A 113,420-nucleotide genomic window follows, 5' to 3' on the forward strand; every position below is an offset into this window, starting at 1 on the left:
ATCCTCAGATAGTTGGAATCATACAGGCTGCATCGATTTTGGACTGGTTTCTTTCAATTAGTAATATGAATTTAAGGTTCCTCCATGTCTTTTCATGGATTGATGGCTCATTTCTTACTGCTGAATAATATTTAATGGTATGGAGGTGTCACAGTTTCTTTATCTGGTCACCTATTGAAAGACATCTTGGCTGCTGCCAACTTCTGCTGATTATTAATAAGGTTACTATAAACATTCATGTGCACATTTTTGTATGGACATGTTTTTTAATTCAATTGCATAAGTACCTAGGATTGTGATTTTTGGCTGAAATGGTAAAATTATGTAGAGTTTTGTAAAAAACTGCCAACCTGTCTTCCAAAATGACTACATTATTTTGTATTCTTACCAGCAATGAACAAGAGTCCCTAATGCTCCACATCCTCACCAGCACTTAGTATTTTCATTGTTTTGGATTTTTGTTACTCTAACAGGTGTGTAGTAGTATATCTCACAATTGTAATTTATAATTTTCTAATGTCATGTAATGCTGACCATCTTTTCACATGCTTATTTGCCATCTATATGCTTTGTTTGTGGAGATGTCTGTTCAGATCTGTTATCCCTCCCTTTTTTTTTTTTTGACCAGGTCATTTTTTTTTAAAATTTTAGGTTTTGAAAGCTCTTTGAATATTTTAAATAATAATTATTTATATGACTACATATTATTTTATTTTTTTAAAGATTTTATTTATTTATTTGAGAAAAAGAGAGAAAGAAAGAACTTGGGAGCTTTAGTAAGGGAAGGAGCAGAGGGGGAATTAGAGGGGGAGAGAGAAAGAATCCCCAGCAGACTCTGCATTGTTCTATGGGGCTTCCTGGCTGGCTTTCATGACCCTGAGATCACGACCCTGAGATCATGACCTGAGCTGAAACCAAGAGCTTGGCGCTCAACCAACTGAGTCACCCAGGCACCCCTGTATGGCTAACTTTTAAAGCAATATCTACTTTTTGCTAAAAATGTTAAAAATATGTTTTTTAAAAAGGTGTTCTTTTATCTAGTGTAGTACAATTATGAGAACTAAGAACAGGATTTCATTGTTGGTTTGTAAGCTGTGCTTTACTAAACTTAAAAATTCAGCTCTCACACTTTTTTGTTGTTGTTGTTCAGCTCTCATATTTCTGTGCAACATAACCAAACGTATTTATTTTCATATTAACATACAACATTAGAATGTTTTTAAAAATTGTAACTATCATGGAAATCTTGGGATAGCATTATTTGCTAATGGCAACAATTTGAAATTCTACTTTCACATAGCACTTCAAACTTTTTCCTAAAAAAAAAAAAATTATCTGGCATCAACTTAAGGATTTTTCAATATCTTAAACTTCAACTTTTGGGATAAAAAAAATTGTAGGAAATATGTTTGATTTGTGAGGAACAAAGAAAGGAAGAATAAAAAGGAAAAAAAATGAAGAAAAAAAAAACTAAAATAACAGTGGTTCCTATAACCTGGTAAATATCCAACTAAATGTTCCACCTAAATAACATCTTATTTCTCTATGACAGCTTATTAACGGGGTGTGGGGGTGGGAGGCAGGATATTATTTTTAGTCATGGTGAGAAAACTGCTTCATGAGTTCATATGTTATAAGGCCAAGCTTGTGAGGGAATGCCCTGAATGTCATTAAGAGATAAACCAGGATATAATCTCTTTGGAATTTCTTGATGTCCATAGACATAGCTCATTTGTTTCTCTCATGATAAAACCCTTCAGATTCTGGGGCGCCTGGGTGGCTCAGTGGGTTAAAGCCTCTGCCTTCGGCTCAGGTCATGATCCCAGGGTCCTGGGATCGAGCCCCACATCGGGCTCTCTGCTCCGCAGGGAGCCTGCTTCCTCCTCTCTCTCTGCCTGCCTCTCTGCCTAGTTGTGATTTCTCTCTGTCAAATAAATAAAATATTAAAAAAAAAAAACCCTTCAGATTCTGCCCAACAGTTCTGAATTGCATTCACCTATGTTCACATCAAATGCTTTGGCTCCAGCAGCACCACAGCAAATCATTCCTACCTTGCGGTGTTCCCCTTTCACTTGCATTGCTACGTACTTTGACCATGGCAAGAAGATAAGTGTCATATTTCATGGATCCAGTGATTAATCTGTACCCATAACCAGAAATCCCCACCTTTGTAGTACTGAATGTTTTATAATGTCTGGATGCCAGAAATTGGATTGAGCTATAGGGAAAGATTAGAATCATAATTGTTTCATTCCCTTCCTATGATATCAGGTCCTGCCTTTTGGGGAACAGCTTACAATGCAGAAAACACCAGGGGTGGCATCATGGGAGGGGGCCAGCCATTGCCTGGGTTGCTGCCAATAAGGAACTGCAATTCCCAAGGCGTAACCCAAGATCATGGTTACCGGCTGCCTACTGCCTGATGGTCCAGACAACTCACTTAACCATTTCCAGATCCCATTAGCTCTATGGTCATTTCTTAGCAAATCCTTCGCTTCAATTTTGTCCAAGTAAATGGACATGGCCTGGATAGTTGCAAAAGCTCCAACTATTCTTTCTGCTCTTTTCTCATCTCACCTCCAAGCTCATCTTTGTTTTCGACAGAGTGGTAAGGGTAAATCTTTTTAAATGAATTTGGATCTCTTCTTAGTCCTCTGCTTAGATCCTTGTGATGAATTCTCCCAGAATAGCTAAAACAGTTGCCCTGGGCTACAAAACTCTGCATCTGGCTTCCCATCTCTCTTACCTCATGTCTTCATTTTTGTCCCTTTTTCTCCTGAATCCATACTAACCTTGTTATTCCCCAAACATACTGGCCATGTCCCTGACTTGGCTCATTTGCATTAGCTCTGACCTCTTTTCTGAAATGCTCTTCCCCAAAATACCTTTAGGACTCATTCAATTTATTTGGATCTCTATTCAAATTCGATCTCCTCCGAAAGGGTCTTCCTGGTCACCATATTTAAAATAACCTATCCTGCCTTCCTTTAAAAATTAAAGCTAATCACTGTTTGACTTTCTAAATGTTTACTGTTGTCTTTTGTCTACCTCATCCCAAAAGATTTAGATTTAGGTTTAGATTTTGGTCTGTTTTTTTTTTTTTTTGGTGCCTACTAAGCCCTTAATAGATACATGTGAAATAAGTCAAGCAAAAATAATGTCTTTAAATCTCTGTGCTGAAAATAAATGGGATTTAAAAAACCAGCTGGGAGACAACCATCTTCAACCCTGCCATAGAAGTTTTACTCTTCAATGGAATGAATATTAGTGCTGTGGTAAGTGTTTAATACCTATATTTGTTTGTGCTCTCTGAAAGTAAACATGACATTCTTGGTGCAGAGATCAGAGGTACTATTAGGGTGACAATCCTACCGGTCCCCCTCCGCCCCTTCTCTCTGCCTTTCTCCTAAAGCAATGTGACAGGCTGTAAATGCAAAGGCAATTTTTGCATTACAGGAGAGGAACCCCCCAAAAAGGAAACATTTGGGAGTTTATACACGTGTCATCCTTCTCTGGTGCTGAGAGATGTAAGGAAGCTTAATCTCCCAATCTAAACAAACTATAACTGGGACATGAATAAGAGGGTTTCAAGGTACGTATCCTTTGGAATGCCAAGTCCTGCAGTTTGGCAAACCCAAGAAAATTTCCTGATTCTGGATTTTAATTCACCTTGAAATGTAAACACGTAAGTCCAAGGGAGAGTGAATCTCAGTTCTCACTCTCTATTCAGCCATTTTTTAACTTTCAAGCCTTGTTTGTTAACCGAGGTCCTAGATTTATTTTTTCAGAAACCCTTAACCACACAAAAATACAAAAATATTTTCTCTCCATCCTGCCATCCAATCACCTTTTCATCTATGCTCTTTTTTTTTTTTTTTTTTACTGAGCATGTTTATTCTTTCTTCTCTACAAGTTGTTCCTTAATTTCCCAAGGAATACACTAATACACACACATCCCACACACAATTCTATTCTATGAGATACAAATTCAAACAATTAGATAAAGCAAAGTCACTATTTGATACTGTCCAATTTCACAACTTTTTTGGAGGTCCTTGAAGATCAATTGCAAACTTTTGCTTGTAATGTCTGCATACAGTAAGACACATATACATATGCTAAGAAATATGTAATATTTTATTTTACATTAAGGAGAATACACTCTATGAATTGTTTTTCCCACAGTTTTTGTCACTCAGGAATATTTGGAGAAAATTTATTTCAATAGACATGCATCATTATTTTTAAGGACTAAGTCATCAGATGCCTTGGGTCTGCTCTTCTCCCTCATTAGAATGCTACTTCTCCCTTTCCTTCTTGCCCTTTTAAGAGATCTGAGCTGCCCTTTGAAGCTGCTCAAAGATCATCTCTTTTATGAAGAGAATGTGCACATTCTGTCCACATTAACTCCTGTTCTAACAGGCTGGGAGGCAATGAGCAATGGAGGAATAACCACAGGATTAAGGGAACTGAACCCTGTGCAAGGTTTGTCCTCCTGGATGAGTGTTCATAAATCAAGGCGCAGTCTTTTGGAGTAGGACAAACTGGCAGGTGGTTGTGGGCAGTATCCTTACCCGTGGAGGAAAAGGGTTTTAGGTGGGGAATCTCCAATAGTGGTACTATTTCTAAACCAGGGAAGGTGGGGTGTTTGGGTTTTAGGGCTATCCTTTTTTGGAAAAGGGTTTTTCCCACTAATAGGAGTGACTAGGGAAAGCACTGGGTCTATCTCCTTCTCAAGGACATAGAATTGAAGTACATGTCAGAGTCTCTTCTGGTTAATTTGAAGTTCAGCACAGAATACCAGTCCCCACTATAAGGATTATGGAAGAAGTAGTTTCTGGTGGATAAACTTTTGAGGTTAATAGAAAAGGCTTCAGGAACACAGTGAATAAGCTTTTTTTTTTTTTTTTTAAGATTTTATTCATTTGACAGACAGAGATCACAAGTAGGCAGATAGGCAGAGAGGCAGGCAGAGAGAGAGAGAGGAGGAAGCAGGCTCCCTGCCAAGCAGAGAGCCCAACGTGGGACTCGATCCCAGGACCCTGAGATCATGACCTGAGCCGAAGGCAGACGCTTAACCCACTGAGCCACCCAGGCGCCCAGGAACACAGTGAATAAAAGGAAAAAATTTTTCTGAGTGTTAAAAAGCAAAAATGTAATTGATTAAATTCGATGATGAAATTGACTTCATTCAGCAATTCATGAATCTAGCAACATCCCGTCTAGCAATGAGCTATAGAAAACTGGGCTGTAGAAAAGGAAAGACTTTCAATGGCGGAAAGGGGACAGAAAAAGGAAATTAGTTGCAAAAAATGCATTGATTTCTTCATGAAAGGTTGCGTTCCTAAGCAGAATGGAGGGCCTCTGGAATGGGTAACCTCACTGGTGCTAACAAGGTAATTTCAGGTTGACTGGTTACATTCCTGGAGGTGGGGGCTTGAAAATGCAATTAGCTCAGGTAGCAAGTCTTTGGTTTGCTGAGGTGGTGTTTAGTAGAGTTGACTCTGTTCTGAACCTGTATCTCCTTTTCAACATAAGGAATAACCTAAAATGAGAAAAATAATTAAAACCCTGTTTCTCCTCTACCAAGCTATAGCAAATTTGGTTCAAAAACTAGACATTGTTGATGAAAATCTTTTATCTGTAACTTATCAAGGATGAGGAGACTGAAGACATTTACTCTTCTTCTCTGTACTTCCTTTGTACTTTATTGTTAAGATAAATGACCTTTTCTGATAGTGTTTTATTACAGTGTGAGCTTCTTAAAGGTAACATCTACTGCTGGCCAAACTATGTGTGTCCAGTGACCAACATGATGTCCAGTACTTAGTTGATGCTAAGAAATTGTTCCTTGGATAATTTTTAAATAATTACTTGATTGCATCAAAAAATAAGCCTTAGATTAATTTGCTCTCAACACAGCTTAAAAAAAAAAAACAAAAAACAAACAAACAGAAAATTAATTGAATTGACTGCCTTTAAACTTTCTGATCATTTTTGGTTTTTATTGTGCTCCAAGCCCGAAATTCAAAAGCAAATTAATGTTCCCTTATCAATCGTCACAGATGCTCTGTGTGACTGGAGAGTAGCATGATCCTATCCTGTCAGAGTGACAAAGCTGCTCTCCTGGACCAAACTTTGCTCAGGCTCCTTGGAGCCCCCTGCTCATGAGACCTGGTCTTGAGCTTCATCTCAGTGCTTGTGGAGTCTAGTTTTGACAGGAATCCTGCCAAATCAGTTTAGTAATATCTGATCACCCTCAATATCTGACCAAATTCCTCATCCCTGACTATTCCCCAGGGTAACACCTGGTAACTTTGGCTACTTTCAGCAAGATTCTTGTTTGGTTAGTTTAACAAAGAATGGCATTCTACCGTCTTAGTAATTTTCCATCCATTGACCCCTTCCCACATAGTATACACCTTATAAATCCCCATCCTGCCTTGTTGTATAGCAAGGGGGCTCTCTCCCCTACTGCAAACCCTCATTGCACTAATCCCTTTACCCACTGCAACATCTGCATCTGCCTAATAGTCTTTAACAAGTTTCATGAATAATTTTTTTCTTTTAAAACTAGCTTAGCCCAAAGGCTCAGAAAAATCTGGAGTTGGTCAGGTGGTACAAAGTTTTCAACAGTAAATTCTTTCCCTTTTTCTTTCTTTCTTCCTTCCTTTCTTTCAACAGACCCCATGCCCAACATGGGGCTTGAACTCACAACCCAGAGATCGAGTCACCTGCTTTACCAACTGAGCGAGCCAGGCACCCCTCCTACTTCTATATATATAGAAATGTACTACATGGATTAAAAAAAATTCAAATAATGAAAAGATACAGTGCTTACCCTCATAGAGTTGATATTTATATAATTAACCAGTGATCTTTTCTTTTTGTTTTGACCTTGCAACAATCTTGTTCAAACCTTCTTGGATAGTGAGACTTAAAAAGATCCTAAATAATGAAAGTATAAAAGACTTCATATTTATTTATTCATATGCCTTCTTTTTCTACAATATATATCACAGAAGAATAAAAATTAATTAATAAGGGACTGTTTCTAGGAAGTATAAAGAATGTTTTCATTTCATCTATTAAAATGTTTTTAGTTTGTATGATTGTTTGTTTTTTTTATACAGTGACCATGCATGTCTTTTTAAGTTAAAATATAAATGAAGGGGAAATGCTTATGACATTTGGTGCCAACTTGTTTGTTTGAACTAAGATTAGCCAAATATGATAGTGAGGAAGCAGATGGAAGGGCATGGTGATGGCTTAGTAACCACCACCAAAGTTCTACCTTCTAAGATGAAAGGCTGGCTCCACATTCAACTATCAGTGCAAGAACTTGCAAATAATCATGCAGTCACCTGCTAGAAGAGATGATTAATTAAACCAGCTGTTCACATAGCAATAACAATAACGAGAATAACCAAGATGAAATATGCCTACCCATACTGCTGGAATCATGTAAGACTAAAAACAAAAACAAAAACAAAAACCATGAATCCTACAAAAGGATGCAAATGAAGACTTGTGTAATTGAAAGATTCTATAATTTTACACAGGAAGACACAAACTCATACACTTCACAATTTTTCCTAAGGCAGCTCATAAAGCATTCAATCTAAAATAATTCAGTTTAAGTACATAGCTCTTTGATGGCCTGGTCTAATCCAAGGGTAACATTTTAAATATCCAGAAGAACAGATAGAACCCACTCCCTTCAACAACTCTCCATAAATATTGCTTATCCTAACCAGGCTTTTGATAAGTACTGGACAGCAGAGATTTCAAAATTACTATTTCTGGCAAGTTAAAGTTAATTTCTTTTCTATTTGAGCAAGATGTGGAGGCAAGCATAGGGCAGAGGAAGCAATGTGTTCTAACAAACTAGCAGAGAGAGAACACGGGGCTCTTCTTGTCCCCTTGTATCTCTACAGCCAATGTTCATCCTACACATATTAAAATAACATGTGTGATGTTTTTCAGTTTACAGAAATTTTTAATAATAATTACTCCTTTCCACTTAGTAGGGGAGGTAAATGTTGTAATCTTTTATGTTAAGAAATACTAGTTCAAGTAATTACCTGGCTAGCTCAGTTCATAGTCACTAGGGCAGGCAGCCTCATTATCAGGTCTGTTCTCATTCGCTATCCTGTGTTATACAGTATACCATGGAGGGCACTGTGACCTCTTGAACATTTCATTCCTTATCTCAGTGTATTTATAATTTTGTGATATTGCTGATGATATTAAACTTTACCTGAACACCACGTCCCTGGAAAAGAGGGGAGGTTGAAGGAATTCCTTCACCATTTTGTGTACCAGAAAAGGGCTTACCGCAAAGAAACCCCTTGGGAGGGGTCTGACCATCAGCGTCTGCATCCACATCTACCCATACAATGGCTCCTGGGAGCTTTGCCTCCAGCCTCCAACATCCCCAGCGTCTTCAGCCCCCTTGCCCTCCACAGTGGGGTCATCCAGGCTGTCTGGGTCTGAAGAGCCAGGCCCGAGTTGCAGTGCCATCCCAGGGCCTCGCCGCCAACCCCCTGGGCTGCGCATGGTCCTGGAGGAACCTACTGCAGGCCCGGGAGCAGTGCCAGGGCACCTCTGTGGCCGCCATCAAGCATTACATCCTGCAGAAGTACCCTACGGTGGACAGCCTCCGGTTCAAGCACCTGCTGAAGCAGGTCCTGGCCACGCGCATGCACTGAAGTCTGCTCATCAGGCCCACCAACCCCAAGGCCAGGGGCGCCACTGGCAGCTTCAAATTGGTTCCCAAGCATCAAAGGAAAGTCCAACCCAGGAAGACATCCACCAAGACAAGCCCCAGGAAACCCAGTGAGGCCAAGGAGAAGGTCTCTAAGAAACCGAGAGAGGCAAAGAAGGACCCTGCCAACCCAGCTGAGGTGAAAAGGGGACTGAGGAAGCCTCCAGAGGCGCAGATGGCTCCTCCCAAACCAGGTGCAGCCAAAGAGAAGCCTCCCAAGAAAGGCGGCCAGACCAAAGACCAAGAGGCAAGAGTAAGTGAGGCCAGGAAGGCCTCCCAAAAGCCAAACAAGGCCCCATGGGCCCCTCCCTGTGCCACTGGGCTCAGTGGAAAGTCAAAGGTCAAAGGCAGAAGAAGAGCCAAGGTGGTGAGGAGGCCCCCAGGAAGACAAAAGCTGGGAGTCAGAGTGTAAAATCTACAGTCCCTCAGGGCAAGAATGGTGCTATTTCTCCATCCAAAAAGAAGGACAACCACATCCCTAAAGAGGTCATTGCCCATGTGGCCAATGATGGGCCCAAAGCCAAGGCCTCTGCTCGTCCCAGGGGTGGCAGGTCTAAGAAGGTTACCTGAACCTCTGGCCAGGAAGATAGAGGCCCCCAAGGGCCCGAGGAGGCTGGGCATGCCCACCAAGGCCTCATTATCCAAACTGGCCAGTAGGAAGGCAGAGGGTGAAATCTAGAGCTGGGGTGGAGACACAAAAATCCTACCCGAGTTTTTATTCCCTCAAAACCTGTCACTCTATTTATTTCATTGTAACCTATTTATCAATAAAGACTTTTTTTCTGTCTAAAAAAGAGGTCATCTTTTTTTTTTGACCTGAATAATTAATTAATTTATTTATTTTTTCAGCGTAACAGTATTCATTGTTTTTGCACAACACCCAGTGCTCCATGCAATACGTGCCCTCCCTATTACCCACCACCTGGTTCCCCCAACCTCCCACCCCCGCCCCTTCAAAACCCTCAGGTTGTTTTCAGAGTCCATAGTCTCTTATGGTTTGCCTCTCCTTCCAATTTCCCTCAACTTACTTCTCCTCTCCATCTCCCAATGTCCTCCATGTCATTTGTTATGCTCCACAAATAAGTGAAACCATATGATACTTGACTAAAAGAGGTCATCTTTTTTCCCCATAAGAAGAGGACTTCTTCCCCATAGGACTCAGATTAAGACTCAGGGATGGCTCTTTGTTTACAGACAAGCCAAGACACAGACATTCTAGTTTCCTATTCTTTGCCATGTAAATGCTGTGCCATTGATCAATGGGAACAAAATAGTTGTGAATTAAACTTTGGTTAAGATTCTCTCCTTCCATTATGAAATAATAGAAAATATATATTGGTTTCTGCTCCTGGTTCCTGGCATAGGACTCTTAAAACCTTTATCATTTCCTGAGTGATAGAAACATCCGACATACATCAACTAAATCCATTAGAATTTCTTGGGTGCTTGGAGCATGTTGTTTCTAATGAGGGGACTCTGGCAGGGTCTTGGATGGCTCATGGATGGGGGGCTGTTTACCAGAAAAACCAAGCCATGATTAGAAGCTTGGATCTTTCAGCCCCATCCCCCATCCTCTAGAAGGGAGAGTAGGACAGACATTTGAGTTAATAATTCATCACAGCTAAGTGATGAAGCCTCCAGAAAAATCTCAAAGTACGGGGTCATAGAGCTTCCTGGTTGTATACACATTCACCTACTGGGAGGGAGGCACACCTCAAATCCATGGGGACAGAAGCTCCTGTGCTCAAGACCCTTCCAGACCTCACCCTGTATATCTCTTCATCTGGCTGTTCATTCGTATCCTTTAAAATATCCTTTGAAATAAATTGGCAATAGCAAGTTAAAAAAACAAAACAAAACAAAACAAACAAAACACAAAAGAGTTTCCTCCTTCCCCTAGGAGTCTGAACTTTCTCTTACCTTCAGCTTGAATCAATTAACAACCCTCCCTTAACAGCCCATTCTGAGAATAGATAGATGGGCCTCAGGATAAACATTCTCCTATTGGCTCTTCCCTCAATGCCAGCCTCTCACCCAACTACTCCATGCATGGGTCTTTCTAGCCTTGTTGACTCTGTATGAAAGAAAATCCCTTTTGTGTAGCTCCTCTACCCCCATTTTCAGCTTTAATGAGGCAAAAGGTGTGCAATGTGATGATTTAAGTGTACCCTGTGACCTGATCACCATAATCAAACTAATGAACACCTGTGTCACCTCATATCGTCAACCCCCCTTTGTGTGTGTGTGGTGAGAACACTGAAGATCTACTCTTTTAGCAAATTGCAAATATACAATACAGTGCTAGTTACTCTAGTCACTATCTTGTAGGTTAGAGCCCGAGAATTTATTAATTTTATAAACTGGAAGTTTGTACCCTTTGACCCATGTCCCCCATGATCCCCTAACTTCCAGCCCTCTGGTTACCACCATTCTCTCTGCTTTCTATGAGTCTTACTTTTCAATTCCACATATAAGTCAGATCATACAGTATTTATTTTGCTTAACTCTTAGAATGCTTGCTAATCTCATAGTCAGAATGTTCTCCCTAGTGTAATAGATAACCTCCCCCCCAACCAAGGCTCCCTAGCACCTTGCAATAATTCTTTCAAATAAAATCCCTTCTTACTAAGTCCAGATTTTTTTGGTTTGGGGGGTTCTTTTTGACACTACAATATTACAATCCTGAAAGATCATTCTCTCTGTCACTGCCTGGGTAAATGCTTTTTAATATTGATCTGACCTTGATATTTATTCACATATTCTTAACTCTAAATATTGGATTACTTGCTGTTGCCCAATCATCAAAATATCAGCTCTGAACTTTCATAGCGTTTTATAGCTCCGTACTTCTAAGTACATATACCTTACAATTCTTAGATAAAAGAAACTTTTGATGTACTATAGAAGTAAGTTTTCTTTCTTAAATCTGTGCAAAAGCACATAAATCTTAGATTACTTTAGTGTCCGCTACAATATTTTGCTAAAATGCAGTGTTCTTCCCTTAATCTACAGCACATGGCCTATGTTGATGTGACCATTATTTATTTAATCAGGTTCATTTGGAAAAATTTAGCTTTATTTTTTAGGACTCTATTTTAGTTGGCATTTTTGGAAAGAAAAGACAATTACAAAACATCAGTGACTTACAATGAGAAAAATTAATTTCTTTTTTAAAGATTTTATTTATTTATTTATTTGATGGAGACAGAGATCACAAGTAGGGAGAGATAGAGGGGGGGATGGGGGGAAGCACACTCCCTGCTGAGCAGAGAGCCTGCTGGGCTCAATCTCAGGACCCTGAGATCACTACCTGAGCCAAAGACAAAGGCTTAACCCACTGAGCCACCCAGGTGCCCTGAAAAATTAATTTCTTGATCATGCTGCTTGAGGACTGCTACTCAATCATGGCTTAGGTGGGCTCTGCTGAATTTTATCTGTCTTCTCATTGGGCAACCGAAGGTGAAGGAAGAAATATTATCTGGGACATCATGTTCTTATGGTAGATGATTAGAGCAAGGCTGACAACCAAAACACACAAAGACATTCCAAGCTTTTGTTCAGACGTATTGTCTGTTCATATTCAATTGAACAAAGCATGTTACATGGTCAATTTAAAGATTATCAGAGTAGAGAACTATATTCTACCTGCACGTAGCAAGGGCAGGACGTTAATTTCCTTGGGCTGCCATAGCCAACTACTATAAACGGAGAGGATTAAAACAGCAGAAATTTATTATCTCCCAGTTCTGGAGGCTCAGAGTCCAAAATCAAGATGTCATCAAAACCATGCTTCCTTTGAAACTGTGGACAGAATCCTTCCTTGCTTCTTCCTTCTGGAGGCATCTATCAAGCATTGGTGTTCCTTGGCTTTCAGCCTGTAACTCCAAACTCTACCTCTGTCTTCACCTCATATCTTTACCATTGTCTTCTTAGAAGGACATTATCATATTGGATTAGGAACTGCCCTTCACTACAGTAAGATATTATCTTGACTAGTTGCATCTGTAATGACCCTAAGGTCACATTCTGAAGTCCTAGGGTTAGAATTATAATATCTGTTTTGGGGAGACACAATTCAACTTATAATAGGTAGGGAGAGAAATACCTTCTTATAAACACTACAAATCTACCACCATTTTTCTTCCTTCTCCCTTGTCTCTGACCTTTCAAGAATATAAACTATATAACCTACAAGAAATTGAGGAAGTAGAGAATGGATTGAGATTTAAAATGGAATCCTTTCCTAAGAAGTGGTTGAAGTAGTAGAAGGTGGGCTGACTACAGAGTGGAGATCAGAGCAGAAACCCACAGGTGCTGTGGAACTGCATGAGTGTAAGCTATTTCCGTAGCTTCAGATCTTCAGGACTTGGCCCTGGAGTACCAGTCCCCTGGTCTTGTTGGATCTAAGAAAGATTCTTGAGAGGGTGGGGTGGGGGTTGGGATGCAATTCAAACATGGGAATTATACCCAAGGCTCTCCACACGGAAGCAAAAGCACTTAGGTAGGTGAGAATGATTCTGGTGCTATGTCTTACCCCTTTCAAAACTGACTCAAGTCTAACTGGGTGATTTTGTCAGAGACAGATAGAATTGGAACAAGATAAGAGACATGATGCAGAAATTCAATATTTTAAGTGTCACCAGGTGCCACCAGGGTTGAGAATTACTGGACTAGACTAAGCAACTGGGAGAAGTCTAAGAAGCAATCTCCTCTGACCCCCCAAAAGGATTTCTGTATCATTGCAAAGATCAGCAAGAGGAATCTGAGAGAAGTTCTATAAGGACACCCTAAACCCCAGTCAGGTCTTTCTGGTTTCCACGTGGCATCTTCCTATGCCCTGAGGCCAATCCCACTGGGAATGTGGAGGAAGTGAGAAGTGGAGGGACAAAGCTAGGGATGGTACAGGGAGATTAAGTGTACCTAACTGCTACAGTCCTTTGGCACAGGGGTCTACGATTGAGTTCTTGGATTAATTGATTTAGGTTCAAAACCCAAGTCAGCATGTGGCTGTCCAATTTTCCCAGCACCATTTATTGAAGAGGCTGTCTTTTTTCCATTGGACATTCTTTCCTGCTTTGTCGAAGATTAGTTGACCATAGAGTTGAGGGTCGATTTCTGGGCTCTCTATTCTGTTCCACTGATCTATGTGTCTGTTTTTGTGCCAGTACCATGCTGTCTTGATGATGACAGCTTTGTAATAGAGCTTGAAGTCCGGAATTGTAATGCCACCAACTTTGGCTTTGTTCTTCAATATTCCTTTGGCTATTCGAGGTCTTTTCTGGTTCCATATAAATTTTAGGATTATTTGTTCCATTTCTTTGAAAAAAATGGATGGTATTTTGATAGGGATTGCATTAAATGTGTAGATTGCTTTAGGTAGCATAGACATTTTCACAATATTTATTCTTCCAATCCAGGAGCATGGAACATTTTTCCATTTTTTTGTGTCTTCCTCAATTTCTTTCATGAGTACTTTATAATTTTCTGTGTATAGATTCTTAGTCTCTTTGGTTAGGTTTATTCCTAGGTATCTTATAGTTTTGGGTACAATTGTAAATGGGATTGACTCCTTAATTTCTCTTTCTTCAGTCTTGTTGTTGGTGTACAGAAATGCAACTGATTTCTGTGCATTGATTTTATATCCTGACACTTTACTGAATTCCTGAACAAGTTCTAGCAGTTTTGGAGTGGAGTCTTTTGGGTTTTCCACATATAGTATCATATCATCTGCGAAGAGTGATAGTTTGACTTCTTCTTTACCAATTTGGATGCCTTTAATTTCTTTTTGTTGTCTGATTGCTGAGGCTAGGACTTCTAGTACTATGTTGAATAGCAGTGGTGATAATGGACATCCCTGCCGTGTTCCTGACCTTAACGGAAAAGCTTTCAGTTTTTCTCCATTGAGAATGATATTTGCGGTGGGTTTTTCATAGATGGCTTTGATAATATTGAGGTATGTGCCCTCTATCCCTACACTTTGAAGAGTTTTGATCAGGAAGGGATGCTGTACTTTGTCAAATGCTTTTTCAGCATCTATGGAGAGTATCATATGGTTCTTGTTCTTTCTTTTATTAATGTGTTCTATCACATTGATTGATTTGCGGATGTTGAACCAACCCTGCAGCCCTGGAATAAATCCCACTTGATCATGGTGAATAATCCTTTTAATGTACTGTTGAATCCTATTGGCTAGTATTTTGGCGAGAATTTTTGCGTCTGTGTTCATCAAGGATATTGGTCTGTAGTTCTCTTTTTTGGTGGGATCCTTGTCTGGTTTTGGGATCAAGGTGATGCTGGCCTCATAAAATGAGTTTGAATTGGACCACTTCCTTACACCACACACAAAAATAGACTCCAAATGGTTGAAGGACCTCAATGTGAGAAAGGAATCCATCAAAATCCTTGAGGAGAATGCAGGCAGCAACCTCTTCGACCTCAGCCGTAGCAACATCTTCCTAGGAACAACGGCAAAGGCAAGGGAAGCAAGGGCAAAAATGAACTGTTGGGATTTCATCAAGATCAAAAGCTTTTGCACAGCAAAGGAAACAGTTAACAAAACCAAAAGACAACTGACAGAATGGGAGAAGATATTTGCAAACGACATATCAGATAAAGGGCTAGTATCCAAAATCTATAAGGAACTTAGCAAACTCAACACCCAAAGAACAAACAATCCAATCAAGAAATGGGCAGAGGACATGAACAGACATTTCTGCAAAGAAGACATCCAGATGGCCAACAGACACATGAAAAAGTGCTCCACGTCACTCGCCATCAGGGAAATACAAATCAAAACCACAATGAGATATCACCTCACACCAGTCAGAATGGCTAAAATGAACAAGTCAGGAAATGACAGATGCTGGAGAGGATGTGGAGAAAGGGGAACCCTCCTCCACTGTTGGTGGGAATGCAAGCTGGTGCAACCACTCTGGAAAACAGCATGGAGGTTCCTCAAAATGTTGAAAATAGAACTACCCTATGACCCAGCAATTGCACTACTGGGTATTTACCCTAAAGATACAAACATAGTGATCCGAAGGGGCACGTGTACCCGAATGTTTATAGCAGCAATGTCTACAATAGCCAGACTATGGAAAGAACCTAGATGTCCATCAACAGATGAATGGATCAAGAAGATGTGGTATATATACACAATGGAATACTATGCAGCCATCAAAAGAAATGAAATCTTGCCATTTGCGACGATGTGGATGGAACTAGAGCGTATCATGCTTAGTGAAATAAGTCAATCGGAGAAAGACAACTATCATATGATCTCCCTGATATGAGGACATGGAGAAGCAACATGGGGGGGTAGGAGATAGGAGAAGAATAAATGAAACAAGATGGGATTGGGAGGGAGACAAACCATAAATGACTCTTAATCTCACAAAACAAACTGGGGGTTGCTGCGGGGAGGTGGGATTGGGGGAGGGGGAGCGGGCTATGGACATTGGGGAGGGGAAGCGAACCATAAGAGACTATGGACTCTGAAAAACAACCTGAGGGTTTTGAAGGGTCAGGGGTGGGAGGTTGGGGCAACCTGAGGGTTTTGAAGGGTCAGGGGTGGGAGGTTGGGGGAACAGGTGGTGGGTAATGGAGAGGGCACGTTTTGCATGGAGCACTGGGTGTTGTGCAAAAAGAATGAATACTGTTACGCTGAAAAAATAAATAAAATGAGAAAAAAAAAAAAAAAAAAAAAAAAAACCCAAGTCAGCCACCTAGTGGCTATAAATTTGTGCAACATAACATTCAATGAATGGGCTTAATTTTTGTGTCTGACAGTGAGGATAATAGTACTAATTTGTAAGGCTATTGTGAGGATGAAAAGAGATAATCTATGTACAGTACTTAGCAGATTCTGAGAAGAAATAAATCCTTGTGAATCATTAGATATTATTATTGTTATTTAGCTATGACTTAACAGTTTAACAAGTAAGGGACTTTTTCTTATGACCCCAAACCTTCTTTGTGTCCCAGATTTCTCACACATTTTTTTCACATATCCGAATCTTCATCTGAGCACTTTATCTTCTCTCAGATAGGAATTAGACTTGCGTTTTTTTTCTGTTGTTCTTGGAATTAGTCCTGCTCCGGAGCTCCAGGCTTGTGGCAACACCTCTGTCACGGGCTTAGCGCTTTCCCAACCTGTCTGGAGGCTGTCAAGATTCTGCCTGACCCTTAGAATACCACAGATTCTTCCATGCTCCAGCTCCTGACTCCTGACAGACACATACCTATTACCTGTTACACCATGCTCTCTCCATTCCATGATCCCAGCACCTTCTGCCTAGCTGCTGTGTAGTTATTCTTGCTTATTTTTATCAAAATATCTAATTCAAATCTAAATCATTTTAAAGATGAAGAATATACCTTATTGGAAGGGTTTACAATTATTCTGTCTTCTCTCTCTCTCTTTACTCTGAAGCTTCTTCTTAGGGCTGGATTCCAGTATCACAGTATCATCCTTCCAGTAACCACCTGCTGACAAAGTCTCAGAATACAGTTCTAGGACATACCTCCAAATGATAAATGTGATGATCATAGGTTACTACACATAAACTGCATGGCACATAGTGGTATATTTCTATTTTTTCCTCTTCCAATCATTGTTGCTGTCACAGATGGATGAATAAAGAGCGAGCCCAGTAACTAGTTATAGGTTAACATAGTACCAGTAACAAGGTTGAGTTTTTACAAAGTAAGTATACTGGGGCACCTGGGTGGCTCAGTTGTTAGGCATCTGCCTTCAGCTCAAGTCATGATCATAGGGTCCTGGGATCAAGCCTCCCATCAGGCTCCCCACTCAGTGAGAAGCCTGCTTCCCCCACTCCCCCTGCTTGTATTCCCTCCCTCGCTGCATCTCTCTCTGTCAAATAAATAAATAAAATCTTACAAAATAAGTATACTATTAATATTTTTTCAAAATACTTTATAATTTGCCAAGGATTTGGAATGGAGAGTTTGAGAAGGGTTAAAATGAAAAGAACTTAAACCTACATATTGGTATCGTCTTTGAGGATTAGACTCACTGAGGAGGAAAGGAATCAAAACAATACAAGAAAAATGTGATTTCACAATCTTCCCACATGCTGATACTTGCTTGAATTCAAGAGAAGGAAATCCTTACAAAATAAATAGACCCACAAAAAAATAAGTGGTGAGGATTTCCAAAAGTCTTTACCAAATGATCAGAGCCATTTTTTAAGATATAGCAATAATACACTAATTGTGTGATGGTACAGGTAGTAAAAGAATACAAATTATAGCCTATTTTACACGTAGTTTATTATTTTTTAATGTATAAATTTGTTAAAATAACTTGATAAGTCTAATTTGGAATTAACAATGTAATTTATAGGCCCAAACTCCTACTTTTAGCTTTAAAATTAACTCTAGGGGCATCTGGATGGCTCAGTTGGTTAAGCATCTGATTTTGGCTTGTGATCTTGGGGTCCTGGGATTGACTGGCATCTGTCCTGGGTCAGGCTCCAGTGGGTAGTCTGCTTCTCCCTCTCCCTCTGCCACTCTCCCTGCTCACGCTCTCTCTCTGTCACTCTCTCAAATGAATAAATAAAATCTTTAAAGAAAAAAAAACTAACTCTAACAATTGGGTAACAAAACTGTATCTGATAGGAATGGTAATGAAAGATAAACTAATAAATTTGACATTGACAAAATATGAATTTAAGACTTTCTTTTGCTAAGATTACATGAAGATGTTGAGTTTTGTAAATTATTTTAAAATTCCCAACATTAAGTTATCTGGCATTTCAAAGTACCCATATGCTCAATGACATGCTACTAAAAAGTTGGTGTTTATGTCTTTCTTTTGTGATTAGACTCCTGGGGACTTCTCCTGAGTGAGAGAGGATTGTAGTCACTTACTTTTTTAGGCTCATGGAATATTAAGAAGTGATGCTACATCAATGTATCAGAGCATAATAATGGTGTCCCTGGTTTCAGCTATGACACACAATAAACTTTAAATAGTCACTCCATCCTTGCAACAATGACAAAAATGGAACTAGAAATCGAGAATTCTTAGACTTATCAGAGAAGAGGGTCACAGGGCAGACTGCAGCTCCCAATACACAGAATGAGAGCCAGTGAGAGTAGAAGTCTTTGGAACCTTAAAATTGTAGGAAGAGTTAAATGAAAACTGGTGAAATGCTGGAGGCTAAGTGTGGATGAGTTTAAGACTTAAAAACTCCAGGGGGCTCAGTCTTAAATCCGCTCCATGTTTTCCTGAGTTTTACTTCTGGAAGTCTCACCAGCTTATGGTGGTGAAGAATGAATGGAGAAAAAGCTCCTTGAGCTTCAGGCAGAGGAAGGGGGTTGGGGATAACCATTTAAAAATAAACCTAGCATCCTCTCTACCACAAAGTCTTACTCACTATGGAAAAAGTCATTACCAGAGACTTATCTAACCCAGAAGAAGAGAAATACTTAACTATAGCCTTCCTGGCCTTTCTGTCTCATAAATGGGGAGAAAAGAAGACAAAAGAGGAGATAGATCAAGGACATTAGAGAAAACTGAGATCTGTGAAACTACAACACACCATATCCTAAACTGAGAACACTAGTCCTGGTGATGATGTGGATCAATAGTAATTTCTATTCACTGCTGGTGGGAATGCAAAACAATACAGTGATTTTGGCATTTCCTTACAAAACTAAATGTAGTCTTACCATATAATCCAGCAATTGAACTCCTAAGTATTTACCCAAGTGAGGTAAAAACTTCTGTCCACATAAAACCATACACATTAATGTTAGTAGCAACTTTGATCATAATTACAAAAATTAGAAACAGTCAAGCTGTCCTTCAATAGGTGAAGGGATAAACAAACTGTGGGGTATTCAGACAATGGGATGATATTGAACAACAACAAGAAGTTAGCTATCAAGTCACCAAAAGACATGGAAGAACCTTGAATGTATATTGCTAAGTCAAAGAAGCCAGTCTGAAAGAGCTATCTAACAGATTACAACTCTGTGACATTCTGGAAAAGGCAAAATTACAGAGACAGTAAAAAGATCAGTGGTTGTCAGAAATTCAGGGGAAGGGAGGCAGGATTGATTGGTAGAGCCCAAGAGTTCGTAGGGGATTGAATCTATTCCAAATTATATGGTAATGATGGGCCCATCATATCATGCATTTGTCAACACCCATAGAACTCTACTGAACAAACAGGAAATCTTAATGTAAACTATGGATTTTATTTAATATTAGTGTATCAATATTGGTTCATCAATTCTAACAAATGTACCACACTAATCCAAGATGTTAATAACTAGGGGAGGGGCGCCTGGGTGGCTCAGTGGTTTAGGCCTCTGCCTTCAGCTCAGGTCATGATCTCAGGGTCCTGGGATCGAGCCCCGCGTCGGGCTCTCTGCTCGGTGGGGAGCCTGCTTCCCCCTCTCTCTCTGCCTGCCTCTCTGCCTACTTGTGATCTCTCTCTGTCAAATAAATAAATTAAAAAAAATGAAATCAAAAAACCTCCCACAATGTCCAATTCTGGGACTCTCCTCTTGTCATCCACTTAAGTTTCTCTTAAAAAAAAAAAAATAACTAGGGGAAACTGTACAGGGGAGAAGAGCTATATCAGACCTTTCTGTACTATCTGCTCAATTTCTTTGTAAACCCAAAGCTATTCTAAAAAATAGTCTATTAAGAATGATAGTTTTTTAAAAAGTCACTTATCTTTTCACAATTAATTCTGAAATCTTGTTTATAAAATAGACCCTCTAACTTGACCCAAAAGAAATAAGTGTGTGATACAAAGGAGAAGAAAAAGTTTAACAGTCACACATAGGGAATAAGTAACTGTTGCCTTGGGAACACTTCACACACAGATATGCCCATCTCGCATTTATTTTCAGTGTTTAGAGAATGACAGTGCTATGATGGTAATTCTGCCCAATTTCTACTAGTCAAATAAGTATTTAAAAAAAAAAAGGTCTTTATCTGGGTTTTCATTTTCCTAGCATGGGGGTACAAAGGAAGAAAGCTCAGACCAAGGACCCAATCACTCTAAGTTCTCTACTCATTGCTCCTGGAGAAGGATGAAAGGTTAGTTAAGGTGGCCATTTTGCCTATTGTTATATTTTGATCAGCAAGTGAATCCTCATTTATAAGATTGTCTAAGGCTCAATGTGTTTTTGCCTTTGGAATTTACCAACATCACATGATTCTGAAGCATTTGTAATGTTCCTGTGGCCAATTGTCTATAAGAGAAGGATAAGAGAAATGGCCTGAGGTTAAACCTGCTCAAGTTAGCTGGTATTTGTATCCTGACTTTTTGAATAAAAGATTATTTTTGGTAAACAATAAAGTAAGTCTCACAGATCCTTATTATTATTATTAGTTTAAGATTTTATTTATTTGACAGAGAGAGACACAGTGAGAGAGGGAACACAAGCAGGGGGAGTGGGAGAGGAAGAAGCAGGTTTCCCGCTGAGCAGGAAACCCGATATGGGGCTGGATATCAGGACCCTGGGATCATGACCTGAAGGCAGACACTTAAGGACTGAGCCACCCAGGTGCCCCCAGATCCTTATTATTAAAAAATAATAATTAAAGGTTAAACTATGCAACAGGGTTAAAAATTATCATCTCTATTAAATGCATATATTTAATGATTACATTTTTGAAAAATAAAATCCTTTTAACACACATTTTATTTAACTCAAAAATAGAAATATATAAATAACCAACCACAGAAAACCAAATAATATAAAATCTATATTCGAGCCTCTGTTACTCCTGTTGTACTGATTTTGTATTGTGAAAAGCCTCATTTCTCAAAAACGATGCAACTGTTCTTTTTTACTTTTGGTAGGGCTAGATATTAGTAACTTCTATAACTAACAATTATGTTTCTTTTTTTTTAACTTCTGCTTCTCGAACACACAGACCACTTTCATTCAGTTAGTATGCATTCATGCCAGCAGCATGCTAATCACTGTGTAAAAACCCTCTCTTTAAGTTATGTATGATCAGAAAGCTGCACAAGTAAATTCTAATTACAGCATAATGGGTTAAGCATTAATGAGTAGCGCAGGGTTTGAAAGTCACTTAGAGGGTTGCTCCATTCTGCAAGAGTCATAACAAACCTTTTAAAGGAAGTGTCTTCTCATTATAATCAAGAGACAAATGAGAACTAATGAGGTTTGGAACTGGGTTGGAGGTATTGACTAGGGTCGAGGAGTGGGAGCAAGGGAAAATTTCCTCAGCTGAAGATGGAGCAGGTGCAGAGGTGTGAAAAGAAGAAATGTGAAGGATTCTTGGGCTCTACAAATCTTTAGAGTTTTGTTTTTCATATTCTCTTATCTAAATTACATTGGCGTCAAAGGTTAACATCACATGGAAATACCACACTATCCTGTTACGTATGTGACTGGAGCAGAGAGCAGTGAGATTTTTAAAAAAATAATTCAAAGGTGAGTGATGTCTACATTCTTTCTTTAGCTGTCATCTGTTTTTGATTTTCAGGTCTGCTTCCGAGTTGAAAGAGAAGATCTTAAGTAGGAGGTGTTTTCCAATTGACTTGTTAGGACACAACCAGGTACTACAAAGCCTTCTTTGACATCTCTCAGGAAACTGAGCTATGTCTACTGATCCAGGGTCCTCACTGCCCTCCTGGTTTTTCCCTCCTTTTCTTCTCTCCTCTTGCTCCCCCAAGAAGTTTATTCTTTTGAAGGTCAATCTCATTTTATTATTTATCAGTGAGTAAATAAAGAACCTCCCCTTCCTAGCATACATTTTGCTCCAAACCCCTTCTCCCTCATTTCCTCTTCGCGTCCCCTCCCTCCTTCTCCCAAACCCGCTGATTGCTATTGGCAAATTTAGGAATTTGATTATGATCCAAGAATGAAAACTAACAGCAGAGGCTTTTCACATCCCTGTATGAATGAGCATGACTCTGTGGCTAAATCTGTCAGCAGGTATGGATATATACTTTGATCCTCATTGCATCACAGATGCTAGAAAACCAAGCCCCACAAATTAATCTCCGCCTCCCTCTCTGGCATTGGGAATAAAAGCTCACCAGAAACATTTCAAATGCTTAAGTGGTTCTCATCTTTTTTGGCAGCCTAAAACCCGAGTGGAGATCGAAGAAAACTAAATTGGATCACCCAGTGTTTTTCCCAGGATCATCAGGACAGGTTGTATTTTTACTATTATTACTGATGTGAATATTTAGATTTTTAGATGTAGGAAATTTAGATGCAAAGTATACATCACAAAGCTGTTAGAAAAAGAGACACAGAGAGAATAAAGTCTTTATTAATACTTCAGTTACTTAATAATGTAAAACACATCGAAATCTTTTTAAATCACTTGTCACTAAAAATAAATCTTGCATTATATAGTGCTTTGGTGTTTAAAGAATTTTAACATAAAATTATGGTATCATAGCGACTCTGCAAGTTCTGCATGCTGGACATGTTCTCCATTTCACTAAGGAGGAAACAGAGCAAGCAGGGTAGAAACAGTTATAGTGGAGACTGTATTCTAGTGTGGTGACCAGTTCTGTGAAGTGTGACAGAAGCAGTTGAATGCCACCATGGGCCTTTATATATATTACTGTTACTTTTAAATGAGAATATAGCAGAAATACAAGTCCTTGGCCCATCATAGACAGGTATATTATTGGCAAAATAGTAGCTATTTTATCTAGCAGTCCTTAATAGAAGTGAGAGAGAGCAGAGAGATTCGATTTGGCAATTAAATTTAAGAAGTATTTTTGAACATCTGCTTTGGGACATAGTATTGAGGCTGGATGTTCACTGCTTTCAACCATTTTTCCCAAATCTGAGTAAGTAGAAGACGGTGAGGACTAAGTAAGTTCTATTCATCTGCACTCATCATGTGTCTGCGACCCTTAATACTGCATCTGGAAATGAGGTAGGTCCCCACACACCTAGCAGCTGCTGGATGAGAGGCAGATTAGGGGATAGAGAAGGGGAAGATAGAGAAAAGGAGAAAGAAATAAAGAGGAAAAAGAAAAATTCTTTCTGAATTCTATTGAATTTATAAAGCACAGTTCTAATGATTTTTCTTGGTTGATGTTTCTAGACAACAGTAACCTTTATACTCAGAAAATAAAATTGACAATTTCTAACTGAAATACATCTTTTAAGAAAGAAGAGAGTAGCTAGGGGGTGAGTCCATACATTGTGATATGAGATAACTTACTAAGAGAAGTAAATAAGAAAAGAGATTTTATTATATGCCATTCAGCTTAACTCTGAGAAAAAAAATGGACCACGAAGGGGTAAGCAGAAGCCAGCCAACTGCTGAATGATAAAATCGGCTACTCCCAGTTGACTGTAAGCCAATATTTGCAAACTTGGCAGAACACCAAGAGAGTTGTTCACATGAATAAACAAATCAATAGGCTGGGCAAGTAACATCTGTTATACACATTTCTTCCAGTGAAAGATTTCTGTTTCTGAGAGCAAGGAAGGTTTAGGGAACAAGATGATTTATTTTATTATTTTATTATATTAATTTTATTTATTTTTATAGATTTTTAAAAATTTATTTGAGAAAGAGAGAGACACCATGAGCGGGGGGGGGGGGGGTGGGGAGGAGTAGAGGGAGAGGGAGAAGGATACTCTTCTCTGAGCAGGAAACCAGATGCAGGACTCCATCCCAGGACCCTGAGATCATGACCTAAGCCTAAGGCAGATGCTTAACCAACTGAGCCACCCAGGCTCCCAAAAAGCTGATTTATTAACAAGACTAATTTTTCATCAAAATCTCCTAATTTTGGTGAGATGACATCTAACATACCTGAGAGGGAGGTCTTCAAAGTGTTGAGTCTGCTGTTAGGGACAGGGATTTTTTTAACTTTTAGTAACAACATGCAGGAATAGTGTTGTTCTGTGTTTCCAGAACACATGCTAAGTCATTCTTTAGTCAGAACCAAATGAAAAACTCTTCCATTGTGTCTGTTTTCTGGTGTGTAATCTGAGACCAAAATGAAATAAATATATTGGGTTGTCCCAAAGAACTTAAAAGAAGCAAGCAAATAGAAGTCATGTGTTGTAAAAATCATATTGGACATTTACAAATTTTACCCTCTTCAGTGAGAAAACAGATTATTGATTATCGGTTTATCCAGGTAATTTTGTATTTATTAAATATAGTCTTGGGAATTTTTAAAAAGGTTTTTGTTTATTTATTTGACAGAGAGAGAGATAGCGAGAGAGGCCACACAAGCAGGGGATGGTGGGAGAGGGATAGGAAGGCTTCCTGCCAAGCAGGGAGCCCGATGCCGGGCTGGAGCCCGATGTGGGTCTCAATCCTAGGACTCTGGGATCATGACCTGAGCTGAAGGCAGATGCTTAATGACTGAACCACCCAGGTGCCCTTATTCTTGGGAATTTTAACAACATATATTTCCTCTGCTTTTAAAAGAGATGTTACCATGTTGTGCGTACTATTTCTAACTGAGAGTGTCCAAAGTGTCTGGCTCCTTATCATGAGCATGCTATGAAGGTGACACATTATGTCAGCTTTATTCAGTCAAAAGCAAAGTTAATCATAATTATAAAACAGTTTCAGGATTTCAAACTCAATGACATTTCACCATGAGATTAATGTGGCTTTTTACAAAGCACATAGAGCAGAACATAAGACAAGCCACACAACAAACAAGATAACGCCTGGGTGGTTCCGTTGGTTGAGTGTCCAACTCTTGATTTCAGCTCAGGTCATGATTTCAGGGTTGTGAGATTGAGTCCTGTGTCAGGCTCCTCACAGAGCATGGAGTCTGCTTGGGATTTTCTCTCTCCTTCTCCCTCTGTAGTCCCCTACCCCACTTGTTTCTTTCTCTTTCTCTCTCTCTCTCTTAAAAAAAAAACAAAAACAAAAACAAACAAAACAACAACAACAACAATGGCAGAAGGGTGTAGGAAGTTAATGAACCAACCTGAAGTCAGTTTGTGGATGCGCAGTTGAGATAAGGCCTTGGTCCAGTCTGGGTCAGTTCTCTGCACTTACTACTTACCATATTCAAACAATGGAGGGTCTTGGTTCCATTCAGAGAGCAAGTGGGCAGAGCCTTGGGTGGTGGCTGCCTTTTTAATGTGATCAGACATAGACAGATCACCTCTGAAGATTCTGACTGTTTGCTGCCCTAATTCTTCCCTTTTTAAAGAGATTTAACTGGTTTGGGGGCCCAGAAGACCTCTTCTGGTTCTGCTTGTTATCATTTGTGGGATGTCAACCAGTGCTGGTCCTGGCATATCTCCTAGATGCATACCTTAACTGCTTGCATCATTGCTTGACACAGCCCCTTGCTTGACATGAGAGACTCCATCTTTCTCTCCACACTCCTCCCTATTACCATATGGATTTGGTATAATAACAATATAAGCTCATAGTTATTAAGAATTCATAATGGGAATTGATAATTTCCATTCAGTGTTTCCGGTAAGTATTATCATTTTTATCATCCTTAATTTGTAGATGAGAAAATGGAGCATAGTTGACCTGAAGTAATTTGCCAAGATCATACAATTTCAAATAGCAGAACTAGGATATAAACATGGTGGTATACTTTAGCACCCACACTCTGAATAACTATATTCTATTCTCTGTTGTGTACACATTAATCCTCTAAACTAATATGATTATATAAACTTTGAACATATATATTTCTCATTGTATGAGCACATTTAAATATTTAAGGAACCATACCAACCATAAGGCAAAAATTTGACACATTGATTATGTGAGCAGTGAACTTCTATGCAACTGTATTAAAAGAGTTCGTTAAGGTAGTTTAGGGGAGGTTGGGTGGTCAGTTGGTTAATTGTCTGCTGTTGGCTCAGGTCATGATCCCAGGGACCTGGGGTCTAGCTGAGTATCAGGTTCCCTGCTCTCTTCTCCCTTGCCCACTTCCCCTACTTGTGAGCACTCTCACTCTCCCTCTGTCAAACACATAAACAAAATCTTAAAATAAAAAAGACAGTTTAAAGATTACTGACAAATAAAACAGAGAAAGCACATATGTCTTCAATATAAAATCAACAATAAATTACTAGCTATAATTCAGTTAGGAAAAAGCAACACTCTTGATGGATAAAATAATAATAATAATTTAATAATTAATTTAATTTAATTTAACAATTTAATCTATTTTATTTAAATTAAAAATTAAATAAATTTAAATTAAATAAATTAAAATTAAATTAAATTAAAAATAACAAAGTTTTTAATTTAATAAAATTAACTTACAAACATGAAACATAAAAAATGATAAAATATCCCTGAAACACAATTTTAAAAACATATTTTCAATTATGAAAGATTACAACAAATAATTTTCAATACTGGTGAGGATATGAGAATATAAGCATTTGCATAGAATGTGCAAATTTTTATAATTTTAGTAATTAAAAATATTTAATGATATTTTATATGTTCATAACTTTTATTTTTGTAATTCCATTGTCACTGCAGAGGTAAGTGTGAAAATACATATGCTTAAAGACATTCATTATGGTGTTACTTATATCTAAAAAATGGGGAACAACAGAAATTTCCCTCAGTAAAGAATTGTGTTATCTATGTTACACCCATACTATGGACTGCCATGTGTCATTTATAAGAATAAAAACAGAATTTATGTATTAATAGAAAATTTTGTTCACACTACATAGTGAAAAAATAGAGTGAAAAAGAATGTAAACTATAATACAAATTAAATTAGATATGTAAGTATATAGGCTTCATATACATTTAAATATTAGGAAGCATAAATATAGTGCTATTAGGAGTGATTATGTCTTCTGAGTAGAATAAAGAGGGCATTTTCATTACCTCTATATTGTTTAATTTGTTTTCACCAATCATGTGTCAAAAATAAGGATATTTAGGGGTGCCTGGGTGGCTCAGTGGGTTAAAGCCTCTGCCTTAAGCTCAGGTCATGATCCCAGGGTTCTGGGATCAAGTCCCACATCGGGCTCTCTGCTCAGCAGGAATCCTGCTTCCTCCTCTCTCTCTGCCTGCTTCTCTGCCTACTTGTGATCTCCATCTGTCAAATAAATAAATAAAATCTTAAAAAAATAAGGATACTTATATATGCTCATTTATATGTATGCATAACTGTGTGCATATTTGCCTTCCCTTCAGTAAGGTCTTCAAGGTCTGTTACAGGACAAATTTAATAGATAATGATGTCTGCTTTTTCACATAATTTTATGACATATAAATAAGATTTTAAAATAAGACTTTTCAAATCTGGCACAAAGTAAGTGCCTAGTAAAGAATATCCATTCCTTTTCTTCTGGTGATTGTAGAAAGAAGAGATTTGTACTTTTTACAGAAAGGCCAGCTGAAAGGCTACTCTCATATTCAGTAGGGAGAGGCTCTGAGCAAGGGCAGTGATCACGAAGATAGGAATATGATTGGTATGAGAGGGATTGAGTCTGTGGGACTTAGTGCCAGGTGCTGGTGATGGGGAGTTAGGAGGGAACATCTGAAAATCTCCAGCTATAATTTGTGGCCTAGAAATATAGTGGGGAAAACATGACGGGAAAAAATCTTCAGAATAAGTCAATAGTCTAACCATTTGATTTAATTTGTAGGATTTATCATCCTAAAATTTTACACCAGTTATTTCTTATGTTGGGATAATCTGGTCTGTCACAGTAATTGCAATTTCATTTTCTTTTTATAATGCATCTCTCATGAACTGGGATTCTCTGGATTATATTAAGTGACTCAAAGAACTACTACCCCCAGAAGGCTCTCATTATACTACAGGCTCTCTGAAAAAGACAATAAAAGTCATAGTTGTTACTGGATAAGCATATAGCTTAACAGGTGGCTTTTGGGCAAGGGTGATATTTGTGAAAGGGAGGTACATGAAAGCAACTTCCAAAGGAACCATAAAACCAAAGAAAAAGACCACCTCCAGCTTAACAAGAAATGGTTTTACTAAGGGGGCTTATGGACTGAAGTGTGTCTTGGGTCATGAAAGATGAGTAGATCTCTGCAACCCCACCTCCCTTAAGACTTGCTTTTGTAGACCTAGAGGCTGGAAGCACTGCTAGGGGACCACCCAAGAGGAGAATGTTTAAGCATGTGTGTGTCCAAGGAGAAACCTCTTTGACTTCAACCATAGCAACTTCTTACTAGACACATCACCATAGGCAAGGGAAACAAAGCAAAAATGAGCCCTTGGGACTTCATCAGGATAAAATCTTCTGCACAACAAGGGAAATGATCAACTAAGGTAAAGGCAGCCTACAGAATGGGCTGATAAATCACATATCTGATAAGGGTTAGTATCCAAAATCCACAAAGAACTTACCAAACTTAACACCCCCCAAAACAGGTAACCCAGTTAAGAAAGAGGCAGAAGACATGAATAGACACTTTTCCAAAAAAGACATCTTCATGACTAATAGACACATGAACAGATGTTCAAGATCTCTCAGGGAAATATAAATCAAAACCATGATGAAGGATGCCTGGGTGGCTCGGTTGGTTACGTGTCTGTTTCGGTTGAGGTCATGATCCCAGGGTCCTGGGATGGAGTCCTCCATTGGGGACGGGGTGGGGGGGAATATCTCTGCTCAGCCGGGAGTCTGCTTCTCCCTCTGCCTGCAGCTCCCCCTGCTTGTGCTCGGTATCTCTCATCTTTCTCTCTCTGACAAATTAATAAAATCTTTAAAAAAATAACCATGGTGAGATACCATTCACACCTGTCAGATGGCTAAAATTAACAGCATAGGAAACAACAGGTGTTGGCAAGGATTCAGAGAAAGGCTAACGATCTTACATCATTGGTGGGAATGCAAACTTGTGCAGCCACTCTGGAGAATAGTATGGAGGTTCCTCAAAATGTTAAAAATAGAACTACACTATGATCCAGTAATTGCACTACTAGGTGCTTATCCAAAGGATAGAAAAATACAGATTGGAAGGACCTGGTGTTTATACCAGCATTATTGACAATAGTCAAACTATAGAGAGAGCCCAAATGTCCAATGTCCATGGAAAGATGAATGGATAAAGAAGATCTATCTATCTATCTATATCTATATCTATATATCTATATATATATTATTTTTGTACTGATATATATATATATCAGTATATATATATATATCAGTACAAAAAGAATAAAATCTTGCCATTTGCAACAATATGGAAGGAGTTAAAGAGTATAATATTAAGTGAAATAAGTCAGAGAATGATAAATATCATAGGATCTCACTCTTATGTGGAATTTAAGAAAGAAAACTGATGAACATATGGGACGGGTAAAAGAAAAAAAGGGGAGAAAGAACTAAGCCATAAGAGACTTTTAATAATGGAGAGCAAACTGAGGGTTAATGGATGGGCTAGATGGGTGATAGGTATTAGGAGGGCACCTGTTATGAACAGCACTGGGTGTTGTGCAAAAGTAATGAATCACTGAGTTTTACTTCAGACACAAATATTGCACTATATGTTAAGAACCTAAAATTTAAATTAAGAAAAAAATTTTTTTAAAGAATAAGTGTGTGTCATAGTCATATCTCCAGAGCTGACCAAAGACATTTTGCCTTGAGGGTGTACTTAAGGGTGTGGTTAAACAAAGGGAAAGAATGTAGGGAGGTGATGGGCTCAAGAAGGCTTCAGATCACAGAGCAGTCATCATGGCATATATGCACAAATATATGCACAAATCTGGTTCACACAGATGAATAAAAAGGAGCTCTAAAGAGGCTAATATCAAAGGACTAAATTTGTTGAGATGCTATATCACAAACAGAATGGAAAAGGAAAGACAGTGAAAGAAGTTGAAAGTCGATGAAGGAAAGTTTGCTTAATTAAAAATCCTATGACCAATCTGAACATGAAATGAGTTGTCATGGGATCAGGAAACGAATTATCAGTGATAACCATCTTGTTTAACCTTATATGTTTCAGACACGTCATTCAATGGGAATACATACTACTTTACTGATCAAATGAGAGAAAGGTGAAGGTAATGTGAGAGGTCTCAGAGGAATCTATTATATCCTCAAAAACCCATGTCTTAGATATATCCATTACAGAGTCATTAATTTCATCTTTTAAATACACTTATCAAGCATTTGAATTTTTTCATTAAATGAAACATTCAAGAACTAAGGAAGCTATGACTTTGAGATCATGCAGTGGCTATCAAATGTGACCATCAATCTTTTCATGTTATTTGATGTATACATGATTAATCACTATGATTATTTGCCAAAATATTGTTGTATTTTTTAAATCTCTTAGTCTTTTTATATACTCCATCAATTTTGACAAAGAAATGGAAGGCTCTGTTTTTATTCTTCATGGAATTTGCTATGCATAAATATAATACAATTTTTTAAAAAGATTTTATTTATTTATTTATGTGTGAGAGAGAGAGAGAGAGCATGAGTAGGAGAGGGGTAGAGGGAGAGGGAGAAATGGGCTCTCTGCTGAGCATGCAGCCTGATGCAGGCTGGATCCCAGGACCCTAGGATCATGTCCTGAGTGGAAGGCAGATGCTTAACAGAATGAACTACCCCAGTACCCCAAATGGTGTTTTTTTAGGTCCATGGAAGACAGTACAATACAATTATTAAAAATCTTAGAGATTATCCATGGGTGCCTGGGTGGCTCAGATTTTAAAATCTTTTAAAAAAATTAACATAAGGGCGCCTGGGTGGCTCAGTGGGTTAAAGCCTCTGCCTTCGGCTCAGGTCATGATCCCAGGGTCCTGGGATCGAGTCCCACATCGGGCTCTCTGCTCCACAGAGAGCCTGATTCCTCCTCTCTCTTTCTGCCTGCCTCTCTGCCTAATTGTGATCTCTGTCTGTCAAATAAATAAATAAAATCTTTAAGAAAAAAAATTAACATAATACAAGCACTTCACATTATTTTTTACATAGGTTTATTTTGGGGGGGTGGATTTATTTATTTTAGAGATAGAGAGAAAAAAGAGAGAGAGAGAGTGGGGAGGAGAGGGGTAGAGGGAGAGAGAATCCCAAGCAGACTCTGCACTCCATGCAGAGCACAATATGAGGCTTGTTCCAATGATCCCAATATCATAACCTGAACTGAAACCAAGAGTCAGACACATAACAGACTGAGCCACACAGGTGCCCCTATTTTTTATGTAGTTTTAAACACTTTATAGTGCCTTGTATTTTCTTACTCTTTTCTATTGTTAGACTTACCTTCTGAATAGGATTAGAGATTCTTAAAGCACCAAGACTATGTTATATACTTCTTAAACATGCCTTTACTCTATACACTCAACAGCTAAGAAATGCTAGAAACCCACAACAACCTCAATGTACAGAGCTGTTATTAATTTTAAAACATTTTAAAGTACATATAAGTGGAAAATACACATTTTTCTTTCAGCGCATGACCCTTAGGATGGATTCTTCCAAATCTGACTATGATGCATACTTCGGCAAAGTCCACGGAATTCTAATGTATAAAGACTTTATAGAATATTGGGATGATGTGGATACATTCCAGGCAAGACCAGATGACATTGTCATTGCCACGTATCCCAAATCTGGTAAGTTTCCTTATTATCTCAATGCTGTTCTCTTTTCATCTAGATACGACAAACCCACCTTGAATGGTGAATATTTCGCTGTTTGCTTCTTCCACACTGATTCTTCATATTAAAGACAGACAGAGTCGTTTTGGTACAGACACAGAAAAAGTGGATATTATAGCTCTGTTCTAAGAGCACGGTCTGTACCTGTGACTTCGGCAGCACAGATTCCATGTACCTTTAGAAAATTATTTCATATAAATGCATGAATATAGAACCATATTGTCATTTTGTATAAACAAAGTACAAATATTTTTTTCCAGACTTTTAAAAAATTATTTTTTCAGTTAACTAGCTCTTCTTAAGTTTGCCCCCAAACTCCTTTTTTAAGTAACATCTTTTTTCCTGAGATTAGCTCAACTGTTAATCATAGTTCTGGAATCTCACAACCATAGATCTTTAGAAATTAGAAAGATCGGATCAAGACTTCTCTATTTAGTTGTTACATTTAACACTTATATATGTGTTAAATGTATTATCTTACTGAAGGAATTCTTCCAAAACAGAGTTCTCATAATCTTGCTCTCTTGCTTAACGTATGTCATTGGCTTTCTAGAACTTCTTAAAAACTCAAACTCTAATATGAACTCCAAGGCATCTTGTGCTCGCCATCTGCTCGCTTTTGCAGCCTCCTTCCCACGCATTTCTTCTTCCAATTAGGCTTTATAATGTATTTCCAATTCTTTTCCTCATCACTATACTATTCTTAAGTATCTGACCTTGGTGGGGGGCTGGGGGGAGATGGTTCAGCCTGCTAGAATCCTTTTCTCACAAAACTGATGAACTAATGCCAATAATGTGCTAAGTCTAAGTTCAATTCTCATGTTGTCTTGAAAGCATTTCTTGTTGATACATCACAGCAGCAGAAGCACACTGAGTTACATATTCCTCCTTTGCAGTCTTGAAATTCCTGTGCCCACCTGTTTTATAACAGCTTAAGAAAAGAGAAGTTTTGTAATTATTGTGCACTGTTCCCAACTCTTAAACATGACTTTGAGCACCAGAAGGCAAGGATCAAGTCTACTTTTTTCTGTTTCCTCTGTACTGGGGCTCAGCGTGAGGCATCAGAAGTTAACAGTAAAGTCTGTGGTTGAAGCATGCTTGAGTGCATCATCTATTATTCAAGTCTCTTTACTTTTTTCTTTTTTTCAAAATTAACAATTTTATTTTCATGCAGTATTTGTAGATATCTAATAGGACAAAAAGATAGTTCAAATCTTGTGCTCAAAATACATGTCTTTGGAGTATAAGTCTCCATAACACATGAAACACTAGCATAGTGACTACATCTTACTTAACTGTGTATTCTTGACATTTAACATAATGACCAGCATATTCTTGATATACATGTGTTGAAAAGAATGAATGAATGAATGACACCTTCCTATGCACATGATCTCCCCGAAAGTACAAACCCTCTATTCTCATTGACCTGCCTCTTCACCATTTCTTTGCATGTTTTTCCCATTTCTGTTTTTTCAGTTTCATTCAGCAAATTTTTATTAAGTTTCTGCTATGTGTCAAGGGTGATAATAGCCCCTGGAGATACCATGGTGAATAAAACACATCTAATCTCTGCCTTCTCAGTGTGTATAATCCAATGGGGAACATAAATAAATAAAGTGGCAGATATGATATAGTATGAAAATGTTGTGGGTGAAGGAGGTCCATTAGGGAATTGTGAGAACATATAGCAGGAGTACTTTGCTTGGGGTACTTCAGAGGCTTCTTAGGGTAAACAAAGCAAAGATGTGAGAGATTTAGCTCCTAGAAGATTGTTCCAGGCTGCAGGAATGGCACGTACATGATGTGAGAGCCTCTGAGGGCATGCTTGCTCTCTGGATTCTCCAACTTGTTCCGTTCTTCTTTCTTGCCCATCTGTGTTTAGTCCATTCTTCAAGACTTACCTGAAAGCTTTCCTCCTCCCTACTTGAATATTCATCTTTTCTTTCTTTAAATTAAATTAAGAATTCAATTGTGCATTATTTTCACTTGTATGACTTTAGTCACCTTAAATATATTTATTGTTAATGTGTCCTAGATGCCAGGAACTATATCTTATTCCTCTTTGTTTTTCTTGATAATGTCTAATTAAATGCAATGCTTTCTATGTAGTAAGAATTCAATAATTCAAGCCTCCTAACTTTTTAGATATAAAAATTTAAATCCCAAACTGTTACCAGCTTGCACAATGTCCCAATTCGCTGTGAACAAATTTGGACTCCTACCATAGGTGTGGCTTACTACAATATTCATCTTCATTTATTGAGGTTATTTTGAGGTCTTGTAAGATTAAGTGTGAGAAGAAATATTTCTTGAGTTCTGAGGTTATTCTGACATCTTTCAAATTATATTGCATTAGGACACTTCAGCTTTATCCAACTATAAATACACTACTTGCATTGTCAACCTGAATGGTCGGTGAAACACTGAGATTTGTCTAATTTTCACAGGTACAACCTGGGTTAGTGAAATTGTGTACATGATCTACAAAGAGGGTGATGTGGAAAAATGCAAAGAAGATGCCATTTTTAATCGAATACCCTATTTGGAATGCAGAAAAGAAGAGATAATGAATGGTAATGTTTAAGTAGATTTTTTTAAATTTAGATTTCAAAAACTATCTACGTATATTCTGAAGTGTGGATATAGACAGTGCAAGGAAAGAGACTGTAAACAAAAGTGGCAATTTGTATTATGTCTTCTCCATGAAAAGCATGTAAATTTAAATTTAAATCTTGACAGAGTTTACGTTATAACATTAGACTGAAATAGAGTGAATAAGGAGAGCTCTTATATGTCTTCATATGAGAGCCTAGTAATATTTAAACATTTGTCCCTATATGGGTTGAATGTGATAATACATTAAAAACTAGAAAAATAACCATAAGTTGTTCAAGGTATATCTAAAAGGATATTCATCACAGATTACTTTAATATTGTGAAAAATTAGAAACAATGTGTTGATCAATAAAAAAATAAAGTGACATAATAACTCTTTGGTATCATTAAAAATTTTAGGATGTCTTATGTTTATTCACATTGCAGTTTCAGTATAATATACTGAAGGAAAAAATCAATTAGGAGGCATTAAAAATTCTATCTGCATGTGTGGTATTTAGATGGCTCTGATTCTAATCATATAGATCCACAGTTGACCCCTGAACAATTGTGGGGTTAGGGATGATCACCCCTCACACAATAAAAAATCTGCATATAACTTCTGACTCCACCCAAATTTAACTACTAATAGTGCACTATTATATTGGAAGGATTACCAATAACATAAACAGTTGTTAACACATATTTTTATGTTATATATATATTACATACTGTACTCTTACAATAAAGTAAGCTGGAGGAAAGCAAATGTTATTAAGGAAATTATAAGAGGCACCTGGGTGGCTCAGTTTGTTAAATGTCTGCTTCAGTTCAGAGTCCTGGGATTGAGCCCCAAGTCAGTCTCCCTGCTCAGTGGGGAATCTACTTCTCCCTCTCCCTCTGTCTGCTTCTCCCCCTGTTTGTGCTATCTCTCTCAAATAAAATAAATAAAATCTTTTTAAAAATAAGAGAAATTATATATAGTACTGTAAAAATTATATAAATATATATTTATTTAAATACATATTTACATAAAATGTATAAATATAAATTTTATAGTTATAGCACTGTAAAAAATCCATATATAAATGGACCTGTGCAGTTCAAGAACATGTTCAACACGGAATGTTAATAATGATTATGTTAATATCTTACTAAAGTGTTAATAAAGATTTTTCCCAAATGGTGAAATTTTACTTTATCTTATTTTTTCTTTATAATTTCCTCTATCTAAACTTCTGTTATGGTATGTATTATTATTATTATGAATATGCTTAGAATCTTAAAGTTAAAATTCTTACCAATATTTCTAATTTTTTAAAGTTATATAACCTTTAACTTTTTAAAAATCAGGAGTAAAACAGTTAAAGCAGATGGCATCTCCTAGAATAGTGAAGACTCATCTGCCAGCTGAACTTCTTCCAGTTTCATTTTGGGAAAAGAACTGTAAGGTAAGCAGAATCAAGTATTCTTAAAACTTCACATTTGTTTATTTGTTCTTTTTTGGAATCTACGGACATTTAATAAATTAAATGTATATTAAGGTCAATATAGTCAGAGTCTAGCTTTCAACTCCAACTTCCGAGGTGATTTGGAAAAAAACAAGTAAACTCCAAGCCACAGCTTCCTTATCTGTAAGAGGACAATAATACTATCTTCCTTATGGAGTTGTCATAAGAATTAAGTAAAAATAATGCTTGTTTATCCCCAGGGGTACAGGTCTGTGAATCGCCAGGTTTATAGAAAAAAATAAGAAAAAAAAAAGAATAAAAATAAATAAATTAATTAATTAAAAAATAATGCTTGTTATATGTTTATATGTTTAACACAGTATCTAGTATATTGTAAATATTCAATAAACGGTAGCTACTTTTGTATTTGTTGCTATTTTTTTTTAAAGATTTTATTTACTAATTTGAGAGGGAGAGTGCGAGTGCCCATGAGCAGTGGCAGGGACAGAGGGAGAAGCAGACTAGCTGGGAGCCCTATGCTGGGCTTGATCCTAGGACCCTGAGATCAGGATCTGAGCTAAATGCAGACACTTAAGTGGCCGAGCCACCCAGGCACCCCTATATTTGTTGTTATTACCAATGACACTGAATGTATTCCTTTTTGCAAACTATTGTGCTTGGTGCCATGAGGTGTGGAAGTGAACTAGAAAAGATAAACCAGATTATTTATAGTGATTATTTACTGAGTGCCTATCATGTGCCAAAAATATAACGATTAACAAGACCCGTGCAATCCTTGCCTTCCCGATCACATGGTCCAATGTGGGACTAGGCAAATAAGCAGACAATGAAGAAAGTGCCATAAGTCAAGTAAGAGAAGAATTCTAACTCAGACAATGAGGGCAGGGGAGGTGTCTAAGAGTAAGTACATCTCAGATGATGTTTAAAAGATGTGTAAGAGTTAGTCTATAGAATCCCAGAGGCAACCCCAGTGGGGATCTGAAACAAGTTCAGTTTAGCTGCAAGTTTGATTGTACACATTAGCTGAATAAATGGAGGGAGGTAAGCTAGGGTTTGATCACAACAGACATTGAAGTTAAGTTGAAAAGTATGGACTTTATTTAATGGTGAGTTACAGACTTTTTAAATTGATGATTGACATGATCGGTTTTGCTTTTCACAAAGAATGGTACATGAAACCCTAAAACATTAAGTCTTAGATCATTCATGCTGTTTCTCAAGACCTTTTAAGCTTTTTCTTAGGATACACTATAACCCATGTATGCTGCTCATATGAGATCTTAAAGTACTATATGTAGTCTTAATAACAAAATAGGGGATTTATCATTGTCATGAAACATTTTTATTTTGTACTCTAATGTTACCTGGCATATTTGACATTTTCCTGGAGATCCATGGTCTAAAATTCTTAAGATTCTATTTTTTGTTTGTTTTTATAACTTTTATCAAAAGCAATACTAGATAGAACATATACATCCTGCTGACATCATTCCATACATAAATATTCTCTCATTAACTAATGCTATTTATATATTTGGCAGGAGATGTGGAATCACCACTTTTTCAAGAGATTTGACCAAGTCACTTTTTTCCTTTGGAGAATGGGTTGTAGCCCCTTCACTTCTCAAATGAAAACAGAAGTATTTACAATAGTCTTAGTCTTCACTAGACTGTTCAGCCTTCACAAAACTGCTTATCTTAGGGATTCATCCAACAGTTAGATGGATTCATTTCCTGAGTATTTCTGGGATAATTCACTGGGGGACAGGAAGATAGATGGATTGACAGTATTAGTAAAAGTGTATTTGGAGTGGTGAGCCAGAAGCTGTAAGTGATTTTTAAAAAGTGGGGGGAAAGGGATCAACTAATAAGAGAAACAACTGAGGCCAATAAATGTGAGGCTTTGGAATTGTTGTAGGACAAGTATATTGGGAATAAATGATAAGGAAGAAGGGAGGAGTGCCAACAAGATTCATGATTTGAACATAAAAGTGGTTAGCTGAAATAAAATAAAAGCAACAATCAATGAATACAAGATGCTAGAGAATCAAATGGTTCATGCATACAGATACTAAAATTATGCTGGATGAGGATAAGATTAGGAATGGAGAATAATACTATGAGGCAGATGTTCACATTTTCAGTTAAAGCCGGGGAATGGCCAAAAGTTTAGAAAGGCTTTAGCTTTCTAGAGGTATGAACTGAGAATCACAGGAACAGGGGTTTTTCAAGTGTAGGATTTTTAACATGGATTATGATCCCAAGTGAATTGTACGTCAACTAGAAATTTTGACTTGAGAGAGTTGCAGGACTAGCTTTTCCTTGAAGACAGGGAAAGGATGTGGGGTAAAAAGTTTGAGGTATAGAGTAGTATCTGCTAAAATGGAGATAAAATAAACTAATGGGAGTTTAGGGGAAGAAGGATGGCTTTGTTCACACCTTATCCCCATTGGGGAAATCGAAAGTTTCATGGAGACCTGGAGCCAAGCTTTAAATATGGACAGCATTTTGAGATGTAGAGAATATTCAAGACAGAGGGAAAGTTCCATTCAGCTAATAGGCAAAAAGAAGTAGGAAGAGTATTTAGTTAGCTTGAAAAAGTTCAATATGGTTAATGATAGCTTTGATAAGGAAAGAAAACTCACTTTTTGGCAGGGGTACAGTAATTGGAGGTTTTTCTAGCAGGACCTTAAGAATGAGACTTTTTTTTTTTTTTTTAAAGATTTTATTTATTCATTTGACAGAGATCACAAGTAGGCAGAGAGGCAGGCAGAGAGAGAGAGAGGGAAGCATGCTCCCTGCTGAGCAGAGAGCCGGATGCGGGACTCCATCCGAGGACCCTGAGATCATGACCTGAGCTGAAGGCAGAGGCTTAACCCACTGAGCCACCCAGGCGCCTGGGACTTTTTTTTTTTTTTAAGAGATTTTAAGAGAAAGAGATAGTGAAGAACCATACTTCCCAACGTAAACTAGAAGATTTCTTTAAAGTAGTTTGAAAGTATAGAAACCTGTGAAGTTAAGACAGGCTAGTGAGCCAAATGAAAGCCAGTAAACAGTGTAGAGTCATGACTAGCCTTCCCTAACAGCACTACTCAGGTGGCTGAAGGACAGAGTGGAGGCCACAGGATACTGGAGTTTACTTCTGCAGACTGACTAAAGATCCCGACTCACTTGTTTATTGGAGAGAAAATTGGATTTCTATTGGATGGAAAATTTCTGTTGGATAGAAAATTTAGAACCAAAATTGGTGCTTTGCACAAGATGATAGAACTTTTTAGTGCCAGACTGACAATTGAAAACAAGGCTTCCTGATTGCTATGTTTGATTGGTGCTTCTTCTATATGTAATATGGAAACTCAAAAATACTGGTGAAGATTATATTTTTACTGAGACAAATGTGCATTTAAGTAAACCCTTAGTAAACATGTTTTCTCTCTAAGATTGAATGAAATTTGTGACATTAAAATAAGTTATTATATGTGAAAATGGCATAAAAAATGTAAAGTGAGAACCAGCCCTGAACAACTGTACAAAAGATGCTATCATTTCAGGTTACTGAAGAATTTTTCTTCTATATAATTTCATATATTTTATCTACTTTCTACAATGAATGTGTATTATATTTGTAGTTGAAAACATAAATGTTTTCTTTTTGCATCTTGATGAGACTATGCTTGGAAAAATTAAAATGATTTCATATATAATTTCACCTTTTTAGATGATCTATCTTTGCCGGAATGCCAAAGATGTGGCTGTTTCTTATTATTATTTCTTTCAAATGGTAGCTGCTCATCCAGATCCTGGATCTTTCCAAGAGTTTGTGGAAAAATTCATGGAAGGACAAGGTAAGAGGAGCTTCTTTACTCTCAACTCCTTCAAGGTAAATAATACAAGACAAATGACATCTCTGAGCAAAAATTTTTGTTGTCTTGTTATGGTCTGTTATTTTCTCTGATCCTTAAATAAAACACAGAAATTCCAGTAGATTCTGAACTCTGAAGCAAACATAGGGTTTCCAGATGTGGGTGGCAAAATTGCAGAATTTGGACATTCCAGTTCAGTGCCCAAAAATAAATATATAAAATCGTGTTTGGAGGTTGGACGTAACAGACTTTCTGCTCTACGACTGAGATTCAGTGTCCAATTTTCTCTCATTTCTTTTTATTAGAAAAGTATTTCACAGTGTTATAATTCTACTGAATAAAGGGCAAGGAAATAGAGAAGAGAGAATGCCCATTTGTTTCCAAGGAAAATTTCAAGTGTTTTGTGGGGTCAGAATTCATAAAGAAGTCTGATTATCTACAAAGTTCTTATTCTTTCCACCAGGGTACAGTCTGAATGTTTCTGCTAGATTTCTCAGAACCATACAAAGGTTACTTGAGCTGAAATTCTGGGAAATTTTACCTTTTTCTTTAACTTCAGACTACAGCAACTATCTAAAGTTGTGGAAGAAAGAGTTCAACAGAGTCCAGTATTATCTAAAGAAGGCCATTCTGATCCTGTAATAATAATTGCAAGAAAAATAATAATAATATCATCTTTATATTCATAGAAGATAGTATAGGCTTAATAAGACTATATATACATATACATTATGTTTGTTACATTTTGGGAAAAAATTATGCTAAAGCGTCATGAAATAAACAAATGCCTCAAGATCATCAAAATCCCCATTGTAAGGTGGAGAAAGACAGTATTACTCTTCTGCAAAACGGATGAATGAGGCACTATAAATACCATTGTATAACTTTTTCTTTTAGGAGCAATTGTGAATAGAGTCAAAGACCAGAAGTGAGGCAATGGCAACGCAAAGCAGAATACTTTGACTCAGACAACATTATATTATTCTGTCAGATTTTTATTGGGTGAAACATTGAAATATGTACGGGACAAGATAAGAGAAGAGAGAGATAGACAGAGACAACATTTCAGCATGTCATATCATATCATCTTGAAAATCTTCTAACTTTTTTGAGATGAGAATAGCACTAAGCTCCCTAACAAAACACCCCTGCTATATAAACTGCAAGTAGAGTAATAAGAAATTATATAATTACTGGCTTTAGTTGCCAAAGATAGTTTGTAAATGGTAAATTTGAGACCGAGACTGAATTCAGATTATAAGATCATTAATAGTTCCACTCCCTCCACTTTCCTCACTGACAGCATGATTTTACACACACACACACACACACACACACACACACACACACACACACATACACACACACACACTTCAAAAATCCTCTTATAAGCGCTGAATCAAGTTAGTGGGAGGGGAATGTCCTTCACTTTTTCTGTGTCATTAACCATGTCATAATGATGAAGTTTAGAATATGTTTCTGTACACAAATTACTCAACATACTTTGCCTCTCTTGCTGCAGAGAAATTTGCTTAAGATGTGTGACAACAGGGCACCTGCGTGGCTCAGTTGGTTAAGCGTTTGCCCTCAGGGTCCTAAGACCCAGCCCTGCATCAACTCCCTGCTCAGTGGGAATCTGCTTCTCCTTCTCCCTCAGGCTCTCCTCCTGCTGGCGCTCTCTCTTTCTCTCTCTAGAGTGCTCACTCTCCCTCTCTCCTCAAATAAATAAATAAAATCTTAAAAAAAAAGATGTGTGACTGATCTCTTGTTTCCGTTCCATAATAATTCACTTATATTTATTTGTTGCTGCTGTTGTTTGAATATTCATTTTCAAGCTGTATTAAGATGATACTATGCTCTTCCGTTGTTTTTATCTCCAACTTTAGTGCCATATGGCTCCTGGTATAAACATGCAAAATCTTGGTGGGAAAAGAGAAATAATCCACAAGTGCTATTTCTTTTCTATGAAGACATGAAGGAGGTGAGAAATTGAAAACATACTGTACACCTGAGACTAACATAACACTTTATGTTATTAAAATAAACACTTTAGAAAAAAAAGCATATGGGCAACTTAGTAATTTCTAAAATATTAGCATTTGACAACAACGTAGTTACAAAAATCTGCCTTTAAATAGATGATGCAGTTGGGGCGCCTGGGTGGCTCAGTGGGTTAAAGCCTCTGCCTTTGGCTCAGGTCATGATCCCAGGGTCCTGGGATTGAGCCATGCATGGGGCTCTCTGCTCCGCGGGGAGCCTGCTTCCTCCTCTCTCTCTGCCTGCCTCTCTGCCTAGTTGTGATTTCTCTCTGTCAAATAAATAAAATATTTTAAAAAATAAAATAAATAGATGATGCAGCTGCCTCCAAAAATCATAATAATCCAGATACTTTAGCATAGCTTTGAAGCTAATAATAAATAAAACTCTTCTGTGAATGAATATGTCGAAACCCTAATCTCAAAAAATTACCAAAGACAAAATTTGAAAGAACTTGAGTTCAAAAAATAAAGAAAAACCACAGACAGACAAGTAAATAAAATTATGAGAATAAAGACTTATATGGGAATTTACAGGAGTGAAAATAGGGTCATCTCACTCAAACTGAAGTAGTCAAGGAAATCATGCCAAAGAAGGTGATGCTTAAGCTGAAGTTTGATAGGCAAGTTGTAATTCGCAGGACAGAGAATTTGAGAATAACATTCTTTGTAAAGAGAACTATATGACAAAATAAGCATTATAGTTGGTATTGTGAATATTTGTATGAGTGGTTTATCTGGATAATAGGGCACACTATAGAAGTGATGTGTAGGGTTAGGGATGCTGGAGCTATGATTCATATACATCTGATGTTCTATGTTGGGTATTTGAGTTGTTATACCTTTTCTTAATCTTTTTGGTTACTTTGTTTCTTGGTACGTACACCAATAAATTAGAAGAAAAAAGTAAAACTACGTACATATTTTCAACCCCAAACTTAATCTTTCACAGGGGACTCTAGTCTTTGAGAGTGTATATTCATATTCATAGATAATAATTACTGAGCATGTACTAAGCATCATAGATAATAATTACTGAGCATGTACTAAGCATCAAAGTCTACAATAAATATTTTATAAACATCATCTCATTTAGAATTATAACAATCTTTGAAGCAACTTTTATGTCCATTTTATGGATAAGGGAAATTATGCTTAGAGAAGTTAAAAAAAATACCACTTCTCCAGGAAGTGTTTTTCTTCATTTAAAGTCTAATTCCAATACCGGTGGGGACAAAAGGGAAAGAATTTCTCTCTCTCTATTAACCCAAATAGTAATGAATTTAACTTTAGCAATTGAGTCCTCAAAATATTTTCTCTTCCTAGGATATCAGAAAGGAGGTGATAAAAGTGATACAATTTCTGGGAAGACAGCCATCAGAGGAGCTTGTGAACACGATTGTACAGCACACTTCATTCCAGGAGATGAAGGACAATCCATCCACCAATTACACAACACTACCAGAAGAAGTCATGAACCAAAAAATTTCTCCCTTCATGAGAAAGGGTGAGAGAGTCATATAATTTGCTTCGATTGCTCTACAAAGTCACAAGTTGAACTAGTTATAGGCAAACACCTATTGAAGTCTATTCTTGCCTATGGATCCAACTTGTTTTCTTCAAAGCTCTTTCACATTTGAGCAATATTTTTCCTGAGTTACCAGTTCTATAGTGAGATTAAAATGGTAGTGTTGCTACTACTACTACTACTATTACTACTAAATTACTACGATTTTCTGATTATTTAGTATATGGAGCATATTAAGAATTGTCAACAGCCCCCCAAGCCTCACTATCAGCACTAAAACCACACACTACTAACTGTCATTTATAAACCCTGTGTGCCTTGGTGTTGCACCATGTATATTATATAAATGTATATAATTTTAAAATTCTAATTCTCTTCAAATTCAAGTAAGAAACTCAAAAGAAAACTTCTATAATTATCTCACCTTGAGATGAGGAAAGAAGCCTAGAACAATTATCTTTTCCTTGACCAAGTGACAAACATTTTTCAAAACTAAGTGCCAAATACCCAAACTCATCAAGCTATACAAATATGTACAGTTCTTTGTAGATCAGTTAACCTCATTAAAGCTGTTTGAGAAGATTAAGTTTCAAAGCACTTACTGCCAAATATTGCCTTGTTTGGCAAAATATCAAAATGCAATGAGGTGACATTTTGTTGGGAGGAGGAATGATCTGAGGAGTTGTGATCAGTTTATAAATCCAAAGGCATGTAGACTATGTAGACTATTGGGACATCAGTCTACTAATATGTGAAGCAGAAACAGAATAGAGAAAATCTTGCCCTTTGAACTGAACTTTCAGTGACAGGACCAGGAATTTTTAAGATAATAATAACAAACCTGCTACTGACACCCACAGAAAGCCTCAAAAAGCGAGTTAACATATGGATTATATTTTAATTGTCTGGTTCTCAAATGATCTCAGTCTTCTTTTTCATAAGGTCCACATGTATTTTTAAGATTAATGGACCTAAAATAGTTGTCATGCTTCTAAAGGGCAGCTTAGTGCTATCCCCTTAGACCCTACCTAATTCTGAATACACACATTTTCTCTCTTTTGGGGTTATTAAACTGGGAAAGTTTAGAGCTCCTTTAACTAAGGGGGTAAGGGAACTACTAACTTAAGATACTCCTTCTGCTGGGGGGAAGGTTGGATGTGTTGGAATTCAAAAGAAAAGGACCTGCTAATCTTTTTTTTTTTTTTTTTCTTTTTTTTTTTCTCATTTTATTTATTTTTTCAGCGTAACAGTATTCATTCTTTTTGCACAACACCCACTGCTCCATGCAAAACGTGCCCTCCCCATTACCCACCACCTGTTCCCCCAACCTTCCACCCCTGACCCTTCAAAACCCTCAGGTTGCCCCAACCTCCCACCCCTGACCCTTCAAAACCCTCAGGTTGTTTTTCAGAGTCCATAGTCTCTTATGGTTCGCTTCCCCTCCCCAATGTCCATAGCCCGCTCCCCCTCCCCCAATCCCACCTCCCCGCAGCAACCCCCAGTTTGTTTTGTGAGATTAAGAGTCATTTATGGTTTGTCTCCCTCCCAATCCCATCTTGTTTCATTTATTCTTCTCCTATCTCCTACCCCCCCCATGTTGCTTCTCCATGTCCTCATATCAGGGAGATCATATGATAGTTGTCTTTCTCCAATTGACTTATTTCACTAAGCATGATACGCTCTAGTTCCATCCACGTTGTCGCAAATGGCAAGATTTCATTTCTTTTGATGGCTGCATAGTATTCCATTGTGTATATATACCACATCTTCTTGATCCATTCATCTGTTGATGGACATCTAGGTTCTTTCCATAGTCTGGCTATTGTAGACATTGCTGCTATAAACATTCGGGTACACGTGCCCCTTCGGATCACTATGTTTGTATCTTTAGGGTAAATACCCAGTAGTGCAATTGCTGCTCCACGTCACTCGCCATCAGGGAAATACAAATCAAAACCACAATGAGATATCACCTCACACCAGTCAGAATGGCTAAAATGAACAAGTCAGGAAATGACAGATGCTGGAGAGGATGTGGAGAAAGGGGAACCCTCCTCCACTGTTGGTGGGAATGCAAGCTGGTGCAACCACTCTGGAAAACAGCATGGAGGTTCCTCAAAATGTTGAAAATAGGACCTGCTAATCTTATAATAACACAAAGTAGGAGATGCTGAGAAGCTTACCTGTCAGTGGCAGCAAAAATGGAGTGGAAGAAATGGATATGAAGAGAGTCTGAATATGAGCATAATATCAAATATTGTGGTTGAGGGACAATTTCCAAATTTATGCTTTGAATACCTGGTGCTGCCATTAATCAGGTTACGGAAAATTACACATAAAAAACCCACAATTTGGTGGAGAAGAAAATGGATTTAATTTTGAACTAGCTGAATCTGAGATACTCTTATGGAATTCAGGAGGCAATAGGCTATGGATGCATAATCCTGGATTTGAGTGTTAGTATGAAGATTATATTTAATATCTTGGAAGTGTGGCAAAATATGGATCTCATCTTAAGAACTCCAACATTTCAGGGGGAACTGGGGAAGAAAAATAAAGTAGTAAAAGAGGAAAGTGTCAGAGAAAGAAATTTGCCGGGTTTTGTTTATTTGTTAACAATCAGGACACATCTTTCTTTGCAAGCTCAAATATATATATATATATGTATATACACACACACACTCATACACTATTTATAGTATATAAATATATTTATATTTATTTTTATTTTTATAATTGAAGATTATAAGAATAAAATTTGATTAGGTGTTAATGAAAGTATGAATATAAGAAACCATCATGATTCTGGCTGTTTTCTCTTTTGTTACAGGGATTGCAGGAGACTGGAAGAATCACTTTACAGTAGCCCTGAATGAGAAATTTGATATACATTATAAGCAGCAAATGAAGGGGTCTACACTGAAGTTAAGAACCGAGATCTAAGAAGGGCTTCTTAATATATATGAAATTAAAGCTTTCTTCTCATCATTCTTCACTTTTTCCAAAGTTTAGGTTGGTAGAGGGGTGTCTGGATAGCTCAGTTGGTTGAGTGTCTGACTCTTGATTTTTGGCTCAAATTGTCACCTCAGGGTTGTCAGATCAAGCCCAACATCGAGGTCTGTGATGAGTGTGGAACTTGCTTAAGAGTCTCTCTCCTTCTTCCTCTGTGCCTCCCCCAACTCGTGTGGTCTCTCTCTAAAAAAAAAAAAAAAAAAAAAAAATTAGATTGGTAAAGAAGTCATATGAAGGATCATGATCAGATTCACATGATTATTGAGATATTCATATAAAAAGATTTTTCCCCATTACAATCTTTTTCTTTCTTCTTCTTTTTTTATAGATATTACACAAATCTATAATCTATAAATTATTACAAATCTATGATCTATGTGTATGATGTAGGAACACACATACAGTTTGAATTGTCAGAGTCTCATTTAAAATAATAAAGCATTCCAAATTATTTTTGTGATTACTTTTTTCCATTTAGTAGTACATTTAGTATATGAATATATTTATATACATATATGAATAAATATGTATATTAATAACTCTGCATGAACTTTGAAGACCTTGGGAGAAACACTAAAGAATAAATACATTTCGGGGCACCTGGGTGGCTCAGTGGGTTAAAGCCTCTGCCTTCGGCTCAGGTTGTGATCCTGGGATCAAGCCCCACATCAGGCTCTCTGCTCAGCGGGGAGCCTGCTTCCCTTCCTCTCTCTCTGCCTGCCTCTCTGCCTACTTGTGATCTCTGTCAAATAAATAAATAAAATCTTAAAAAAAAGAATAAATACATTTGGAAGCACAATTATACCTATTATTTCCTTCTTGATTTTCTTTCATTTTCTGCAAAATCACTTACTTAGGAATTTACCTTAGTCTAATGTAAATTTGGGCAGAACAGAACTGATTTCCAGTTGTATAAATAATCCTAATGAGTACTATTTATGTTTGAATGTCTTCAGCTAATCTGAAACATTTATGCTGTGAGGTTGTTCTGTCCAATATACAATGTATTAAATGTAAGGTCTGTAAACTAAAGTATTAAAGAATGTGATATTTGCCAGTAAAACAAAACAAAAACAAAAGTGAGAGAAGAATAATTATTATTTTCTATTTAAGCAATGTTGTTTTGGCTTATGTCTCCTATTTTTCTATATCTTATTGGTGATTTTCTTTTCTATACTATGCTTAATATAACACTCAATGCTTCCTTTCTCTAAATCAGAAGACACACAAGGTCATGTAAATTCACTATGTGCCTTTTGTAGAATATTGTATCTTTAATTAGTAAGCTAAAAAGCCAAATCTAGGAATAAATTGATATGATTTGTATTCTTACACTTGGAGTAAAGTCTCGAGATTTCTCAGCACTCTGTTCAGTAATTATGATTTTTCAGAATCAGAGTTATTTTTTAAAAATGTGTAACATAGTTATACATGATGCATAAATTGGAAAGTCTCAAAAACAGTTAAGATTTGTCTGGGGTGGGATGAGAAGTAGAATTTCAATCTCTGAAGGGAACAATTTTTAATTTAAAAAATACCCAATTTCTGATGATTTTTTTTCATTTAACATTATAGTTTATAATAACAGAAGTTTTTTAATTTTGTAGTTTGTAGAACTGATGGTGGCTGTTGCCTAACGTATAACTAAACAAGAATAAACTCATGCATCTCTCTGACTTTAGTTCTTTAGTGAGTTCTTTAGTGTATTCCAAGTTGGCCTGACTGAAATTTAGATCAATCACATTTCCCGATAGCTTGTCCAGAAATATTTGCAACTTTTTTGGAGAAAGAGAGAGACCAGGATCTAGTTTGAAATTCAGATAGGAACTTCAAACCCTCTGAGATTCTTTGTCATCTTCCCGGAGCTGGACTTCATGTTCGTGTGAGCTGGAGACAACTGAGACTTGGATAGCATCATGTAGTGGGGCCACAGGTGTAAGCACTCTAGCTTTGGTCCTATGCTTCCAGGAAAGTTAGAAATTTCAGGTTACCTTAGTGTTTAAGGTTTCCCAATAATTAAATGTCTAGAATGATGCCTTCAGGACAAGTGCTAGATATTTAAAAACACTACTGCTTGTTGACCGACGATTGATACCACGTTAAGACCAGAAAGTGCTTAGTAAGCATTTATTTATGACAGTTGTAACTGCACATAACTTGAACCATGGCATAGAGTTCCTTTATATGGCTAAAACACCTGAGAATTCAATCTGGGCAACAAAATAAATAAAATAGTACTAGATTAAAGCCCACTGTATAAAATAAATATCCACAAATTCATGGTGATATAAATTAATTGAATAAATAATTATGTGTGGGAACATATATAAATATCCCAGAAGAATTCTAGCTATGTATAACTCCCCATTCCATCCTTTAAGTGTAGGATTCAATAATGACTTCAAAAGAGTATGGAAAGGGTCAAGGCTAGGGTGCGGAGGGGAGAGTAACTTTACAGTGGAGAAACCTGGCAAATACTAGCTCAACTAGTTGATCAGGGTTAACATCTTCAATGATAAGACACATTCATAGAAAATACCTCTGGCATATGATGAAAATGTCCCTAAACTTGCTGATCCCAAAACTTAAAACCAACCATTGTATAACCACAGAAAAACATCAGGTAGGGATACCTGGATGGCTCAGTTGGTTAATCATCTGCCTTTGACTCAAATCATGATTCCAGGGTCCTGGGACTGAGTCCCACATCAGGATCCCTTCTCAGTGGGAAACCTGCTTCTCCCTTTGCCTGCTGCTCCCCCTGCTTACGCTCTCTCTTTCTCAACTTCTCTCTCTCTCTCTCTAATAAATAAGTAAAATCTTTAAAAAAATCAGTGATGCCTGGGTGGCTCAGTGGGTTAAGCCTCTGCCTTCGGCTCAGGCATGGTCTCAGGGTCCTGGGATCAAGCCCCGCATTGGGCTCTCTGCTCAGCAGGGAGCCTGCTTCCTCCTCTGTCTCTGCCTGCCTCTCTGCCTACTTGTGATCTCTCTGCCAAATAAATAAATAAATAAAATCTTCAAAAATGAAAAAAATTTTTTTGTAAAAATCAGATAAAACCAAATTGAAGGTAGAACAATACAAAAATACCTGACCAAAACTCCAGTTTTATCAAGATCATCAAGAACAGAGAAAATCTGAGAATCTTGTCATAGTCAAGAGGAGTCTAAAGACACATGACTCCTAAATATAATGTGGTACCCTAGATGTGATTCTGGGACAAGAAAAGGGATTCGACTAACATCTACAAAATTCTAATAAAGAATAGTCTTTAGCACATAATAATGCATCAATCTCAATTAATTAGTATGTGATGAATGTACCATTGAAGTATAAGAGGTTAATAATGGGGGGAAATTGATGCTGATCGTACAGAAACTCTCTGGAGTTCTTTCTTTCCTGCAACTCTTGTGTTTTGTTTTGTTTTGTTTTGTTTTCTGTAAAAGTACAGATAGTAAATATTTCCAGCTTGCAGGCTATATGGTCATCATTGCAACTATTCAACTCTGTCATTGTAGCTTGAAGGGAGGCAGAGACAACAACACATAAGTGAATAAGTGTGTCACTTTGTTAAAATAAAATTTATTTACAGAAACAAATGGAAATGCAGATTTGGTCTGAAGGCTGTAATTTGCCAGCCTCTTTAATTTTTTTCTTTCTTCCATTTTTGGAAGTGTAGAGACACCTTCCATTTTTAGAAAGCCTAGGGATGCACAAAATGGTATATTTTATCCATAACTTACTTGCTCTTTGTTGACTGTCTTTCAAAATATCTACATAACCACATTGCTAGAAACAAGTGTCTTTGAGCTTATATTAAGTATACAAGTATATTAAGACAAGTGTTGGAAGTTAAAATCTTTATCTAGGGTTAATCTGTACCAAAAATAGACAACACGTTTTAAAAAATATATGAGTACTGGAATTAGAAAGAGTACTTTAAGGGTTTTTGTTATTTCTTTTAATTGCAAGTAAAAAAAATAGCTTCTCCAACCGTCAACAACAAAAATGTCTCTTTCGTTAAAATCTGAATTTTCCTTTACTGCAGAGGAACAGTCCTTGGTATCTGAGTAATGCCAACCTGTCTACTTGTGCACTAAATTCTTCACCTGTCATCTAGCTTAGCGATTGATATTTCTCTCTGTATCCTCATTATTTTCTCTTCTTGCATGATCAATTCCCATCAGCAAAAATGTTGGAATATCTTACAGTTTAAAACACAACAAATATTTGCATCAAACATGCTCCAGATAGTCCTACATTTTTCTGTTCTTCTTTATGTCGGAAGCATTTGAGAATTGTCTATAACTACTGTATCCAGTTTTTCACTTTACCCTTCTCCTGTGTCTTTTCCTGAATGCTTCATTAAATTTCACTATGCATTCACAAATACAAAGAACACAGATATTCATACACACATGTGCATTTTTATAAGTGCATATACATTTATTTCTAAGTCTGCCTATACAAATTCTAAAAAAAATACAAGTTTATATTAATACCTACAAATCCAAAACCTCAAGGTATTGTCTAGCCTTCTTATTTTCCAAAATTGTAAATTTGTTCCCACTATCTTTAATGTACTTATTTGTTTGCTCAGTTCCCCCAACCCTATGATCATCCTGGCCACCTTCTCTGTCCTTCCCCCTACTTGACCCCTAGCCTCATTGCCACTTTCTCATTCTCCAAGCATGTTTTGCCTGGCCCCAGTAGCTTCTTAGCCCTTAGCAATGCTTCCGCTTTCAAGGAAAAGAAATAAAAAGATGAATTTGCATACTTTTGTGGCCTAAAGTTTTCAGGACTCATTTATAAACACAGGTTATATAAGCTTTCCTAATAATAATAGTAATAACAATAATAATAATAATAATAATAATAATTCTGTACTGAATATTTGAAAGTGGCTAAGAGAATACATCTTAAAAATTCTCATCACAAGAAAGAATTTTGTACCTATGTATGGCGACAGATGTTAAGTAGACTTATTGTGGTGATTTTTGCAATACATACAAATATCAAATTATGTTGTATACTTGAAATTAATATAATGTTATATGTCAATTTCATTTCAATTAAAAATTATCCCTTTAACATCTGGAAATCAAGAAAATAAAGCTGTCCTGTCATAAGTACACTTAGCTCTGTAGACAGACCCTCATGGCACATAAATGAGGTCATCTGTCATTAACTAGAATGGAGCTGAGGTTTCTTGCCAACAACAATGCAAGTCAAGCATCTTAAAATTGAATTCTTGAGTTCAAATTGAGCCTTTAGATTATTGGAGCACCCACATTTTGACCATAAACTTGTGAGAGCTCTAAGACAGAACCATCCTGCTAAATCAGTTCTAGCTTCCTAACCTTCAGAAACTGTGCAAGACAATAAATGTTTGTTGTTTTAAGCCACTTCATTTTAAGGTAATTTGTTACACTACAATATATGTAACTAACCCAGTGTGGAACAGGATATTGCCAATACTAAGTGTATCTCTCCAGAGAATACTAATCAATTGCAAAGAAAGAGAAATGGTAAAATTAAAATGTAATTATGGTAAAATGGTAAAATTAAGACTCCAGTTTGACCAAGGAACAAAGGATAACATTTTTTTTTTTTTTTGTCTCTCTCTAACCCAAATCAAATTAAACTCCATGGAGACAGGGAGTTTGTGTTGTTCACTGGTCAAACAAGGGGCATAGAAAGGAGACTTATTCACTGTAGTATTTATGAGTATTTGATGAATGAATGAATGAATGTCTATCCAGGTACATATGTATATCTGTTATAAGAAGAATTGAAAAAAAAAAGAAATTCCTTACTGATTTGCCAATGAAAATGCATTTTTTTTATGTCAACTCATGAAACTGTTGAACATTCATTTTAACTGAATTATTTAGTAATTTGTCCAAATCTCCAAATATCAAAACCAAAGTTGTCTCTAAAGGGCCAGATTTCTTTATTTTTTCTTTTTTCCCCCAAGTTTTTATTTAAATTCAAGTCAGTTAACATACAGTATAATATTAGTTACAGATGTAGAATTTAGTGATTCATTACATACATACCATAAGCACCCAGTGCTCATCATAAGGCCCTTCTTCATCCTACTCACCCATTTAACCCATCTCCCCACCTACCTCTCCTCCTGTAACCCTCAGGTCGTTTTCTACAGTAAAGAGTCTGTGCTCTGGTTAGCCCCTTTCTCCTCCACTCCATGTTCACCTGTTTTGTTTCTTAAATTCCACATATGAGTGAAATCATATGGTATTTGTCTTTCTCTGACTGATTTATTTCACTTAACCTAATACTCACTAGCTCCATACACATCATTGCAAATGGTAAGATTTCATTCTGTTTAATGATTGTGTAATATCCCATCATTCATATATATAGATGGATAGATAGATAGATGATACATAGATAGATAGATGATAGATATAGATATAGATATAGATATAGATATAGATCACTTCTTCTCCATTTGACTCTGTCCATAGTTTGGCTATTATGGTTAATGCTGCTATAAACATCAGGGTGCATGTATCCCTTCAAATCACTACTTTCATATCCTTTGGATAAACATGTAGTAGTGCAATTGCTGGGTCGTAGGGTAGTTCTATTTTTAACTTTTTGAGGAATCTCTATACTGTTTTCCAGAGAGGCTGCACCATTTTGCATTCTCACCAACAGTGTAAGAACATTCTCCTTTCTCTGCATCCTTGCCAACCACTGTTGATGCCTGTGTTGTTAATTTTAGCCATTCTGACTGGTGTGAGGTGGTATCTCATTGTAGGTTTGATTTGTATTTCCCTGATGATGAGTGATGTTGAGCATCTTTTCATGTGCCTTTAAGCCATCTGTATGTCTTCTTTAGAAAGATGTCTATTCATGTCTTCTGCCTAATTTTTAACTGGATTATTTGTTTTTGGGTGTCAGTTTTATATGTTCTTTGTATATTTTGGATACTAACCTTTTATCAGATATGATTAAATTTCTTTGTTGATTGTGTCTTTTCAATTTTCTATTTCTTCCTATTTCAACTTTGGTAGTTTATGTTTCTAGGAATTTATCCATTTCCTCCAGATTGTCTGATTTGTTGGCATATAGTTTTTCATATATTCTCTTATAATTGCTTCTGTTTCTCTGTTTTTGGTTGTTATTTCTCCTCTCTCATTTGTGATTTTATTTATTTGGGTCCTTTCTTTCTCTCTCTCTTTGATCAGTCTGGCTGTGGGTTTCAATTTATTAAGTTTTTTTGAAGAATCATCTCCTAGTTTCTTTTATCTGTTTTTCTCTTTTTTAGTTTCTATATAATTTATTTCTGCTCTCATCTTTATTATTTCCCTTTTTGGCTGGCTTTATGTGCCTTTCTTAGCTCCTTTATGTGTAAGGATAGGTGGCATGCTTGAGACTTTTCTTACTTCTTGAGGTGGGCCTATAAACCTCCCTCCCTTGACCTCTTTTCCTGCATCTCAAAGATTTTGGATTGGCATATTTTCATTTTCATGTGCTTCTATCTATTTTTTTATTTATTCCTTAATTTCCAGTTTGAGCCATTCATTGTTTAGTAAACTGTCCTTTAACTTCCGTGTATTTGTGATCTTTCCAAATTTTTTCTTGTGGTTGACTTCAAGCTCCATAGCATTGGTATGACCTTAATCTTTTGTACTTGTTGAGGCCTGATGTGTAACCCAATATGTGATCTATTCTGGAGAGTGTCCTGCGTGCACTTGGAAAGAACGGGCATTCTGTTGCTTTAGGATGAAATGTTCTGAATATATCTGTTAAGTACATCTGGTCCAGTGTGTTACTCAAAGCCAGTATTTCCTTGTTGATTTTCTGCTTAGATGATTTGTCCATTGATGCAAGTGAGGTGTTAAAGTCTCTTACTATGATTGTATTATTATCAATGAGTTTTTTTTATTTGTTAATTGTTTTATATATTTGGATGATCTCAAGTTGGAGGCATATATGTTTACAATTGCTAGATCTTCTTGTTGGTTAGTTCCTTTATTATGATATCGTGAATGACCATATTTATTGCAGATATTTTAGAGCAATGGCTCATAGGAAGAATATTAAACCAGTCTCCATCTTAGCAACCATTTAGGAAAGTTCTGTCAAAAGAGACTGTATTAGCTTTACTAAAGAAATGTAACAATCTCAAACTTCTTGTTAACTACAACAAAGGGTTATTCCTTGTTCATGTTGCTTTTAGTCTGCCATGGTTCCAGAATTTAGACAGGCTAAGATTCTGACACATGTATTTTTCATTTTGCATCTCAGGGTGAAGGAGCAGCCCTTTTATGAGCCATGTTCATTTGCACAGTGGAAAAAAAAAAAAAAAAAAAACAAAAAAAACAAGAGTTCCATGGTAAAATGCAATGCTTCTCATAGCATCATTGGTATGTTCTTGCTTCTCACATTTAATTGGTCAAAGAGATCATGGCCTAAATCCAAAGTTGCTGGGGAGGAAAATATACTTCTTTCAGAGGTAAAGTGGAGAATAGTGAATATTTGCCTACATTAATATCATCAACTCCCATGGTCTCTCTCACCTTTTTCAACCTTTTATTACCAAAAATGTTGGCATTGATTTTATATCCTACAGAAAGAATTTCATAATGAAGAGTTCAAGCATTTCCCAGTTTTGCTCTTAACCCCCTGCCACACTACAGCTCAGTCAGTTATTCATTTTCTTCTGGTGAAAATGCTGAATTCATCACACAATGCCGAGTTCGTCACATAAAGGCTTGTGAAATGCACAATACCATACTTTACTGTAACATACCTTACCATACAATAACTTCTCGTACCATAACTTATTATACCATGCCTTGCTCCATACCTTAGAGATCATCCAGAGAACATACTACATTCACACTAACACAGGCATAAGAAACCAGAGATTCAAACTTTGAAATATCTTGCCTTAAGTTTCACTCCTGTCCAAGAAGTTAGGGTAGGATGAAATCCACTGATGTGTTACTACCATTCTGGTTATGCATAGTCATATATATACATGTATTATATATGATATGTATATGTCATATATATCATATATATCATATATAATACATATATACATGTATATATGTGTATATATGTATATACACACAGTGTTCTGTAAATTTGCAAAATTTATTCTTAAATAATATTTATTTATGAAATGTAACCCTACAGAAAAGAATATTTAAAGTATTGTTTCAGAAATCAAATTGACAATGCTTTTTAGACAAATAATAATTAGAGTTTAGGAAAATAGACCCTCTGAAAAGTGGGGCAATTTTACTATGCGGGATATCTTTAGTTTATCCCTCCAGATTTCATCCTGTTTTCTGCCCTATGAAGCTAATGTGTATGGATTACATCAACAAGATGCTGGGGTCTCTGGTTTCTATCTGACAGAAGATCTGAGAGAAGGAGGAGAATGAAGTTAAGTTGATAATTTCACTGGGTCTTTCCTATGAGATCAAATTAAATGGGCTGCATCCTTCTTATCAAACTAACTTGAAGGGTCTCATCACTTAATTCCCTTCTTTTCATTAAGGACACATTTTCTTCAGCAGCATTTGGTGACCCCAAATCCTGAATCTCTAAATTGCAATTTTTCTTGAACATAAATCTCCAATCTCTTTTAAGGGACGTAACTGGAGACATGATAAGAGCCTGAAGATCATTTTCTAGCTGTAAAGCCTGGGGGAAGGCACACTAGAAGTATTTTCCCCTGTTTTTCAGACTAATCTGTGAAAAGTATCTAATTGTCTCCAGTGGTTTTGCCTTCCTGTAATTCCATAGCAGTGTGACATTCAGGTTGTTTTTTAGTTTCTTCCCTGAAGCAGACTACAAGATAAAATCTTAACATTTTTCCAGTACGGTCAAAGACACTGGGATGTTCACAAAGGATAATGATGTATCTTTATACTTTAGATCTTCATACTTAATTAGATCTTTATACTTTGTTGAATGAGAGGTTTCAACTTCAAATTTCATTTTTGTATAGACTGATAAATTCACAGATTGAAATAACTTTGCCCTTTGTCAGCAGCACGTTATAAAGACCTAGAGACAAAAGAAACCACATCATAGATAATATTTTGATCATATGGAAAATGGCAATAGTTTCAAACTTTACCCCAGTCATCACTATTACCAGCAGCTTAAAAAAGTGATATACAGATCTGCCTCTGGATAGTACAGGCATCATTTAAGGAAAAGAATATATTACAACTTTTCTGGGTTTCCCATCCTTTTCCCATTTCTACCCAGGGAACATGCTCTTGCTGGTCTGACTTGCCCATGCAGTTCTAGAGGTACAGATAAAGCACCTTTAAATAAGGGTTACTGATGAGAGCACATGAAGCAGCATGTGGCTGTTTTGTATGGCTTTTACAGCTGGAGTCAGAAGCAGAAGTAAAAATAAAGGGCTTCTATTTACTACACATAATTATTGGATAGGAGTTAATTCTGAATGCCAGGCTTAGGAGATTTCCATGGGCTCTTTGTTTCTATCTACTACCCGAAGTAATGCAAAAAGCCTTACTTAAGCATTTAATACTTAAACCAGTAATGGATTTTCTACAGTTAATCATTAACCTCATAAAGCTCTACAGACTTTAACTTTTGCCTTCCTAATGCTTTGATGAATTGTCTCCGTTGACTAAACAATATACAGAGGGAAATTTCTGGTACTCAATTTCTGTAGAAACAAAATCTGGACTTCCAGTTCCTCGAGACAGGCATCTGGTAAGTGACTTGTCAACTCTCTCTTTAAAGTGCCCATATTTTGTATACAACTAATTTAACAACTGAAAAATTAAAAAGTGAAAAATGGAAAATTCTAGTGTGGATGTTTTACTATAACAAGGGAAATATTTGGGGTTCTTAGGTCCAGATTTTCTGTCAGAAACTTATAGGATTATTTTCTGTATTTAAAATTGTGTTGAGTAGTCTACCCTACTAACTTTAGCTTTGTAAAACTAAAAAACAGTTTTAAACGTTATTTGTCTTCCACCTTCTCAGTTTCTCTTTAGTTCAAAGGAATATTCTTGTATGGTCCACTGCTGGGCAAAGATACAAGTCAGCTTTTGTGTCCTTCTTGAGATTCCCAAAGAATTGCATTGTACAGATGTTAGATAAATGCATGTTCCATTGATGACTGCTTTATTTCTTTTTTCAAATATCATTTGACTATATGACATATTTTTCATTACAATACATGTATGACCTTCTTTTAATTTTTAAATTAGAGAACCACTAGAGCGATATGTTCTTCAATTTCCATAAATTTTTTGGTAAGAGTTGAGCTATGTTGTATTTTTTTTTCAGATGCACACTTCTATTGTCACTTTAATGGATAGTCACTTCAGAATGGTCTCTTTTATATCTCTTTTACTTTTCCCCTGGATTTATTATCAAAGCAATAGTCTAAGAACCCCATGTCAGTAGAGAAAGTCCTAATGAAGACTTACTTGATATCATTAAATTCTTATTGTAGTAATGAGAATATTAAGCCTTACATTTTAACAAGAGATGAAAAAGCTTAATACACTTTAAATCCAAATATTTTGATTAAAGCCATTCTAGTTAAGGTGAATTAATGTATTTAAATTAATGTCTGTGACCAATGCAAGTTTTTCAATGGATAAATGTTGATTAAAGCCATTCTAGTTAAGGTGAATTAATGTATTTAAATTAATGTCTGTGACCAATGCAAGTTTTTCAATGGATAAATGTTTATAGTCATTTTCTTTTTTCTAAAAAGATCCAAATATTTTCCTCAGATACATGAAAATTTGTAAGTCAATGTTCTGAAAATGTTCCAAAAGTATTTTTACTTCAATGTTATGTAGATTTGTTAGCTATCAACATGTATAAAGCTATACCGAACTTTAAAATCACTATATCCCCCACTGAAAATAGAGATAATGTAGTTGAAGCCTGTAGTATCATATGATACCTAAATATCAGATATACTAAAAGAGGTATTTTATTTGGCTTAAGGGGAAAAAAAAGTTCATTTGCGGTCACATGACTCGTTTAGTATTTCATGATGGTTCAGAGAATTCAGAGGGTATTTTTCAACAACAATTAGACTCTGTTTTCTCTGGAATGTTGACAAATTTTTCTTTCTTCATTGCATCTAAGAACAACTTCCTCTTGTGTTCTGAAACTTGATAGAAATAAACTTTAAAAAATTTGAAACTGATTTCAAGTCAATAGGCAGTAGCTTTCCAAAGCTTTTATAATTTTGCAGAATGCTTTCAAGGATCTGTGTCCAGGCAGAACCTAACATGTTCCTGTCTAAGATGCACAATTGAGCCAAAGCCATCTACTTCTGTGAAGAACTGAAGGTTTGCTAAGCTTCACAATGTACATGTTGTATCACATCTCATAGCACCACATCTTCAGAATAGATTTTAGAGAGGAGGAGGACAGAGAAGAGAAACATTGTTTTGGAGAAGATTTGGGTAATAAGGGATCTGACATTGCTCAGATAAACTTCTTTAGGTCTGATCTAGCCCACATGGGCCACTGTGTCCTTGGCAGTGTGGATTTAAGGCTTGATCTACCTCCATTCTCTCAACTCAGCAGAACTCAATGCTTTCAGTCTACATAAATGTCATTATTTCTCAAAGACACTGAATTTTGTATCCTAGACTCCAAAGAAAGTTGTGCTTTAAAAATCACAGTACCCATAAAATTTGTAGACAGATAAGAAAGAAAAAAACATTTTAATATTTATTTATTTATTTGAGAGAGAGAGAGAGCGAGAAAGCACAAGCACAAGCAAGGGGAGCTACAGGCAGAGAGAGAAGCAGACTTCCTGCTGAGCAGGGAGCCTGATGGGGGACTCAGTCTCAGGACCCTGAGATCATGACCTGTGCTGAAAGGAGACACTTAAGCAACTGAGCCACCCAGGTGAAGAAGGAAATATTTTAAAGGAGGATGATGAAATACTTCTGTTAACAAAAGTGCTCAAATTGGTTTAAACATTAAAACAGAATAAACATACATATATATATGTATATGCACATATATACACACACATATCTATACACCAGTATTTCAGTACTCACACACATATATATCAATTTTTTAAAGGATGAGTTAAGAAATAGATAACAAATATAGACCAAGAAGACAAAAGTAATGATGCTATTGTCTCATAAGATAAGAATCAAAAGGATTAAGCGTTAAGTGAATCTCTGATAATAAATATTATATTCCATAATATACACAACCACAATTTTATATTTTAGGAAGCATATTCCCAAAGTAAAAAGAAAAACTCATATACTGCATATGTTAAAAGTTTTGAAAGAAATTGATAGAAACATGTACAGAGGGAAATCTTATACAATATTAATCTTCTAATAGATTAAGTTTAAAAAAGATGTTGAAGATTTAAAAATATATTGATATTGAATTCATTTGTACATATGCATATATATTTATACACATATTTATGCTTATACTATCAATAGACAACATAACTTGCAACAAATCATTTGATCATTTATGTACACATAATCATAATCAGATATAAAATTAAAAATTTATGGTGTTTACATTCTCTAGACCAGCAGACTAACATAGAGAATCTAATTAAAATTACTGTAATATGCAACAAATTAAATTAGCAAATCAAATACATTTTCTTTAAAATAATCTATAGGGTGGCAGTCATCATATAATTAAATACAAATTATGTAGTAAATAATTTGTAAATAATAAAGTATATAAAACCTGGAAATATTAAAGTCTCTGGGATTTGGCCAAAACTGACCAGGGACAAATTCAAAACTTTAAATACTTTCTTATCAAATTAAAGAAGAAAAACCTAATTACTTAACTGAAAAACAAAAAAACAAAAAGAAACAAGATGGTCTTCAGAATCTGCGAAACCAGTTATGATTTTTTTCTGAGTATAGATGACACACAGTGTTATATTAATTTTGGGTGAACATCTCAGTGATTTGACAAGTTTATAAGTTTATACATTGTTATGTTTACCACAAGTGTAGCTACCATCTGTCCTGTTATACCACTATTAAAATATCATTGCCTATTTCTTATGCTGTGCCTTTAACTCCCATGATATATTCATTCCATATCTAGAAGCCTGTAATATCCCTCTCCCTTTCACTATTTTGCCCAAACTCATACCCCTTTCTCTGGCAACCATCAGTTTGTTCTCTGTATTTATAGTTTTGATTCTGCTTTTTGTTTGTTTATTATTCTCCTTCTCTCTCTCTCTCTCTCTCTTTTTTTTTTAGAATCCACTTTTGAGTGGAATCATACAGTATTATCTGATTTATTTCACTTAGCATAATGCATTCTAGGTTTGCCCATGATGCTTCAAATGGCAGAATCTCATCTTTTTTTTTTATGGCTGATAAGTAGTCCACATCTTCTTTATCCATTTGTCTATTGATGAACACTTAGGTGGCTTCCATATCTAGGGTATTGTAAATAATGTTGCAATAAACATAGGATAAGCATGTATCTTTTTGAACTGGTGTTTTTGTTTCCTTTGGGAAAGTACCCAGTATTGGAATTATTGGATGATATGGTATTTCTATTTTTAATTTTTTGAGGAAACTGAGTACAGTTTTCCATACTGGTTGTACCAATATATATTCCCACCAACAATGCACAAGTCTTCCTTTTTCTCCACATCCTCATCAACACTTGTTTCTTGTCATTTTGATTTTAGCTATTCTAACTGGTGTAAAGTGATAGCTCATTGCAGTTTTGATTTGAATTTGCCTGATGGCTAATGATGATGAACATCTTTTCATGTGTCTGTTAGCCATCTGTATGTTCTCTTTGGAAAAATGTTTATTCAGGTCCTCTGCCCATTTTTTAATCAGTTGGTTTGTTTTTTGGTATTGAGTTTATAAATTAGTTATATATTTTGGATATTAACCCCTTATTGGATATATCATTTACAAATATCTGCTCCCATTTAGTAGGTTGTCTTTCTGTTTTGTTGATGGTTTTCTTTGCTGTGCAACAGCTTTTTGTTTTGATGTAGTTGCAATAGTTTCATTTTGGTTTTGTTTCCCTTGCCTTAGGAGACATATCTAGAAAAACGTTGCTATGGCTGACGACAGAGAAATTACTGCCTGTGGTTATGATTCTTTACTTCACTATGTACATATTGTTTGATATTGGGAATTGCTTATAACATCTCCAAGCTTCAGTTTCCTTTTCTGAAAGACAAGGATAAATAATATCTGTCTCAAATATTGTTATAAATGTAAATTATTATTAAAGTTATTTTTATTGTTAATATTCTATTGATCTTTACTCTGTGTCAAACATTGTTCTAAATACTTAATTCCTTCTTTTTTAAATATTTTATTTTATTTGAGAGAGAGAGTGTGTGTGCATGTGTCCACATGTGCACATGAGCAGGAACAAGAGGAGGGGCAGCAGAGAGAGGAAGAAATAGGTTCCCAACTGAGCAGGGACATGGGGCTCAATCCCAGGACCCTGGAATCATGACCGGGGCCAAAGGCAGATGCTTAACCAACTGAGCCACCCCAGCATCCCTACTTATTTAATACTTACAGCTATTCAATGTGATGGGACATAAAATAATGCTCATTTTACAGATGAGAATAATCTGGCAGAGAAAATTTACATAAATTATTCAAAATCACATTTGAAAGGTCCTTTTGAAAACTGACTCCAATCCATGGTAGGTGCTCCTGAAATGTTTATTTCTCTACCTTCTCCCATCTACCTCTGCCCCTTTTGATCTTATAAAACAGAAACTTTTGTTCAACTTTTTTCCAACTCTGTAGATACTATCTCTCTGAAGAAGAAATCCAAATCTCCTACTTTTCAGGTAAAATCATATAGCACCATGGTGACAGAAAAACCAAATTTTAAAGAAAGAAACAAAGACAAAATAGACATAAAGAAAAAAACAACCCATACACAAACACACATGACACAATTATATTTTTAAGGAGGATACGTGTTTAACATTCTTAACATTTCATTTAGACTTACAAACAAGCCAACCCAATTTAAAGCAGAGTTGTTTATGCTTCAGAACTGAAATGATGACCTCACCATTCTTTTCCATTGCTATGGTACTGGAGAGCTGTTTTCTGGATTTTATTAGGCCCTGGGGATTGCAGGTGGAGAAGAGTATAATTAACTCTTCACCATCATATTCTTATATAAAAGATCCTAGTGATAAAAGAATGACTGGTAGCAAATGGCATCCAGTACTTCCTGCCTATGTACAAAGAAGGCCTGAGGATATCAAGTAGTAGGGTCCATCTAACTTGGGAATGTCTGTATGAGATGGAGAAGACAGGCAGATGCACTTATCTTTACTTAAAGACTAAAGTTGCCAAGCACTTTTAGGGTTAATTACTTGCTCAAGACTGATTATAAAGCATAGATTAAGTATCTTGACCCATAATCTCTTTTCATGGGACTGAATCAGGGATGGAGACTAGTTCTCCAGGTGAAAGAGAATTTTTTTTTTCTGATTTGAATCAGGGCTGAAATTTAAAAAGAGGATGAATTTTGAGATTATGATGATATAAATGGTGATAATATGATAACATTTTTAGAAATACATGTTAGCATGTGTCATTTTCATACACATTAAATTATTTCACTTATGAGATTTTTTTCAAGTTTTATTTAAATTCCAGTTAGTTTCATTTATGAGATTATAACAATGACCATGACACAATGACAATGATTCTATGAAATGGATCCTATCTGGTCAGATGAAGTGTTCTATGCTCAAAAAATGTTCACTTGCCTAAAACTGCGTATTTGGTAAGTTCTGGAGTTTTCTAACAGTGGCCTTTCCAGCAACAAAGTGAGTGATTTCACCATTAGATGTGTTAATATCCAGGATTTGAAATCTGACTTTAAACCATATATACATTTTGTGTCATAGGGCAAGTTTCTTACACTCTGAAAATTTCCAATGATAATACGAATTTCAAAGCTATTAAGTTGAAATGGAAATATACAATGTGGAACTTATAATGACTATAAGTGCCCATAAATCTTAATATTCTTCATTTATTATGCCTTAATGTTAATCCATATTATCTTAGCCATTTAATTTGACAACATAAGCTACAATCATTTATAAGATACAATGTGTGGGAAAAGAACATGGTCTCATTTCTATGTATACAGCAAATAAACAAAAAACAACAAGCAAAAGGCAACTCATTGGATAATTTATTACAGAGATAAATTGCCAAGGTCATGTGAGAAATATAGAATATTCTGTATTATTTGAGATTTCATGAGTGGGAAGCTTTTATAAATGTACACTTTGAATTTTGATAGAAGTGAAGCATTGTTTTAATTATTGGCTCCTAACGGAATTTTTTAGCAATAGAGTGTTCTGTTAAACATCTTCCTCCTTTCTTGTTTCTATTTTTGTGACTTAAAGCATATATTTTGGTAGCAAGAGAATATGTTACAGGGGAAACAAGCAGGAGTAGCGATTTTGTGCATTTCCCACATTTTTTAGACAGGTAAAATATGGCTCAGAAATATGAGGTGAGTATCTCAGGGCTCTACTGCTGAGATAGAGAGAGTCATGAGATAGCTGTGTGTGCCCAAATGTCTCTCTTCAGGTTCCCTGTATTGTTGAGATAGTTGAGTTTTTACACATTTAAAAGGGAGTTAATAAAATCTGTCCCATTTAGGCCAAGAATCTATTGAATATCAAAATATTGTCACTTTCCAGGAGAATAACTTATTGATTATTGTGACCTTAATATTAATATTTTTATGATTAAGGCACATCATATCCTCAGGTTCAAGATTTCATTGTTTTAACTCATTAATGGGCATGAAAGTCAATTGTTTTGTTCAATTAACATGGCCTAACATTGACTTTTATCAGTGCAAAGAATATTAAGTAGTTTCCAAGGGCTTATAATGATCTTCCAGAGGAAGTTATATTTCAAGGGACATTTTCAGAGAAGTAAACAAAAGAGACCCAAGAGAAACAATCATCTTCTTTCAACATATCCTGAGCTCTCATCAACTCAATTTCTCTCACATAGTAAGTTGTATGCAACTCAAATATACCATTCTTGTAACGATTTTTTGGCTCTGATTCTTAACTTGAGAATATTCATTTAAAGCTCTCAGGAGTTTATAGGTAAGTTAAATATGACTGCATGTTTTACACAAATACTTTTGTTTAGAACTTTTTAGGAGTCGTGATGCTAATTTAGAATATTAAGCTCATGCAAAATCTGAATCAGATTGAGGAAATATTAAAATACACCCATTGATCAGTTCACCTTTATTGTATAATTTATAATAACCAAATATTGTTAAAACCACAAATATTCCAAAAGTTACAAAAAGCTGTATATAAATTAAAATATTTCATTATACAGTTTTCACACATGAAACCAAGTTAAAAATGTACAATTTCTCCCTTTATAAATTGTTCCAAATAAAATTTTAGAAGAAACATATGAATAAATGAGGATAAATATTATTAAAGCAAATCATTAGTATGATTCAGTTTTTCTAAAAATCATTTCATATGCATTTTAGTAGATGACATCTCTAGGTAGTTATAAAGTACTTTAGTGTGTGTGAGACATTGGGTAAAAAGGAATACTGTTTTTTTCTCTCTTCTACCTAGAATAGTCTTCTGTATCTATAATTAGCCAAACTTCACGGTCAAAATCAAATCACACCATTTGTACTACAGATTAGGTGACTACCTCCACATAATTCGGCACTTTTTAAATGTCACCTTGTATTGGGAATTAAGTCTTCAGTGTTTAGACTTAGAAGGTAGTACTGAATAGTGATTGAGATCACTGACCTTGCAATCAAGACTATCTGGGTTCAAACCCAGTCCTGCTACTTACTGACAGTGTGATCTGGGCAAGTTCCTCTATGGTAATTTCCCCCTTGATAAATGGGCATAATTGGACTAAGCTTAGAGCATTTTTATGAGTATTAAATAACAAAATGCTTCATTAAAGCAGGGCTGTCTATGTGTGTGTCCATTTGTGTGTCTGTGTACATCGGTGTAAACGTGTGTAAATGTGTATGCATTTTGAATAATGATTTAGAATGCAAGCTCCTCTTGATCGGATGTATGACTTGCTGATACTTCTCAGGACATCTCAAAGTGCTGGCTTAATAATTGTAATTACAGTGGTAAGATAAAATAGTTTAATCCCTGATTATTCCACCTAGAATATTGCAGAAGCTTCATTTCATTTCATTATGCTTATCTATATCAATAAGGTAAAGGCTTTGGGATTACAAAATCAAACATTTGTTCCAATATTGGGACAATGAATCAAAATTCTAATAAAGGAAACAGACATTATAAACAGATAATAACAACACACTGAAATATATGAAGTAGTATCAGTCTATTCAGGATATGGAAATGGAGAAAAGACGGCAATTGATTTTGTCTTTAGGTCTCTAGGAAGTCTTCTCAGAGGATGTGAAATTTGTGTAAGATTTTGAGGAGTGAATAGGAGTTTTCCAGATACACAAGAGAGGAGTATCAGCCCCAAGACAGAAAATGCAGGTGCCATAGCTGGATGTGAGGGGTGGAGCTATCTATACAGATAGAGAGATTTTCTTTTTTTTTATTGCCTTGTTGCTGGAGGCTAACGTCCAAGTGAGGAAGAGATAAACAGGGTGGCAGAGATTAAATGTGAAAGCCAGGGAAAAGTTCTTTACACTTTATCCTTTTGACTTTGGGATTGTGATCAGGTTTTAAAGATCATACTGGTAGTTGGCAGGTGGAGGGAGAGGAACCGAGCTTGGAGATAAGAAACTCAAACTAATTTTAAGACCGTTGTCACAGTACAAGGTGGATGACTAAAAGGACATAAAGAAATGCAAATTTGGGGGCACTCATAATAGTGATAATATTAATAATGGCTACCTCTTACTAAATATACCCTATGCTTTATCAATATACACATTATAGCCATTATCTTGTTTCACCAAGATAGCTCTATAAATTAAATAAATAATTACCTCTGTTTTAAGATTAGGAAATTGAAACTTGGGTTTATGGTATGTCCAGAGTCCCACTGATTGTACATGACGGGTCTGGCATATGAACTCTGAATCTATAGAACTTACAGTCTAAACCACTAAGCTAGTTCATAAAGAGAAGCTGTTTTCCCAGGAATACTTGAAAGATAAAAATAATCAGATTTATGAGCCATCTGGATTAAGGAGATTCAAGAAGGAGGAATCTAAGATGACTCACAGATTTCTGACTTGAGTAGTGGGATGAATGTGGTACCATTAGAATATGAGATACACAAAGAATCCAGGACAAGGACTAGTTCAGTGGTGAGCAAAGCTAATGAGTTAAACTGTGGTTACTGAATTTGAAAAGTTGAGGAACTTCTGGGGAACTAAAGAGAGCCAAATATGGGATTCCAAAGAAAAAATGACACTTCTGGCCTAAATAGTTAGAAATTGAGAATTAACAAAGAGATAGGAGATCAGTCAGAATGTGATAACATGGAAATCAAGAGAGGAGAAATTCAGAAGAATATATGGATTTAATCACTTACATTGTATTTGATCATTGCAAGGGCACTGAAAAGTTTTAAGGAGAATTATATAAATTTCCTTATTTACATTCATCACTTCTTAACTCTTCCTCACATTTCCATATTAGTTCAATTATGTGATTCTTCTGTTCAAAATCTTAAGTGGCCCTTCATTTCTTTATTATTTGAATACAAACTGGGCAGTCCAACATATTGTCCAACATAAGGACAATTTTTCAGCCATGTCTTTCATTACCCACTAGATAGCAAATTTTGTAGAGGGAAAAAGCTTTACTGTCTTTTGCCTGGCCAATTGTTGGCACACGGATGGCACTTACCGGGTATCATTAAAAGAGTCAATGAATGCATGAGACACTTTCCTAAACCTACAGTAACTTTCAGTCAACACGATCTGCTCATCATCTTCTGAACATATCTTATACTTCTCTTCTCCTTTACCATTGTTCATGCTTGCACACTGTCATGAATAATCCTAATGTCTATGCTCGTTAAAATACTACCAACCCCTCATATATTATCTCAAATGTTACTATCCTTTTCCAGGTCTTTCCTAATGTCCTCACTTGTTGTCTTTCTATTTTGAATCTTCATAAAAATATTTTATGCTACTTAGATTCATTCAGATTTGACATATAAACTTTTTTTTCTTTTTTTAAATGGTTACCCCCATCCCTCCTTCCCTGACTTAGCAATGACATGGGAGATACAGATGAGGGCATTATTTTTCCAGCGTAATGTCAGAATAAAAGAAAGGAAAAGGAGAAAGAGTTTCATTTTTAAAGTATGAAGTCCTTATGGACATTGGGGAGGGTATGTGCTATGGTGAGTGCTGTGAAGCGTGTAAACCTGGCGATTCACAGACCTGCACCCCTGGGGCTAATAACACATTATATGTTTATTTAAAAAAACAACAACAACAACTAAAAAAAAGATAGTATGAAGTCCTGACTTTTTTTGTCTTGGGTAGAAGCAGTCTATCTCAATGTCAGCTACTTCTCTTCCTCATCAATTTGTTGTAGAGGTCTTCAGCATCTCTACAGGACCAGGTGTCATATGGAACCTTCTTCAGCTATGTGATATGTACCCAAGGCTTAATACCTTTTAGTTTTATAGCAGTTTCAGTGGTTAGGAGCACGCAGTAAGGTCCTTTTTGATGGGGCTTGAGGGCTGTTTTCCTCTGATGATGTTCTACAACACCCAGTCATTGAGATCCAGACTATGATCAGCAGGACCCCATGAATTTAGATCCAAAAACCTTCTTTAACCTGCTGGTAACAGGCTTGAGCATAAGATATTAGAGATTTAAAGTCATTGGTCATACTAGCATAAGATGACAGGGGGCCAGCAGAAGGTTTTGTACTGAAAGAATTTTAAGAACTTTGTAAGGTTTTTGTTAAGACTTATAAGAGTTATCTAGTGAAATGGGTGCCTCCCTTACTGAGATCATGCACAGTGTACTCCAAGTGGGGAACACACTTTCCAACAGTTTCTTTGCTACTGTGGGGCCATTAGCCTTGCAGCAAGGGAAAATTTTAGCCCATCTGGGAAACACTCCTCCAAAACTAGAGCATATTGATAACCCACACTAAGAGGCAGTTGAATGAAGTCCAGCTGCGGGTGTTCAAAGGGTCCAGAGGGAGGAGTCTGAAGCCTCTGGAGACAAAAATTATTTTTCCAAAATTAAGGACCTGAAAAATCAGACATTGCTAATAGACTGTTTTTACAGTTTTGCAGAAGACTCTCCACCAATGTCTGTTCATAATTTGAGTCATCTTAAATGCATTATGGTGGGTGAAAAAACTGTAAAAACTGAAAAATGGGGTTTGTCAGGCAGCTGGGAAGAACCAAACAGGTGTCTTGGTTTTTCTAGAGTCCTAACATTCTTTAATTTACAACCATTATTTATTCATTTTACTTTCTGATTTTGGAACAGACCATTGCCCTGCTTCAAGGCCATCAGGATGGCAAAAGTCAGAAAACGAGGGGTCAGATTTTGCAGAACCAGAATGAGCTTTATCTACATGTGCCACAATCTTACAAATACAGTATAAAGAAGGCCTAGTATTACTTATTTGACAATGCTTCTCATGTAAATTACATATCAAATAAGCCTGATTAATTTAAAAATCCTTTGAAATATTCCAGTGAAAAAGATTTTATTTAGAATTTGATTTGAGGAAGTTTGTCAAAAATATTATAAACAACTTTATAGCACTTCACTAAATGAGATCACAAATTATTATGATTATGACCTGAGTCGAAGACAGATGCTTAACTGACTGGCTCACCTAGGTGTCCCCTATACATTAATTAAACTTAACTCATCATTTAATTTAGCACAACTTTAGGTTTTAGCTTACCAAAAGGATCTAGGAAAACTAAGCAGACATAAATACTGCTGAAAAGAATAGCTGACTCTTTTTATAAGAGGGTATATAAGATCAGGATAGTTTTTTCTCAAGTCCTCAAAGAATTGGGTGGTAACTTAATTGACATTATAGGTTGGTCTACCTATCAAATGACATTAGCCTTAATTTGCTTCTTTCACTCTGCATACATATTTTTAATTTTAAATATTTCTGGCAATATTAAATAACCCCACTCAGGTGTAAGATGGGTTCCCAAAGATGGTTCAAAAAATATTACCTTCTCAGAAACCAGAGTCACTTACAAAAATAGCAAACAAAACAAAACAGAACAAAACTCACCAAAAAAACCCCACCAAAAACCAAAGACCAAAACAAAAACAACAACAACAAAAAAAACCCAAAAAACAAAACAAAACCAAAAAAAAAATCCCAACAACCTACATGTTCCAGGCAGGCAGAAAGCCAAGCACAATTATGAAAATGAGACAAGCAAGAAGGCCATTGCTATCTCTGGGAGAGAAAAATTCAATTAACAATGGGTTTTGAATTTGGAAAGGAAAGGTCAATTTGACATTTTATTTTGTAATCTCTACTGAGCACTGCAAACAGAGATTAGGAAGAATTGATTCTAAGAGAAATAAGAGTCAGAGAAAGACAAATGCCATATGACTTTACTCACATGTGGAATTTAAAAAACAAAGCAGATGAACCTAAGAGAAGGGGGACAAAGAGAGGGAGGCAAACCATAAGAATCTCTTAGCTGTAGAGAACAAACTGAGGGTTGATGGAGGGGAGGTAGGCAGGGGAATTGGCTAAATGGGTGATGGGTAATAAGGAGGGCACTTGTTACAATGAGCACTGGGTGTTATATATAAGTAATGAATCACTAAATTCTACTCCTCTGAAACCAATATTGCACTATATGTTAACTATTTATTTAAATAAAAACCTGAAACCAAAACCAACCAACCAACCAAATAAATAAATAATAAATTACAGGGATTGCAATATTAATATTAGCTTATTTTCTCAAATGCTGACTTTTGAGTAAGATTATTATATTACTGCCAAGTAGAAGATATTGGAATTTAGGGAATTTAATAGTAATGTTTAAAAATACCATGTATGCAATTCATTATGATAAATTATGCAAATTTCCCCTTTGTCTTTTAATTTTTGTATTCAATGTATTGTCATAGAAATTTGGAATCCATTTTTAGTAAATTTATATGCAAATATAAAAAAAGGAAAAGGAAGAACTCATTCTAGTAAGAATATTTATCTTTTGGGACGCCTGGGTGGCTCAGTTGGTTAAGCAGCTGCCTTCGGCTCAGGTCATGATCCTAGCGTCCTGGAATCGAGTCCCATATCGGGCTCCTTGCTCGGCAGGGAGCCTGCTTCTCCCTCTGCCTCAGCCTACCTCTCTGCCTACTTGTGATCTTTCTCTCTCTGTCTATCTCTCTCTGATAAATAAATAAAATCTTAAAAAAAAAAAAAGAATATTTATCTTTTGCCAAATGCAGAAGAATGAAAATGGATCATTTCCTTATACCATACACAAAAAATAGACTCAACATGGATGAAAGACCTAAATGTGAGACAGGAATCCATCAAAATCCTTGAAGGGAACACAGGCAGCAACCTCTTTGACCTTGGCTGCTGCAACTTCTTGCTAGACATATCTCCAAGGACAAGGGAAACAAAGGCAAAAATGAACATGTGGGACTTCATCAAGTTAAAAAGCTTTTGCACAGCAAAAGAAATAGTCAACAAAACCAAAAGACAACCAAGAGATATATGCAAATGTCTTATTAGATAAAGGGCTAGTATCCAAAATCTATAAAGAATTTATCAAACTCAACACCAAAAGAACAAATAAACCAATCAAGAAATGGGCAGGAGACATGAACAGAAATTTCTCCAAAGAAGACATCCAAATGGCCAACAAACATATGAAAAAATGCTCAACATCACTCAGCATCAGGGAAATACAAATCAAAACCACGACGAGATACCACCTCACACCAATTAGAATGGCTAAAATTAACAAGTCAGGAAATGGATGTTGACAAGAATGTGGAGAAAGGAGAACTCTCTTACACTTGGTGGAAATACAACCTGGTGCAGTCACTCTCAAAAACAGTATGGAGATTCCTCAAAAAGTTGAAAATAGAGCTACTCCACCATCCAACAATTGCACTACTGGGTATTTACCCCAAAGATAAAAATGTAGTGATCTGAAGAGGCACCTGCATCTCAATGTTTATAGCAACAATGTTCACAATAGCCAAGATATCTGTTGACAGATGAATGGATGTGGTATGTATATGCAATAGAATATTATTCAGCCATTACAAAGGATGAATACTTACCATTTACATCAACGTGGATGGAACTAGAGAGTATTATGCTAAGCGAAATAAGTCAATCAGAGAAAGACAATTATATGGTCTTACTCCTATGTGGAATTTAAGAAACAAAACAGAGGATCATAGGGGAAGGGAGGGAAAAATAATTTCTAAGATGAAGTTAGAGAGGGAGATAAACCATAAGAGACTCTTAATCATAGGAAATAAACTGAGGGTTGCTGGAGGGCCAGGGGAATGGTGTAACTGGGTGATGGACATTAAGGAGGGCACAAGATGTAATGAGCACTGGGTATTATAAAAGACTGATGAATCACTGAACTCTACCTCTGGAACTAATAATACACTATATGTTAATTAGTTAATTTTATTTAAATTTTTTTAAATGAGGGGAAAAAAAGAATTTTTACCTCTTGCTGACTTCTACTTCAACCTGTGCCCACTAATTTTTGCAGATTTTGGCCTCCAGGTTTCCTTTAGCAATAGTCTTTATTTATATAAAATAAGACTAACTAACATTTGCACCTTAACACACCTGCAGTAATCAAAACATGTCACTGTGGACTGGCCAAGAGAAGTCCCTATGCACACCACCAACAATCCCCAATGTGGATTAAACCAGCAGATTCTATTCAGGGAAACTTTGGACAGGAAATGGGGAAGAGATTCCAACATGGAATTATAGACTGAAACAAGGGCTAAGGGTTGCTCCATTAGAGCCTCCTGTGAGTCTAGACTGATTCGCTAACCCGGACTGAAAAGCCGGGTTAGATAAGTAGCTTGAATGCAACAGAGCTGAAACCAATGGGACTTACCAATAGCCTTCCAAAAAGGGCAAGAAAAACAATGGACTCAAAAGGGCTTGAGAGTGCCACACCCATGTTTCTTGTTGTCCCTGAATATCATTCACTTTGGACCTCAAATCTGCTAACAAAATTCAACTGAGCATGTCTTAAGATCTAATTTATTAAATGATTCATGGTTTGGGTAGCCTCCCATCTGGCAAGTAGAGAAGAGTTCCCTTCTGTTGTTACTGGTCTAAAGAGATTTACAGTTAAGGTAGGGCCTAGATAACATAGTAAGAGAAACATATTTGGGAGGAAAGAAATGACCTCGGGTTTAATTGTTTTAAATTTGTGGAACAGTTGCAACACTCATGGAAATGTTCAGATATGTAAGTCTTTGTCAGGCTGGTGATATATATGCGTAGATCAGCATATGGAGTGTGTTTACAGAGCGGATGAGAAGGCTGAAGCTACATTTGAGGCTTATCACATTTAAGGTGTGGACACTCATTTATCTGTCCTTTCTGTATGTATTCTAGTTATTATTTTTCTCTTACTACTTAACTCTTCATTCTTTATCACTTCACCATGTTCTGTTTTTCTTCATTGTACTTATCCCCTTTTGTCTATTCTTCCCTATTTTGTCTATCCCCATTGTCTATTCTTCATTTATCTAATTGCACATTGACTGTAAGCTCCATAAAAGTAGACATTTCATCTGCAAATTTTCCTGTAGCATCCACAGTATGTTGGATAATACAGTATGGACTGTATACTACAGTTAAAATAAAAGGAAACCACTAAAATACCAATGGCTTAACATCATGAAGAATTTATTTTCACTGTCACAGTCTGAAGCAGGGTGGGAAGATCACCTCAGTCTTGAATCTAGGCATCTGAGCACACAGACGAGAAGGGCTCCATGACCATGGAAAGAGGACTGGAAGGTCACGGAAAGGATTTACATCACCCACAGCTCAGGGACCAGAACTTAGTCACATGCTCCCGATCCAGCTGCAAGGGAGACTGAAAAATATACTTTCTGTATTAGAAAAAAAAAAAAAAAAGGTGTTGTAAATGCATGGCATTTCCTCTACCCCAGTCCTTGCCTGCAAACAGCATTTGGTACCTAGGACTTCCCAGCAACTACTATTAAAAAAAAAAATCAGAATTTGTTATTTAGAAACTGAGGGGAAGAAGGGGAGGGACAATATCTGTGAGCTTTTAAAACTTTGTTTCTTATATTTTTTATGCTTTCTTTTCACAGAGAGATATCCATGAAAATTAGCAAATATTAACAGGAAATATCGTAGTAGCAATACTATTAAATCATAACCCAATGCTGCCATAAATTTACTTTAGAGGTATAGCAAACCCAAGAAACAACTTAATATTTATTACCTATTGTATTGGAACTCTATGGCGTTTGTAAATTCCATGACTTTTGGTAAAAGCAAAATAATAATATTTAAATATATGCTTCTCCCCAGTGATACTCATAAACATCCAGAACCACAGTGTATCACTACCCTTTCATGTCAGGACAGAACTATTGTTGGAACTGTGCGTCATGGTGGGTCAGTGGACTGTTTGGGTGGAGAATGCCTGAAACCCCAATATATTTCAGACACACTTAATTACACAAAAAAAATCCTGAAGTCTCTAGTGTCTTACCACATAACTTGGCAAAGTATTTAGAAACTCCTCATCAGCACTCTATGCTCATATGCCTTATTTCTCTCTCCCATTTTAGGGTCTATGCACGTGCTTTTTCCTGGCTGGAAAGTTCGCTTCTTCTCCAAATTAACACTTACTTATTTCCCAGGGGAAATATTTCTAAGCAGCTTGATTCTGTCAAGTTCCCTCTATTTATGGATATATCTCTGCTTCATAGACCTTATTATCACCAATGAAATTTTCAGTTTATTGGTATGATTGTTTGGTTGGTATCTATCTTTCCCCCTTACTCCTAAGCACCATAAAGATAGCCAAAAGTTTTTATATTCATTAGATTCCCCCATGCAAAGAGTCTGCCAGAAACTCAGTAAATATTTTTGAATTGATTAATTTTGCCTTCATGACGTTATCCATTATGTTAGTACGTACAAGAGTAGAGTATTGAAAAACAAGATAAAACAAGTGACAAAATCAATAGCAACAACACCTTGTTCTAGAAAACAAACAGAAACCTGGTAGCTAGCCAAGCAAGGACTTGTACATTTTGTCTTTTGTTCTATGATACACTTTTTTAAAAGATTTTATTTATTTATTTGACTGAGATCACAGGTATGCAGAGAGGCAGGCAGAGAGAGAAAGGGAGAAGCAGGCTCCCTGCTGAGCAGAGAGCCCGATGCGGGGCTCAATCCCAGGACCCTGAGATCATAACCTGAGCTGAAGGCAGCCGGTTAACCAACTGAGCCACCCAGGCGCCCCATCTATGATACACTTTGACATAATGAAGAACATAACTGGGATACTCTGGGTAGTATGAATATTTTAACAATATTAATTTTTATAATCTGTGAACACCGAATATCTTTCCATTTATTTGTGCCTTCTTCAATTTATTTCATTAATGTCTTAGAGTTTTCGGTGTACAGTTCTTTCAGCTCTTTGGTTAAATTTATTCTGAGGTATTTTATCATTTTTGATGCAAATGGATTTGTAAATGGATTGTCTTCTTTATTTTTCTGATAGTTTGTTAGCATATAGAAACACAAAAGATTTTTGTATATTGATTTGGTATCCTGCAACTATTTTATAACCTTTTAAAATAAAAATTATTTGCATGGGGCAGGGTAGAGGTGGAGTTGGGAGGTCTTGAAAAAAAAAATGGTAAGAACTTGCGTATCCGAAAAGGTTCAAGAGAAGTTCAGAAAGTGCCAGAGGACCTCATGAAGCCTTATCCACTTGAGTTTGATAGATAATCTGTTTTTATATAACTTCAGAGAAAGAAAAATAACCACTCCGGCTCCTGCAATATTGGGAAAACAACAACATGTTTTGAAGTAGGACTTAGGATATCTAGTTCAAGTTCTTCTACTTCTTACATACGATAGCAAAAGAGACATAACAGTACCTTTATTAGAGGCATGCTCAGAATAGAAAATGACATGTCACCATTGTTAAAAAGTTCATCAGAGCAATGTATCTCCGATGCTACACCTACCTCCGGTTTGTTTCTTTTACCCAGCCTTTTTGGTCATTTAGTTCCTCTTTCCAACCCTCCCTCTTTCCATACTCTCCTTCTTGTGGACTGTTGCATATAATTTAGATGGAATAATTGACCAGTCCCACCTAGAAATTTAAAGGAAGTCCTACGTTAGGCTACTCTTCAGTTTTCAGTTAAAAAGGTCCACTGCAGTTATAAGGCTTATTTAAATTTCCCTGCAATGAATGGGCAGTTCTGTGGTGGTTACACTCCCCTTACTCCAAAATCCAATACTTTTATTATCTATCCCAGCACTCTTTGCCTGAAGCAATGTTGTGTACAATTCAAAATACCAGTGGAAGGTGTTGATATTTAACATATAAGCAGCGTGTATAAAATAAGTCCTGCAAGACCTTATTAGTTTGTATACTTGTTCTTCCTCTGATTCATAATACAAGAAGGTGATCTAGTGCTGTTGGATCTATAGTAATCAAATACTAATTTATCTAATAAAATATCAATTTATTTTTTATTTTTTAGTATTTTATTTATTTACTTGAGAGAGAGAGAGAGGAGAGAGAGAACAGGGGCAGGGGAGAGGGGCAGAGGGAGAGGGAGAAGCAGGCTCTCCGTTGAGCAGGGAGCCTGACTTGGGGCTCAATCCCACGATGCTGGGATCATGACCTGAGCCAAGGCAGATGCTGAAGCAACTGAGCCACCCATTATTAATACTATTAAAACAAAGACTCCTTAACATGCTTCCCTTTGTTTAAAATCTAGTTTCTGAAAAATGGACAAGAAGCTGGATATCTACAGGAGGGAGTTAGTGGATGTTCAGGGTGTCCCACTCTTCTGGAGCATTGCTGAGGAATGGTCCCAGGTGGAGAACTTTGAGAGTCGACCAGATGACCTTTTGATCTCGACCTACCCCAAATCTGGTAAGATCTTTTAATGTATTTGCACGCATTGATTGCTTATAGATCCATATGTATAAGCCCATTGATCTTCTGATCATTGGTCAAGGGTACACAGTAGCAGTTGCTGGGACAGTTTTGTCGCAAATCAGATAAACTCACTTTCTATTCTAAAACGCCTTCATTTGAATGGGGACTAACCGGAGGGAAAATTAATGTTGTTGTTTTATTTTCCTTTGTAAATTCAAATAAAAATTATTAAAACTGCATATATAAAATGATTTAGATTATTTAGAATCTTTACATATCTATATTCCTACTATGCATTTTAATGTTTACATATTTTGTTCATTGTATTTTAAATATACTGGGTAAATATTAATGTTTTATTATTTTAAACACTTTATAAATGCATTTAGAAATATTTTGTTATACTGCTAAACAGCTACTGACTTCGGTGTGTGATCTCAGAAAGGAGAATTTAAGATGCCTCAGTAAGAATCAATAATTTTTAGTTTTCCAGATCTTTTTATGACAGTCTTCCATTTACTCAGTGATAGATGTGCAGAGAGATATCAGAGAATAGGTTTTCTCCTGCCTTTTATCCACTTAATTAATTTAAGCCTTAGCCAATCAACTGTTCCAGTTGTTAAATTCCCTAAAGTCAACTTTCTTTTATATTTCTGCTTCATTTCTTAAAGGACTTAAGGACAAGAAGTTTTTAATAAGTACATTGACTACTAATCTTTTCATATGATAAATATTAAAATTCCTTCATAGGGATATGTAACAAAGCCTGGGAGGGAACACCTGAATTTTTGGAGATTCTAATGCCAAGATAATAACACTGTTATGAAAACAAAGAGATCCTCTCAGGAAAGAAACGAATGTACAATACAGACTTTTGAAGAAATAGAAAACAAGCTTGTTGTTTTTTTTTTTTTAAGATTTTATTTATTTATTTGTCAGAGAGAGAGAGAGAGAGCACAGGCAGGCAGAGTGGCAGCAGAGGCAGAGGTAGAAGCAGGCTCCCTGCCCAACAAGGAGCCTGATGTGGGACCCTATCCCAGGACGCTGGGATCATGACCTGAGCCGAAGGCAGCCCATTAACCAACCGAGTCACCCAGGCATCCCGCAAGCTTGTTTTTGTAAACGCTTGTTTTTCCTTTCTTTTCTTACTATGCACATTGTTCTCTAAGCCATCCACCAATCCCAACTTGTTTGGAACCAAAACCACTCTGCATCTCCTTGTTGAAATACAAATTTAGAAAAGGTAGGGCAGTTACTGAAAATGTACATGCTCTTTTGTTTTCACTATTTCAAAAAACATATTCACAGGCAGAAAACCATTAAGATCATCTTTGGAAGGTATAGTATAATCATACAAACAGTTTATATACGAAAGTGCTCTTTGAAGCTGGATTTCTTCTAAAAAAGCTGATGACTAGATGTCTACACATAAAGTAATTATATACTCTTGGTCATTTTTGTCTTTAATTTTTTTCCCTTTACAAACTGTTGAGAACGTGTTTTAAAGTTATTAATATAAGTTCCCTGTTAATTTTGTTATAAAGGATTAAAGCTAATTTACTCTACATATGAGGTAAATCACGTGTTTTCCCCCCCAAAATTATGGAAAATAAACATTTCTAATTTGAAGCATAGCTAAAGTGGCATTTCTTTCCATCAAATTTCAGTGACCATAATTTACTGACAGGAAATGAAATGTGTTCTTTTGCACTTCGGAATTTAGGTCTCTCTCTCTCTCTCTCTTTTTTTTAATGGTTTTTAATTTATTCATTTGACAGAGAGAGAGACAGAGGGAGAGAGAGTGAGAGAGGGAACACAAGCAGGGGTAGTGGAGAGGCAGAAGCAGGTTTGAGCCTGAAGAGGGGCTGGATCCCAGGACTCTGGGATCATGAGCTGAGCTGAAGGCAGAAGCTTAATGACTGAGCCACCCAGGTGCCCCACTCTTCTTTTCTTTCTTTCTTTCTTTTTTTTTTAAAGATTTTATTTATTTATTTGACAGAGACACAGCAGGAGAGGGGACACAAGCAGGGGGAGAGGAGAGGGAGAAGCAGGCCTCCTGCAGAGCAGGGAGCCCAGTGTGGGGCTTGATCCCAGGACCCTGAGATCATGACCCAAAAGGCAGATGCTTAATGACTGAGCCACCAAGGTGCCCCAGAATTTAGGTCTCTTTTTCCCAAGGCATCATTGCTTAAGACTAAGCAAGATGAGGCAATTCTTCAAGGATAGTATTAATTTCACTCAACTTTTTCTTAGTACTGTAATTGTCTCTGTTAGAGGGATAAGGGAGATAGTCTCACATTCATGATTTAGGGATGAAAAGAAGGAAGAATTGTCCACAAGAAAGGACTAAAAAGGAGGCCTGAAGTACTCTAATTTGTGGAACTAACTCAAAGTACATCTTTGTGAGGTCATTGGCCAAAAATCTATGCAGTACATAGATTAATTACTGAAGTTAATTTTGAGTAGCCACCCATGATTATTCACTTTACAGACTATCATTCCTGGCATGTTTGATAAAGGGGAAGAGAATGGGAACAGATAAGAAGATATTTTTCTCCAATCTTAAAATTGCTTTGTCAGCCTATCCTCAATAACCTGATCATTAAATACTGTAGACAATTAAAGAGGCCATATCCTTAAATACAGACTTAGGATGATGTTACCTCCCTATAAACTCATCATAATTTGAAAATGTATTTGATACCGAACCATCATAGCTTAGCCTAGCCTACCTTAAATGTGTTCAGTACAATTATACTAGCCTGTAATTGGGCAAAACTAATGCAAAGCCTATTTTATAATAAGGTGCTGAATAGCTCATGTAATCTATTGAACACTGTACTGTAAGTGAAAAACAGAATGGTTGCGTGGGTATAGACCAGTTATAAGTGAATCAGTTGTTTATCCTGTTGACTGGGAACTGCAGCTAGTTACCCCTGCCCAGCGTCATGAGAAAGCTTCATATTGCTTATCACTAGCCCAGGAGAAGATCAAAATTTAAAATTCAAAGGTCAGTTTCTACTGAACGCCTATGAGTTTCACACCGCTGTAAGGTCAAAAAAATCCTAAGTTGAACCGTTGTTGGTAGGTGATCAACAGTACTTTGGATCCATTCCTCAAGATTAATGAGACATAATCTCGGAAAAACCAGAGTGACTCCACCCACTCTGCTCACGTAGGATCAATGGTCTAGTTTGTGAATAGCACCTGGTCACCACAGATGCAAAGTTCTCTTTGTATCTTTCTTCACACCTCCACGGAATGTTTTTCCTCTGATACTCTACAGCCCCCAAAGCCTAATCACATTTTTTTTTCACATTTTTGATATTAATAAAAACTGCACAAGTTTCTAGTCAGACTACTTGAAATTGGCTGCTTCCCTCTGCATTCCACTCAGAAGGGTGTGCTACATGACTTTCATACTGTCTCTTATATTACCCACATCTTACTTTCCTTTTATGACTTACTTTATGATTATTTTAATCAGGCTTCCTCTTACTCTCTCACACACAATACACATGTATATGTTCAAGATAGATAAGGATCTTTCTTCAGAAATGTGGGAAGAGAAAAGGTGATGGAAAGGAAGAGCACCTTTTTGTTTTTTATATCATACGACTTCTCTACCTATATTGACCTTCTTATATCCTTTTTGACGGAGAAGTTTATAGTTGTTCCTTTTTTTTTTTTTTTGCCCTTAGGAACAACCTGGGTCAGTGAAATATTGGATTTGATCTATAACAATGGGGATGTGGAGAAATGTAAGCGGGACGCAATATACAAACGAGTGCCGTTCATGGAATTGATTGTTCCTGGAATCGAGAATGGTATTTTCCCTGAATTTTCCTTTCTACCATAGGAATAAATCCCCCTATCATTTTGTGGTGTTTGGAGGAGTCGTGATGGACTGCTATAGACAGAGCTTGGACAGTTAAATCCTGAGTGTTTCTAATAGGAGAGTAAGAATTCGGTTGTACATACAACCATATTATACTCCTCTTGCACCAAAAGATAATATCTGCATAAGAGGAGATTTTGATGAGTATATATGTTTTCTTAGTTGCACAGATGGAGACCTTCAACATTTAAATGTACACTCATTATATACAGAAAATTGTCTGATCCAATATAAAATCATGTCTACTGCTTGTCAGCTGATGTTCACAGACTCAAGAAACAGAATTATGGATGATCTTGTATTATTAAAATTTTAAAAATTAGTTATGAGCTTCATGGCTTAATTCAGTCTTACAATTTGAATATAAGAAAGCTGGAAAGGGGTTTTGAAATCTTCTAGTTCAGCTTCCCCATATAGTAAATGAGAAAAGAAAGATAAATGAAGGAAATGTTTGGATGTCTTGACATTGTCCTATTGTTTCTGCCTCAGCAGACAGTTATTGTCTGTTCTGAAGATTTTACAGACAGTTATTGTCTGTTCTACATAGGAAATAAAATGGCATAACTAACAAGAATTTATCATTTTTGATCCCTTGGTAGATTTTATATGTATCTGAAGCCAAAAAGTTATTTCAAGCCGTATGGTGGAGTTAATGTTTACAAAGTCTTAGAGTTTATTGCAATTGACTTTTATGATTCCACATTTACTATGTAGCTTCACTTCTGTGCTTATAGGTGTGGAGGATTTGAAAAACATGAAGTCTCCTCGATTAGTGAAAACACACCTGCCTGTTCAACTTTTACCTTCTTCATTTTGGAAAAATAACTGCAAGGTAGCAATATTTAAAGAAAAAAAACCATTATTTGTGTTGAAATTTCTTTTACTCATCATGCAGAAATTACAGTGGGATATTACAACCCCTGGATAAATCATTGCAAAAATAATAGTGTGGTCCCTACATCCAAGAGTTGAAATAACACCAGTGGACACAAGTGCTATAAATATATAGATATAGACTTAGTGCCCCAGCACTGAGAGTCTCTCAGGTTTTCTGTTCTCTAAAATGCCTGTCTTTCTGTCTAATTCCCTTTACTCAGTATCTACTCTTAAATATTTAATATCTAAATATTTAGATAATGCTAGAACTGCTTCTTCAAGAATTCAATATAATTATAATTTAAATTTTTATAATTATAAAATTTATAATTATATATTATATATAATGTTTTATATTATATATTATAGATCATATTATTTATAATTATATATTATATAATTATATCTCTAAGTATATATAATTATATATATCTTATATTATTTATATATATAATAGGTTCCTTTTGGGCTTCATTTTAAAATAACCATTTCAATTCAACTATAACTTATATGGAGAATAGTACATAAATCTTAGGCATACAGCTTGATGAATTTTTACAAAGTGAGAATTCCCATGAAACCTGTAACCAGATCAAGAAAGTGAATATTACTAGCATCCCAAAAGCCCTAATTCTTCACACTCTTGGCAGCAATCCCTTTCTTCAAAGATCGCTACTATCCTGAATGTTATTATAAATTAGTTTGTCTGTAAAAGGAGAGGTATATAATCTTGAATATTGAACTTATTTCATTTAACAGAATATTTATGAGATCAATTCTTATCATTCTGTAACCTTGTTTTTGTTTTGTTTTCTTTAATGTAGCCTGCCAGATCACAAAATGTGGTACCCTAAGCAAAAGTAGCATGTGAGAGGAGCAAACCTCAGGCCCAATTCAAACGTATTCAGTCAAAGATTATGGGGATGAGGTTCAGAAATATGAGTTTTAATAAAATCTCCAGATGAATTTGAATCATACTAATGTTTGAGAACCACTGATATAAGGAATTCCATTGTCTTTGTGAATATTCCACAACCAACTTACCCACTGTACTATAAATGACAGTTGGAAGGTTACTATTTGTTAGTAATTAAAATAGTACTTCCAGTGCACATTCTGTCTTTACTGAGGCAATTGGAAACAGTCCTCCCTAAAGAACTTAGGGGTGATGGTCATAGAAGAAGACATTTGGCTCATTAAAATAGTCTCTTGATATCAAAATGAGAAGTTATTGGAAATGTTTATCTCAAGAAATTATATCAGCAACAGTCTCAAATTTTAGAACTCTACACTCAATCTTTCTACACACTCCTTTTTTATGCCAGAATATGAGAACTACTATCAGGAACTTAGGGATATAAAATTTCCCATTTCCTTTTCCCATCAACTGAAAGAAAAGAAGAAAAGTGTTTCTAATTAGATGAAAGGAGAATTCTTCCTGAATGCATTTTTCCTTAAGGATTTATTTACTGCATGGATGCCTGGGGCCTCAGTATTATTATTAGATGTACTTCAGGGCACAAGTAAGCTTAATGGATTTCAGTGGACTTGCCTGAAAATCTAATTACCACTGAGACATAACAATGTCATTTCTATTGGAAAACCATATGCTCAAAATTTGTTTCTAAGCAGATTTTAGGGCTCTATACATAAAAAAAAATTTGATCTCACACTAAATCATTATAAATAGCAATGATCGCTATGTGATTGTGAGCAGAATGAAGAATGATTATTCATTATTGATTAAATGTACCCAAATAATAACTTATCTTCAGTTCAAGATAGGACATTTTTTCAGCTTTAAAAATTTTACTTCAGGGTGCTTGGGTGGCTCAGTGAGTTAGGTGTCCAACTCTTGATTTCAGGTCAGGTCATGATCTCAGGACCATGAGATGGAGTCCCCCATTGGGCTCTACACTGAGTGTAAAGCCTTCTTAAAATCCCTCTCTCTCAGCTCTCTCTCTCTCAAAAAAACTAATAGTAAAAAAAAATTTTTTAAAGCTTATCTTTTTAAGTTTTGTAATTTTTATTTTCGTTTGTGTATATTTTAATAAGTGATACAGAAAAATATTGTAAATTTAAGAACAATACTATCTCATTTTTGTTAATTTAATATTTACTGTAATTCCTATGATACTTGGTTTTCTGTGTTTTTAGAAATGTTCTTTTCAAAGGCTAAAGAGGAAACAGAAAAGAGAAAGTAAGCATTCTTGCAAGATAAGCAAAAGTTTACAAACTATTAAATAATATAAATGAAATCATGATTTCCCATATCTCCCCACAGATGGTCTATGTGGCACGAAATGCTAAGGATGTGGCTGTGTCTAACTATTATTTCTACCAGATGGCAAAATTACACCCAGAGCCTGGCACCTGGGAGGAGTTCCTGGATAAATTCATGACTGGGAAGAGTGGGTTCAACTCTTACTTTCATCAAGGAGTTCTATAGAGAAAAGTCTCTTTTCAAAGAGATAGAAAGGTCAAATATAAATCTGTGTTTATTATAAACCTAATATGCGCCCAGGACTCTACTAAGGTTTTAAGAAGACTACAGAGGAAGCAGAATACATAGTTTTCTCTTCCCTTTAAGAACTTTTGGGGAATTGGGCGACTGGGTGGCTCAGTGGTTTAAGCCGCTGCCATCGGCTCAGGTCATGATCTCAGGGTCCTGGGATCGAGTCCCACATCGGGCTCTCTGCTCGGTAGGGAGCCTGTTTCCCTTCCTCTCTCTGCTTCTCTGCCTACTTATGATCTCTCTCTGTCAAATAAATAAAAATAAATAAAATCTTTAAAAAAAAACTTTTGGGGAATATGTAATACAGATATTTCAGTCCTTTGCCTTATGGTTTCATTACTGCTTAGTAACAACTGTTTTCTTCTCTTGCTGTGCATCCATTGCATTGTTTCGATTTTACATATATTTCTTCGACTCTCTTTTCTTTACCATTCCTTAAATTTTATTATATAAACTGAAAATTGTTGGGTAAAGATTTTATCTTCAAGGATCTCTTTCTCTATCTGTGTATTCTCTCCTTCAGGGAGACATATTTATGCCAATAGTAGTAGCTCTACTTAAAGTTCTCATATAAACATTCTTCTATCAAGGCAAGAACAGCTCAATGATTTCTTGCAAATTTTTACACCCCTGCTACTTGGACTCTTCTCTGTCCATAGAATATCTACTCATTCTTATTATTATCAAACCCCAATTCTTCTTCTTACATCCAAATATACTCCTCTTCCTTTGCAATCCTTTCTTAATCTCTCCATCCCTAAGATTTTCTCTCCCTTTCTCCTTCTGTGAACTTTCCTGCCACTCTTCTCCAAGTAGATTGCAAATTCAGTGAGAACAGGGAGAATTATCCTACCATCCCTCTTTCTTGAACTAATAAGTGTGTTTGTGTTGATAATGATGACTTGGAATAATATTTAACAATTCTTTATGTAAATTTTTCTAATTTTCCGAGCATCATATCTTTCAATTTAGTGGCGTTTGGTTCTTGGTATGACCATGTGAAGGACTGGTGGGAGAAGAGGAATGATTATCGTATCCTTTACCTATTCTATGAAGACATGAAAGAGGTAAAAGGCAATTATAATTTTTATTTTGTAAGGAAACCTAAATTTCATCTTTTTTTTTTTTTTTGGTATCACATTTTCCTTTCTTCTTGGTCTATGAATATTACTAATCCACTATCCCGGTAACTCTGAATTGAAAATCGATCTTTTACTCAATTTACTTTTTTTTTTTACCACTACTGCCTCCCGCTCTAGTTCAGGCACCTATCTTAACTTCTTTGGAGTCCCTCATTTTGCCTCTATTGTCCACTCAGAGAAAATGATCTTGAAATCTAAATAAGAGTATGCCCGCTGCCTTTTAATATGTTAATGATTTCTGTCTCTACCCGAACTATAAAATCATTAAGATAACTTAGAGCTCAGCATTATTTAGTCCCTATCTCTCCTGCCGCTTCTGCTGTCACTTTTCCTCTTCTTACTAAGTGAGGCTGCATGAAAAATTTTTTCTCCACTATTTTCAAATTAACTTTTTCTCTTCCTTCATGTCTTAATTTAAATGTTAACTCTCCACAGAGTTCTTTCATATCCAGTGTCAAATGATTCACCTTATATTATCTATTAAAAATCCCTTTTTTTAGTGTTCTTTTCATAACATCCACCACCACTTCTAATTATTTTACATATGTGTTTCTTACATTGTCTTGGTCTCCTTTAGTATAATGTAAGTTCCTTGAATGTAGGGATTAAAATTATCTTATTTGTGATTGTTTCCCCAAAGGACAAGCACAATGGAGAAAACATGTAATTTAATTTGTAAAACATCTAGTTTTTATTTTTTCATCTTCTATCTGGTTATTAGCATGAAATTAATTCAGTCTCCATTTTTTAAAAAATTTTATTTATTTGACAGAGAGAAATCACAACTAGGCAGAGAGGCAGGCAGAGAGAGAGGAGGAAGCAGGCTCCCTGCGGAGCAGAGAGCCCGATGTGGGGCTCAATCCCAGGACCCTGGGATCATGACCTGAGCTGAAGGCAGAGGCTTTAACCCACTGAGCCACCCAGGCGCCCCTCACTCTCCATTTTTGATCAAAAACTTATTCTGATCTGATTAAATAGTCCATTTAAGAAGTGTTCCATATCTCTTAAATTGAATGCGTTTCAGGAAGCTTGTCCACACCTAAATTCCTTTAGATAACTATGACTACCTTTCATCTCTTATTTGGGAAATCTGTTCTATAGCCTCTAGGGAAACCACCTTACTCAGCTAAGGTGACCCCCTTTGGGAGATTCATTAGTTAAATTCCTGGCGTCTTCTATATCCTGTTTAAAGAATTTTTTTCCCTGTTACTCTAGATTAAGGGACAACATGTTACCCTAATTGTGTGTGTCCAGAAACAACAAGTAGGTGTTGTTGGGGATTTTGAAGAGGATAGGTGTTATCTGGAAAGAAAACTTCCCACATTAAGTATAATAAAGTCTTTAAGCAAAAGAAGTTTAGTCTCCTCAAATATGGGAGGAGAATCTACATCTGCTGGTGGAAAAGACTCAAAATTACTGAAGGGTTCCAGAGGGGCAGTGCCGTCAGATCCACCCCAAATATTCCCATTCCAAGCTTGAGCAGTGACCCTTCTCCCCATCACTCTTCCATTTAACTTTCACAGGATAGACCTAATACACCTGGGACTTCCCTGTGGTTCTCACCCTTGAATAATTAAGATGTGTGTCTGATTTCCACCAAGTTCATTTCTGTTTCTACAAGAAATAGATTATTTTAAAGTCACTATAGAAACTCTGGTTCTATTTCCATGAATTGAGATGGGTGCCTCAATAAAGCTAAATGGATTACCTTTCTGCCTGATTGCACCAGGTCACTAAGATTATGGCTCTCAGTCTCACCTTGGTTTGGACCACCAATTAGATCACCTCTCCAGCGGGTAACAAGGCCCATACTATTTGGCCTGAGTGCTACTCTTACATGCTATCCTAATAAATGTGAAGCATTGAGGAGGGAAATCATAATACATCATATATATCTCACCTCTTCATCATTGCCTCTTTCTCTTCTCCACCACTCTTTGGCTGGAAATGGATAGGATTTTATTTACTTTCCTCCTCTTATATTCATACTATCAAAAAATCTATAAAGGAGTGAGGTAGAAAGAGTATCTTCTTTTCCACTATAACTCTTGGGAATAGGTAATTTTTTTTCTTCTCTTGTGACATAATTAACATATAACATAATATTAGCAATGTAATGATTCAATATATGTATATGTTATGAAAGGATCACAGTAAGTCTAGCTGACATAGTTATTTTTTTCTTGCGATGAGAAGAAGAGATTTTCTTGTGATGAGATCTACTCTTTAGCAACTTTCAAATATACAATGCAGTATTGTTAACTATAGTTATTTCTGACTACAGTTCCTGATCTTAGAGGAAAACCTTTCAGCTTCTCATCTTCAAATTCATCATTGAGTATATTAGCTGTGGCTTTGTCATATATGGCCTTTACTGTTTTACTTTTGTCAAATGCTTTTTCTGCATGTTTTGAAATGCTCATATGATTTTCATCCTTCATTTTGCTAATGTGGTATATTGGTTTGTTGATATTGAACTACTTTTGTATCACTAGAATTAATCCCATTTGATCAAGATATACAAACCTTTTGTTTGCTAGTATTCTGTTGAGGACTTTTACATTGATGTTCATCAGATATGTTAGACTTTAATTTTCTTTCTTTTTTTTATTTTATTTTTTTTATTTGTTTATTTACAGCATAACAGTGTTCATTGTTTTGGCATCACACCCAGCGCTCCATGCAATACGTGCCCTCCCTATTACCCACCACCTGGTTCCTCAACCTCCCACCCCCCCACCCCTTCAAAACCCTCTGGTTGTTTTTCAGAGTCCATAGTCTCTCATGGTTCATCTCCCCTTCCAGTTTCCCTCAACTCCCTCTCCTCTCCCTCTCCCCATGTCCTCCATGTTATTTGTTATGTTCCACAAATAAGTGAGACCATATGATACTTGACTCTCTCTGCTTGACTTATTTCACTCAGCATAATCTCTTCCAGTCCCGTCCATGTTGCTACAAAAGTTGGGTATTCATCCTTTCTGATGGAGGCATAATACTCCATTGTGTATATGGACTGCATCTTCCTTATCCATTCATCCATTGAAGGGTATCTTGGCTCTTTCCACAGTTTGACGACAGTGGCCATTGCTGCAATAAACATTGGGGTACAGATGGCCCTTCTTTTCACTACATCTGTATCTTTGGGGTAAATACCCAGCAGTGCAATTGCAGGATCATAGGGAAGCTCTATTCTTAATTTCTTCAGGAATCTCCACACTGTTCTCCACACTGTTCTCCAAAGTGGCTGCACTAACTTGCATTCCTTTCCAACACACGTTGTTTCCTGTCTTGCTAATTTTGGCCATTCTAACTGGTGTCAGGTGGTATCTCAATGTTGTTTTAATTTGAATCTCCCTGATGGCTGGTGATGATGAACATTTTTTCATGTGTCTGATAGCCATTTGTATGTCTTCGTTGGAGAAGTGTCTGTTCATATCTTCTGCCCATTTTTTGATATGATTATCTGTTTTGTGTGTGTTGAGTTTGAGGAGTTCTTTATAGATCCTGGATATCAACCTTTTGTCTTACTGTCATTTGCAAATATCTTCTCCCATTCCGTGGGTTGCCTTTTTGTTTTCTTGACCATTTCCTTTGCTGTACAAGACTTTTGATCTTGATGAAGTCCCAAAAGTTCATTTTCGCTTTTGTTTCCTTGGCCTTTGGAGACATATCTTGAAAGAAGTTGCTGTGGCTGATATCGAAGAGGTTACTGCCTTTGTTCTCCTCTAGGATTCTGATAGATTCCTGTCTCACATTGAGGTCTTTTATCCATTTCGAGTTTATCTTTGTGTACGGTGTAAGAGAATGGTTGAGTTTCATTCTTCTACATATCGCTGTCCAGTTTTCCCAGCACCATTTATTGAAGAGACTGTCTTTTTTCCATTGTATATTTTTTCCTGTTTTGTCGAAGATTATTTCACCATAGAGTTGAGGGTCCATATCTGGGCTCTCTATTCTCTTCCACCAGTCTATGTGTCTGTTTTTATGCCATATAATTTTCATCCTTCATTTTGTTAATGTGGTATATTGGTTCGTTGATATTGAACTGCTTTTGTAGCACTAGAATTAATCCCATTTGATCAAGGTATACAAACCTTTTGTTTGCTAGTATTCTGTTGAGGACTTTTACATTGATGTTCATCAGATATGCTAGACTTTAATTTTCTTGTATTGTTCTTACCTGGTTTTTGGTAATGCTGGTCTTGTAAATGTTTTTGGAATTGTTACTCCCTCTTCTACTCTTTGGAAGAGTTTGAGAAGACTAGGAATGGGTATTAATTATTCTTTAAATGTTTGGTAGATGGGGATTCCCTGGGTGGCCCAGTCAATTAAGCATCTGACTTCCACTCAGGGGTCCTGGGATTGAGGCCTGCATCTGACTCCCTGCTCAACTTGGAGCCTGCTTCTCCCACTCCTTTTGTACTTCTCCCTGCCCCACCCCATTCATGTTCTTTCTATTTCTATCTCTCTCTTTCAAATAAAGAAATAAAATCTTTAAAAAATATTTGATAAATAATCTATTCTTTATATAAGATATGATTTTTAAAAAAGGAGATCAAGTCCTATGACTCTGCAATTGCACTACTGGGTATTTACCCCAAAGATACAGATGTAGTGAAAAGAAGGGCCATCTGTACCCCAATGTTTACTGCAGCAATGGCCACGGTCGTCAAACTGTGGAAAGAACCAAGATGCCCTTCAATGGACGAATGGATAAGGAAGGTGTGGTCCATATACACAATGGAGTATTATGCCTCCATCAGAAAGAATGCTACAACTTTTGTAGCAACATGGACGGGACTGGAAGAGATTATGCTGAGTGAAATAAGTCAAGCAGAGAGAGTCAAGTATCATATGGTTTCACTTATTTGTGGAGCATAACAAAGAACATGGAGGACATGGGGAGATGGAGAGGAGAAGGGAGTTGAGGGAAATTGGAAGGGGAGATGAACCATGAGAGACTATGGACTCTGAAAAACAATCTGAGGGTTTTGAAGGGGCGGGGGGGGGTGGTGGGAGGTTGGGGGAGCCTGCTGGTGGGTATTAAGGTTGGCACGTATTGCATGGAGCACTGGTTGTGGTGCATAAACAATGAATACTGTTATGCTGAAAAGAAATAAAATAAGAAAAAAAAAGGAGATCAAGGATTTTTAAAATTATACCTTATGATAATATTAGCTTACACTATTACCATTTGTTATTCTACAGGTTAAGTCTATTTTTGAGTGTCAAAGATTGAATATTAACCTGGTTTTTCTTTTTTGTACTTTTTGAAACAAAATTATGGGTATTAAAGAAGGCACTTGCTATGATGAGCACTGGGTATATATATAAGAGATGCATGGCTAAATTCTACTCCTGAAACCAATGTTACATTATATGTTAGCTAACTAGAATTTAAATAAAAATTTGAAAAACAGACAAACGATCAAAATTTACTCTGTCTTTTAGCGGATGGTGGCCTGGCAAAGAATAGGACATGTACTTTGGAAAGCAAAATGAAGAGGGCACAAGAAATATAAAATAATTTCTTTCACCACATTGAGATATGTAGAACCATATTAAATGCAGTGTCTATTTTATGACTAAATCTACCTGAAATAATTATTTTTCTTTGTAATTTTTTAGGATCCAAAGCATGAAATTCAGAAGTTGTTAAAGTTTCTAGACAAAGAACTGTCAGAAGAAACCGTGGATAAAATCCTCTATCATAGCTCTTTTGATGTGATGAAGCAGAATCCAAGTACAAATTATACCACTGTACCAGATTTTGATATGGATCATTCTGTATCTCCCTTCATGAGAAAGGGTGAGAAATCCTATACCAGTTTCTATACAGCTTGCTAATTACAGTCATGGAGGGTGTAGGTAGGAAACAAAGAACAATATTATAGGAAATGGAAAAAGATTGAGTATGCTGGCAAGAAAAAAAATAGGAACAAAAAAAATCTTAGGTGAAATAATTTGTGGCAATAAACTATAATTTCTTTAAGTGCAACAATGTAAGACAAACATTCTAATGAGAAATGTTTAGTCAAGAGCCTATGCACTGATAAGCATGAGGCTTGGCATTCTTTTTTTTTTTCTTTAAAGATTTTATTTATTTGTCAGGGAGAGAGTACACACAAGCAGGCAGAGAGGCAGGCAAAGAGAGAGGAGGAAGCAGGCTCCCTGCAGAGCAAGGAGCCTGATGCAGGACTCGATCCTAGGACCCCAAGATCATGACCTGAGCCGAAGGCAGTGGCTTAACCAACTGAGCCACCCAGGCGTCCCATGAGTCTTGGCATTCTTGGCAAAGAGTTCATTTGTCTGAACTTTCTAGATATTCTTCATATTCCTTAAAATTTTTACTGTGATGGATAGCCGGCTTAAATGATGTTAAGCATACCAAATGAATAATGAAAAGTGGAAATTCCTAGAGGTTCTTTTTATGATAAATCATTGATAAATCATATGGTAAATCATTGTATCTCAAGGTATAGTTAGCATCTTGCAAAAAATAGTTCCTTAATAAAGATGTGTTGAATTGAATTGTGTGTGTGTGTAAGAGAGAGAGAAAAAGAGAAAGAAAGGAGAGATTCTGTTAGTTGTGTATGTATTAGTTTTGCTATAAAACAAACAAATCCAAGGGGCACCTGGGTGGCTCAGTCAGTTAAGAGTCTGCCTTCAACTCAGGTCCTGATCCCAGGGGTTGTGGGCTTTCTGCATGGCGGGGAGCTTCCTTCTCCCTCACCCTGTAATCCTCCCCCTACTTGTGCTCTCTCATTCTCTCTCTCACTCAAATAAATAAATGAAATATTTAAAAAAAACAAAAACACAGTAACTCCAAGAATCTCAGTGGCTTAAAACCACAAGTTTTATTTTTTGATTAATGTTGTTGAACGCTGGCCACCAGCGCTGCTGCAGTTTTGCTAATTCTTTTTCAATCTGATCAGTTTTACTTGACTTTCAGGGTCTCAGCCTCTTATGTCTTCTCTTTCTGAAATGCAGGCTGCAAAAGCTACCCATTTGTGGGACATGCCCAAGATCACAGTAGACAAGAAGAGCAGGAGAGGTGTTGGACTTGCAATGTCTTTAGAGTTTCTGTTTAGATATGGTGTATATTGCACATATTCAAATTCCATTAGCCAAACATATCCAAAATCCAAGCCAAAGTTAATGAGGGGAAGAGGAATCACACAACACATGTCAGTGGGCAGAGGTGTAAAATCTTACGGTACAGAGTGAATAATTATTAATATAATCTAAGACAGCTTTGGAGAAACAAGTATTTTGGTGACAGCTTATATAGGGACTATTAAGGGTAATTTCATGAATTATGATGTATCTTCATGCAACCCAGAGATTTTTTTTTTTAAGAAAGTTAGAAAGTAGGCCATGGATAAGTCTTTCCAGAAATATCTGGATCTCAGATAGGTATGATTTTGCTTCTCAGGGAATGTCTGGCAACATCCAAAGACAGTTTTGAGAGTCATGACTGAGGCTGTGCTATAAGCAGCTAATGTGACTAGGGCTAGGATGCTGCTAAACACACTAAAATGCAAATTTAAAAAAAAATTTTTTTAAATTTTAAAAAATTTTTTAAATTTTTAAAAATTTAAAAAAAAAGCTAATGTGAGATGGGAAATCTCACATCTGCCCAGCCAGTGGTCTAGATTTGAAAATTAAAAAAAAAAAAAAAAAAAGCCAAAGTTGAGAAATCCTGGGGTGGATTAATAAAGCTATTTTGGCATGTTTTCTCCCCTGCCCCTTTTTCCCCCTCCTAAAACTTGGCTTGCAAATGACTTCTGAATTACCTGTGAGAAAAGGCATTGTTTTTTGTTTGTTTGTTTGTTTAAATTATTTTTATTAAATTATTATGTATTATTTGCCCCAGAGATACAGGTCTGTGAATTATCAGATATTCTTTGCTAATGCTATGCTCTCTGTCTTTCCTTTAAGGTTTTAGATACGGTTAGTGTTTTGAAAATTGAGCAATCCTGAGTGGCTCAGTTGTTAAGTGTCTGCCTTTGGTTCAGGTCATGATCCCAGGGTCTTGGGATCAAGCCCTACATAAGGTTCCCTCCTCTTCTGGAAGCATGGAAGCCTGCTTCTCCCTCTCCCACTCCCCTTGCTTGTGTTCCCTCTCTTGCTATGTATCCCTCTGTCAAATAAATTTTAAAAATCCTTAAGAAAATTGAACAATCCTGAAATAATACATACATTTAATTACATTTAACCCAGTAATTTTTAAATCTTACTTGATCATAGAATTTTTTTTTTCATAAATTACCACTTGATATTGGAAAATACAGTCTTAAAAGGACTGAAAAATTCTCTATTTTTTGTTAACAATGCTCTTAAGACCAAAGAATAAAGATTTTGGAACACTGGATTTTCTCCCAGTGATGTTTCTTGAAATATTGAAAGGATTACTTATTTATATAAGATACTGGACAAATCCATGTTTGTTTGGTTTTTTGGTTTTTTTTTTTTTGAAAACTAAGAAGGCCCAGGAGTTTGGGAGTGAGGAATGGAGTTATGGAGCAGATACGAAAAACTTAAAGGATTAAAAATACACGTGTGGCAATTCAAACGAAAACTGATCTAAGAAGGAAATTTTATAGTAGTCTCAAATGTGCCATTTTATCTTTCTTTTCAGGCATTTCAGGAGATTGGAAAAATCAGTTCACTGTAGCCCAGTATGAACGATTTGAAGCGGATTATGAAAAGAAAATGAAAGGGTCTACCCTACAGTTTCGTTCAGAGATTTAAGAAATCCTGTTCTTTCTCCGACTCCTTTAACAGGCATTTAAATTTAAAAAAAAAATTCCTTTGAACATTTAATGACAAAAATTCTGTATGTTAATATTTCTGTATTTACTAATATTCATGCTTTGTAATAGACTATTCAAAACATTTCAAAGGCTGCATATGAAAAACCAATACTGTCTGTACAATTTTAATCACCTTCCACAATGTTCTTACTATTCTTAAAGACAAAATAATAAACTGAAGTTTAAAATCAATATATGTATATCTGCTTTATTTTTTAAATTCAAGTTCTGGGTCATTGGACTTGCAAAGAAGATATTTAGGGGGGTCTTCAAGGTGGGTGGATTAGAACCAAAGTATTCTCTTAAAAGTCTTTAATTTCTCTTTGTTATATGCTTAGAATGATACCAGTGTTATATAAGGTTGGTGACATCTTTGTGCCAGGAGTTCACTGAAAAGTATTGCCCTAGAATGTTTTACTATAGATTGCATTTTGGATAGTTTATCCATCAATCTTTGTCTCCTGTGTAGTTTATATATTAATGATCTTAAACAACAACAAGAAAATAATCAACAAACATGTTACCAAATATTGCTTGTATAATAATGCAGTAATTACTGTCAGAGAAAAAAGATCATTAGTTACTATAATATCAAACTAAAAATTGTTGGGTGCCCCGGTGGCTCAGTGGGTTAAGCCTCTGCCTTCGGCTCAGGTCATGGTCTCAGAGGCCTGAGATCGAGCCCCGCATCAGGCTCTCTGCTCAGCAGGGAGCCTGCTTCCCCCTCTCTCTCTCTGCCTGCCTCTCTGCCTGCTTGTGATCTCTGTCTGTCAAATAAATAAATAAAATCTTAAAAAAAAACTAATAAATTGTGTGTGAATCATGTGCCTTGGAGATAACAAAGTACAAAACATGGATCCTGAATTCAAAGAACTTTAAGCCAGGTTAGTAATAAAAAGAATATACAGAGAAATAATTTTAAGAAGAACTTAAAAAATAGCCACAAAACCAAGAGCTGACATTTACAGAGAGGTTACTATGGACCAAACACTGTGCTGTATTAGATACATGGCTTTACTTTAAGTGACCTTCATTTCAATTCTTCAAGGGTATTCTAGTTTTCCCCAATTCAGTGCGCCTAACCACACATGTCAAATATTGAGTAAAAGCATAAAGAAAAGAGACTTTGCTTTTTGATTGCTTTTTAATCTCCACTTTCCTCACTCACTTATCCTCTATTCTCCCTCTTTCATGTTCTCAAATCCTTGCCATTGCATGTTCATCACACCTCATGACTTCCAGCTAATCCAGATGTGGTTAAATTTATAACGATCACTGAAAATCTTCTCTGATGGGGAAAATAACAGATGCTTTCTGTTTCATGAATTTTGAGACAATAAGAGAAACTATTCTGTTTCAAAAACCTTCAAGTTAGAATAAATAATAAATATTCTTGGATTTTGGGGTTTTTTTCATTGACTATGGTATATACACACCGTAGAGATTTAATAATAAAAGAATCTGTATTAAATGCTATAAACTGAGTTTTCAAACTTCTTTTTATCCATATTTATTTCCTAGCTTGACTTACCTTAGATCTTGAAGTGTTCTCACTTTTCTTCACCTAATAGATATTCTTAATAATTACAACTGGGACACCTTTTTATTCATAACTATTATAATCTCTTATGATTTTATCAACCAGGTCTTTTACAACCCTCAACTATTCTAGTTTTATAATAACCATCAATACCTCTAATTTGAAGAGAGGAGATCTCAATTTACTGAAATTAGTAGTTGAATGATTGAACTTGGAATGTTTGCAGTCTCTATTAGGAAATATGATAGTTATACCTTGAGAACCTTATATTCACCTAAAACAAATAAGACAGTTGCTGTAATACTACTCTAGACAGAGCTATGTGACAACTTTTCAAAATAAAATGAAAAAGAGAAGATATTTAAGATTAAAACTGTAGGTTGTTGCTTTTATGTTTCAGTGAATGATGTGTAATCACTTTTCTTATGATATTAATTAGCAAACTAATAACCTACTGATACATAATTATAAATAAATCTATACTGGCTGATTACATAATTTTAAAAAGTGGGAAAAGTATTTCATAAATTTACTATATTATAATAAAGTAATTATATAATATTACAAGATTATGTTATAATATAATGTTAATTATTATATTAATTATAAAATTATGAAATTGTATTATTATTTTATATAATGTTATAATAATGTGTGTGTGTGTGTGTACCAACCTAGGTAATATCTTGGAAGCTTTATTGCTTATAGAAAGCCTGAAGAAAGAAAGGAAGAAATGGGATTTTTCTTAGGGAAGAAGATGAATAAAAATATGTATGATTCGAATTCATGCATATTCTATTCAGAACATCATTTAGGGGGACCTGGGTGGCTCAGAGGGTTAAGCCTCTGCCTTCAGCTCAGGTCATGGTCTCAGGGTCCTGGGATCGAACCCCCCATCAGACTCTCTTTTCAGCCGGGACCCTGCTTCCTTGTCTTTCTGCCTGCCTCTTTGCCTACTTGTGATCTCTCTCTCTGTCAAATAAATAAATAAAATAATTTTTAAAATCTTAAAAAAAAATCAACATTTAGAAAAATTAAAACTATAAAAATAAAGAGAATTCTTGGGGCGCCTGGGTGGCTCAGTGGGTTAAAGCCTCTGCCTTCGGCTCGGGTCATGATCCCAGGGTCCTGGGATGGAGCCCCTCATGGTGCTCTCTGCTCAGCAGGGAGCCTGCTTCCCTTCCTCTCTCTCTGCCTGATTCTCTGCCTGCTTGTGATCTCTGTCTATCAAAAAAATAAACTCTTTAAAAAAAAATAAAGATAATTCTTAAGGGATCATTAAAAGGTACTGTTTCTCTAATCCACACTTTCCTATACTTCGTTTTCACTGGTTTCCATCAACCAAGTAATGAACATATGAATCTATGTTTCTATCACTACATTAATCAATGTTAGAAACAAACAAACAAACAAACAAAAAAACAAATGTAGAGCACATGGCTTCTTTCTTTGTGGAACTTACAAATGAATAGGTCAAAGAGAGGTATGAGACTACATATTAAGTGTTTAATTATCTTGTTCAGACATGAAATATCTCAGAAATCCTGATATGATATTTCTTTCAGCTGTGAGAGACAGAGTATACATTGCCTGCCAACATTGTTTTTGTCTCTAGGGAGAAAGAGGGGGCATTTTTCTTTAGAATTTTATAAATTAGAACTTCCTAAACAATTAACTATCACTGGTCTATATGCCAAAAGATAGGGACCAGGAAGATGTGGAGAGAATTATTATAATCAAAACAATAATAGATACGGACCAGAACTTTCATATTAAATGTTAAAGAAAACAAAGGAAGAAGTCATTAACATAGTTTTAAAGAATTGGTAAGACAGGGAGAGAAGGAGAAGGAAAAGAGGAAGGAGAACCAGAGAGAATGAGAGAATGAGAGAGAGAATTCTATTTTATACATGTGGTCTCTCTCCTACAAGTCTACTGCATCCAAAGAGGGAAAGAAACTTAACCTTCCATTGCTTCCAATTCTTTAGGGAGATAAACATTTTTAATATGAAAAATCAGTATTTCTCTCTAAATCTTTTTAGCAAGAGAATTTACATGTGATTCCTTGAACAGTTTAAACCAAAATCAACTAACTTAATGAATCTTGTCCATTAGTATTTTTATTTTTCAAAGTGGAAAAAAAACATAAATACTATGCCAAAGAAAGTGGAAAAACATTAATTTTTTTTAAGATTTTATTTAGTTATTTGACAGAGATCACAAGTAGGCAGACAGGCAGGCAGAGAGAGGAGGAAGCAGGCTTCCTGCTGAGCAGAGAGCCTGATGTGGGACTCTATCCCAGGACCCTGAGATCATGACCTGAGCGGAAGGCAGACACTTTAACCCACTGAACTACCCAAGTTCCCCAAAATTATTTTTTTTATCTCAACCAAGGACGTTAAGAAAGTCCTGTGAAAATGTAAGAGTTTATAACTTTAACCAAAATGTATGGGGGAATCCCTGAAAATTTTTAACCAATTTTGTCACAGCCAGATTGATTTCTTAACCTAAAAAAAAAAAAAAAAGGATATTTTATATATAAGCGTGGTATAATATTTACATATAAAATATATGAAACATGTATATAATTTGTGTCTATAATTATACATAAACATATATTAATTATCTACCATTCTCACACAGAATAGTTTTACTGTCCTAAAAATCCCATTTTGCCTATTCATCCCGTCTTCCCTATTAACCTCTGCCAAAAAACAATCTTTTTACTGTCTCAATAATTTTGCCATCTTCAGAAAGTCATAAAATTAGAATCGTAGGGTAGATAGCCTTTTTCCATTACCTTCCTTCACTTAATAGTAAGCATTTAGTTTTCCTCCATGTCTTTTTATGGCTTGCTAGTCCATTTCTTTTGCATGATGAATAATACTACATTGTCTGGAGTTTAATTATCCATTCACCTACCATAAGATATCTTAGCTGTTTCCAACTTTTGGTCATTATGAATCAAACTGTGATAACATCCCTGCACACATTTTCACGCGGACATAAATAGTCAGCTTTTTTTTGGAAAATGCCACAGAGTGTGATTGTTGGATCAGATGATAAGAGTGTGTTTAGTTTTAGAAGTAACTGCCGAATTGTCTTCTACAGATGATGTGCCATTTTGCATTCTCACCAGCAATGAATGAGAATTCCTTTTGCCAGGGTTTGATGTTGCCAGGATTCCAGATTTTAGTCATTCTACTGGTTTTTTTTAGTGGTATCTCACTGATTTCTTAACTTGCATTTCCCTGATGACATATGATGTGGAGAATCTTTTCATGTGCTTATTTGCCATCTGTATAATTTCTTTGCTGAGGTGCATGCTAAGGTGTTTGGACCCTTTTAATTGGGTTGTTTGTTTACTTATTTTTAAGAGTTTTTTTGGTTCATTTTGGAAATTAGTCCTTAATCAAATATGTCTTTTGCAAATATCTTCTTCCACTTAGTGGCTTGTCTCTTCATTCTTTTGACAGTGTGTTTCAAAAACCAAAATATCTTTTTAGTTCTAATGAATTCTAGTTTATTGATTCTTTGCGTGGACTGTGCCTTTGGTGTCATACCTAAATAATTGTCACCATGACTAAGGTCATCTAGATTTTCTTCCTATGTTATGTTCTAGGAAGTTATAGCTTTTCATTTTACATTTAAGTCTGTGATCCGTTTTGAGTTAATTTTTGTAAAAGGTATAAGGTCTGTATCCAGTAGCTTGCAGTTTTAGAACACAATTTCTGTCACTTTTCAATGACTTGCTTTTCTTAAGAATTGGTTTGTGGCTTCAAGTCTGTTGTAATTGATCTTAATGTGCCTAATAATTTTTTTTCTGATTAGTATTTTGCAGATATATCTTTAATATCCTTTTCTTTTTAGTCTTATTCTTCTTTATGCTTTATATATTTTCTTGTAAAAAAAAAACTTTTGCTGTGGCGCGTGAGTGGCTCAGTGGGTTAAAGCCTCTGCCTTCGGCTCAGGTCATGATCTCAGGGTCCTGGGATCGAGCCCCGCATCGGGCTCTCTGCTCCGCAGGGAGCCTGCTTCTCCCTCTCTCTTTGCCTGCCTCTCTGCCTACTTGTGATCTCTGCCTGTCAAATAAATAAATAAAATCTTTAAAAAAAGAAAACAAAAACTTTTGCTGCAATTTTTTTTCCTGATCTAGTCATCTGTATCTTGATGGTAAATTTAACCCTTTTTTTATTACAATTGCAGATGCATTTGGATTTATTTCTGCCATTTTATTTTATACTTAAATTTATTCTCTTTCTCATTTTCCTTCTGACTCCTTTCACCTTTTTTCTTACTTCTTGTTTCTTTTGGATTGATTTTTACCTATTCATGCTTCCACTTCTACTTGTTTGGAAGTTACATGCTTTATTACCATTATTATTAGTTTAGTAACTCCTCTCAAAATTTTTCATGGATAATTAACAAGATTTAAAAATAATCAAAATCTTGAAATTTCCCTTCTAATTAATAAAAGGAACTTAGAATCCTATATAACAATCCATGCATCTCTTCAACTAATATGTTGATTTTGTCTTATATGTAAGTTTTTTTTTTTTTTAAGATTTTATTTATTTGACAAATAGAGATCACAAGTAGGCAGAGAGGCAGGCCAGGGAGGTGGTGGAAAGCAGGTACCCTGCTGAGCAGAGAGCCAGATGTAGGGCTTTATCCCAGGACCCTGGGATCAGGACCTGAGCTGAAGGCAGTGGCTTTAACCCACTGAGCCACCCAGGTGCCCCTCTTATATGTATGTAAGTTTTGCCATTATTAATCCTATAATTCCCAGGTTGTTTTAGCTTTATACAATTATAATTTGTTCTTAATTATCATCATGCTTTCTCAGCATTCTTTTTTTTTTTTTAAGATTTTTATTTATTTATTTGTCAGAGAGAGAGCACAAGCAGGGGGAGCAGCAGGCAGAGGGAAAAGCATGCTCTCTATTAACCAGTGAGCCCCACAGGAGCTCGAGCCCAGAAACCTGGGATCATGACCAAGCAGAAGCCAGACGCTTCACTAACTGAGCCGTCCAGGCAACCCTCACCATTCCATCTTGATCCTCAGAACTTCCTACCAGGGTTGCTTTCTTTCTTCTTGAATTTTATTCTTTAACTTTTCTTGTAGTGAGGTTCCACTGGTGGTAAACTCTTAGCTTTTCGTTAAAGGCATAAAATGTCTTTAATTTAGCCTTGCTCTTAAAAAAAAAATATTTAGCTACACACAACTCAAACTGCAGATATTTTCTCACAACACGTCAGTATGTTATTTTATTGACCCTGGATCATTGCTTGTGAATTTCATCAGCAATCCAATTGTTATTCCTTTATGATTCATGTTTTTTCTTGTTTTTAAGATAGTTCCTTCATTTTGATTTTGCAGCTTCATAACTGGATTTTTTAAAAATATGTATCGTGTTTGCAACATGTTGTATATCTTGAGTCCGGAATGCCACATATTTCTTACATTCTGGAAATTCTCATCCATCATTTCTTTCTTTTTTTTTTTAAGATTTTATTTTTTATTTATTTGACAGAGATCACAAGTAGGCAGAGAGCCAGGCAGAGACAGAGGGAGAAGCAAGCTTCCCGCTGAGCAGAGAGCCCAATGTGGGGCTGGATCCCAGGACCCTGGGACCATGACCTGAGCCCAAAGCAGAGGCTTTAACCCACTGAGTCATCCAGGTGCCCCTTATCCATCATTTCTTTAAATAATTTATCTTCCCTATTCTTTCTATTCTCTCCTACTGGAACTTTAATTACACATATGTTAGAATTTCCTACCTTATCTTATTTTCTACAGCTCTATCCTCTTACTCCTTTCATACTCTCTCTTGCTGTCATTCTTTTTAAGGACTATTCAGTTTTTTAGTGTTGATCAGTTGTACTGTTTTTTTGTATGACCATCTACTGAATTTTTTATTTCTATGATTTTAATTTTTAAAATTGTCTTTCAGTGTTTTCTTGCAGCTGTATAGTCATTTTAATAGTTTAATTTTTATTGATATCTTATTTCTTAAAATATTTTATCATAATTAATTTAAACTCTCTATCTGATAAAACCAATACTTCACATGTTAAAAGACATAAATCCATCATCTTTGTTTCTACAATCTCTTTTTTTGTAGTGGATTATTTCTTCCTAAACTATGCAGTTTTATTGTGAGGTAATAATTGGGTGAGCTTTACATATTAGACTCCTGTCCAATATGAGAGACCCATATTTAAGACAGCATTCTTTAGAGAATATTTGTATTTGCATTAATATTTGCATTAGGCATCAGTAGATACTACTAACCTGGAATCATTTTATTTATTTTTTATTTATTTAAAATAAAATTTATTTTATTTATTAAAGCCAGGCTTTAATTTGCAGGTCTATGGAAATAATGCACATTTGATCACAGACTTACATGAAGGCAGGCTTATGGTAACAAATTCTAATGCAATATTATTAATATCATCAATTCACAGTCTTACCAGAAAGAGGCATCTTTCACTGTGGGGTTTCCCTGACTTCATTAGTTCTGCAATATTTGTTGTGATAAATTCTATTTTATCCAGGAGATATCTTTTTTTGAATATTTGTTTGCTACTGCTAAAAATTCTGTTTTGTATTTTCATTCTTTCCTTCTGATTTCTAACAACTCCTGATGACTAGAGCTTACTACATAATGGCACAAAATAAAAGATTAATGCATTCTTTGCCAAAAAAAAAAAATTTTTTTTTTTTTAAAGGACCACATAAAAATTTAAAAATGCAATTTGAAGCAGCATTGGCTTTGGCACTGTGGAGTTTAGTGATAGAGTATGGCGGTTTTTATTGCAAGCAACACTCCCAAAAATGTGCCCACGAGGGGCACCTGGATGGCTCAGTTGGTTAAACATGTACCTTTGGCTGAGGTCATGAGCCCTGAGGCCCTGGGATTGGATCCAGCCTCAAGTGGGGTTCCTTGCTCAGTAGAAAGTCTCCTTTTCCCCTTTTTTATGCCCCTCCCCTCCACTCCTGTGCTTGCTTGCCCTCAAATAAATAAATAAATAATATATACATATTTTAAATGTACCCATGAAACCAGACTCTATTAGTATTTAGCTGGAGCAAAATTGGGAAAAGAAAAGAAACTGTTTTGTATTAAGCAAACTTTGTTATGAATTCTTGCTGATAAATATGAAGCCATATGTTCTGTTTCACTCTCAGACTGTAAACACTCTGGCAACGTCAAAAAAGGCAACGTCAAAAAAGAGTAACATCTGTGCCAATATGGTTCTGACAGTCAAATAATTTGCACTAATATGCATGCTCCACTTACATTACCTTCATAGATATCTGCTAGAGATTTGAACATGAGACCTGAGAAATCAAAACCATATTTTAACTGAACAATCCATGGTGTGCTTTGCTTTGGAAAGCAAGTTTTGAATGAAACAGAAGTTACAATTTTTATCACTATGTCTGTAGTATGAGTTTCTATGTCCAAAGCACTATATGGGCTTTGAAACTCCTGAGAGCAAATTTGGTTAGAGCAAATGTGAACAGTGTAGAGAGGAGTGGATACATATAGTGTCTGAGTTTGGGGGGTTGGGTTGTTAAAAGAAAACCAGCTAGAGAGGGGAAAGAATGCAGACATGCACTGACACTTTAATGGCACATATCGGTTCACAGTAGCAATGCTGAGTATCCTGACGGATTCCGAAACAACGAAATGGAAAACCCCAGACAATTTCTAGGGACTGCCCTCTAAAGCAAAGTAGATTTAGCAGAGTTGAAAGGGAAGCCAGCTGTGGATGGCAATTCCATAGAAATGAAGTTATTCCTGTTGTGGGCAAAACTCTGAGCAGAACTGCTTCTGGCTTATTAAAAATCCAGTGAAATAGCTCATTTCGCTCTAGTCACTGCTCATAAGTCATATCCATTGCTCCGGCCCATCCTGCTATTGAATTAAAAAGTGAATGCAGGAAGAATGATGATACAAGTTTATACTCGCTGAGTGGTGCCTACCATTGGAGCATGGTATGAAGCACTTCACAAACACTTTTCGAAATTTGCACATTGTCTTTATGAATTTAGTACAGTATTGTCCCCTTTTTATATAAGACAGGACTGAAATATAGCAATAGTATGTAGCTTCCCTAATGCCCAACAGTAGAAATGGTATTTGAACCTAGGCAATTCTGTTTTGCTACACAATCCTACTTCATTCTGACCAAAGTTAGTGCTTTATAACTTAAAAAATTGGCTCTAGACAAATTAAGGAATATTTCTCAGGCCATCCTGATAACAAAGTGACAGAGACCAGGTTAAACCTTCGGTTCTGACCTTCAGCCATAAATATCTATCTTAACTGGCTGAAAATGGTGCAGACCAGATAGTGAATGGGATTTTTTTTTTATTTTATTTTTTATGATTTATTTTATTTATTTGTGACAGAGAGCAGGGGAAGGGGAAGAGGGAGAGAAATCTCAAGCAGACTCCCCACTGAGCATGGAGCCTGACATGGGGCCCAAGGTCACGACCCTGAAATCATGACCTGACCTGAAATCAAGAGTCCAAAGCTTAACCAACTGTGCCACCCAGGTGCACAGGTGAAGTGGATTTAAAAATGCAGTCAGGGGCGCCTGGGTGGCTCAGTGGGTTAAAGCCTCTGCCTTTGGCTCAGGTCATGATCCCAGAGTCCTGGGATCGACCCCTACATCGGATTCTCTGCTCAGCAGGGAGCCTGCTTCCTCTTCTCTCTCTGCCTGCCTCTCTCCCTGCTTGTGATCTCTGTCTGTCAAATAAATAAATAAAATCTTTTAAAAAAATGCAGTCACGACACAACAAAACAGATTATATCCCAGACAAAAGACACAGAGACAATGTGAATGAGGTGAGGGTGTGCGTTATAATACACCATTCTATGCTTTCTTCACCTTTACCCCTTACAGGTTTTCAGTGTAGTCAGGCTGTCTCAGAGAGTTACAGTTCTTTAGGAAAAGTTAAAAATAATACCAGGAGTAGCAAATACATGAGTCATATATATTTACAGAACTTTGAATCACTATTTTGTTTACTTCCTGGTTAAATTTCTTTATTATTTTCTAAGTACATTGAGATATTTATAGGAAGTATATTCAAACTGCTACATCAATTAATATACTATAGTCAAGCGACATGACATTAAGTTCTTTATTTACTTAGAAATATACAAAACCATAGAAGTCTTCACAGTTAACAAATGAATCTGAACTTTGGAAAGGCCAATAACTGTAAGATATAGTAGCACCTCAAGTTTACCAAAAACAAAATGAAAACTTTATTATTACACCTTTTAAAGAAAAAACACGTTTTATTTCATGAAGGTAAAATAAAAACAACCATTTGTTTTGTATTTCAAATAGTCATAAAGAAAAGAACTTAGACTAGTTACTCTTTGATATGTTTACCTCATTGAGTTATAAGAGTTAAAATTCCTAAAAACATTAAGAATACAACTTTTTCTAAAGCAGTAAATGATGACAATTATTTGCAAAAGCAATTTGAGTAAAAAATCTAGAATGTAGGTGATTAAGAGACAGCAGAAAACTATTCTAAGAACTTGTTCAGCTATGAGATTATAATTTCTGAAAATATCTTTAAAAATTGGTTATATAGTATTTTTGACTCAGTTGTTGATGTATGTCCAAAAAACTACTTAATCGGAAACACAAGTTATTAAATATCCATTTTTTAAAAAACTTATACCAAGAAACGTCTTCAGTAGGAAATCTTGCCCAGCCACACATTTTCTGAGGCCTTGGGTAGACAGAATTCTGATACGGGGCGGGTGTCTACAAAGTTTTAGAGATCAGAGAGGGAGAAGTCACGGGGCAAAGGTTGAGATATTAAAGTGCAAATTAAATGTTAACAGAAAATATCATTTCCATGTTTTGCTGAGATAGCTATGAGGTCTCAGGCCAAAAACTCACTTCCTTCAGGGAGCTTTTGTTGTTTCTTTTCCAGGAAATGGAAACCACAGGCAGAAGTATGGACAGTGGAAGCAGCTGCTCACCTTTCCCAGGTCTGCTAAAGGAAAGAAAGAGTCAACCTGTGTTTTTACTTGCTTCTTCCCTTACTTGGGATAAGAGGAGGGAAGGTCTTTGAATCAAGCCCTTTAGCATTGTGATGAACAAGAGCAGGATTACGCTCCTTGTATGTTTGTGAGTCAGACTGTGTGTGTGTTGGCCTCGTTCCTAGGAAAGCAACTGTTTTATCCTCCCTTTCTGCCCAGGGAGTGTGTGTGTTGGGGTTGGGGGCGGGGGAAAGTATGGGGGTTGTGGTTAAATGGGAAGAAGACCAGACATCAGTTAGGAAGTTTTCTTATTTCCCTCTCTGGGGGCAAGAGAAGGCCAGGGTGATACACAAAAACCACAGCTGTCAAACTGGGATTTTCTCTTTGGCAACTAAAAAAGTCAACACTGCTGTAACACCCAAGATTGCAACTTTTGGTGCTGAGACATTCACACTCTATTGTTCTGTAAAATCACTTTTACTAACAATGAGAAAGAAAAAAGAAAAAAAAAAAGAAAGGATACATATCCACACACACAGCCCCGAGAACCTTGTTTTGCCTAACCAGAAAACATCCCTTCTTGAGGAAGAAGACAATATATATTTGATTGGTAGCATTTATATACGAGAATTTACTTCTGTGCTCATTTTGGTTTCAGTAGAGTTTAGCCAATAAGCGGCAAGTAAGTGGAAGAATTTGAACTTGTTTACCTTCCAGATACAGAAGTTCATGATCTCAATGTACTATGTTCTCATTGAAGGTTGATTACTTGGACTTTGGGCCAAATTAACAATTAGAGGTAAAAATAATTGTAAGATTAATTACATGCTAGTATTTACTAAACACAATTGTCTAAATAAAATTAATCTACTTCCTATATTTAGAACTAAAAATTCCTATTAATATATCATCTAACTATGGTTATTAACATAAGTCTAAAAGCCTTTCATTCATCAAGACATTTAACAAATCCATTCTAAAGGTCGGGATTAGTGCTAGTGTATAGCACCAGCAAGTACAATTGTGTATGTTGTGCACTGTACAATTTCAGGTCATTCATATTGCATTTCTCAACCTAACCTGGTGTCCCTAAGTAAGACCTTGAAAGACAATTAGTTTATGAAGAGAAATAACTCCAGGTTTTGCTATCATCAAAGAACTTTGAACTGGTGTTAGACAAGTGGATGCCCTTGCTTTTGAAGACATCTAAAGAAAGAAGATTCAGATTCTGTCAACCTACTTTTGGATATTTCCACTTAGTTCTCAATGTCGATAATTTTTATTTCTTGTGGATATTTCTTATCCAATAATGACCCTTCACTGCTATCATTCTTCTTGCTCATTCAAGATGACTAAGGTATACAGGGATGTCAATATTCAGATGAGGGACTTCTCCAGTTCTGAAGAGGGAAGTGAGGAGAAAGCATTTTGGTGACACATGTCAGTGTAACCTGCCTTCAGAGGGAAATAGATTCACATCCATCCTAATACCTGTCTTCTCAGGTGGATGACTATGATGACACAAGGAATTTCAAGGAAGTGACTCTTATAATTATTTCTATCATGGAAGGAAAATAATGGCTCTATGACCAAGAATTTATAGGGAAGCAAAAGTTGCATGAAAGATTAGCTTCTCCTTTCGATTCACACATTTGTAAGAAGGGTAACTGAGAAAAATATATGTGTAGAAACCACTGGTATAAAAACACAGAAATTGAAGAACAGAGATAGATATTAGAATATTAAACTGCACTCATATCAGGAAAATAAAAACAAAGTGCTCAAAATTTAAAAGGAAACTAGGAAAAACAACATAATCTGAGTTAAGGATCATAAAAATAGCATTTCCAATTCTTTTTTTTTTTTTAAGATTTTATTTATTTCACAGAGAGAGAGAGAGAGAGATCATAAGTAGGCAGGCAGAGAGAGAGGGGGAAGCAGGCTCCCCGCTGAGCAGAAAGCCCAATGTGGGGCTCAATCCCAGGACTCGGAGATCATAACCTGAGCTGAAGGCAGAGGCTTAACCCACTGAGCCACCCAGGCACTCCACCATTTCCAGTTCTAACATATCCTCTCACTTCCCATTTTTGAGCTTGCTCCTTAAAAAATTTAGGACACCTAAGTGGCTCAGTCAGTTAAGCGTCTGCTTTGGGTCCAAGTTATAACCTTAGGGTGCTAGATCTAAACCTGTGACACCTGGAGGGCTTCCTGCTCAGCAGGGAGTCTGCTTCTCAACCTCTCCTTCTGCCCCTCCCCCTCGCTCATGCTTGGGCACTCTCTCTCTCAAATGAATAAATAAAATCTTCCAAAAAATTTAAAAATTAAAAATATATAACATTTATTCAGTATTACTAGGTTCACAATTTGAGAATATTATTTTTTAAAAATAGGCGGTAAAGAATACCATGCACTGCAGTCATTATAAGCATGTGTGGCTACAACTTAGAGACTCTTTTCCATAAACAAACAAACAAACAAACAAACAAATAAATTTTTAAAAAAGGTTTTTTTCCTTACCAATGGTGATATAAAAAGCAAGCATGAATTCAACATTTCTTTGTAATCTCTTTGCATATGCAATGTTTAAAAGCATGACATATTCTTTGTCTTCAAGGAACTTACCTTCTTATAATATATGTAATAAAAACTGCAATATATTAATAAACACTAAGATATTATGCAAAGGTAAGTTGCATGCCATAATTCCTGTCAAGAAAAGAAATAGAATTAAAATGACAAGTTCGGGAAATATTTGTTCTATTTATGGAAGAAAAATGATTACTGTCCTTAATATGTAAAGAGATCTTAAAATGATTAGAACATATATATTTTAGTAGAAAAATAGGAAAAAATTAATAAAAATTAATGTTTGCCTACCCCCTTAAAAACAACATTAAATCAGGATAGCCTAAAAAAAAAGTCAACTCTGATATAAGTAAGGAAATGCCAACTAAAACAAAGAGATGACTGATGATTTTTGCCTATAAGATTATACAATCCTATAAAGTTTTGCCATTTTAAATATTGGTCACTAAGATGGATAAAAGGTGCATTGGTATTCTGCCAACAAGTATTTAAATTAGTATGAACTTTACAAAGTACATACCTTTGATTAACAATTCTGCCTCCAGGGGTGCCTGGGTGGCTCATTGGGCACCTTCTGCCTTCTTCTGAAGCCTCCGAAGTGTCTTCCAGAAGCCTCTGCTTTCAGGTCATGATCTCAGAGTACTGGGATCCCACACTGGGAATCTCTGCTCAGCAGGGAGCCTGCTTCCCCCTCCATCCTCTTCTTGCCTCTCTGCCTACTTGTGATCTTTCTCTCTCTCTCTGCCAAATAAATAAATAAAATCTTTAAAAACAAAACAAAACAAAAAAACAATTCTGCTTCCAAAAATGTTTCTGAAGAAATAATTTTTCTTTTTTTTTTTTTTTAAAGATTTTATTTATTTATTTGACAGAGAGAGATCACAAGTAGGCAGAGAGGCAGGCAGAGAGAGAGAGGAGGAAGCAGGCTCCCTGCTGAGCAGTGAGCCTGATGCAGGGCTCGATCCCAGGACCCTGAGATCATGACCTGAGCTGAAGGCAGCGGCTTAACCCACTGAGCCACCCAGGTGCCCCAAGAAATAATTTTTCTTAATAGTAAAACTAGGGGTGCCTGGATGGCTCAGTCAGTTAAGAAACTCACTCTTGATTTCAGCTCAGGTCATGATCTCAGGGTCCTGAGATGGAGACCTGTGTCTCTCTTTCCAAAAATAAAAATAATAATAATAATAATAATAAAATAAAATTTAAATTCAACTTAACCTGTTATGTATAAAATAAATTCATTTTGGGGAGGCAATTTAAAGACTTATACTAAAATCCTTAGGTTTTTAGAACAGTCTTTAAATACCCCAATATTAATAGCGATTGTTTCTGTAGGTGAAATTTAGAACAAAGTTAAGACCATATTTTCTGTATCTTCTAGAATTCTTTTGCAATATGCAAATATCATTTCCATTAATAGAAAAAAAACAAATATTCTACAATGTTAAGTGCCTCTCAAATTTTTTTCTTTCCACCTGCCATAAACGAATTTCCTAATATTTATAACACCTCATAGAATTTACTTCTTTACTTATTTTATTGGGCCGTGGCACTGAAAGGGTCTAAACTCAAACACTTCTGTTTAGAATGGTTGATGTGCACACAGGACCAATTTCAAGGAAAAAGGAATACATTCATTGTGAATCTTTGCACAAACCTTTCTTAAACTCTCTACCATCTCTATTACTTAAGCCCACATGACTTGGATGTCACAAGTTGTTTTCTGAAGCTGATTTGTTACCCAGTATTTGTAGCACCCTAGGCAAATTTTATTTTATTCTATATTTAATCTGAAATTTTTCCTAGCTTCCACAGTTTTCTTCCAAACGAGTAATTTGATTTGATTTGCAGTAATTTTTCCCTTACAAAATAACCAAACAATTTAAATTTGCATTGTAGCAGTTGATTGAGATTTTATCCTTTAAAAAAAATAATAAATAAATAAAAGTTCAATAAACACGCTTTGTAAAGACAAATTAATGTACTGTTCTTTGTTGGAACATTATTTTTGTGTGTAGAAACAAAACCAAACAACTGAGAATTCAGCCCAAATACAGAAACCTTACCAGATGAACATCAGTGCCATACAGTGTCAATGGTTTTGTCTTTATAGAGCAACCATGAGAAGGAGGGCATGCAGTGGATGTTGGTGCCGTGTACATGTGTTTTTTTTTAAAAGATTTATTTATTTATCTTATAACAGAGAGAGATCACAAGTAGGCAGAGAGGCAGGCAGAGAGAGAGAGGGGAAAGCAGGATCCCTGTTGAGCAGAGCGGCCAACTCGGGGCTGGATCCCAGGGCCCTGAGATCAAGACCTGAGCCAAAGGCAGAGGCTCAACCCACTGAGCCACCCAGGCACTCTGTGCGTGTGGTTTGGATGAAAGCTCCCACTCAGAGTCTGTTTTCTGTACAAAACCTCATTAGGTCAGGGCGAATGTACACGCGCTTATTGGTTTGTACATTAATGAAAACAAACATACAAACAAGAATAACAAAAGCCTAATTATTATATGGAAAGTTTCTTTACCGGTACTCTTTTCTTCTCATGTATTTGACACAACAGACTAAGGTAATTGACACACCTTTCTTTTTGCTGGGCGGACAGCATGGCCCATGTCTACAGTGCATAACGTCGCCATTCCCTTATAAACCTAGGATGTGTAACCTCACAAGATAATTGTAATGTGGACTTCAAGTAATACTTAAGCAACTTCTAATTTGTTCTTTTAGAATTTGTTATTTCTTGTATTGATGCTAAGCCTGAAATCTCTTAAAATTACAAAAATTCAGGTGATTTTTTTTCCTTTAGGCTTCATATGATTGGATTTTATATGCTGCAGGTAGTATGATTATATTAGGTATTATTTAGAAACTTCTGACAGGACAGATGCCAAGGTTATAACTCATTTGTATCTCTGTAATAATAAATGTTGACTTTTTAACAAGCATGTTAATAATAATGAAGTTTTTTGGAAGGATGCCATTGCCAGGATTGATTCTGAGCATGTTGTTTGTATTAACTCATTTAATAATCAGAAGAACTACATAGAGAAATTAGAACCCTTTTGCATTGCTAGTGGAAATGTAAAATGGGACAGATATTACTGTAAATTGTCTGGTGGCTCCTCAAAAACTTTTAAATATTTATCACCATATGATCCAGCAGTTCTATTTCTGGGTATATATCTGAAAGAATTGAAAACAGAATTTCAAAGAAAAATTTGTGTCCCATATTTATTGTAACATTATTCATAATAAGCAAAAGAAAAAAGCAGACCAAGTGTTTGTCAATGGATAACTCAATAAACAAAGTCGGATTTGTACATATAATGGAATATTATTCAGCTTTAATGAGGAAGAGAATTCTGATACATGCTACAACATAAATGAACTTTGAGCACATTGTACTAAGTAAATTAAGTCAATCACAAGAAAATAAGTATTGTATGATTCCACTCACATGAAATATCTAGAGTACTCAAATTCATAGAAACAGAATGAAGAGTAGTCCAGAGGCTTGGGGAAGGGGAAGTGAAGAACTATATTTTTATGGGTATAGAGTTTCAGTTTTGTAAGATAAAAAAGTTCTAGACATTGGCTACATTGGAATGTGAAGATACTTAGTACTACTGAACTGCACATTTAAAAATGGCTAAGGGGTGTCTCAGCGGCTCAGTCAATTAGGCGTCAGAATCTTGGATTTGGCTCAGATCATGATCTCAGGGTCATGAGATCAAGCCCTGGGCATGAAGCCTGCTTGAGATTCTCTCTCGCTCTCTCTCTGCCCCTCCTCTCTTTCTCATTCTCTCTCTCATAAATAAATAAATAAATAAATAAATAAATAAATACATTTAAGAGAGTAAACTTTATGTGATATGTATTTTTCCATATTAAAGCTAAATAAGATGGCATTCTCCATCCCAATGGAACAATGGAAGCACAGACAGTGGTTGAAATTGTGGCCTTATTCATAAAGCTGTGGATTACTGAGCTGGAGATTTAAAGCTCAGGGAGTCTGGTTCTGTAGACCACCCTCTTGGTCCTCCCACTGTTTTCAATGTACCTGATGTTGTTTTCCATACCTTCACTAATAGCAGCTGGGATACTGTAATCATCTCTTTCACTGATAAGTTCATTTAAGAAATGAAGGTATAATTCCTATAATTCCTGAGGTATAATTCCACAGTTTTCTAAATTTTGCCTGATTCCAGGCAGTCTAGATGTCCATTATTATCTTGCCTATGTAATTGTTTTTTAACTAACAGCAATAATTCATTTTCAGTCATGGATCTGTATACCTAATTGAAAATACAATAACATGAGCTTTTGTTTTTGGCGGCCCACTGCTGCAAATGGAAGAACTGTGTTGATCCTGTGTTTTTGGAACGCATCATTTGATTGCATGAAGCCTGACAGGAAAGGAAGACAATCTGAGGGAGTCATTGGATTTATGGGCTTTATGTGTCATCAAAAGGGAAAAAAAAATCCCAACCTTAGTTTACAGAGTCATAAAATCATACAAAAGATGGACGAACTAGCTCAGAGAATATCTTGGAAAAATTAACAATTCTGGATCCCCAAAGAGAGCCAGATTAGCATTACTATGCTCAATTTTGATGTTGTCCAGATTTGTGTACCCGAACCCCACGCACAAAAACATTTTTCTCCCTGTTCTCTAACACACTCCTACCCTCCACACAAACCAAAAATGAAACAACACCAGCTCTCAAAGAAAATTAAGAATCTGCTGGCAACATATTTTAAAAACACAAACACATTTTTAAAATGTCCTTAAAGATCTGTAAGTAAAATGGAGGGTCTTAGAGGACGTGCTAGTTTCCTTCTGGGCTTTTTTGTATTTCCCAGCTCTGCATAGCTATAATCTCCACAGCAAGGCCTTGGTGGTTTCAGCTGTATCTGTATCTTGTTAAGGGCCCTTACC

General features: G+C 36.1%; 2 protein-coding genes and 1 pseudogene across 8 annotated transcripts; all 3 read left to right on the plus strand.

Annotated features, from left to right (window-relative positions):
- Positions 1-8,399: 8,399 nt before the first annotated feature.
- On the plus strand, positions 8,400-9,446 carry LOC123936785 (annotated as a pseudogene).
- Positions 9,447-21,876: 12,430 nt separating this feature from the next.
- LOC123937381 (sulfotransferase 1E1-like) lies at positions 21,877-47,582 on the plus strand. Of its 6 annotated transcripts, none has more exons than XM_045998191.1 (10): positions 22,175-22,216; positions 22,870-22,942; positions 30,714-30,771; positions 32,169-32,331; positions 34,827-34,952; positions 36,328-36,425; positions 40,165-40,291; positions 42,196-42,290; positions 43,672-43,852; positions 46,704-47,582. In XM_045998191.1, exons 4-10 carry the CDS (start codon positions 32,172-32,174, stop codon positions 46,814-46,816), a joined length of 900 nt encoding a protein of 299 aa, XP_045854147.1. In that variant the 5' UTR covers positions 22,175-22,216; positions 22,870-22,942; positions 30,714-30,771; positions 32,169-32,171; the 3' UTR covers positions 46,817-47,582. The 6 variants fall into 6 exon arrangements, with proteins under 6 accessions (XP_045854149.1, XP_045854144.1, XP_045854147.1 ...); XM_045998190.1 differs by lacking the exon at positions 22,175-22,216 and adding an exon at positions 22,306-22,341; XM_045998192.1 differs by lacking the exon at positions 22,175-22,216 and adding an exon at positions 23,604-23,684 and having other exon boundaries at positions 22,876-22,942.
- A 9,891-nt stretch (positions 47,583-57,473) lies between these two features.
- LOC123936675 (sulfotransferase 1 family member D1-like) lies at positions 57,474-94,519 on the plus strand. 2 transcript variants are annotated; one of them, XM_045997161.1, is made up of 8 exons: positions 57,474-57,623; positions 76,917-77,074; positions 80,782-80,907; positions 81,713-81,810; positions 84,139-84,265; positions 85,342-85,436; positions 91,140-91,320; positions 94,153-94,519. In XM_045997161.1, exons 2-8 carry the CDS (start codon positions 76,927-76,929, stop codon positions 94,263-94,265), a joined length of 888 nt encoding a protein of 295 aa, XP_045853117.1. In that variant the 5' UTR covers positions 57,474-57,623; positions 76,917-76,926; the 3' UTR covers positions 94,266-94,519. The 2 variants fall into 2 exon arrangements, with proteins under 2 accessions (XP_045853117.1, XP_045853118.1); XM_045997162.1 differs by lacking the exon at positions 57,474-57,623 and adding an exon at positions 59,134-59,230.
- The last annotated feature ends 18,901 nt before the right edge of the window (positions 94,520-113,420 follow it).

This window comes from Meles meles, chromosome 2 (genome assembly GCF_922984935.1).
Source record: "Meles meles chromosome 2, mMelMel3.1 paternal haplotype, whole genome shotgun sequence".
Taxonomy (NCBI): Eukaryota; Metazoa; Chordata; class Mammalia; order Carnivora; family Mustelidae; genus Meles; species Meles meles.

What these genes read in the sequence shown, in the direction of transcription:
- LOC123936675 (XM_045997161.1), top strand. Translation starts at nt 76,927, where the DNA reads ATGGACAAGAAGCTGGATATCTACAGGAGGGAGTTAGTGGATGTTCAG. An exon ending in CTCGACCTACCCCAAATCTG is followed by an intron (nt 77,075 to 80,781) that starts GTAAGATCTTTT and finishes TTTTGCCCTTAG; the next exon opens with GAACAACCTGGGTCAGTGAA. An exon ending in TGTTCCTGGAATCGAGAATG is followed by an intron (nt 80,908 to 81,712) that starts GTATTTTCCCTG and finishes CTGTGCTTATAG; the next exon opens with GTGTGGAGGATTTGAAAAAC.
- LOC123937381 (XM_045998188.1), top strand. Translation starts at nt 22,140, where the DNA reads ATGGAAATACCACACTATCCTGTTACGTATGTGACTGGAGCAGAGAGC. An exon ending in TTTAAAAAAATAATTCAAAG is followed by an intron (nt 22,217 to 22,869) that starts GTGAGTGATGTC and finishes CTTTTTTGGCAG; the next exon opens with CCTAAAACCCGAGTGGAGAT. An exon ending in TCTATGAAGACATGAAGGAG is followed by an intron (nt 42,291 to 43,671) that starts GTGAGAAATTGA and finishes TTCTCTTCCTAG; the next exon opens with GATATCAGAAAGGAGGTGAT.